The sequence below is a fragment of the Oppia nitens genome, unplaced genomic scaffold (assembly GCF_028296485.1).
Source record: "Oppia nitens isolate AA-2021 unplaced genomic scaffold, nextdenovo-longstitch-racon4-pilon3 scaffold5_pilon_pilon_pilon, whole genome shotgun sequence".
NCBI lineage: Eukaryota > Metazoa > Arthropoda > Arachnida > Sarcoptiformes > Oppiidae > Oppia > Oppia nitens.
In genome coordinates this window covers 6,617,922-6,762,100 of record NW_026533243.1, presented here as the reverse complement: position 1 = coordinate 6,762,100, position 144,179 = coordinate 6,617,922, and the positions used below count along the sequence as shown (strand labels likewise).

The 144,179-nt window shown below is 25.5% G+C and overlaps 20 protein-coding genes across 24 annotated transcripts in view; 12 read left to right on the top strand and 8 right to left on the bottom strand.

The window, feature by feature from the left end:
* LOC128961846 (circadian locomoter output cycles protein kaput-like) overlaps window positions 1-4,422 on the bottom strand; it is a 12,899-nt gene extending 8,477 nt beyond the window's left edge. For both annotated transcript variants that reach the window (XM_054308141.1, XM_054308142.1), the window contains exons 1-3: window positions 3,996-4,422; window positions 3,807-3,910; window positions 3,333-3,422 (exon numbers count right to left, since the gene is read on the bottom strand). In XM_054308141.1, coding sequence (XP_054164116.1) covers window positions 3,333-3,422; window positions 3,807-3,910; window positions 3,996-4,263 — 462 coding nt within the window. In that variant the 5' untranslated portion in view covers window positions 4,264-4,422. The remainder of the gene's footprint in view (window positions 1-3,332; window positions 3,423-3,806; window positions 3,911-3,995) is intronic.
* A 13,484-nt stretch (window positions 4,423-17,906) lies between these two features.
* LOC128961373 (uncharacterized) lies at window positions 17,907-18,633 on the bottom strand. The gene is made up of 2 exons (XM_054307604.1): window positions 18,564-18,633; window positions 17,907-18,489 (listed from the first exon to the last, which is right to left on the bottom strand). Exons 1-2 carry the CDS (start codon window positions 18,603-18,605, stop codon window positions 18,040-18,042), a joined length of 492 nt encoding a protein of 163 aa, XP_054163579.1. The 5' UTR covers window positions 18,606-18,633; the 3' UTR covers window positions 17,907-18,039.
* Window positions 18,634-25,897: 7,264 nt separating this feature from the next.
* On the top strand, window positions 25,898-30,065 carry LOC128961839 (RNA-binding protein 26-like). 2 transcript variants are annotated; one of them, XM_054308129.1, is made up of 7 exons: window positions 25,898-26,326; window positions 26,407-26,548; window positions 26,609-27,238; window positions 27,347-28,142; window positions 28,204-29,187; window positions 29,636-29,869; window positions 29,936-30,065. In XM_054308129.1, the coding sequence occupies exons 2-7, from the start codon at window positions 26,490-26,492 to the stop codon at window positions 30,020-30,022; spliced, it is 2,790 nt and encodes a 929-aa protein (XP_054164104.1). In that variant the 5' UTR covers window positions 25,898-26,326; window positions 26,407-26,489; the 3' UTR covers window positions 30,023-30,065. The 2 variants fall into 2 exon arrangements, with proteins under 2 accessions (XP_054164104.1, XP_054164103.1); XM_054308128.1 differs by having other exon boundaries at window positions 26,609-28,142.
* A 4,209-nt stretch (window positions 30,066-34,274) lies between these two features.
* On the top strand, window positions 34,275-38,756 carry LOC128961676 (homeobox protein Hox-A4-like). The gene is made up of 6 exons (XM_054307935.1): window positions 34,275-34,352; window positions 36,895-37,061; window positions 37,157-38,031; window positions 38,168-38,313; window positions 38,511-38,528; window positions 38,630-38,756. The coding sequence occupies exons 1-6, from the start codon at window positions 34,275-34,277 to the stop codon at window positions 38,714-38,716; spliced, it is 1,371 nt and encodes a 456-aa protein (XP_054163910.1). The 3' UTR covers window positions 38,717-38,756.
* An 805-nt stretch (window positions 38,757-39,561) lies between these two features.
* LOC128961675 (alpha-1,3-mannosyl-glycoprotein 4-beta-N-acetylglucosaminyltransferase A-like) lies at window positions 39,562-43,522 on the bottom strand. Its single transcript, XM_054307934.1, has 3 exons — window positions 42,815-43,522; window positions 41,419-42,554; window positions 39,562-39,567 (listed from the first exon to the last, which is right to left on the bottom strand). Exons 1-3 carry the CDS (start codon window positions 43,254-43,256, stop codon window positions 39,562-39,564), a joined length of 1,584 nt encoding a protein of 527 aa, XP_054163909.1. The 5' UTR covers window positions 43,257-43,522.
* A 6,200-nt stretch (window positions 43,523-49,722) lies between these two features.
* On the bottom strand, window positions 49,723-50,918 carry LOC128961674 (uncharacterized). Its single transcript, XM_054307933.1, has one exon. The coding sequence runs from the start codon at window positions 50,713-50,715 to the stop codon at window positions 49,723-49,725; it is 993 nt and encodes a 330-aa protein (XP_054163908.1). The 5' UTR covers window positions 50,716-50,918.
* Window positions 50,919-51,044: 126 nt separating this feature from the next.
* LOC128960863 (uncharacterized) lies at window positions 51,045-52,844 on the top strand. The gene is made up of 2 exons (XM_054307011.1): window positions 51,045-51,118; window positions 51,189-52,844. Exon 2 carries the CDS (start codon window positions 51,243-51,245, stop codon window positions 52,776-52,778), a length of 1,536 nt encoding a protein of 511 aa, XP_054162986.1. The 5' UTR covers window positions 51,045-51,118; window positions 51,189-51,242; the 3' UTR covers window positions 52,779-52,844.
* A 6,829-nt stretch (window positions 52,845-59,673) lies between these two features.
* Window positions 59,674-67,096, top strand: LOC128961673 (RNA-binding protein FUS-like). Its single transcript, XM_054307931.1, has 5 exons — window positions 59,674-59,715; window positions 65,888-66,040; window positions 66,103-66,475; window positions 66,556-66,711; window positions 66,759-67,096. The coding sequence occupies exons 1-5, from the start codon at window positions 59,674-59,676 to the stop codon at window positions 67,094-67,096; spliced, it is 1,062 nt and encodes a 353-aa protein (XP_054163906.1).
* A 4,068-nt stretch (window positions 67,097-71,164) lies between these two features.
* LOC128960853 (translation initiation factor eIF-2B subunit epsilon-like) lies at window positions 71,165-74,155 on the bottom strand. Of its 2 annotated transcripts, XM_054306993.1 has the most exons (10): window positions 74,097-74,155; window positions 73,904-74,039; window positions 73,697-73,821; window positions 73,282-73,467; window positions 73,038-73,212; window positions 72,831-72,986; window positions 72,576-72,769; window positions 71,972-72,516; window positions 71,815-71,905; window positions 71,165-71,755 (listed from the first exon to the last, which is right to left on the bottom strand). In XM_054306993.1, exons 2-10 carry the CDS (start codon window positions 74,021-74,023, stop codon window positions 71,299-71,301), a joined length of 2,049 nt encoding a protein of 682 aa, XP_054162968.1. In that variant the 5' UTR covers window positions 74,024-74,039; window positions 74,097-74,155; the 3' UTR covers window positions 71,165-71,298. The 2 variants fall into 2 exon arrangements, with proteins under 2 accessions (XP_054162968.1, XP_054162967.1); XM_054306992.1 differs by having other exon boundaries at window positions 73,904-74,145.
* A 7,704-nt stretch (window positions 74,156-81,859) lies between these two features.
* Window positions 81,860-83,511, bottom strand: LOC128961418 (phosphoglycerate kinase 1-like). The gene is made up of 3 exons (XM_054307652.1): window positions 83,254-83,511; window positions 82,242-83,186; window positions 81,860-82,177 (listed from the first exon to the last, which is right to left on the bottom strand). Exons 1-3 carry the CDS (start codon window positions 83,313-83,315, stop codon window positions 81,937-81,939), a joined length of 1,248 nt encoding a protein of 415 aa, XP_054163627.1. The 5' UTR covers window positions 83,316-83,511; the 3' UTR covers window positions 81,860-81,936.
* A 1,520-nt stretch (window positions 83,512-85,031) lies between these two features.
* LOC128961052 (copine-8-like) lies at window positions 85,032-86,968 on the top strand. The gene is made up of 2 exons (XM_054307259.1): window positions 85,032-86,217; window positions 86,279-86,968. The coding sequence occupies exons 1-2, from the start codon at window positions 85,086-85,088 to the stop codon at window positions 86,887-86,889; spliced, it is 1,743 nt and encodes a 580-aa protein (XP_054163234.1). The 5' UTR covers window positions 85,032-85,085; the 3' UTR covers window positions 86,890-86,968.
* Window positions 86,969-88,725: 1,757 nt separating this feature from the next.
* Window positions 88,726-90,883, top strand: LOC128960994 (copine-9-like). Its single transcript, XM_054307184.1, has 2 exons — window positions 88,726-90,163; window positions 90,227-90,883. Exons 1-2 carry the CDS (start codon window positions 89,023-89,025, stop codon window positions 90,850-90,852), a joined length of 1,767 nt encoding a protein of 588 aa, XP_054163159.1. The 5' UTR covers window positions 88,726-89,022; the 3' UTR covers window positions 90,853-90,883.
* A 726-nt stretch (window positions 90,884-91,609) lies between these two features.
* Window positions 91,610-93,750, top strand: LOC128961672 (uncharacterized). The gene is made up of 2 exons (XM_054307930.1): window positions 91,610-93,115; window positions 93,200-93,750. Exons 1-2 carry the CDS (start codon window positions 91,702-91,704, stop codon window positions 93,748-93,750), a joined length of 1,965 nt encoding a protein of 654 aa, XP_054163905.1. The 5' UTR covers window positions 91,610-91,701.
* Window positions 93,751-94,704: 954 nt separating this feature from the next.
* LOC128960861 (palmitoyltransferase ZDHHC20-B-like) lies at window positions 94,705-97,318 on the top strand. 2 transcript variants are annotated; one of them, XM_054307008.1, is made up of 7 exons: window positions 94,705-95,368; window positions 95,444-95,673; window positions 95,749-95,869; window positions 95,956-96,085; window positions 96,153-96,279; window positions 96,447-96,593; window positions 96,967-97,318. In XM_054307008.1, the coding sequence occupies exons 1-7, from the start codon at window positions 95,057-95,059 to the stop codon at window positions 97,094-97,096; spliced, it is 1,197 nt and encodes a 398-aa protein (XP_054162983.1). In that variant the 5' UTR covers window positions 94,705-95,056; the 3' UTR covers window positions 97,097-97,318. The 2 variants fall into 2 exon arrangements, with proteins under 2 accessions (XP_054162983.1, XP_054162984.1); XM_054307009.1 differs by lacking the exon at window positions 96,447-96,593.
* Window positions 97,319-98,933: 1,615 nt separating this feature from the next.
* On the top strand, window positions 98,934-99,498 carry LOC128961671 (putative methyltransferase-like protein 7A). Its single transcript, XM_054307929.1, has one exon. The coding sequence runs from the start codon at window positions 98,959-98,961 to the stop codon at window positions 99,496-99,498; it is 540 nt and encodes a 179-aa protein (XP_054163904.1). The 5' UTR covers window positions 98,934-98,958.
* A 352-nt stretch (window positions 99,499-99,850) lies between these two features.
* Window positions 99,851-102,541, bottom strand: LOC128961802 (UDP-glucose 6-dehydrogenase-like). The gene is made up of 6 exons (XM_054308078.1): window positions 102,116-102,541; window positions 101,460-101,684; window positions 100,636-101,379; window positions 100,343-100,569; window positions 100,140-100,269; window positions 99,851-100,068 (listed from the first exon to the last, which is right to left on the bottom strand). Exons 2-6 carry the CDS (start codon window positions 101,616-101,618, stop codon window positions 99,889-99,891), a joined length of 1,440 nt encoding a protein of 479 aa, XP_054164053.1. The 5' UTR covers window positions 101,619-101,684; window positions 102,116-102,541; the 3' UTR covers window positions 99,851-99,888.
* A 2,651-nt stretch (window positions 102,542-105,192) lies between these two features.
* Window positions 105,193-105,910, bottom strand: LOC128961669 (uncharacterized). The gene is made up of 3 exons (XM_054307928.1): window positions 105,678-105,910; window positions 105,445-105,584; window positions 105,193-105,338 (listed from the first exon to the last, which is right to left on the bottom strand). Exons 1-3 carry the CDS (start codon window positions 105,905-105,907, stop codon window positions 105,193-105,195), a joined length of 516 nt encoding a protein of 171 aa, XP_054163903.1. The 5' UTR covers window positions 105,908-105,910.
* Window positions 105,911-108,007: 2,097 nt separating this feature from the next.
* On the top strand, window positions 108,008-110,383 carry LOC128961668 (solute carrier family 41 member 1-like). Its single transcript, XM_054307927.1, has 6 exons — window positions 108,008-108,791; window positions 108,856-108,949; window positions 109,015-109,684; window positions 109,756-109,873; window positions 110,121-110,171; window positions 110,262-110,383. The coding sequence occupies exons 1-6, from the start codon at window positions 108,008-108,010 to the stop codon at window positions 110,381-110,383; spliced, it is 1,839 nt and encodes a 612-aa protein (XP_054163902.1).
* A 3,933-nt stretch (window positions 110,384-114,316) lies between these two features.
* Window positions 114,317-117,360, top strand: LOC128961859 (solute carrier family 41 member 1-like). Its single transcript, XM_054308161.1, has 7 exons — window positions 114,317-114,521; window positions 114,605-115,563; window positions 115,652-115,705; window positions 115,787-116,108; window positions 116,212-116,345; window positions 116,421-116,572; window positions 116,920-117,360. Exons 2-7 carry the CDS (start codon window positions 114,771-114,773, stop codon window positions 117,097-117,099), a joined length of 1,635 nt encoding a protein of 544 aa, XP_054164136.1. The 5' UTR covers window positions 114,317-114,521; window positions 114,605-114,770; the 3' UTR covers window positions 117,100-117,360.
* Window positions 117,361-120,642: 3,282 nt separating this feature from the next.
* On the top strand, window positions 120,643-123,293 carry LOC128961319 (protein shisa-3 homolog). The gene is made up of 3 exons (XM_054307542.1): window positions 120,643-120,835; window positions 121,942-122,131; window positions 122,486-123,293. Exons 1-3 carry the CDS (start codon window positions 120,796-120,798, stop codon window positions 123,225-123,227), a joined length of 972 nt encoding a protein of 323 aa, XP_054163517.1. The 5' UTR covers window positions 120,643-120,795; the 3' UTR covers window positions 123,228-123,293.
* The last annotated feature ends 20,886 nt before the right edge of the window (window positions 123,294-144,179 follow it).

Here is a 144,179-nt window from a genome sequence, read left to right as displayed (position 1 = left end):
ATCAAATAAATAATAGTTTGTTTTGCAAATTGGTTATTTATCCTCTTATTTAATAGACTTTATTATTATTATTATATTGATAAAAAAATAGTAAAACAACATATTTTCTTATTTAAAATTTTGCTAAACCAGACAACAAATTCATATATGTTATCCTAATTGTGTTATCTAACACATTGTAAACAATAATATTTATATCACTAAAAATCATTTTAAAATAGTGAGTCAATATCCGCTACTTAAACCAAATTACTGTTACAATAGATAAAAAGCACATAAAACTAACTTATAGTTGAAAAACAAAAATTTAAATAAGTATTTATTAACTCAATGAAATAACTACTTGAATTCATCAAATAAAGTATTTAAATATATTATAAAATAAAATAAAAAAGAGTTCATCTTTCAAATGCATTGTCTATAAAAAGCATTTTTCATTTTTTTAATGAAAAGTTGAAATCCCGTAAACAAAATAGTTGTCAACACTATAACCTTCAAAATGCGAATGTTTTTAAAACCAGGAAAAAAGCTTAATCAAGGAGTTAGACAACAATTTGTGAAACATTGTATTATTGCAGATAACAAACACTTTAATTTAAATAGTAATCACAAGTAATCAAAAGTATAATGGCTTTTATTGTTACATCAAAAATGTACCAAAAAACTAGAGTCTCAGCTGATTTGTTTTAAGACATTAATTTATTTATAAAGTCAATTGTTATTTATAAAAAATTATATTCTAACTATTATTAATGGTTTGCATTAGTTTTATCAATGTTTTGTGGAAAAATGAGAGATATATTAAGTCTATTATTAAATATATTATTATTGGCAAAATAAGTGTTATGTGTAATACTAATTTTATTACTAATAATATTACTATATAAAAATATATGCTAAAAATGTTTTAATATAGTAATGTTATATGGCATATAATACATACAGTTCAACAACAAATAAATTATCTAGTTAATTATGTAAATGATAACTTACGTATATAACAAGCAATATTATTATTACTAAGCAAAAATATTTAAAAACAATTATCATGTTAAATCTTTTTCTATTGAAAGTTTGAAAATATCGCAAAATTACATTAATTTTATAGATATTAAATGACCTTGCTTAACCAGCTTAATCTCATATCAGTATGAATAATGCATTGTTACTACTGTAGCTAATTATTAGTTTATAGCAATGGGTGAAAATAATTGAAAAAAGTTATAAAAAAAAGTGGGAAAGCCAACTCATTACTTAAAAAAGTTAAGTAGTCTAATCCATGTCTAAATTGACCCAAACATTCATTATAAATAAATAAAATATAAATAAATGAAATAGTAGTGCATATATTTTAATAATGCTATTTTTGATGATAACAAACATTTATAGTTTAGTGGCCTTCAATTTGTATGGCATTCATAGCCGAGTAGGAGCAGCGAAGTAACCATACATTATAAGTCACTATTATATATAATATTAAAAAATAATATAATCATAAAATGTATAGTAAATTAAATGACTATAAGAATGTGTACACAAACATCAATTTATTATTATTATTATTAGTACAGTAGAGTCAAGTCATATATTAATATAATTGATTATAAATATTTATTGAAAAACAAAAAGCAATGAAGCAAACAATTATTTGAGTCAATATTTTAGTCAATTATAATATTATTAAATCGGGTTTTTGTCGTTTCAATTGATTTTGTGTGTCGAGTCTCAGTGCATGACAACGACCATTGGTTTTGATTATCATTGAAAATAATGTACAGTAAATCAAATGTAAACTTAAGTGAAGACAAAAGTCACTCAGATATTCACGTATTCATCACTACTGTTCAAACTAACAGCCCATATAACCCTCCCTCCCTTTCTAATGCTGTTTTCAATAACATCATAACATTTTTTATGACTAAATTTTATCATCAAATTTGTRAAAAGTTAGTCAATAATATATTAGTAAATTATATTTTTAATAGCTTTAATAAGAGAATAAAAATAAAACAAAACCGGTTATAAAATGTGAAAATTATTTTTTATTTAATTCGATATAACTTTTTAAGACTACTCTATTTAATATAAAATCGGAGACAAAAGTGCTTGACACGGGTTTTTGGCTATAACTTTTAAACTTAAATTAATATATAATTTTTTGGTACTATGAAATCATGAAACAGATATTATATCATTAACATATTTTTTATATTAAGGCTCAGGGATGTACGATATCTCGAAAACTATAAGAGATTTTGATATTATGTAAAAAGCATAATATACTAATTTAAATACAAAATTATTTGATGTGTTTCAGGAATTTTCTTAAAATTTTGTTGTGTTTGAATGAAAAATAAATAAAAGTAAAAATTGTAATAAATCCGTTACATGATTCGATAAAACCACAAATTTTTATATTAAGTTAATTTTATAACTTTAAAAGTTGTAAACAAAAAAACCATGTCAAGCACTTTTGTCTCTGACTTTATATATAGTATATAAATAGCAAATTGTAAATATTTAGCACATAAATTGTTTTTCAAAAAACAGTTGTTACTTTTGAGTATTAATTAATGTATGATTTTGTAATTTTCAAGTGCTATAAAAATGAAAAATACAAATTAAATGTCTATTAAATCTACAAAATGATTTAGCTCGATTTGTCCATAGACATATTTTGCAATATTTTAACTAAATGATTATTAATTTTTAATATATTTTTACAAAAAAGTAAATTATAATACAATATTTACGTTTAGTGTGTAAGTCTAAAGACTCAATTTTAAATAATATTTAAAAAATAAATCAGTTAAATGTCAATATAAAAGGAAATAAAACTATATATTATGTAATGCATGAAAAATTAGTTAAAACAAAATTTAATTTATATAAATGCACAAATAATTTTAATGATAATAATGTTATTATTAGATATTAAATTGACACCAATTCTAGTTGAATATTTTACAAATTCATCTATCAACATTTTTTAATTAAAAAGACAATTTCGTATGCAATAATTTTTTTCAATGTTTTTAAAAATAATTACTATAAATGAAAAATATTCAAGGATTAAAAAAATTCTTATTATAATCATATAAATATTCCCCTTATTTTATAATTATTATTGTATTATTTTTAATAATTTAATTTAATGCAAAAAATAAAAAAGCAATAAATTAAGCTCACAATCATTAATTTAAAATAAATAAAAAGTAAAATAAAGAAATAAAAATGATAACATATATTACAAACACAATTATAATTTATAAGTACCGTAAAATATAAAATATCATTAAATAATAAATATATATTAATTAAATTCGACTCACATTTTGATGACCCAAAAAGTTTTCGACGGAATGCGAGACATAAATAATTTTTCCGTAGCCAGTGGTCACCACAATAAATCCCTCGACAGACTAATTCATACAACAAATCCCAAAAAAATAAAAAAAACAATTTTACAATTAATTTAAAATTAAAATTTCTTAAATTTCACAATATTTAATTATACATATTACAGGTAAACTAAACACTAACAATAACTTAATAGTAAAATAAAGGAAATTAGTATTCATTGAATTGCGAAAATTTGTTAAAAACTCGTTTTTCAATTATAGTTAAATAATAATAAGATATTTTCAAAACAATATATTATAAAATATATTGTTATTACACAAAATACATAATATGTATTAACTGAAAAAAAGATAAATTTGTTACAGATATGTACCGGTAATTAAAAACTAATATTTATCATTAAATAAAAACAAAAGTAACACTTATAATAAATCAATCATTACATCAATCAATGCCCGTAAATGATTGAATTGAAATTTCGGCGGTCGCCACAACTGTCCGGTCGACGACGATTTCTTGGCCTTACTTTTACGGAGAGTCAACGCCGCTATCATTTGATAAGACAAATAAATTGGTTAATAAAACAAATACATTAATTGCTAAATAATTATCATAAAAAAATTAAGAAATACTTTTATTTAGTCTAAGATAAGCGGCCGATAGTCTGAGCACTGAAGTCTTGTCGAGCCGTTTGGATGAGACGGTGACCAACGGCACAGTATTAGCCAAATCGTTGATATAACCGTTGAGTTTGTCTCTCCTCTGTTTTTCGGCCAAATTTCGCATATTTCTAATGTCTCTGTTTTGTGTACAGTCTTTCATCTGATCCATGTGTCGCTCACCGCCGACAACACCGCTTAGGTCACTGTTATCGTTATGATTGGCAGCAAATGTCATCATCTTCTTTGACTGTCAACAAAATTATTGAAACAATCTTTAAGGACTAAAAATGTTTGTCCAATTCAAGAGACAATCGGCTGACAGACTTGATTTACGGGACAACAACAACAACAACAACAACAGTATTAACAAATCAATTGACCGTAAAATAAGTATTAAATTAATATATAATCATATTTAACATTAATTTAATATCAATAATATATATATATATTATGTGACATAACTATCATAACAATTAGGACTTCATTTCAATTGATAACAAAATGAATAACAAATATATAAAATTGTTTCAAACGATAACTCAATTATTTATTTATTTATATTAACAACAAATGTCTAATAAAATCATATTAACTCTCATTTCAATAATACAGTAATAATAATATAATATTAATAATAATTTGCTCAACACTGCAGTCGATTGCGAAATAGTATCTCAAATGCGTTGAACGTAACGATTGACTACTCTATTGATGGACTCTAATGTATATTAAACTATGTATTGCACTAAACGGTTGGTCATTACCGGTGATCACACACTCACTCACACACCGACCGACACTYATATATCAAGGGATCATAAGATGWTGTTTGTGTTTGAGGTCATCGTTGGTCACTAACTATTGAAAAAAAAGGCAACGATTGTGTTGTTGGCAAATGGTTTGCTCAATGAAAACACTGTGAAATATGTGTACAAAACATATAATAATGTTTTTAATATATTATATGAGAAAAAATATTATATTATATTTTCACTGCTGTTATGTTATGTTATGTGTATTTTAACTACAAATAGCACCGATAGTAGTGACAGCACTAAGCACTGTATGAACCAAACTGTATAATGTATTGAATCCACTGTTGTATCACTGACTCAAACATTACACATACATACTGTACACACACTCACTGACTGTGTGCTCAGTATTTTAAAAACCAGTCTAAACTATAGCTCAAAACTTGCATTTAATAAAACGTAAACAACTTTTCAATACATTGTATAGTACTGTCAAATGCATTGCGCAATTGATTTACAGTAGGGTTGCCAAACATCATACTAATTGTTTTGTTTTCATTTTTCATAATCAATTATCCAGTTAAGTGTCACAAATTATTTTACTTTAAAACTAAAATATAACAACCAATCAATATAAAAGTATAGGTATATATATATATATATATATATATATATATATATATATATATATATATATATATATATATATATATATATGTTTATTTTATTTAATGATAACAATTTTTTGCTTGATTATTTWTAAAAAAATAGTTTTTACCAGTATTTGTGTTAAAAATTTATATATGTTTATGAATCAATTATGCTTATATAGTAATTATGTTTATTAATTAGTATAAAATTATTGTGACTTAACTTTTTGTTTTAACTATTATAAAGTTAATAATGTATATTATGTTCAATAATATTATATAAATATAACTAATATTTTTAGAATATTTAGTTATCCTATTCAATACAAAAGTTGTGCAATACATTAACCATTGCTTTATTAACATTTACTACAGTATTACAACTGCTATACAGTAGTACTACATAAATATGTGAACACCATCTATGAACTACTAGTGCTAATCTTGTAACGAATCTATCAAAATAGATAATAGGAATAAATAATACAGAATATTATATATTATAAACTACTGTATAATATAGAGTATATTTGTGCCATTGAGCTCTGGTAGTTATGTGCAAACCGATTGCCTATATATCTATTAATATATATATAAAAATATGTCTCAATAAAAATATTATTATTATTATTAAACACTACTGTATTTATTAAAAAAATGGTTACAAAATTTAATAAAAATTATAAACAGATTTCTATGTTGAATATTTCACATTATTTACTAATTATAAAAATTTTTGTGGTATAATTAATTTGATTAATGAATGTGTTTAAAAAAATTGTTGTTATGGTTAGACACTTGTCATAAATATTAAAACCAATGACTTTAAGGGCAATTTGAACAAATTATAATTAAATTATAAATAGCTTAAAAATTATTCAATTCAAATATATTCAATTTTATGCATATCATTTTTATTATAAATGATTTTTTTATGTATATGAGATATAAACAATTAAATTTTATTTTTTAAACAATATATTTAATTTTAAGCTATATATTACATATATAACAATTACAGTATATTTACTGCCAGTTTATTAAATTTAATTGAGAGAGTCTTAAACAGCGGCGCCGACGACGACAGCGGCGATGCTATTAATTTCAATTATATGGTCAACAATACGTTGGATTTAAAATTGACCAAGGGTAATGTTGTAGATAATTTTAAACTGGATAAGATTGTAATTGGTCATTTTTTAATTAATTGCATCATTGGCTATATAATATACAGACGACTGTTAAAAAATTGTAAAAATGATACTCGACTGCAATTATCTGCCCAATCATATAATTAATTAAAAAAAGACCAATTACAATCTTACCCAGTTTAAAATTATCTAAAACATTGCCCTTGGTCACTTTTAAATCTAAYSTATTGTTGACCATATAATTGAAATTAATAGCATAGCCGCTGTCGTCGTCAGCATAGTATTGTAATATTAAATGATTTTCAATTGTAATATATATGAAATATTTAAGTAAAACCTATAGTGACTGATAGTCTTGTTTACAGCTCTACGGATCACAAAAATGTTTACAAAAATTAAATAATATCTGACAATACAGTCAACGACTGATTATTGTAAAAATATATAAGTTTTTATTATTATTAATTAACTAATATATATTCATAACAAGTATAATACAGTATAATATAATTCATGAATATGTTAAATATTATCATATTATATATCATAAAAATCTTAATTTTATTATTAATTTTTTTAATGTTTATCTTTTGTATGTGAATAATGTTACTATAATTTGTATCATAAACTGGTTTACCTTAAAACTAAAAGGCATTAATAAATGTATTTTATTTTATTATTTTTATGTGACTAACGTATTCATGTCTACGGTTTAGTAAATAGGTATTAATTTTAAAATCAAACTAATTTTGGTCATAAGCCTTAGTTTGCATACTTTTATTTAAAAAACTAATTGTTAACTAAAAAACAAATAAATACTGATATAATCTGTATATACGGTATATTATTATATTACTGTACAATATATCTATTATCGACTGTATCAACACAAAACTTAGAATATATAAGTCTAAGTTTAATCAATTTTAATGTTATTTGCAATTCAATGTAGGATTAAACTCATCGATATCATAGATTGGCATTTGTTTTGCAGGGGTTATCAGATATATTAGTTAACTGATTAACTTAATAGATATGATTTACTGATATTTTGGTTCACTGAGTATAATATCATATATATTGAAACACACTTTGTTTAACTAATAACTTACTTATTGATTAGTTATTATTTATGATTTAATAATAAACGTTTCAATAATCAGTAAAAATTGTTAGACTCTATGTCACTAATAAATATATAGCATAATTGATAATAAATGAGTTAAACCCTATCAGTGCATTAAAGGTTACTATTATATAACTTAATAATAATAAAGGTACATTATGTTATAGTATAATTATAATCTTAGTATAATATATTATATCATATAGTAGTAAATAAACTGTAAAATAATATGTTGAATTACAAGCTCTACTAAAAACCGATAATAAAATATAATTTCTGATATATTTAACATTAATTTATTATTATTTTAACTCATAGACAGTAACTTAATTTATAGACTCATATTTGCAATATATTACATATAATACAAACATGAGACAGACTCAGGGCGTAAATTGAGTTATTATATACTTTATTTGACTGATTTAGTAATAGAGTGATAGAGTGATAGAGAGAGAGAGAGAGAGAGAGAGAGAGAGAGAGAGAGAGAGAGAGAGAGAGAGAGAGAGAGAGASATTAAAAAAGATGAGGAATAAATGTATAATGTATTTATAGTTATCAAATGATTTGGTGATTTGCCTGGACAAATTGACAAAAATTAATCATTTAATTAGGAAATAATAAATATTAAAAAATTTTCAATTAACCAAGATAATAATTCTATAATAAAACCTTTAAAATTGTAATTGTATTGTTAGATTACAACAGAGTGAAAGACTAAAAAATTTGTATTGGATTACACTCTACTGTTTGGTCACACTTACTGTATATACAATCTATTATTAATGACTGCATTGCCCACAAATATGACTGCAATGTATTGCGAAATATTGATTATGCAATGGCTTTGAAAATAAAGTCATTATCATTGAAACATACGATGAATGTCACACTGGCTTTAACAGTGTTGTTAGGTATGTGTCTATAGATGTTAGCATATATTGTATGAATGTATACGTGTTACTAGATTTTAACTTTAGATAAATGCTTTTAAAAATAGTATTTTAATAAACAATATATTATACCATATTTTGATTTTTGTTTATTTTAAATACTGTAACATTTAATGATTTCTTTTATATAGTTAAAAATACTTAAAAACGTACTGAATATTAGACTAAAATACATTATAATATACTTAAATAAACTTTATTTTTTGAGGGATTATTTTTTTCATTTGAAAATCTTATTTTACAGAATAACTAATTTTCAAAATTATGAAATCAATAAAAAGCTATTATGAAATATATATGGTATATACAGTATATGTATAAATATATTATAAATTAAAGAAATATTTTCTGTTTTTATGTTATTAGTTTATTTTTGCTGTAATAATATGACATTCAATTTTATTTTATTGTTTTTTAATATAATAAATTTCAGTACAATACTTTAAAAATATAATTATTAATATACTGTATTAATAATTAAAACAAGTATTTGACAATGCTTAAATAAATAATTATGTTAAAAAATATTTCACATACACAAACAAATACATTAAATGTTTATATTGATTTGCAAACAATTTAAGTGTCTTTAGTGTTATGAAAATCTATTCAAATAATATGTAATAACATTTTATCAAATATTAAATTATTATAAAAATATAATAACTTGTCCTTGATTATAGAATATATACTGTATATAATATAGTATTTGGTTAACTTGTCTTTTAAAAAATGTTTGTTCAGTTATTTTTGTACAATAAACACTAAATTGCGAAATAATTACATTTTAAATATGAGACAACAATTAGAAATATTATGTATCCTATCTTTAAAAATATTTAAATATTTTTATAAATGCTTAAGTAACTTATAATCTGTTTRTTAGTACAGTTGCCAATTAAATGCTAATTTTTGTACAAATTATCTGTAAATTCAATCATTAAAATATTGCAAAATTTTGTAAAAAAAAAGTTATTTAGCTAATAGTTTTAAATCTATATAAAAACTTATATGTTTCACATATACTGGGAAAAACTAGTTATTTCAAATTGATATTTTTTATGCAATCAAGTTGTTATGTGATATGGTTTATGTGCAGCTGTAGTAATATAGTTAGCTAATGCACAATAAAAAAATTATGTTTTTATTTTATAGTAATTTTAAATATATTTTTAAAAAATTTCTAACAAATAATTTGTTTGAAAATAAAGAATTCATTTATTGTTTAAGCATTTTGATGTCATTCGTGGTAAGAGAAAAAAGAGATATAATTGCATAATATTTTAGTAATGTATTAATAATAGCCAAAAATTAAAGAAATAATATTTTCTTATTAATATATTTATCAATATATATAGTATTTTATTAACAACAGTTTAAAGAGAAAAATAATTATTTAATAAAAACTAAATTTCATTGACATTTTCCACAAAAAAAACTAATTTTTTGACGCTTTAAATAGAAATTATAGTTATTATTATTAACTAAATTATACAATTACTAATTATATAACTTATTAATTAATTATAGTTTCACACAAATATATTAACAGAATATTATTCTAGTAATTTAAAAATATGTAACTATGGTTACAAATAATATAATTTATGAATATTTTATTTAATATGATATTTATATAGATTTCGTTTATTCTATAAATAATATTTTATATTTTAATAGAACTTAATGTACTAATAATATTAATTCAATACAATGTAAAATATAATAAAAATATTAGATATACTATTGCTTTATCTTAATATCACATCAGACTTATGATTTATTTTAATATCTAGTAAACCATATTTTACATATAAAAATGACAAATAGCAAAGTTATAGACAATTTTATACTGTATTTTTGATTATTTTTTATTTAATTGTAAAATTAATCAAATAATAGCAGCAATTATTTGGTCAATCATAGAAGTAACTAAAAATCAATAAATTTTAAATATATCCAGTATAATATTGTCTATAACTTTGYTATTATTRGTYATTTTAATATTTAATATATAAAATATGATTTACTAGATATTCAAAATAAATCATGACTTTTACGGTAGTTTTATGCGAGTCTGATATTAAGATATTGTCCTATAATATAATACTGTATCTATTAATTTTTATAATACTATAATAATTGATTTTTAATAATTGATGTTTTATTACATGAATTAAATATTGCAAATAATATCTTACATATTACTAACACTTTTTATACAAATTTTTATTATATGACAAGACTGTACAGTAGTTACTGTATATGTAATTTGTTTATGATTTGCATTTTATTATCTAATATATTACATAAAATTTGTCTGTCTTTACCAATAATAATAATTGTTAAGTTGACGATAATTCATAATAAAAGAAATTATTGAATATAAATTTAGTACTGTATATCAATGTTAATATACACATTACCAGTTTATAATTATTGCTCAAAATAGAAAAAATAGTTAATGATATTTACATTTTAAACAAATCTTATATTATAACAGTATATTACACTAACTATCATAATATTGATATATAATATTTCATTTTAATTATTTTATAATTTTTTTTTAATAAAAGAAAAATTATTAAAAAAAATAACTTTAAGTATCGTAAAGTTTTTAAAGTATGTGTACAATAATGTATAGTTTATTAATGTTATAACTACGGTATATCTTAACAGTAAAACAAATGAATTAATTATTTTAATTAATTAATAAATTCTTTTTTATTATTATTTCTTAGAATAAACTTAATCCGATTGACAATAAAACTTATTTGCGAAAAATAACTTATCATTTACTATTAATAAATCAATTGAAATGAGTAAATAGTAAATTTTGTTTTATTTAACAAATCACTAGTTAAGTGCTTTTTATGCATCAATAATTGGTTTTTGTGATAATTTAATTGCACTTTGCTATGAAATATATATATATATTGATTTAATATAATACAAAATAGCTTAAACATACCGATATACCTGAACAATATATATATATATACCTGTGCATATTGGTATGTTTAAGCTATTTTGTAATCAAATATTGCATAATTTAAGACATTGTTTGCAGAATAAAACTCGTAAAATGTAAATTCATTATTATTTACTTTAGTCTACATCAGTTTAAAAACATAATTTACAAAATTGTCTGTCTTTGACAGTATTATTACATTTATAATACTATTTCAAAAAATATACGACAATTTCTGAAAAATTATTATTGGATTTTATTTTATCTAAGTTTTCTTTCTTAAGCTTCAACTGAAAATTGCAAATATTAATTTTCAAAAAATAATTTATTTAAAATAGTAATAATTTATTTAAAATAATAATAATTTATTTAAAATAGTAATAATTTAATTTTAAAATAATATATTTTTAATTAAGGATTTCACTTTAAAGTAAAGTACAACAACAAAAACTAAACAAAAAAATCTATTAATATAATGATATTTGCAATTAGTTGCCTAACATAGCGTCAAAAAGTTGCACTTAAAATATCGATTTACATTCATTTCCTATACGACTAATTAGTTTAGATGTAATGATCCATTTTAATGTTTAATGACATGATTTTATTTATTTCATGTATTATATAAATGAGATAAATTTGTTGAGCTCTTTAGGGTTATGAATGAATGGTTTAGTTTATTTCAGTTTAAATTTATTTTGTTTTTTGTTTTGTAAAATGGGATTAAAGATGATATATAGAGTGATTGTATGTTTATAGAAAATTTTCAATGTTATTGGATTTGATGTCTACGTTCAATGCACTTATAAAATTATCAAGGTTATAAAAATTTATTTCAATATCACTGCTTGATTTACGTGTTTTATTAGCTCAAACAAAACACAATGAACTGTAAATACTGAGTCTTTAAAAATTAGTTATCATTTTTTTCATATGTATAACTAACTGACTTTTATATGATATTGAAATTTAGATTATGAACTAAAATAAAGTGAAAAAACAAATCTTAAACTATATATAATTAATTTAGTTATCTGTTAAATATTGTATTCATACTAAAATCACACTAAAAATGTCAATTACTTTATTGAAGTTTAGACCTAAATTACAATTTTAAACAAATTGTGATGATACATACTGTATATATTATATATAAATTATATAATATAATGATATTATATTTCCATTAATAAATTAATGATACAGTATTAATAATAAATATATAAAATATTAATGTTATTGATAATAAATATACTGTACATTATTTAACATTTGACTATAATTTTACGTCACAATAATATGATATTAGCGCATTATCAAACAAATATTGTATTTTTTAATTATACGATATTATATATATTTTAGATGAAAATTAATCTTATTTCTTATTTTTATATATGACTTTATAAATATATTGTACATTATATCTAACTATATCTAAATGTAATTATTAGTGTCTTGATTTCCAACTAAAAAAATTATTTTGTCGGTTTAACGCTTATAACTGGGACTTAGTATGTCCACCTAACTTGACCAGTGGACGCTATTTCCGAAATTTTATTATAACTATAAATAACTATTTGTTAGGTTAGCAACTATAAAAACTTATAAATAACTATTTCACTTATTTTGAAAAATATAAGCATATATATTGCACAAATATATGTAAAAACAAAAAGTAATAGTTATATAAATTATATAAAATGTGTAAACTGTTATCAACTCATATTACTTTTTTAACAATAAAAATAATTAGTTTATTTATATAAATCATTTTTGTAAATATGCTGAAAACAAGTGAATTATATATCAGTTGAAATATTTATAAGAAAATAAATAATTATTTCAATAATTATTTGGCTTTTTTGGCAACTATATACAACTATTTAATACAGTTTAAATAACTATTTTAACAACTATTTGACGTTTTTTAGCAACTATTATAACAACTATTTAATAGAGTATAAAAAATTATTAATCAATACACTAGTAATTATAAAAAAAAAATAATTATTCATAAATTATAAATTAAATCATATGATTCTCATGTATTACTTAGTGCCTAATACAGTATAAGTTATAATGTATAATATAAAATCTAAAATTGAAATTGAAAACATAGTATCATAAATTATTAATTGTAATAATAATAATAGTAATATTATTATTATTCCTACTTTGTGTTAATTGATTTCTTATAAAACTTAAATATATACTAAACTAGATAATATTTTTTATAATTATAAAATATTAGTAATATATATAAATATTTTACTTGAAATATGACAAAAAATAGTAATTAAATTAATTAAATTTTTAATAAAATAATTGTCATATTATTGACATTATCTCTAAACGTTATAACTTATAAACAATTTTATATAAACCATTGATATGAAAAATTATATAGACTTAGTTTAATTTTCGAAAAAGTGAATGTGTGTTATTATTAAAGTTAATCTAACTCAATAAGTTTTAAAAAATATTTTAATTGAAATTATATTATAAACAATTTATAGAAATTTAATTTAAATTATAAATAATATTATTATTTGTAAGTGTCATTGACTTTGTTTTATAAATGCAAAAACAAATAAATAACAAAATTAAACATAAACATTTGGAAAATTATATTATTATAATTATATTACGCAAGCAAATTAATTTGATAAATATATTAATAAATATATCATTATGTAATAAAGTAGTAATAAATAGTTTAATATATTGCCGGTAAATGTAAGTATGATACTAAGTTAATAACTAATTACATGACTAACAATGCCTACATAAATAAATATTATATTATTTATTTAATTTACAAATTTTTTAACAAATTAGCAAATATTAGTATTTATTTTATGCACCAAATGTTACCTATTTTATCATTTATTATTAACATTTCATTATAAACAAATAAAAATGTTTAATATAAATTTTATGGAAAATGTGTGAAATAAATAAATGAAAAAATTATCTTTTATAATATCACAGGAAATTAAGTCTATTTTATTGAATATACTATCTATTTATATATAATATTAATGATAAGCAATCTGTTTTATTATGCATTCACATACAGTACAGTACAATATATATAATTTATACTTTATATTACTTATTAAACTGACATTGAAATTATTTAGCTTTTGGGTTATGAAAAATATATAATTTAGTTAACGATAAGAAACTAGTGATAAGCTATCTAACAAATGAAAAATATATTTAAAATTTATTTTTATAAAAAAAGTTAATTTAAAAGTTGTTATTTAAACCATTAAAAAGATACGCCCGATATATACTGTTAATCAAATCAGTCTTTTGCATCCTTTTGTAAGCACCAAACCATTACAAACCAAACTATTATATTACAGCATAACATATGTTTAATAATAAAAACAGAAAAAGATTAAAATACAATGAGTTTCTTGGTTTCAACAAAAACAAGTTTTTTTAATTAAAAATATATCGTTCACACGACTTGTTTATCAATAATATATTTAGATAATAATGTCATATAATAATACAGTTTGTTATATAAATTTGTATATAAATATAAAATTAAAAATAGTCTATTTTAAACTAATTTTTAATTGAGCTATAATTTTAAGTACTATATTAAATATCTTAAAATTTAATTTTATTTAAACTTTTTTTAGAAACTAAAAATTAATGACAACTTTTGCACCTAATTTATTTGTGATATTTTATAAATATTATTTATAATCAAATAAACAAACACACAACTTATAAATACTGTAACCAAAATATATACAATAATAAATTATCTATTTATAAATAAAATGAGATAATGACAAATTGAAAATTCTCTTTGCAATATAATATTGTATTAGTTTATTACATTATAAGATATTGATGAACTATTTGTTAATTTTTATGCAAAATTAAATATTGTTTTTTATTAGTTTTGCTTCATTTTTTTATTAGACCAAAGTTTGACATTTTGAAAAAAAATTTCATTAAGTATTGCATTTATTTCAATTTATTTATATTTTCAAATGTCATCATTTTAGGTATTACAGCTTTTATGTATACAATATCATAATATAAACTAATATTGTGTGCAAAATAATATCGATACATATATTTCAACATTTGCTAGAATTATATATTTGTCACGTAATATGTATTTTGTGAATACGACTAATTGATTATCAATACAATTCATGTTTTCACTTGAATATAGTACTACAATAAAGCTTATTCTCTAATCAATTAATTTTATTGATACAACATTTTTTATCTTTTATCAGCAATCATGTACTCTAATGGTTGACATTATATATATATATTTATTATATTAAAATTTGACTAATAAATCTAGAAATATTTTACTGTTTTAACTCTAATCAATTAATTTATCATATGTTATCAAAATTTTATGAATACTTAAATTGACTAAATTAATTTTGATATCTAATTGCATAAATAACTACTAAAATGACAAATAAATTTAGCTTAATTATTATTGGTATCAATTATTTAATTTTAAATTATAAACAGAAAATGACAAACAATATTAAATTAAAAAATAATTATCWTTAATATAATAATAAAATCAAAATATTTATTGTTTCCTATATTCTGTATAAATACTGTAATATGAATAATATACTAAACAATTGTTCAAATGAAATATTTGCAATCATTTTAATACTGGAAATTGATTAAAGAATCTAAAAATTTCCATTTATATAAAAATATACAAATATTTATAATAAAATTATAATATGTTTTAGTGATTTCTATATTTGTTTACAAAACATCTGTATTTGTTTTATGTCTAAACTCATCATTAATTTTTATATAAGAAAAAATCAATTACATAAAAAAGTTTTCATTATAATAATATTCAATGTACTGTACTATAAACTTATTTATAGTTTCAATGTTAATATTGTATGCAATAAAATTAAATATATAAATTTAACCATTTATTTTGTTTATATTTAATATTATAGTAAATTTGATTTTATATTTTAGTTTCTCATTATTTTATATTATCTAATAATGATATCGTGAAAAATAAATTATCGGAAACCTAGAGATAAATCATTTTTTAGATATTAATTTATATAATCAATTACAATATAGCGTTATTAATATTTTTATAATACTGTTAAAATTTACACAAAAATATGCTAATAGTTATAAAAATATAGTTATTATCTTTATTAAAAAAATGAGAAATAATGTTAATATTCATAATTTAAATACCGGTATGATATAACATATGTTTAGAAATCATTTAACATATTTACAACTTTTTTGTAATATTTATTTTTATTATTGTGTATTTAATTATATTATTAATAAAATAATTTTTACATTATTTCATAATAATTCTGATATAACTAAATAATGTTATGAATATACAGAAACATTCAATGTTTTGCAATCAATTAAGCATTTTTTATTGCATTATATTAAGTACTAAAAATATAAATTATAAGAAGTCTATATAAGTTAATGTAGAGTAAGTATACAACACTAATGAATAGTGTATAATCACTAGAGATATCAAAATTGTGGTCAATATTTATAAAATATTTAATCAAATATGTGCTCAAAACGATCAAAATATTTGTTTATTTTTTATAATTCAATTATAATTGAACCAWAATTGTATATATTTTAGTACTATATTATTAAGAATTAATTTTGAGACATTGTTTGTTTTAAAATAAAGATAATAAAGTATATAATATTAATATTTAAAAAAAGGATATACAGTATGTTTCATAGAATCCTTATTATATGATTCGGATAAATATCGATTCCCCGGATTAATATCTTTAACCGCAAAAAAAATATGTGTTTCACATATTTTGATGTCTCTAATTATAACCTACACAAACACAGTACTTGTTTATGTCATTTTCATCATTCAATATAATTTATAATAATTATAGTACAGTACAGTGAACATTTTTGGAATCAACTCGGCATAAAAAATAATAATTCCTTTCAAATACAACGTTACATAATTATAATATAGGAGCCTTTAATAACAAATGTACACTAAATAAATTTTTTTTAAATAACCAATTAATTCATAATTTTTATATAATAATTTTTACGATTTATTTACAATAAATAATTGAAATTACTGTATATTTAATGGTTATATTTTTAAATAGAAAATATTGAACATAATGAACATAAATGTTAATTTTTAAATGAAAATATATATTAATAAATGAATGATTTTGAAGACAATAATTTAGATGAGATCCAGAAAGAGCTCGGATATTGTTTCCTTCCATTGCATATCAGTGGTCACATCAATGCTATTGTCAGACAAAACAATATGTGAATTGTCCGACTCATAGCCAGAATCGCTTTGAGAGGACATCGGACTCACGGGTTTGGTGTTTAGCTTCAAGTATTGAGAGAATTCAAAGTCTGTATAGTCGTCTTGAGTGCTGACATCCGACACTGGGATTGGGATATCGTTTGACTCAATTGGTTCTCCTGTTTGACAGTTTTCTCCATTGTCTGAGATTGTAATTTCAGAGTCGAGTAAATCTTGTGAACATTGCTGAAGGAATTGAAGCACTGAATCAGATTCAGAACCGTTAACCAAGAGATGAATGGCATCATCGAGTGAGACACAGCTTTCAGATCTGTTTTGGTGGCAATCGTCGCGAGTTTCTGCGGCTGAGAAACATTAATGAGTTCTGCGGACTCAACGTTACAATCGCTTTCCTCTACAGATTTGACGCACTGTTGGCTCATCTCTGATAACCTTTCCTTTAGTTCTCTGTTCTCTATTTCCAAAGCTTCATGTCTTGCAATCAACTCTTCATTTGTGTTCAAAAGGATTTGTTTCTATTAATCATAAAAAGTATAATAATTACATATAATTGTATTGTTTTTAATTTATATTATTAAATAAGACATACTTCTCGAGTAAGACATTCAACTTTATCGTACAAATCACACATTTTAGATTTTTTCCGATCTCTGGCCAACTGTGCGGCCGCTCTGTTGTGAAATTTCCTATCGATAAAAATCACAATAAATTAGATATATTTGGCACCAAATAGTTAATCAAATCAAACCTTCTTTTAATTTTCTCATCGATGGTCAAGTGGTCCAACTGTTACAAATGCGGTTCAATATGTCCGCCCTCACAAGTTATTAAATATCTCCATCTTTTAATCATATTTTCTCTAATATTTTCCAACATTTGTGAATTAATAAATGTAAAAGCAAACTCGATTTCTTGTTTTAATTCTTCAATATTTTCAAAAATTTTTTTTGAGACAATGCCATGAATGATGCCCCAAATACTAAAATCCATGGGCGTGACATCAGGTGATCTTGCGGGCCATTCACCAAATCCAGCTGCTGACCCGCCGCGACCAATCCATCGTTTCGGAAGCTTTTCATTTAGCCACTCCCGCGATATAATGCTAAAATGTGGGCTCGCTCCGTCAAGTAAAAATATAACTTCGTCGCTGTCGGGTTGGTTGTTGATAACTGGCCAAACCTCCTCTTCAAGCATTTTAGTAAATGAAGCCCCAGAGACATTTCCATCAAAAAAAAATGGTCCAAGTATTCGATGTCCCCAAATACCACCGAGAACCATTACTTTTTTTGCTGTTTGATAATTTAATTCTCTATTAAACAGAGGTTTACTTCCATATGGCGCATAAAGTCGGTAATTTTGTCTATTTGGTCTTTCATTTATTTTGAATTCCTTCTCATCCCAGATAGCTAATTTCAATGGGAATGTGACATCTTCTTCATATTCACATAACATTAAATTCGCAAAGTCAAGTCGTCTATTTTTATCGATTTCATTAATAGGCTGAATAGTTTGCAACTTGTATGGATGCATATGGGCTTCTTTAAGTATTTTTCTTACTGAATCAGGAGATATTCCAAGTTTTTTTGATACTTTTAATGGCGGTTGTATCGGGTTTTGTTTGTATTCATTCAATATTTTTTCTTTCATTTCAGGTGTATTTACTGTTGGAATGCGTTCAGTCTTTTTATTTTCAACACTTCCCCGATTTTCAAAAGATTTAACATATCTCAAAATATCACTATAATTTGGATGACTTTCTAGACTTGAATTTAGTTCTTTAAATTTCATTGCTGCCTTGCGCGCACTATTCAATTGATAATATATTTTTACACATTCTGATCTGATTTTCAATGAATATGTTGTTTTGATTTGTTTAGGAGTCATATTTTCAATATCTTCATTGTCTTCAATATCTTCATTGTCTTCATTGTCTTCAATATCTTCATTGTCTTCATTGTCTTCATTGTCTTCATTGTCTTCATTGTCTTCATTGTCTTTATTGTCTTCATCTTCAACTGCTGTTATAGTTGTTGTTAATTTTCGTTTAATTGATGCTTTCGGTGGGTTACTGTCTATAAGTACGGCACATAGTCTTTCAGCGTCTGCTTTGCTGATAAGGTCACAGCTTGACGATGATTCCAAAATGATTTGTTCCGATTTGAGTATTTCCAACTGATCCGGTGTACAACGCGAACAAAATATCTTCAGTTTATCGAATACGTTAGATATCTGTTGTAGACTGAAGTCTCGTAAAACAGTATTTAATATTTCAATTAAACAAAATTGTTCGTTTCCGCCAACAATAAAACGATATGATATGGTTTTTTAATACAGATTTAAATCTGTTATCATTCTTAGTGATCTTTGCAGATGAAATCACAGGCGATGGTTCATTATCTTCATCGACGAGTTCGTCGGATTCCAATTTAATTCGTTTTACTTCGACATCTTTGGGCTCCATTTTGATGATTGATTTTTTGTATTCATTCATACAAATATTAATCTCCGATTGAGAGACGTCTAAATCTATTAACAATTGAATAATTTGTGTCTGAAATGTCGACGATGCCCAAGACATGGGATGTTTTAATAGTCTCAATAGTTGAAGTTTTAATTGTTTGCGAACTGAATTGACTTGAGATTTGGCGGACTTGTCAAAAGTTAGCGGAAGATTGGCGTGAAGTGCTTCCATTGCTTGTATCACATTTGCCATAAACAGTTGCGATCGTTGTTTAGAAATCAGTGTCAATGTCTGCATTGTTGACATTAAGTTAACACTAGATATATGAGGTGATCCGTGAAATATAATCAACTGTTCAAACACTTGTTTGGCCTCTTCTTGAAGTGCGTCCAAATCGATCAATTGATTCGAAGACATTGAGTCCAAATTAAAGTCATCGCCAGTAGTGAACTGGTCTTTACGTGTCTGACAAATGACAATCATTTCCATGAATTTGATGACTTGTGCTATGATTCCATAGTTGTTTGTATTAACTAACAATCCAAACATATGATCTTTTATTTGAAGCCATTTCTCATAAACTGATTCAACCATTTCATTGATCTTTCCTTTGCAAATCCATTTAAGAAACTCTTTATACAACTGTGTGGCCGTCTGTATGGCTGTTATGATGACATTAAAGCTATCGTCTGCTAACATAACCTTTAAATTCATAATAACTTTTGGGAAGTACTCGGGATTCTTCTTACAGACGCTCTCTATAAAGCCGATCACAAATCGTCTGACATTTACGTTTCTGTCGTTTTGAAAGCCAAGAATTTCGTCCAAGAAGTTGTCCAACAAATCGTTATGTAAAACCAATTCCTGAACTTTCGTCAATTTTGACAACTTTTTGTTGTTATCATCTGTAATCATCAAATCGTTCAACATATTTATCACCTAAAATAACAATTGGAAAATATGGTAAATCATTTGATATTATTTTTAAAAATATTTTTTAAAATTTACCTTATTTTTTATTTGACACTCATTTACATGTTCAGATGAATCTCTTATTATTTTTTTATTACTTTTCGATGACTTTAATGACTTAAAACGTTTCGATTCTTTAGTTGACTCGTCCGAAGACTTAGAGCTCTTTGTTTGCGATTTTGAGTCATTAACTGATGAATTAGACATTTGAATTGTATTTAATGTCGATAATGCAGACAATGAGTTGGACGATGAATGATCCGACGGTATGTGTTGAGAGTGTAATCCTTGTAACTGCGGGTTCGGCCAATCGGGACCATTCAAACTGGTCGTAGCGCTCGCCTGAGAGCTCTTTAACACTTTCTTGAGCCGTTGTGTGTAAATCACAGGCGTTGGTGAATGGCTTTAGGATGGCTGTCGGGCCACTCGTTGGTAGTGACCTGTCGTATGTGGTATTGAGTGAGTCGTTGTTGCCGTCGAAGTTGAAGGTAATGACAAAGGATATGGAGACGAACGATGCCTCGTTTGTGATGATAACTCTTTCATTTTCAATTGATGATCTGTTGAATTGTTAGTTGAGATGAGTTGATAAATACATAATTATTAGTTACCTATTGTTTTATCGACTATTATATTTTTACAATTTTTTTTATTTATTTTTTCGCGAATGACAAATACTTTGTCGGCCAAAGAAATAAGTGTCTTTTGTTGGACTAATAATTTTTCACAAATGCACTCTTTGTTTGTTTTGATATGTGTCGTAAACTCTTGTATTTGTTTTGAATAAGTATTCATTTGTTGATCAAAGTTGTTAATTGTTTCTATCAAGTGGTCACTGACCGTCTTCGAGGCGATACTTGGGTTTCCGCCCATACCGTGAAATGTTGTCATCTGTTGTGTTGATGTTTGTGATGTCGCTGTCGGAGCACTGGTCAGCGTTAAAGTTAATGTCGGTGTTGTTCCCAATGGATTCACTCCAGTTTTGGCCAAACTTGAGGACAACAAAGAGTTTAATGCATTTGTATTCAATGAGAAAGGAGTTGTTGTTAATGAAGTGTTAAAAGACGGAAGTGTTGACTGAGATGTTGTGGTCAACGGACCAAAGGTGAGGTTCGATAGCGTCGATGTTGTGCCCATAGTGGGCGTCGAATCGAAATTGAATTGAGTGGTCATTGCGGTCACCAATTGTGTAAAAGTAAAAAACAAATCAAATAGTTTTTTTATTTTTCATAACATTGAAAACATGCTTTCAAATTACATAAACTAATACTTATATTATTTTTTATATTTGTTGTCATAGTTACACAATACAATTACATAATACAATATAATTCATATTAAAAAGCCCCGAGTCTTCGCTAGCTCATAAGGACTGTACATAATAGCGTATAATAGTGTATAATAGCGCCATCGGTTGCTTCATATGCCTATAAAAAATCATTTATAATTATACAATACTTATACTTTATTTTTGAATTTAAAAAATCAATTAACAATTTTAAATATAAGAAGTATTATAAAAAAGCATTTAATGAAAAACTTAAAAACCTCTATCTAGAGGTTAAAAATATTTTAATTTTTGTAAAAATGATACAATATTTTAAGTAATACTTTATATTGTTTTTTACATGCAATAACTAAAATATCTTTAACCCTTATATTTGAATTTAACTTAGATAACAAAATAATATATTAATATTATATTTGTTAACGTACAAGRTTTTAATTGATAAAATTTATGGTTATCTTAATATTTAAATAAATTATTTAGCTATTGTAATGTTAATACTGTACAGTATATAGTATAAAAATAAAAAAAATATTATTCTGATAATTTAGAATAATAAATATTTTATAATCATTTTTACTGTAATATATTATTTTTAAAAATCTAATAGTAAATAATAATAATATATATATATATATATTTAAACTCATTAAAACTATTATATATATATGTAATATTAAAAATAAATAAAAATTTAAATAATTTATTTTTATAAAAATTCTGTTATATACAGTATATATATTGTATTATATACTGTAGATATGATATTCATTTCTTAAATTTCTTAAAAATAATTTTTGCTAACATAATAAATATTAAACATATAGTTAATATAAAATGATTAATTATTACACATCAATAATATTTGAAAATTCGTAAAATTTCTATCGCTGTAAAAAAACATTAATATTCGGCACTAATTTATTATTTTATTATAAATTTTTATACAATGTATTATATATTTAATTATATTATTTTTAAGTATTAAAAACATACCTGTTTATGAATTGTATAAAATATTGTTCAATATTAAATATGTATATATTATATTAATGCAAATGTTATAATAATGATAAYTTAACTTAATTGCKATACCGGTATTTTAGTTATCTTTAATAATTTTTATCGATTCATTTATTTAATAATAATATATTCAATATTCATATTGATTATTAATATCAATAATTATCAATGATTATCAATAATTAATTATTGTTTTTTCTTACTGTAATTATTTTTCTAAAATGTAAATATTCTAGTATTTTTAACATTACTGAATATCTCTCAAATTACAATATTTTTTTATTGAAAATAATAATAATTTTTTTGAATTGTTTATAAATTATTATTGTAAAGAAAGTTTTAATTTTTGAATAAAGTAGAAAATAATTCACTCTAATTTTATATTAAATTATTTATTATGTATATAGATTAGTTTAATATTATATTTTATATATTTATGACATTATTTTTAATGAATAAAATAATGTATCCAATAATTTATCATCGTAATATATTAACAGTATAATATAAAATATACTGTAAAAGCATAATATAAAAAATGGGTCATTTTTTGTATCTAGAAAACCATGATTTATTTTTATGTTTTAATTAATACAATATTTAGGAGTTAGTATTTTTTTATAATATATCATGATACTATATTAAATCTACATTTACCATAAATATACATTATATATATATATGATATTACTGCTAATTATAAGTTATTTATAAATGAAAAACAATTAAAAAGTATACATTCATTTTATAAAACAATAGCTTCACAAAAAGGCATTGAATTGCAAATAATTTATTATTAATTAAATTATAATAATTAATATTGTATTCAATAAATTAAACTTTTGTTTATAACAACTGTTTCAATAATTATTATAATCATAGCTCATTATATTAAATTATAGCAATAAATATTTAAAAATATAATTTATAGAATAAAAATGACGTACAAATAAGCTAGTACAAATTACTAATTAATTAATTTAGTAATTCCACTCATAGTTATAAATAGATATGAAATTTTATTAATATTTAAAATAATTTATTAAAATTTATGTGTAATGAGTGAAATTGAAATACAGAGTCTGTATAATATATATATACAGTATTTATATAAGTGTTAGTAAGGAGTAGGGGGTAAAACCAAATGACCCCTAAGATCGAGATTTTGGGATTTGACCCCATACTTTGTCGCTTATTATCGAAAAGAAATGACCCCTAAAATAAAGTTAGTAAAACAATATATACTGTTATTTATAATATGAAATAAAGTTTTTATTAATAATTTTTTTAAAATTTTAGTTGAAAATTAGATATTGAAAAAATTTCCGTTTAAAAATGCAATAAAAGTCTACACCGACTCTACATTCCCCAAGAWTTTTCGAGATTTTTGTAATTTGACCCCTTTTAGAMCCCCCTAAAATCTAAAACTTTGCTTAACCATGATATACAGGTATATATAATTTATATATACATTACTATAATTTACTTCATAGTATAGATTGTTCATAAAAACCCAATAGTTTACTGTAAACCTTGTTTCGTAATTATTTACACTAAATTTACTTAATTAAAGTAAACTACAATTTAATATCAAAATTAATTATTATAATTGATTTTTAATAATATATTCAAATAGTATATTATGTAAGAATCTGTTGCCGTTTGTATTAATATTATTATTATTTAACTGACTAATGACTACTGTTTTTAAATTATAATTTTTAAATAAATTTATTTATAATTAATGTCTTTAAAAAAGTTTATATTATAAAATGTCTAAAAAATTATGTATAATTAGACTAAATTAACTTTTGGTCGCCTAATCTAAAAGTCGTTTTTTTCAACAATGGGTCCTAAAAAACATTATGTATTAAAAATAAAAGTGCGGAAACACATAAAACCTTATATTATTTTTTAAAAACTATAAATGATATAACTATATTTTGCAATGTTAATTATTATTATTTTTTAATAAAAAAAAGTGTCATGATCATTTTTATTGATCACCTCAAACAACATGAAAAAAAATGTAAAATAATATTACAGTTTAATAGTGTCCTTGAAGTGTGCAAATTGTGTGTCTGTGACGTACTTTATGTACAGTACTATCCAATAGCCAGCGTTGACAGTAATACTAAAAATAATACATTAATATTAAAGACAATTGTATTGGAATTGTATGGCAATTGTATGGCAATTACCCCATGTTTTGAATGGAATGGCACTCAATAGGCATTGAATTCTCAATTATAAATTGTATTCAAAAATAATATATAATAAGTGTTTAATTAATAGAAAAATTGTAATCATTTTTATTTTAGTCAAAATCATATATCAACTAATGTTTAGTCAAATTGTTTGTTAATTTAGTGATTGAATGCACACATGATTTACATAAAGATTGGACACAATTATAGTGATAATAATTTAGTGATTCAGTGATTGGACAACATTTTGAACAGTGATTGCAATTAGTGTTGGCTTTGGATCACAATTTGGTTACACTTTTACTGCTGAAGACATTTGTATTATAACTATAGATTGTTTGAGTGATTTGTTGAACAAAAAACAACGAAGACATCTGTGAATCCAATCAATTGATCCAATGGTAAGTCCAATAGTGATGTGATAACCAAAATATGTTTATTCTTGTATATCATATAAAGATGTGATGAAATGTTGTTACAGATATAGACATCTGAAGTTGATTTGCATTTTGAATTTGAAGATATTTTTAATCAATTTTTTGAGTCAACTGATTGTCTAAAGAGATGATAATCGACAACACGGATGCCCTTCGCAATTGGCTCACCAGTTATCTGGAACCGCTGTATGTGATGTCTATTTGATAGATAAGATATATGTTTATATAATATGATTTGATTTACAGATGCGATGCGGATCCACACGCTTTGGCCAAATATGTAATGGCATTAATCAAGAAGGATAAAACAGAAAAAGATTTGAAAAATGTGTGYTTAGATCAGTTGGAAGTGTTTCTTCAAAATAATACAATCAGTTTTGTGGACACTTTGTTTGAGACGATAACTAATAAGACATATATAAAGTCATCGAGTAATATATCGTCGTCGACAACAACAACACCAACAACAGCTGTCATCACCACTGCAACGACGACTACGACAACAACAATAACAACAAATACATCTTCAGCTAAATCGTCACCACAAACATCACAACAATTTCCTACTCAACAATCAGATGTTTCTTCACAACAGAAAAGTCAAGATTTAGGATCAAATGCGACAAATAAAACATCGGACCAAATGTTAAACTCTCAGAATACTGAGTCCTCATTAGTGTCTATTAGCAGATCCAGAGATAGACGAAATAGAAGTAGGAGTCGGAGTCGATCTCCATCTTTTAGAAGCACTCATCGAATTGATTTTGATCGCCGACAGAATCCCCGGACTCGTAATGGTAATAGTTATGAACGAAATGAAGAGCGACGTCGACACATACAACCGGCTAATCTTCAGAGACGAGGTGCTCCTCAGAGGTACGGCGGATATAGAGGCGCTGAACGAGATTTTAGACGACGGAGACCATCTCCAAGACGGTCGCCATCTCGATCTCCTTCTTACTCTAATTCTCGTTCCCGTTCTAGAAGTCGGTCGTATAGTCGAGACAAGGAATTACCGCCTAATAAAAGAATTCGTACTTCTTCTCGACCTAATTCTCGTTCTCCGAGTCCTCAAAAGAGTTCCCAAAAAGACGAAGAAAATAAAAAATGTCGTGATTATGAAGAAAAGGGCTTTTGTCTTAAAGGCCATTTGTGTCCATACGATCACGGCAATGATCCCGTTGTTTTGGACAGTAATGTTTCGGCTGCACTTGGAATCACTAACAACACTCCAACTAATACGCCTTACATGGCTTTACCTCCAAGTGGTCCATACAATTTGGCTGAGCCTTACAATCCTGAGGCACCCGGAATGGACATACAAAGACAACATCCACCTCCTGGACCGGGAGGTCCACCACCACTATTAGGACCAAGAATGCCGCCGCCACCACCACATGGTTATTGGCCACCACCTCCTATGCCTATAAGAGGTCCAATGCCTGGTGGACCACCTCTACCACCGCCACAATTTATGGCACCTCCTGGAAGACCACGTGAACTGATTGGTGTTCCCACAATTGATAACTCAATTCGACCGAATCAAACTCAATCTAATCGTACAGTAGTTGAACCAAATGTATCACAAATGTCTATCAGAGGTGGTATGAGAGGCGGGTTTACTAAACATGGAAGGGGTGGCTATAGAAATGTTAGAAGAGTTGCTAATGAAAGTTCAGACAAGTCATGTCTGGAAGTCCGCAAAATTCCATCAAATTTGAACTCAATTTCACATTTAAATCAACATTTTTCCAAATTTGGAACAATCGTTAATTTACAGGTAATTTAGTCGTGTGATTCATATTTAGTATTATTTTTTAACTTTAATTGCAAAATATCAGGTATGTCATGAAGGAGATCCCGAAGCGGCATTAGTACAATACGCAACAAATAGCCAGGCATTTGCAGCCATACGAAGTACAGAAGCTGTCCTTAATAACAGATTTATAAAAGTGTTTTGGCATTCAAAAGACCAGCAACAGACACACGAACACATGTACGGAGCAAAACCCGACAACACCGATGAGTCCGACAATAAGGACACTTTGGGTACAAAAGTTAGTATAAAAGATCGTTTGGGACATAAAGTGAACGAATCGACAGAAAATGTTTTGACGGCCATCAACTCGAGCGGAACTATTTCGAGAACAGTATTCGATCCGTCAAAACTCAAGAAAAACAATACAATCGTTCATAAAGAAGCCAACAGTAAGAGTAATAACGAGGAAACGGCGTTAAGTAACGCGACTTTAACTCAAATTAACGCCAAAAAAGCATTAAAATTGAAGTCAACAAACACACAGAAACAACAAATATTTAGTAAACAACACAAAATATTACAAGAATTGATTACAAATCAGAAACAATTAATGACTAAATTGGAGAAGAGTGCCAATGAAACTGAAAGAAATACCATTAAACAGACAATCGATCAAATTAGTGATAAAATACAAGTGATTTCTGATTATATTAAGAAATTAATGAACGATTCAAAGAATTTAAAAAAAGAGCAAACAAGAGAGGAACTGATGACAGAGATACTCAATACAGATCTCGATATGTTTATTAAAATGCAAAACAATGACGGCTCGTATGTAGACCTGGCTAACAGATACGCTAAACTCAAGAAAAAGGAAAAGATTTTAGTATCCAATAGGGGACGACATTTTAGTCCGTATCCCATGAGAGGTCGCGGTTATCCTCGTAGCAGAGGTCGCTTTAGACGCGGAGGTAATCCACATCTTAAAGTTGATCGAAGAACCAGAAAATTGTTGATTCCAGACATCAATAAAGACGACATGACTGACCTCTTAGAGCACTTAGCCGTAAGTTTTTGTAATTTTTATTTTTTTCGACACATTTTTGGCTAATTTTTTATTTATACGATATATTTCTGTAAATACAAAACCATAAAAACCTAAAAACAAACAAACAATTGGAGTCATGAAGTCATTGATTAGATTTGCGTATTTGTTTCAAACATGATATCAATTGTTTGATTAGTGTTTTTCTTATCAATTATTTTATAAACTCTACTAATGTTTGTCTGATGAATGGCTTATAATGTAAACTGATTTTTGTCTTTGAAGTCAAATTGTTAATCTCATTGCGTGGTCGCTATGTTTGCTTATAATCATTGTGTGAATATTTGCTATTATTTGTTAATGTGATTAATTGAAAGCCAATATTATTGAAAATCCATGCAATCGTAATTAACTGTGTAATGAGACACTAATTAATTGTATAATTGATATGTCTGTCATAATTATATAGCAATTCAGTGACGTCGAGACAATAGAGCCGTCAACTAATGGCGCGGTTGTGACTTTTAAAACCCGAGTTGACGCCGAAAATGCCGTACAAAATATAAGTCAAATTAAATTTAAGGAAAACTTTCAGTTGAATTATTCGTGGTTTGACGACAAGTCACCTAAAATTGATGGCAACTCTTTGTTAAACAAAACTAACAGCCAATCCAAGTCAGAAAATGAGACCATAGATAGAGAGGTACTGTAGTTGTGWWTAAATAGATGGACGTATTGATGGATTTGTTTGACTTTTTTTCTCCTATAGATTGAAGGCATTGGAGAGGAATTGTTAGACTTTGAAGAAGACGAGACTGAAGAAGACGAAAGTGAAGCTCGCAATTGGAAAGCCTGATACACACGACTGTCCTATAATTATATACTAAATTTAGTTAATATTTAATAAATTAACAAAAATGTTGTATTTGTATAATAATAATAATAATTTTTGTGTCTATTATTAATTATTATCATTGTTTTATTTTTTGACATACAGAAGTTAAACAACTATAGCATATAATAATATATAATTATATATATATTTGTTTTTGTTTTATATATATTAATTTAATTATCACTAGAGATAATACAAATTTATATTTCACTGCTTTTTATATATATTATATATATCATAGTATTTATCACTTTATTTAGATAAATGTAAATGAATTTATGGTATTTAAATATGTGGTAAAACATTTTTTTAAAAATGATTTTATTGTAATTGCAAAATTATAAAAATATTATGTAAATCCGATTTATCATTATATTTTGAAAATAATTTAAGATATTAATAAAAATAAGAAAATATTGAATCCCTATGAAATATATAGGGAGTCATAAGTATATTTAAAGGCAAACCCTATATAAACTATTTGTTTATTATTTTTTCTAATATTTTCAATTCTTTTAGTTTAATTTGATTGCCGAGTAATTTATGACATTTTGTTGCATAAATTAAAGTAACTATTGATGCGATTGAAGTAATAAATAAAGATTAAGTGCTTAATTAAAGTGACGATTTGTTGGTTATATAAAGTTATATTTAGATACTGTGTATATATTGATGATTTAGCAATGAGAGCACCTATACATACAATAACCCGACATCAGAGTTGGCATCTGTTCGGTCCATTTGTGCAATGTTTGGGCTCTGATAACAAGTCATAACAGTAATTGAATCGACCGGTGCTGTTGTTAAGTCATATAAATGATTGAGAGGTATATTCTCTATTAAAGTCAATAGTGTAGTGAAATAATTACAGAGAATATAAATGTTTAAACGCTTTTTATTTATATATGAGTTTGAATTGAAGTCTCAAAACACATATAGTAATCATTTTGACGGTGTGTTTGTCTGTCAACATAACACAACATATCAATTAAGTGAGATATAGACTGCAATTAAGCCAATTATCCAATAAAAATATAAAAATATATTCTGCAATAACTCAATAACAGAGAAATAACTTTAGTTTTACTGTTAGATCTAATAAAGAGCTTAATATTGTAATCCATGTTCTCAACGGTAGTCTTATATTATTATATGCTATACTAAGCGATACTATGAGAAACAAATTATTACATTATAGCCATACAGTTATAGTTTTTGTCATATTGTATTGTATTAGACTTATTTGAAGTATATTTGACGTGAATTGCCATATATTGCCCCACAATATAAAATAAAACACATAGAAATTACAATTATTGTTTGGTATACAAGTAATATACAACTGCACTGTTGTGTTTTTGTAGGCACTGGTGGTATACAGTATTGTATTGGGCGTTGGAATATTGAAATTTATGATCGCTTACTATAATATAACTAAACTCAACAATTATATTGTATTATAAAAAGGGCTGACATCAATGTACCAACACTTCATTGTTGTGTAGTTATCATTACTTTTTGACACAAACAGTCAAAACCTAACCGCAAGTGATGTTATGTTTTATTTTTTGAAAAAAATCTAATATTTTTAACCATAAGATGTGATATCAACTCATTTGAGATGATTCTCAGTTAATATTCTCGATTCTCATATTCCGATAGTGCGGTGCTCTATGAGTGTCATATAAATATCAATGTCAGTGACAACTATACCATATATATATATATAGCTTAAGCCATTATTGTATTGTGTTATAGATCCCGGTGCTCATCAACAAAACTGCACCTGAAATGAGAGAATAAGTATTACTATTATTATTATCTATAATGGTATTGCTATCATAGAAACGGCAGTCCATATCTATTTGCTCACAACATATTCTACAATGACTTTCCCATAACATCTAAATTTCTGAGATTTGCAAACAATTTTGTGCATAAATTCAAAAATGCCATAACATTTCTTTTTATACTAAAAAAATATGGTAAGTATCAGCACTTAGTGTAACCAATTATATATATAAATGTTATTGTATTTGTTGACCAATCAGTCAATCTAATCACTGATTGTAAGGAGAAAAAGTGCAATTAATGGTTTTTACAATGTGGTGTCCACTTTAAAAGCGCTTAAAATATATCATAAAATTAGTTTACAGTGAATCCAATCTCTTAAAAGTCTGTGTCTGAAAAAATATTGTAAAAATAAATAAAAATCAATTGCTTTTTTGAGGCACTGGGAACTGCTTTTGTCACAATACTGACACACACACTGACAGTACTTTTGTGGTGATGTTTCAGCGATTACGTGCTGATAGTTTTGAGCTTATGTATAACTAAAGCAATTTGGGGAGTCATAAGAAGTACTACTTTGATATATATGTTTGACTGTTTCTGGTGACAGTTGCCAATTGCTCTGAAATATATATATATATATATCACCGGTGCATTTTGAACACTACCCGATCACCCACGTTCATATGGGTGCCCCAACTACTACCCACACAACTACTCTCTGTGTCGGTGCCTCACGCGATTGTACTGCAAGTACTGTCCTTATTTTATGCCTCCAAGTTATCCGATATGGTGTATGTTATGTCCAGCAGTTTGTTTTGGATCATAACAAGCATAAGAAAACAGGAGTAACTGAAAGAAAGAAAGAAAGAAAGAGAGAGAGAGAGAGAGAAGTAGTGGTGAGTTGGTGTTGGTGTTGGTGCTGTAAGTGGATTGTTGGCTCAGTTACTCTTAGGCCTTATCACTAGCGCTATTGACAAGAGGTTGAGCGGCAAAAGTGTAATTCAAAATAAATAACTGATGTTTTCTGGGAAGGCATGTGAAGACAGGGGAAGGCAGGGCTCACTTTAGGTGAGACTTAAGGCGTTTCTCTACTATTTGTTGACAGCAATAATCTTAGTCTTTGGTCGCCTTTCACTGCACTTCTCAGTTGTCTTTTCAAAGCCGACATCTCTTTTAACTTTTTTGTTGTTTTCTGTCTTAAGGCGTAAAACCTATAAAAAGATGACTAAACGGCTAATAATATTAAAAAGAGAGAAAAGATATTTATAGGAGTTTTAGATAATAGCACTATAGAGTAGTACTGATATAATAAAAGTGTGTTAAGCCCTGGCATTTAGCTCCTGAGTGTGAACCCAGTAAGCCTTAAGACAAAGAAATTCAAGAATTTCTGACGAAAATTAAGACATAAATGCAAATGAAATGATAGAAGAGTACCGATTGATACACAAGTATTATGTGTGCTCTCAATAAGTTTCGGTATATTTTCAACACTAATATCAATAATAATGCAAAACGACAAACAAGACATTTCATGTCCGAAAACATGACATTTTCACAAGTTTTTGGGGGAAAAACACGACAACACTTGGGTTTGCATAGCATTTGGGTTTTTGTTTTATTAGTTTGTAATAAAACTATTGAAACCATTAAAAGTTTTGAAAGATTGGGACATTAGTGCCGTGGCATCAATAGGACCGACCGAATCATATTATATCAATTAGTGTCTCAAATAAAAGACACAAAAAGTTTCACTTCAATCGACTATAACAAAAAAAGTTGCGTCTCTTATAACTGTTATTTCTTAAAAAATATATTTTGTACTCACTCTACAACATGTTTGCAATATCTTATGTTATCACTGACAATATCTTATGGATTGTAAATTAATATTACCCATTGTTTTATCTCTAATTAAAAATCATAAATTGTTAGGTAAGACAAAAATATTTTATGATGTTTAGTGTGAAGCGCAAAACATTTTGTTTGATATCAACAAAAACATCAATTAATTGTTTTTTTTACCGAAAATTTTACTGATAGTGAAATCATGTCAAACACTTGTGAGGGTTTTTCTCTGTTTTCATTAGTATTTACTGTATTTAGTATTTGTTAGATATTGTTAATAATTATAATTATCTTCTTTTTACATTATTTTTACTATTTTATATAATGATATGAAAAAAGTCATGAGTTTTTCTGTCTATTACTTGAATGCCGATTGAATTCATAGTTAAAGATTAGTGAAAACATTTGCGGATGACATAAGATATTACAGTATTTATGTTTGAATTTTAAATATATTTCTTTCTTTCTTTTTTCTCTTATTTGCCGATTAATGAATAATACATTTGATTATTAAATTGAAAATTTATTTTATGGTGGGTTTGCACACAGATTTCAGTCAATAAAATTTCRTGTAATGAAAGAGACAAATAATGCTTTTCATATGTTAGCGAAATGTAATTATGAGATATTTTGGAAACTTAAGGCCTATGAAGTCAGTAAAGATTAAGACACTGGAAATATATATAAAATGCATTGAAATATATAGAAATTAGAGACAATGGGAGACAATGTGAAACACAGGATTAAAGAGTAAAACTCAATAAAGCGATTGCAATGAAGTCTAAACTTATGTCCAAAATTTATTTTTATACATTAAATCTGCCGACAATTGAATAGTCATTGAACCCATTGTTTGTTTGTTGTATGCATAGTATGTGTCAGACAATTGCAAGACTCGTCTAATTAGAGCAGACATTGCGGTCCCGTCGATAGCCTGTCCTATGAGTGTTGGCCTCATATCTGAGGGATTATTAAGTGTATAGTTTTGATTGTGAATCCGATACCGAATCTATTAATTTAGTATTGCATTGGTTGCTGAGTTAGTGCAGGCATTGGTAATCGTACTCACGGGAGACATAGACGTTAAGTCGGCTCATGTATGCTAAGCACTCACATGGCATACACTGGTAGCCCTTTCCTCCTCTTTTTATGTCTCTATCTTTGCGCTCAAGCATTGATGCACTGATGGCTCGTGCCTTACATTTTGAAGAGTAATTTCACTACAAAATAATACAGATATCCCTAACAAATGATAGCTTTCTGGCCCTCAGATAAATAGACAATTCAATGGACAGTCTCTTTTGGATATATTGTTTGCGTTGACCTAATAGTGGTAAACAATGTTAGGCATTGAATACCAAAAGACTTATCAATTTTGTTTGATTGACTTTTTCTCGTTTTCACAAACTTTTACATTAAATTTGTCTTTTGTGTAAATGTTTGCAGTATTGCCTACAATATATAGCATCTATGCCTATGACATATAGTATGACATAATATGTGAGCACTTTGTGCAAAACATAACCATAATTTTGATTTCTTTTTGGCCGCAAAATTGCCGCACAATATACGAGTCACTTGGGATGCGATAAACTATATGCTGTTTATGTATATCCTCTTTATGCAGTCAAATGCTCAGTCCTACTAAATATTACCCAACTGTTTATGACTGTTAGACAAATGTTTGGCCAAAATGTGTATTTTTATAYGCGATTCACATTTAAATCTAATGTTTGAGTAAAAAGCAATGACATATATATATTGCAAACTATGGCCTAACGTCTATAAAACGGCATTTCATTTCATGAAATTAACTTTTGGATCGCATGTAATACTAATAAAAGTGTTTTCAACATTCAAATTGTAAACTAATTTCAAGAAATAGCATCCAATAGTACTGTATTTTAACCAAATGGCACCGATCATCACAATAGCATTCAACTATATATATTGAATATTGCTTCTGGTGGTTATAGCACTGGTACTGGTGCTGTGCTAATTTCATGCCAGTTTCATTAGCTAATGAGTTTGTTAAAGTGAACAATAAAGTTATGATATGTCAATATAATGTCGTTATGTGTTCACTGCCTTTCCCAATGCTATACCTATGAATTCACATGAATAGCACCGATCATAGCACTCATCATAACATATACGCTATAATAGATATATAGATAGGGTTTGAAATTGCTATATATTTGCTATATTTCGGGATTCAGACAATGGCCTCGTTTTCTTACTCCTTTACTTACTCACTCACTCACTCACACATTTTATTGAAAAATGCAATCAACATACTATATATAAATTGGGGAGAGTAAGAGAGAGAGAGAGAGAGAGAGAGAGAGAGAGAGAGAGAGAGAGAGAGAGAGAGAGAGAGAGAGAGCATTATCTTGAATATATTTGAACAGTCGGTCTCCAATAGGCGCCTAAACAATCAATTGGTCTCTAGTTTGTGAGGTCAACATTATAGTCGACTCTTGTAAGCAATCATATGGACAGAGGCTATTGCCCACTATTGGTACACATATTGGTCTATTGCCTGTTATATATATGCCGACAATTGGTATAGGCATCCAAATCCCTGATAATTTAGGTGAGTCTCTAAGCCGACAATGAGTCGTGCTTTCAATTGACAATAATATGGACTTCATTGCACCCGACTATGGCTTTCCACTCAAAATGCTAGCCATGGGTTCCAATGGGTTATGGGGTTACTGTCGATAACATTTTTATCATCAATTTTATCGCATTAAAATTGAAAGTCAATTTCAATATCTGCTAAACAAACTCATATAAAAGTATTTTTAAATGTTTAATCTAAAGTCAAAATAAAAAAATTACATTCAATATGTTTCCCAAATGTCTAGTGTTTATTAGATTAATATATATTTCAGAAACAATAATAATAATGAAAATGTCATTTGTTTAGTAAAAAGTGTTGTAAATATAAATGGGATTAAAATATGATATTATTTAGTGAACACAAGATATAGTCTAATATTTTATAAGTTATTTAATAGGCATTATTGGTAGAGCTCTTGATTTAAGTATTAGTTTTTTAATTAATAATTGTTTTGCTAATACATAGAGTGAGTCTATATTATGTTATATTTGTTTGAATATATATTATTATATTAAATATATATCAAATATAAATACTTTTGGTTATATAATATGAATTAAGTATTTAGTGGACGGCTTTCCTTTTAGGCACAGGCAGTAGTGGCACCGTATCATACATTTTGCCGACAATTCCCAATAGGAAGGCTGACTTCACTGGAGAGGGTGTGTCGATTGACTACGATTGGCGGGTGCTGTCAGCACAGGCAGTGTATGATTGCGATGAAGTAGTTTTTGGGTAATTTCATGACACTTATAGATGGAATAAGTGGTTGAGAGGCTGTAGTTCTTGTCCAACACTTTTAATATTATGGTTCTCTGTTACAATCCCAGCACTAATATGTTTCCATCGGGAGTCCCAACCACTCACCACCGATTGCATCCAAGTGCTACCAATACAACTACCGCCAACTTTAACTTCGTGTCGTCAGCCGCACAGTTATCGGCCGCTGACCAGAACAGCTATCTCTACACACATACCAATAGTAACAGTCCATTGGGTCAGACGGTCGCCACACTGACGAGTGGACCACACTTAGGCTTACCCTCATCACCCATATCACAATATAATACTGAAATTGGAGCCCCATTGCCACCCATGTCTACCGAAGTTCTACAGCCACCACCGCCGCCACCACTGACGGGTCCTCACACCTGGTACTCAATGACACAACAACCTGTTGGATGTCCTGGTAGAGGATCAATGGTGGCCGCTTCACCATTTGTTGATGAATGGTCCGCACCAAACACTGGTTCCCCGCTGTCAGCCAGCAGTCCCGTCAGTTCACTGCCTCCCTGTGCGCTCGCAAGTGCAATGCCTATGCATACATCATATGGTCAACCATTGCAAATGGGCGCATATCATCCACACGGTGTTCATCGCGCTGACCCTTATAGTGAACACTTGCATCATATACCACACCACTATCATACACATCCTTATCAAAACTCCGGTATAATTGCACAGATGAATAGTGAGGTCACATCAGTTCATCCGAGTCCTGATTCCGGACTTACGGCATCCAGTGATGGCACCGAATCACCCAATGCTCACCACAACGACACCAGTGGTATGAGTACAACACCCAATGGGACGGTCATTAAGAGCGAGAATAATACTAACGGTGCAAATCGTCCGCAACCGGCCCGCAGTCCATATGAATGGATGAAAAAACCTTCGTATCAGAACCAGACCAACCCTAGTAAGTGTATGTTCTCTCTAATTGTTGTTATTTACATCAATTTAAAAATATTATTTAATATTTATTTGCTTACATTTAGTATACATACAGTATATTATATTTATTTTTAAATACTATATATAATGATTGATTGCATTTGTAGGCAAAACCAGAACTAAAGACAAATATCGAGTGGTATATACCGATCACCAGAGACTGGAGCTCGAGAAGGAGTTCCACTACAGTAGATATATAACCATCAGAAGAAAGTCAGAGTTGGCCTCAATGCTGTCGCTATCAGAAAGACAGGTATGTTATGTTCTCAACTGTTTACTCCCTGTGCACTCAATTATGCAAAATAGTGTCGGCATTATAGGAGTTTCTTTATAGTCACTGTAAACGATTAAAACAAATATTTTGCTTCAAATAAAACTCAAATCAACAGAATTGTAATAAAAATTTTGTTTTTCTTTTTTATTTTTCATGTCTTTCGCCCGGATTTTTAGGTTAAGATTTGGTTTCAGGTGAGCATCATTTTGAACTAAAATTTTTTTGTTTTATCGATAAATTTGTTTTTGACTAATATCTGACAAAAAAAAATCTTTTTAATTTGTTTGAAATATAGAATCGAAGAGCGAAAGAGCGAAAACAGGCAAAGAAAAGGGATGAAGTGATCCGTAAAGACCATCACAACAATCCAATAATGTTTTAAAAAAAGACTTATTTGTCATTAGTGGACACATCCCACCAATTGATTTATATTAGTTTAAAATTTTTAAATGTATTTTATTTGTTATGTTTTTTAAATGATCCTATTTTTCCCAATATAATGATATTATTGAAGAAGAAAAAGAAAAAAACGAAAACTAAATAAAACAAGCAATTGATTGGATTATATGTTTGGAATTATAGCCTATAGTAAGTCCATATATACATACCTTTCCCTTTGGTTTTCTATTTATATAACATTACAATAATATAAGAAATTATGTTAAAACCAATAATATTATAAAACAGGTTGAAATTTTTGTCCAAATTTTGCTTGATCAATGTTTAACTAAAAATGTTATTCAATGTAAATAAATCAATTTAAATCAATTTATGTTAAATATATACAATTAATGAGTTTATATTTGAATTTTTTTCATATTATATCTTATATTATATTATAAATTAAGTTTTTGAGTGAATGGATATTAAATTATGTGTAAATATAAACATTATTATATTAAATACAGTAAAATAACAATAAAGTATTCATTTATCTTTTTAAATAATTTATTTTGAAATTTCATTTCTTATTTTGCATTTTAAAAAATTGCCATAAAAATTGTTTAAAAATAATTTAAATATTTAGTAATTAATATACTATTGAGATATACTAGTAATGAAACAAAAAGTCATTTTAAAAATTGCAATTGTTTTTATAGTATACTTGACTAACTAAATTGCATACATGTGCGCCCATAGGGCCTAAAGGCATTATCAAGGTTACAACATTTATGTTGTTATGTACTAAATACTGTAAGCTATAGTATAGTATTAGTTTTTTTAAACTTACACCTATAAAAGTAGTAAAAAATGAGTAGTTCAATTTATAGCATATAAATTATATTAGGCATTATATAGGGTATTAAAAATAAATAAAAATCCTATTTATACTAAATTTATTTTCTGTAAACCAATTATTTATTTATTTTTATTTGAAGTCAAAAAAAAGTATAAATATTTTTTTTTTAAATCGCATTTAATAAAAATGATATATTAACTATTTAATTTTACAAATTTATTTAACAATAATTTTATTATATGACTAATTTTTTTTTATTTAATATCAGTAAAAATAGTAAATAAAGTTTATTTAATTAGAGATTTTTTTCATATAAATATCATTGATTGCAAAATAAAAATGAGATATGCGCTCCAGTTTACTAAAAATTTGTTATATGAATTGGCGTCACAATGGTTGCATACCGGTGCCGCTTATGTATTGATATGACGCTTGAAATCTACCTGATAATTTATAGATTCAATTTTAGTTTGTTATAATAATAAATATTTTTTTTCCAAATACGGCATTTAAATACAAGTTTTTAAAAAATAAAATTTGTATTAAACACAAATTAATTATATTTTAGGTCAAATTGAAAGTTCATTAAACCAATCAAAACTGTTTGAAAATATTTATTACTTTGCAAACAATTAAAACACACAAAAATGAAATGAAATTTTAGTTTTTGTCAAAATATATATATATACAGATATATTTATTATTTATTGGTTAAAAATTCTAACATTTTATATATTATTATTAATATTATGAGTTTACAAAATAAAACATAAAAAATCATATTGTGTTATAAATTAATAATCAAAATTATATTATGTTTATGTATTAATTTATACTAAGTTATATACTGTATATAACTTAAACATGAATTCATTCATGGACATTTAATTATGATAATTATTTAATGAGTTATAAATATCATATAAATCTTTAATTGTATAAATATTTTTATTATTATAATGTTAATATAATTAATTAATTAATTATAACAGTTGCTTATATTAAAGATATCATTTAATTGCAGATGTCTGCTCCATAATTAAGTTATAAACTTATATTATTAACAATCAAATACTGCAATAAATATTAATTACAGTGATTTAATGGTAAGCCAGTATTATCAGTTAATTTATTTTTAAAAATTATTTTGTTATGTATATCTAATATTTATATATTTGTCACGTATTCCTTATTTAAAACATTAAATTACTGTAATATACAATTTATATAATTTAAATATTTTTACAAAATAATAATTTTACATTTTATTTAAATAAGATTTTTAAACATTTAATTTTTGATTAACAGAATTTTATTATAAATTATAATGATCATCATCACTAGTAATAAAAATATAATTTATAGACTTATATTAAATCTATAGCTAATAAACGGGCAAACAATATAAGAGTTGTTAAAATAAATTTTATTTATTTTTATTATAAGATACACGCTTTCTCATATTGTATATAAATAATAAATATTATATTTAATAAAATCAAGTTTAGCACATCATTTAGCTGTTTTAATATGACTTATAAATAATGACTTAAGTCTATGTAATTAATGTTAAATTATGCCATTATTGAAGTAAGAAAATTTGTATTAAAAAAATATTTATTTATTGCTAATTTTTAATTGTAATAAATTTTTATATAAATTATTTATAAAAATAAAATATATGATAAATAAATAGAAGAATATAAATATAAATTAAGATATGACAACATTTGTAATAAATATTATTAACTAATTTATATAAGTTTATACAATCATCTATTTAATGATTTTATATAAAATTCATTGAGTATTAACCAAAAAGGCGAATCTCTGGTCACTCTTACTCTAAGTTTATTAATTAATCCAAAATCTTTTAAGTTTGTTATTTTGATGAATCCATCGACAAATGAACCGATTATGTAATATCCATCCGATGTGACGACAAAACTCGAGTTTTGAGATATTTGTGGTATAATTTCAACAGTGGTCTCATCGGGTATCTTGTCGTTCGGGTGCTCAAAGTTACCCGAATTGATTGTCAATTCATCTAAAACTGTCGGCTCATTGAATGTAATGATAATGTGATCGCCATCTTTAGGATTGATTGCCCAGAAATAGTCATCTCCTTTGTATGACTTGGAAATAGTGTGGTCTTTGAATGACTTGAGTGAAGTGATCACATCTGCCGGTGGATTGTCTTTGTGTACAATATATGAAAAAGTTTTTGTTTTGAAGAACTTGTCCTTTAATTTTTGAACTTTTCCGTCAAGACTTGAATGATAGCCAATGTGCTGAAACAGAGATGTCTTGTGTGTCCGCCAAAGACTATCTTTGCGTTGGCGGCAGTCTTTTGCATCCTTGTCTTTACGACAAACCCGTGTTTGGATCAGATAGTCGAGCAGCCAATCGGATGGCTGATCCTCGTGAAAGATGAGCATAAATGTGATTAATTGCGGCAAATCTTGACTTTTTAGCATTTGTCCGATAAATCCCAACCGACAGAAACGTATTGTAAACCATTCGGTTTTGTTTTTATTGAGATCAATGATTGCCTCTTTGATTAGTCCGACATAATCTGGAGTCGAAACCACGTCATCTTCGAGTTGGACATAATAATCACCTTTAGTGTAGGCATACATCATAAGGTAAGCAAAGTCTAGATTTTGTTTAGTCCTCCAATGAACTCGTTTAAGAGGATCGCCTAATGTTTGCTTTTTATAAAGTTTATTAAAATCAGGATAATATGTTGGGGACGGACTTATCACCGCTAAGATACCACTATTAATGTACTCTTCGAAGTGATGGACAATCATTCGCGTTGTGTTCATAACATAATTCATATCAGTTTCGGCTATAAATACAATAATATGTGTGTCATTCAAATCCCAAGGCTTTATGTTTTTAATGAGAAAATATAGAGTCAACTGAAGATAAGATTCTTTGGATCTCTTGATGTGAGGCACACCAAACACAAGAGATGCTATGATTTTAGTAATAAAAAATAATTTTTTAATTTTTATTTAATAATTTGGCTTAAATCTAGTGTATAGACAATCAGTAAAAAGAGTTAGTTTTATTACTTATCGGTAATTATTACATACAGTAATCAGTTAGTAGGTTAGTTTGGGTGAGTGAGAGGGTAGGAAGTAATTGGGTGGGTGTGGATGGGTTTGGGTCAAATAATTTGTCTATAATCTAGATTTGTTGCAATAATTTTAATTAAGTAAATAAAATCAATACCTTTATTAAGCGGCGATCTCTTCGAGAGCACGAATGATGGCGTAAGAGCTGACTGTTCATCACTAATATAAGTCAAGTATTGACTTAAAGATGGAAATTGTAATTTGTATTCACTGTGTGATGAATTAGCTGTGCTTTGAATTAATTGTCTAAAATTATTATTATTATTATTATTAGTATTAGTACTAAAACTATGATAACTATTATTATAGATGTTATGATTTTGTTTGTCGAGTAAATGCATGAATTGTTTTAACTTTTCCGGAGTCCACTCCAAGTCTTTATCATTGCCTTTGCCGGCAATCATCGATGTCTGTCTTGTGATGATATTCTTCACCGAATTCAATGATTGTTGACTATGGCTTATAATGAGTACGAGAAACAATGCAAAGAGTATGCCGACACCAATTTTACGATAACGGTTCCGGGATATAAACCTCATATCTAGTATATCACATAATATTTTTTCGCTCTCTATTTGTTGTATTAATATAAATCTCTGACACTTTTATCGCAGTCTTTAATATTATTAATATTATGCTTTACATAATAATACTAATAAGCACTTCATGTATCGGTACCACCAAAATGTCATTTTTGTAGGAACTCCTAAAATAGTGGGAGTGGTAGAGGTCTAGTGTACAAAAGCTTAGTCAACATCACTATATTATAAGCATATGTTTTGTGACAATTTTACGTTATGGTCTATGGTCTGCAAAATTTATAATACTTTTAACAATTATAGTATTGTTTAACACAAATAATAAAATATTGAATACATATTTTAATATAAAATAATAAATTCTATCATTTTATATCCTATTGTGGTATTTATGATATTTTAGGTTATTATGTGAATGAACAGTAAATCATTAAATTWWWAAAAATAATAATAATATATATTTATATTTATAATTCAATTTAAATTAATTTTTTCCAAATAAATATATGTAATTTGAAAATATACAATATATATAATAATAATAATTTAAAAATTAACGTATTATTTAGTGAATCATAATATTTTAAAGTGAAATAATGGCAATCATTTTGCACTCGGTATACATGTTGTAATGATTTTGTATAATAATTTAATTATATTTTTTGCAAAATTATATCTAAATTATAATCTCAATAATCATATATAAAATATAACTTACATTTGAGATGTCATCTTAAAAATAGTTTTATTTCAAAATATAATTTGTATTTTACTAAATAATTAATACACAGTACAGTATAATACTAATAAATTGTGTATCCGTTTGTAAATACATATAATTTGTGTGAATGACTTAACATTACAATTATATGCATTTTGTTTAAAACAATACAATAGATATATATTTATTGTATAACATTTGTAAGTCTAATCTTATCGCAAACTATTTGGTGTTGTTATTGGAGTCAACAATAATTTTATTTACGATATATTTAATATACAGATATTATACATATGATTGACTATTAACACCTGTTTTATACTTGAAATAATAATTGTTAATATGTTGTATAAGTATAGTATTAGTAGTATTAGTAGTATTAGTGATTACCAATATTTAGCACTCGTTTACTGAATAATAATAATTATTATTATTATCAATCTATTGCTATAATCATTAATAATCTAATTATAAGTTTAGACAATAATCAATTAATAATCAAAAATTATTAATTGACTATAAGTTATATAACATTTTTAAATTTCAATTAATTATATGTATAATAATTGAATATAAATTTTTATGAATCAATGATTAGTTATTTCTAATCATTAATCATATATTATTTAAAACAATTAATTGTTATTACAATCACAATAAATTATATATCATAGAAATATTATAATTTTTAGTATATATATATATATATATATATATTGCATATCCGGTAATATTGTAAGTCTTCCTCAAAATCAATAAATAGACAAAAACTGTTATAAAGTGCTGAAATATGCTATACTTTTACATAGTATTAAACAGCGGCGGCGATGCTATTAATTTCAATTAAGTGGTTAACAATACGTTAGATTTAAAATTGACAAAATTGTAGATAATTTTAAACTCAACAAAATTGTAATTGGTCATTTTTTAATTTATTGCGTAATTGGTCAGATAATTGCAGTCGACTATTAATTTAAAAAATTTTTTAACAGTTGACTGTAAATTATCTGCTCAATCATACAATTAATTTTACAATAACCAATTATAATCTTATTTAGTTTAAAATTATCAACAAAATTGTCCATGGTCACTTTTAAATCTAACGTATTGTTGAACAGATAATTGTAATTAATAGCATCTCCGCCACTTTTTAAGACTCTCATACTTTTATTAATGTCGACTAGAATTGGGAGAAGTCTTCGGGTTTAGAGTATTGTCATCTGATTTGAATGTCTGTCCGCTGTCTTATCAAAAACATTCAAAAATAAAACAATATATTGTTATATATATAATATAATATTGACATCTGATTTGGTTTAAAATAAAAATATTATGAATAAGATATAATTAATTCAAGAATTAAGATAAAAATGTTTAAATAAATTCATATATTATAATAATAATCAAGTAATCATAAAATTTTCAGAAATAATTTATAAACTTTTGTTTTTATAATAATTGTATTTAAATTACAATACAATTATTGTCTTCTAATTTAATTAAAAATATTGTCTTCTTCTAAAAGTCGAGTCAACCCTAATGTCAACACAACTACAGTATTAGCTTAAAGATCATAATTTCTGATGAAAACCCATACAATTTGTGTTATACAGTATATCATAATTATTGTATAATATAATCAAGTGTTTGATATTAACATAATATTTAATTTATTTTAACTAATTCATATATACTCTGCATTTCTACTGTATTTATACATAAAATATTTATCTAAAATGTTAATTACACAAAATAAATATTTTATTAAAAAAAGACTAAATTTTAATTAATGAAGGTTTCAATTTAATATAACTTGAATATAATTTGAATATTTTATTTACTTAATAGTAATAACATTTTCCTTAAAAATATTAATTTCTCTTTAAATGTTAAATGCTTTTTGTTAATTATAACTAATTAAATTATACAATCAAAAAGTTTACTACTTTATATGATATATTGTATGCAATACAACATAAATAATTACTATACTTATGTATAAATCTATTTATGATAATTAATGTTATATTACGTTAAAAATAAGAATTTAGATATTAAATTGTTAATTATTAAGTGAATAAATCGTTTTTTTAAATAAAAATTTTATTTAAAACTAAATTACAATGTAATTAAACTATTTAGTGAAATTTATTGAGATTTATTTTTTGATAAAACTTTTTAAAATCTAGAATCGGATGAAATAATGAAATCTGTATCCGATTTTCATGTATAATAATTTATAAACAATTTCCACACATTTAAAGTCTTATATATTGACTAATTAATAAATAACATTTTAATAACTTTAACATAGATTTTTAAGAAACTACTTACAGTATAAAGAGATATATAAAAATAATTTTTAAAAAATATTATTTCATCGATTTATTTAACAGTACAACTCATACATACCAAACAATCCAGTACTACACTGTAACATACACTGTAACTACAGTAATACCATATTAATGTTACTTCAATACAATAATACAATATATGTAAAGTAACTAAAATAATAAAAATACGTTTTATACAGACATTACTAAACTATATAAATAACACTAAAACCAATGAAATTTCATATACAGTACTATTTTACTGTATTTATAATTACAGTTTACTTGTATATTAATTTTTTTATAAATCAATATCAATAGTAAATAAACACAAAAACCTTGGAATTATAAAATAGTTAAATAATTTTTTACTGACATTTAAAATAAAATATCATTTTAAAAATTATTTTAAATATCATGAAGTATTACCACAATATTCTTTGTATTAATTCTCAACATTTACTAAAATTTTATAATAATATTAAGTAATCAATTTACATGAAAATTGCTTTAATAGAGATAAGTGTTACAAATAAAATAATATTAATAGTAACTAATTATTTAATAAAAATGTAGAAACTAACACATTATTAAGCTTAGAGTATATCACTTATAAAAAATAATATTTAATATTATATTATTCAATATATAATATTTATAAATATTAAATACTGTATTAATTAGTTTATCTTTTCATTTGAAACATTATTCAACAATTTTTATATTAATGTTATAACATTTAAGAAATTTGATGACAACTAAAATATTATTTATTTACTTGAATAATATGTTTAAATTAAAGCACATTTCTTGATATTATTGCTAATATATAATGTATAGGCATATAAAAATATAAAGTAATTAATGGCACATTAAGTAAAACATTAAAATTATTATTATTATAGTATTACTGTATAATTATTTACACCTACATTATTTTTAAATATTGAGTAAAATGTCAAGGGGCACTTTATGTAGTAAAATCATACATATTATTAATACTGTGTTTTTGAGAATTTTTTAAAATTTAAAATTTAATTATTTAATTTAAAAAAATAAAATCACAAATATCCTACATTTCATATAAATTGTTAATTTTCAGACAAACATAATTTGCCGTTTTTTAACATTTTTTTATTAATATTTATATCAAACAAATGTTTATATTAAACAGACTTAAAATTTGATTAAAATGAGGTTAAAATTACTTATCATAAGTTAATTAATCTTATATAAGATACAATTGTATCATACAAATAGTCCAAAAGTTTTTTTCTTTTAAAAAGTCACAAATACTGCAAATAGTTTGTGAAAAACATTATTTTAGTTGATATCACTATTAATGAACTGAATTTATCATTCAATTCACTATATTTTAAATCCTCTCTAAAATTTATTGACTTTAGTTATGTCTGTTTGTGTATAAATAGGCAGCTATTGATATAATAATAATAATAATAGTATTGTATAAAAATAATGATTAACTTTACAGAAACGTTGAAATAAATGTTGCATTTTATATCAATATATATATATATGCTAAACATTGTCATCACAAAACATTTTAGTTTATTAATATTTATTAAACTATTTTAGTATTAAACATAAGTATATTAAAGAGAGAGAGAGAGAGAGAGAGAGAGAGAGAGAGAGAGAGAGAGAGAGAGAGAGAGTAATTATTATTATTATTATTATTATTATTATTATTATTATTATTATTATTATTATTATTATTATTATTATTATTATTATTATTATTATTATTATTATTATTATTATTATTATTATTATTATTATTATTATTATTATTATTATTATTATTATTATTATTATTATTATTATTATTATTATTATTATGCACTGGTATTATACTGGTATTAAACAGTGTTGTACTTATTTACTAAATTGCATTCAATGAATATATACTGTTTGATGAAAAACATTAATTTTTATAGATTTTCTCATAAAATGTTTTTTGCTAATAATTGAGTCTCGAAAATAAACTTTGAAAATAAATATTACCTGAATTTATAATATATATAAATAATAAAATTCACATTTTTATAAATATAATTTTAATATATATTTGATATTTCTTTAATTTTTCAAATAGTGTTACAATAATTTATATAATGTTAATATATTTTATAAATAGATAATTCGGATTCATATCGATTTCTTGATTAATATTAATATATTTAACCCCAAAAATATGTTTTTCTCATATTTTGATCTCTAATTATTACTAATAACTCTGTTTGTTGTCATTTACATCAATATATTGTATTATTTAAATAAATTGAATAATGATATGCTATTTGAGAGCATTTTCTTCACTATTAATCACAGATCAAATATATTATATATTTACTTATCTTTGAGTATAACATCAACTTTATATACAGTATTAACTGTCTGAACACCAAAATGTCATTAACTTTCTATCTGTTGTTACCAACAGTTGTTATAATAATAATACAAAACATTGTATTTAATAATATTTATTTTTGACTGTATATTCAAATTACAGTAATTACTAATCTGTTGATCAATTGATTACTGATTAGTTATAGTAATAATTGATAAAAAATATGATAAAAATAATCAATTAATATTATTATTATAAAATTTTATTAAAAAATATATGTAAAAATGTAATTTCTTACCTAAATTGCGAAATATTTGCATTATTCATATAAATTCATTATTTTATTTTTAGCTCAATTCGTGATTTTATTAGAAAACTAGAAAATCTGATTAATTTTTGTTTAATTTATATTTATGCAAAATATACTGTACATATTTCAAGAATATGATTACCAATTGTAGTGAAAAATAAATAAATATAAATTATCTCATGTCATATAAATTACAATATTTACAATAAATATCTTATTTCCCAACCGATGAAATTATATAAAATCATTTTTTATTAACATTTTCAAGTCATGACTGTATGTTTTGTTTAGTAAAATAGGAAATCATTTTTATGTTTAAAATGATCGAAAGGAAAACAATTTTTAAATACAAAAATCAATATTCTAGTCGACGTCTCGATTCAATTATACAAAAAAATTTATTTTCAATCATAAGTACAGTATTATATATTTGTTTGATTTATTTCACTCAGTTTTTAATAACAATTTACTTAATGATTATTCAAATTAGAAAATAATATTTAAATCACATACAAAAATAACAATTAATTAGTAGTTAACTAATTTCTAATGTAATATACATTCGATAGTTTGTAATTAATTTACATTTCGGTAAAATATTACTTCTATGTATTAAAACTATGTAAACAATGTATGAAATTATAAAAAATGTTTAAAAAACTAAACCAAAAAATAGACAAAATGTATGATTAAATCATAAAATTAAAATCAAGTTATTTTGATAAATCTATTCATTTTGCAGACAATCTTATCTGAGGACGGGTTTTAATAAACCTTGATTTTGGCGTTAAATTTTTGGAAGCGGTCTCTTCTGACTTGTCTTCTGATGTCTTTTGCAACGAATCTTTCGATATCTCATCAATTTTGATATTTGATTGGCTCATAGGCCCATCAATTAGCTTCTGTACCATTGATGGTGATGTTGTTGATGATAGTGTGCTTACAGATGAAGATCTCTTTTTAAAGGGAACACTTGAAGGCATTCTAATTTCATCGCAATTCAATGAAACGGATGTACTATTGTTGGCCTCAGCCGTACCATCAAAGTTGATGAGATCTGTAATAGAGCTGCTGTTCCCCGGTATTGACATCGAGTCACTTAATGTTAAATCTTCTGAAAGTGTACTCAAGTCGCTAAAAGATGTCAATAATGTGTCGGAAATGTCAGTACCATTACGTATAGACTCAACACTTGTCACCGAATTGGTTCCATTAGTGATTTTTATGGCTCTAATAATTCCTCCGGCACTCAAGCCATCTGTAATTTCCGTACATGTCTTGTATTGTTCGGTATCGAGACAACTGTTGGCCTCATCTTCGGATAAACCGAATTCCATTAGAAACTTGTGGTGAGTTTCTCGTAGTTTAAGCCTAGAGTTCGCATCGTTGCCATCGATTTGAAGCGCCCTTTGAAATGACTGTTCGGCCGAACGAAACACTTTGGAGGCCAACATTACGCAACCTTTTCGGTAATAACCAGCGATGTGACTATCGTTAAGACCAATGGCAGTGTTAGCGTCGGACAAAGCTTTAGCCAATTTGTCCAACTGTTGGTAACAATAGGATCGGTTGACATAAAGTCTGAAGTCATTTGGATCAGATGTGATACAAGTAGTAAACATTGCCAGCGCTTCCCGATAGTGATGGTCGGCCATCAATTCAAGCGCACGCTTTATGTTCAACTTCTTGCGCGACGTCTTTAGCTTTTCAGTATTAATAGTCATTGTCGTTGTTGTTGTCGTTGTTGTCGATGACGTGAATTAAGTGATCACTTGATGGTCAACACGAGTGACGATTCAGTAATCAAACGGTTATTCAAGTGATTGACAATCAATGCGCCAAACGATCAGTCAATCAATGCATTGAAAAACACTATAAATTAATTTTCACACAAAACACGTGACACTCAATCATAACTCATATAAAGTGTTACAAAATTATAACTCATTTTATTTGTTGAGTTAAATACAAAATAATATATATTTGTAGTCAAAGGGTATCGTAATTATAGATATATTTGTCACACATTTTGTTATTATCACTGATTGATAGCAAACGAGATGTCGACACAAGTGTTGTGTTTGACTGACGTAAGTGTCGTGTGGTTTGAAAACCACTGACTTTTAGGTAAAAAATAATTAAATTGTTTTTAATTGATAACAAAAATCACATTTTATTTGTCATTCAATATCTATAGGATTGTTGATCGACGTGTTGCACGTGTCGGTCGCGCGTGTTTTGTGTTCATTGAATGTCCCGATTGTTTACAAAAACTAATCTGCGGTCACTTTGCTGGACAATGTGCGACAAATATTTGTTGACCACTTCGACAGCTATGCCGACAAAGTTTCCATCAATGGTCAACATATTGATTGTCTTCAACGAGGATGACCTCAACAGAAGTGGATTCGCCGGCAATAGAATTGGTCACATGTTTGTCATAATGAAGAATCACATTCACCAGTTGATCGGTTCCAACAAATATGTCATTTATAATCTCAAAACCGATGAAATCCGAGCCACCGATGCCTGGCATTTGTCCACAGCTTTGCTCATTACAGTCGGTGATCATTCAAGTGATTACTATTTAAACGTTACAAATGATAATTTTAATGGTCAACACATCAATTTAAGTCTAAAGGATCTGTTAATTGATCCTAAATCTGATAATGCTTTTGAATTTAATGACAACTATTTCAAGCAACTGATTAGTAATTATCTACAAACTGACTCCAATTGTGTTAATAATAGATCCAATGATAGACACAATATAATTGATACGAAAGTTTATTTGGTTACCAAAGAGTCAAATAATTTATTTGTTGAAAATAATAGACACATCTTTTCAAAGATCAGAGTAATTGATAACAGATCTAAATTAATGGATTCAAATGAGTCGGAATATGATTCAAAACTTGATGTGAATATTAATGCCAACTATGAAGACATACCATTTGATACTCAAACTTATTTCAATAGTTTGCAAACTAAAAAATTAGGCCATTGTCTGGCATTTACCACTTGTACGGACACAACAATGCATTTAATCGACTATTTTTCAGGAATCGATGGTTTTGTTGCCGTCGCTACTGAACAGACTAAAGGTCGCGGACGGACACAAAACGAATGGATTTCCCCGAAAGGTTGCGCTATGTTTACGGTTCAGATGGTTATCGATCACAAGTCAAACATTGGCAGTAAAATGGGATTTATTCAGCACTTGATGTCTATTGCTATTATTAATGGTATCACTTCTATTCCCGGTTACGAACAATTGGATTTAGCCATTAAATGGCCAAATGATATCTATTGGCGCAAAACAAGGACTAAAATTTCTGGTTTTATAGTTGAGTGTACTTTTAATGGCAATATGTTTAATGTTTTAATTGGTACCGGAATTAATGTTGACAACAAAGAACCATCAATTAGTGTTAATCATATTATTGATAATTACAATTCATATTCAGATCACAAATTAGCTCATCTGAGTTGTGAACAATTGATTGCCAGAACTCTAACACAACTCGAGATTCTTCTTGACATTTGCCAACAATTCAATGGACTAGAAGTGATAAAAAATTTATATAAAAAATTATGGATACATTCGGATCAAGTGATCAAACTTATAGACAACGACATCGAACGTAAGGTTAATGTTGAAGGTCTCGATGATGATGGCTATCTTCTTGTCAAAGATCTAAGTGATGGCACCATTTTATCACTACATCCAAACGGTAATAGGTTTGACTTAATGAGAAATCTAATTATACCACGAGTTTGTAATTAATGAAGTGATTAACGGATCGGACATCTTAATTGAATTAATCGTATATTATATATAAATTTTTATATATCTTATTTTTGGGATTTTTTCTTTAATAATAGTAATAATAATACTTAAGCGTATAAAACAATAACTATATATTTTTAATGATATAATAGAGAAAAAATTATTTTATTTTTGATAAGTTTTTCTATAAACTGTATGTCTTTCTCATGAACTCGAAATGAACTCTAAAATGTAATAAATGATTGTTTGGTTTCTTGAATTAAGAGAAAAACAACAAATTCCTAACAAAATAGCTTTACTTACTTTATATATATATTTTTGATTATGAATTGGGATTTTATATGTGTTTTTGAACAAAAGGCACAACAAAACAAATTTTTCCCCAAAAAACAAAATTGTGATTTTTTAGTTGTGATTTATTTGAATTAACTGTTGTTAAGCATATAATTTATTCATATGTTATCCTCAATTAATTTCTCTCTCTCTCTCTCCACCGATAATTAATGGACTTATTGTTATATTGTTGTGAACCTTGACTTTGTTGTACAATAACCCGGTGTATAATCTGGTAGTAGATATGAATAACGGGAATTATATATCGATTTTTTAAATTGTTTTTAACACTTATAATGATATTATAATCTAATTTCCATATTCAATAAGATCTCGATTTATATGTAAAGTTTGATACTGTAGTTTAGTTTTATATTTATTCATTTATTATAGTTGTTATTATTTGGTGTTTTTTGTTTGATATTTTATTTTTCTACAAATATTTTCTTAGATATAAAATTATTTTTATATAATATTATATGAATGGCTTAAAATTTAAAGATTGTTTTTTCTAAATAAAAATTAAATAAATAATTTGTATAAAAATTAATAATATTGGAATAAAAAGAAAATTTTTTATTTTGTTGAATGGTTTTATTATTATTAAAATTAGTGTATTTAGTATTTTTAAAGTATTGACCCAATATTTAAATAAAACAAAAAATTATAATAAAGCTCACATAAAATGTTGAAAATTTACACAAAAAATTGTTTTTCTCAAAACCTCACGAAATGGGGAACATTTCGTGAATTTAAATGCAATTTTAGTGACCAAACATTTTTCACAACAAACACACCATAACTTTGATTCTAACCGTAAGCTAATCAATGGTATGACCGGTAAAACTAATCACTTGTGGTTTAGTATGTTATTTAAAGCATCGTTAGTATTACTAGCGGTTGTATTTAGTATTGATTGGTAAATGACTGGTCCATATCTTTCACAACCACTTGTTATATGCAATGATAACTTTATGTGTTTTAAACGTGAATATGAAATGCTATAAATAATAACATAAACATTATATTTAAGTAACATATTATAAAATAGTATAAAACTATTTATAAAATGGTATATAAATTAAAGCCATATAAATTTTGTTTATAATATAAATTATGCAAATTTTTTAGTTATTTAAATATAATGAGTATTTTTTCTGTAAGCATATGATAATACAATTGGAGTAATATTTTATTTAATTGTCGGCTTATTATTTTTAATATCATAAGTTTCGGGCCACTAATAGTATAAATCATAGCCATAGACTATACAGATATAATTAATCATTAAAATTGATTTCCCAAATGAAATAACTGTTTTTCTCTAAATTGTCTTAAGGCTAGCCATATATCGGGTGCTTTCAAAAATATACTGTTTCTTGTGATTTATTGTAAGCCCAGACCTGCGATATTAATATCTTATATTAAGCCCATTTAGTACTGTATATATAGAAGATAATACTGAAAATTTCATTTAAAATTAAAAATCAGGTCATAAACACTAATATTGAACCAAATGATGAGATATATTAACATTAAACCACTTTTTAATAATTCATATATATATTGTTTATACCGCTTTAGGGCTATATTTGGCTAAAAGGTTTACCACTAGTTGTACACCTTATCTTTTAAGACCAATACAATACTATTAGTTTTGAATAAAATATATTAAAATATATTTATACGATATATTAAATAATATACAATAAATGGTTACTTGTTTTTAGACTTGAAAATGTATAAAAATTTCACTAATTTTAATATTTTATTTATTATTTGTTACTTGAAATCAATTATTTTTATTAGCTTCTCATATATGGATCTCACAAAATCTATCTCTATATATAATTTATTTTTAAATACATTTAATTGAAAACCATTTTTATCTATTATATTATGTTTTTAGAAAACGTTTTTTTGTGTTGACCTAATTTATAGATCAATTCATGAATTTTTAAATATAAAATATTAATTGTTTTCAAAACATTTGTGATAATAATGAAGTGCATTTAGTTGAGAAATATGTTTTAAAGTTAAAATTTAACTTAAATTTTATATATCTATGTAATTTTCCTCCCTCTCTCTCTCTCCCCTCAAACTCTTACAATTTAAATAATTTTTTATTAATATAAATTTTTATACTGAATGAAACTTAAAAATAATATATTGTTTTATTAATAACTACAATATATATATATATAAATATTACAATAACTACAAAACACATAAAAATAATTATATAATAAGTCATTTGTTTTCTATTATTATGATTAATATTAATGAATGAACTGAAAGTAAGACAAAATAACAAAGAAATGTTTATTTATTGTTTGTATTTATTTTTGTTTAATTCATAAAATAATGTATTTTTATATATACTGGACTCTAAACTAGAGTTTAATGTATAGATAAACGTATATTTTTATTACACTCTTTATAAGAGTTTATTAATAAATTTTATGATTTTTAAAGATCTTCAAAGTGTCAAACATTTTTGTCACAGTTGTAAACTTAATCTTATTATTGTCCCATTTATTAATAATTTTCATTTTTATTATAACTATATATTTATGTGACGGGTCTTCAATTTTTTAAAATTTAATATCTTGTTTAGAGACACAACTATTTATGTAATTTAGTTACTAAAATATGACATAAATTTATGTATTTTGATCTTAATTATTAAGATTAATAAGTTATAACAACCTAACACACACACACACAACTAATTTATTAAACCACAAATTTATTGTATATTTTGATATAAATCGGTACTATATAGATACAATGATTTTTTTAACAATAAATTGTTTAAAACGCTTTTAGATGATATTAAAATAAAAATAATTTTTCTCGTTTATAAAATATTTGCTATTTTTAGGTACTTTTCTGCATATAATTATATTTAAGATTATATTATAATATTGTATTGAAGAGCTTTTATATATCTATATCATAACAATAAGCTTCAAATGTATTAAACGATAGGATTTTATAAATTGCTTCTAAATATACACCAAAATTTATTGACTAAACATTAAGCCATAAAATGTTTATTATATTGAAATGTAGATATAAATACTATATAAATTTAAATATAGTATATATTTATATATATGGCAATATGTGTAATATTTTTAAATATTTTTTGCTGTTATTTTCAAACAGATAATGACATACATTATGACATATTTTAAACTCGATTTTTATGAGTCTATTATTCAATACATTATATCATTTCATATCTAACCAGTCATTCATTTATTCAATGTATGACCAGTTAGTCATTCAGTCACTTGAAAGATGCTTATCAGGCCTTTCCTATACACCAATGCATAATGTGTTTTGAATAAAATATTTTTCATATTATATAATAATATAATAAACTGTATATAATACCGGTATATAAAGTATTTATGACTTTGAATTTGTGAGGTCGAAGGGCTTACAAGTTGTTCACAATTTTTGCTGTCAAAACAATRTTTAGATATTATTAATACTTTTTCTCATAACCAACAATTATACAGTATATATGATATATTAATATATATATTTACATAATAACAGTGAGACCTAAACATATCTTCAATAACCCTATCCTTATTGTTGTTTGTTGTCATCCCTTTCCCTCCCTTCGCTGTAAAACAAAACTAAGCCATATATTCATCGTTTATTAGACTTTAAGTCTTATTTAAGTGGAGTATATCATAGATTAAAACAAAAGAAACTAATTTTCTATGAATTTAACCAAAAAGATCTCAAAGATTAGCTTTATATTTATAATCCACTATTAAAATGAATAAAATATTAATTTTATTTTATATGAAAGCAATTAATAAGTCAATGACTTTGTTTTTAATAATAAAAATAATAATATTGTTTTGTGTTGAAAGCAATTCATTGTATTTTGTAAATAATTCCCTGCAATCAATCCTTTAGTTTTTATAATATTATAATATTTAAATTTTCAAAAAACCACTGCATATAAATACAAAATGAAAAATATATTTTAAATTACTTTTTTATTATAAACTTCTAATAATAATAATAATAATATATGTTTGTATTACTATTAATACATCATGTTTACCATCATTATAGTAATAATTAGGAAAAAAGAGTTATCAATTTTGTTTTAAAGTATATACTATACAACAAAATCTGTAGAGAGAGAGAGAGAGAGAGAGAGAGAGAGAGAGAGAGAGAGAGAGAGAGAGAGAGAGAGAGAGAGAGAGAGAGAGAGAGAGAGAGAGAGAGAGAGAGAGAGAGAGAGAGAGAGAGAGTTGCAATGCAGACTTGTTTGTGTTTTATAGATTTGCACATAAGATATAAAAATGCATTTAATTTTAAATATTACTGTATATATTTTATATTTTATTATTATAACTCTTTTATACCTATAATTTGTTGAATAAATTGCTTTGAATTAATTGATGAATTGCTTTTATATGCCAACACAACTATAATCATAATGTTTGTTAACATATTTATATAACATATGATACAGTAATTTGTAAACCAAATGTCGATTTTTTATTATAGGTTTGGAAAACTGTTTTTTGTTGAGAGAGACTTATCATAGCATATAATACTATATTTTAATATCTGAGCGATTAATTCACATTACAAATGATGCTCTCATATGGAGTCATCCTTTGAAAATTGTATTGTAATTAATTATAACAATAATAATCATACAAAATATGATTAAGTAGTGATTTATAATGTTAAACGTTAGTTGTATGATGTGTTTGTTTGTCATTGAATAGCTGTCATGAATGTAAATATCAAATTAATTATAATAAAGCATGCAATTGTTTTGACTAATGTTATATAACAATATTATATACCTGTATATATATATAGTAAGTCATGTACAGTAGTACAATATATATTATATAACTAATGATTACACAGTTAATGACACTGTTGTTTACAACAATTTTGTTGATATTATTACAATATTTTTATGAGCTGGATATTAATTTTGATTAAATATGAATCTCATAATAATAACACAAACATTTCATAATTTATATGACAATAGTTTTTATTACATTATGATAATGATTGTCCTAACCATTTGAAACTCACTGTTCATTGAATTCAATGCTTTGATGTTAGTTTTATCATATATTAAAATATATAACTATTAAGTTATGAGTTAATGGTTTGCAATTAAATACGGCTTATTTTTAATTGTTTTTTATTGCTTTTAATATATTTTTTCTCGTCTATGAATCCCAAGAGAGTCTTATTTGTCTTATTATTATTATTATTGACTTTAATGAATGGTTAGCGCTTTCAATGAATGAGATGAAAGATATAGAGGATATGTATAGAGAAATGAAGAGAAAACCGAAACATTGAAACGAAAGAGTAGTTGTGAAGACATGAAGACATCTTTGAGTAAAATAGTTTAAAATTACGAAAAGCACGACATCTTAATCTAATAAGACATGACATCTCAGATGACATTTGTCTTTCAGATCCAATGATTGAGTGAATCTGTGAATTATGTCAGACATATGGTGTTAGTATCAAATGTCAGTCACCGCTAATATTAAATTATTATATAATATTTTGTATTATAAATATAATTTATAGACTGACTGTGAAAATAAAGTTAGTCAAAAGTTTGATAATAAATTGTAATGAGATTTAATATTAGATTTAAACTTTTAAATTTAACTTTATAGCAATTAATTGTAACACATTGTAGTGAATTGCGATTTTGATTCAAAATTAAACTTAATTTCATTATAAAACTTTTTATCTAATATGTTATATAGAAAAATAATCAGAGAAAATAAAATACAATATAAAAATTCAAAATAAATGCTATAATAGTTTTGCCAAATGTTTTCAGTAAGTATTATCTCTATAATAGTGATGTTTGTATAATATTATCAAATTGAGTGTATATTTGATTACATAAATCGTGGTATTGTTTAACGATAATCATCAAACACTTATATAACAAACACACATACATTATAATGCTTAACAATTTATTAATGCAATCACAACATGCAATGCTGTAAACAAAATTAAAATACAATGCAAATAAAATAAACATTAAAATCGATTATAAAAAAAGATAATCACTTTTTAAATATTGACATATTTTGATGAATTTGCAGTATTTAAAAAAGTTAATCGTTTGAAAATAAAACTATTTATTTAGCACATTATATGACATAATATTAACAATACTGACAACTCTTTGATCACTTTATTAACTCTTTGATTTATTTACCAGTTTTATCATTGAATTATTCAATTTGAATAAATAAATAAATGAGTGAATCAATGAAAAGATATATAGATATATTAATAGAAAACAAGTAGAGAGAGAGAGAGAGAGAGAGAGAGAGAGAGAGAGAGAGAGAGAGAGAGAGAGAGAGAGAGAGAGAGCTAATAAAAGTAGTGCTAACAAATCGAAGTATTAATATATGTTTAATATATTTATTGGATTTTATTTAAATTTTTAATTTATGAAACTATTCTAAAATAGTTTTAAAATTAGATTTAAAATAGCAATAAAATCAATCTCATGACTCAATGGGATATCATTTATGGTATAATATTGCTTGAGGTTTGTTTCACATTTAAGTATTTCAAACTAATGGGACATTAAGCTTAAAAAATGATATTTAATTAATTACATTTGACTCTTGATTTCGCTATTTTACTCTAATATTTTCAGTTTAATGATTTTTTTCTCATTCAAAAAAGCTTTTATTTTTACAAATTTTTATTTATAATTATAATTAAGACATGTTTTACTCAATTAGAGTGCATAACGCAAAAAGAGATAAAGATTTTAAAATATATTTTTAAGATATAATTTATTTATTAAATAAATTTATATACAGTATTAGACTTTGATATCAATGTCAATATATAGTTAAATTAGTTTTAATTTTATTAATTTTGAAGCAATGAATTTATACGATGTTTAACGAGATAACAGATAACAAAAAAATCAAAGGATGAACTGATTTATGCAATTTTATTACAAATCGATCTAATTATTAGCTAAAATATCAATTATTATTTGATATTAGATCTCATTTGCAAACATAACATATTTTTCATTAATAATTATATATAAATGTTTATTATTTTTTGATAAATTATTGCTAATTAATCAGGAAATTGTTTATTATAAAAATTTTATTATAAAAAAAATTAACGGTAACATACTATATACAGGTAGTTGTAAAAATTTAATATTAAATAATTTAGATAATTTTAAATATAAATTTTCAAATTTTTTAAAAATATTAAATTACATATTATATTAATATTTGTGACAATTTCTAGATAATTTTGATTAAATATTCATTGATGAAAATTATACATTAGTTTATGACGTTAATTTATAATAGTTATGAAAAATTAATAACAACACAACACTCTCAATTAATTTCCATATAATAAGAAATTTTTAATCATTTTTTTGTGCAATTTATTTATTTTTTTTAACAATTTTTGAGTGAACCACTAATGGGTCAAAAAAAATTGGTTAACGYTTTTGCCAAAGTTATGAGTAAATAATTAATTTTATGAGTTTACTAACTCATAAAGGTGTGAATAAATTAGATAATAAACAAAATTACAATTTAAGAGTTTATTTAATATGATAGTGGAGTAAAAATTTAAAATATTTTTTGTATAATAAAATTTTTATTATTTAAATAAAAAATTTGATTATCAAAACTCATAAATAAATTGAGAGATGATATCAACTTAGATTATAAAGTGTTGGCAAAACACCTGTTCATTCATTCATCGTATATMAGACCAGTTATGCACTCTATAGTAAAACTAAGTTTAGATTAAATGAAATTAATTTATGAAATGAATGACAACCTTTAATTCAATCTCTCTCTCTCTCTCTCTCTCTCTCTCTCTCTCTCTCTCTCTCTCTCTCTCTCTCTCTCATTCTTCTCATTTCATTTATGAACACATGTTATAAAGGCTTATGACTTTATATCATAACTTATAATACAAAATGTTTTATAACAAAGTTATTATCTTTTGTTATTTTGTTATATAATTCATTTGTAAGCATAAAAATCATTGAAAATTTAACAATTTAGTCTCAATTATGCAATAATAGAGAGAACACAATCGCAATACCATATATTATCATATAATGATTTTAACTTTTATGAATTAGTTATAAGTAGTTTTGTAAGTTCAGTCAAAACCCCTATTTATTTTCATTCAAGTAAGTTAAGGAAAGGGTTACATAACTATTAATATTGCTAATCAACAATAATATTTAGCATTAAATAGTTGTTAATCATTTTAGAAAATTATAACCTTTAGACTACAATATGTATATATTTGTCTCTATTAGTAAAAAGCTTTTTATATTTTTAGCACAATTAGCAACCTATAACTAAGCAAATATTATAATACAGTATATAATGATAATAATAATAATAATAATAATAATAATAATAATAATAATAATAATAATAATAATAATAATAATAATAATAATAATAATAATAATAATAATAATAGAGAGAGAGAGAGAGAGAGAGAGAGAGAGAGAGGCTCACACCCACTCCTAATAGCATTCATTGGTAGTCATTAAGTTGTTATGGACTCAAAATTGCTATTTAAATTAGTACATTATATACGGAATATTTTAGTTTCAACTAAAAAATGCTAAGTTTAGTGATATATTAAATATAATTGTTTGGTTAAGATTTATTGATTTAAACTCAATATATGAAATTTATAAAATAAAATTTAAAAGATGCCATTCAATTGAGTTAGTCTTCAAATAATTAAAATTGTACTCTAAATAGATATTGGAGTGGTTGAACATAAACACATACACATACACATACACATACACATACACATACACATACACATACACATACACATACACATACACATACACATACACATACACATACACATACACATACACATACACATACACATACACATACACATACACATACACATACACATACACATACACATACACATACACATACACATACACATACACATACACATACACATACACATACACATACACATACACATACACATACACATACACATACACATACACATACACATACACATACACATACACATACACATACACATACACATACACATACACATACACATACACATACACATACACATACACATACACATACACAGAGCACCGATACCTCACTGACTGAGTGACTGACTGACACATATAACACCTTAGCTCTAAAATAAAAGTCCAAAAATACCTGATCATAGCGTCATATAAACGTATAAAACTATATTTTATCATCACTTTATTATTAATATTTCAATATAAGTACTGTAGATATATTGGTATAAATTGCATGATTGTTGACATTACAATTGATCCACACATTGTTGTCGACTAAAATTAAATTTTATGTGTAAACTAACACCAAAAAGATTTTTTAATAAACACTTTTTTTGGTACTAACCAAACATCGTTATAACATTTTAAGCCACGGATATCACGCTGTCATACATTGGAGTCAATAAATCACAACACTTGAGAGGTATGCCTCTCAGAAATTGTATATATTTATACAACAACAAAAACGGGGGTATATGTCATGTCACTAAAATTGGTGGTATTTTCTCTGTGATAACTGTTTAATGAAAAAAATAGGCAATACATTTTTATCGGTTGCTTTATTAATAATAACAACTATCAATCAATTGAGGCAAACAAACAAACAAATAAACAAAACATAAAGCAAACAAATTGAACAAAAAATTAATTTGAGTTCAAATCTAATTAATAATATATATATTAACCGTCCAATATATATATATATACCTGTAGTCGAGTAGTTGTTATAACAATGTACTTACCGTCCAAATAAATTAACAAATCTTGCAAATTATCAAAACAATAATAATTTTTTGTTGTTGGCTTATCTTTGATAATAATAATTTAGCAGACATTTGAAGAAAATCTTAATAATATGCAAATAATTTATGCATTACTAATATGAACGCATATATTCGTATAAATATGATATACAGAATATAAATCCTATAAAAATGATTAGCATTATTTAATCTACAAAAAAAAATATTTTATTTTATAAGATTTAATGCTTTTTGTGTGTATAGTATTTAAAAAACATCAGATACTTATCAACGTATTTATCAAATTTCAAGATATATTTGTAAGTATTACTACTTTTTTCCTATTCATTACATATTTTTATAGACAAAATTTAATTGTCAGATAGAGTTAAATAATTAATAATTTTATTCGTTTTTATATTTTGTTTATTATTATTATTAGTAATTATATTATTTTTGTAAAACAAAAAAACAATACTCTTTTCAGTTAAAGTTTATATTTTTATATTTAAAGGTTGTGTTAAAAACAAATGAGTTTTAAATCTAATGAATTTTATTATAATATAATACATGTTTATTATGGATTTCGAGAGAAATTGTTATAAAAATCTTTTAATTCATTAATTTTATATTTTTCCCACATTTTTGATTTCTGTTTAAAATTATTATTATTTAATTTTTTATACACACTTATAATATATGCACTCATTTTCTCTATTGTTTTATTTTAAGAAAAATTTATTTATATATTGTTTTTATGAGCCATAAACAAATATTACTATTATAAATACATATGGAGTCAATAAAATAAATTTTCAGGTTTTCTCTCTTTTTCATGAATTTATTTGTTCCGCAAATTTATACATAATTTTTAAATATAATACAAACATTATATTTTTGTAAAACAAGTACAATATTCCGGTCTAAAAATAATAATAAGTTACGAAATTTTACATAAGAAAAGTATGACAATCTGTTATTTACTTAAAGTTAATAAAAATTTTAATAATAAGCTAATTCTCTCTCTCTCTCTCTCTCTTTCTTTCTTTCTTTCTCTCTCAACAATTATTTGGTAAAAGCACTTAACATAAAAGCAATTGATTTGTAATTCATATATAATTTGTAATGAAAGCAATTTTATGGAAATTATATTTTTGATGTTAAATAAAGAAAGCCTATTTAATAGGAGAGGGATATATAAAAAACATAGGATAGTAGAGATCACCCACACCTTAGACAGGACAGGTACAGTATATAGCTATATGTGTGTATATAAATAAAGGCAACACATCTTTTTACAAGTCAGGCCTAACGCATATATCATAGGATTCATAGCACATATATTATACATTAGTTGTAAATGTGACGCCAATATTGAGGTTGTGGCCAACACTGTGAGTGCTGTTTTAAGCCGTTACCTGTGCTCCGCAACTACCTGTGCGCTCAGGTCCTTGACATTGGCAATCACTGACTTCAACCCAAATAACTTGAAAGCCGCTGAAGAGCTTTTCTCTCTCTCGCTCTTCTCATATGTTTTTATATATAAACTAATAATAAATATTTTATACTCAGTTTCACAATCATCTCTTGTGTACCGTTTTTCTTGCGGTTCACTCAAAGCGTTCAGCATTTGCTTTGCATTATATATTGTGATGATATGTTGTGTTGTGTATTGTGTTAACAGTGCTGAACACTACGGGTCTATATAGACATGAGTTAATGGTTATCCCATATTTTAATGCAACAATTTATTGAGACTATCGACTCTTTTTCAGTATATATTTTACATAAAAGTTTGTGAAGTTTTCATTATTTTTCTAATATATTGTTATTATACTCTCAACGACAACAACATAAAAATGGTAAGTTTGATAACTTTTTAATTTTTAAAAATTATTTCTATATAATATTTTTATCTATATTATTAAATTTTTAATAATACAGTACAATAGGGCTTTAATTCTAATCAATTAATAATTAGCTTGTCTTATATTTAACAATTTTATTTAAAAGTTTTATATAATGCYATTAAAAATAACWTAATRAAACTATGTTTTACTATAGAAAAAATAATCTTAAATKTATATTAATTAAAATATTTAAAAATATTTATATCATATTTGGTAAAATATAATTAATGCAAATAATTAAATATTAATAGTAATCGATGTTATAATAGATAAAACGCTTTAGATATTTGATAAAATCAATTAAATATGCAATTATTGAATTTTTAAAATTATTGAATAAAAATAAATAAAATTAATTTTTTTGAAGAATCTAAACATTATATATATAGATATTAAATATCTAATAATACAGTATATCATTTTAAAAGTAAATATTTATAAATATAATTTTTGCATATTTTAAAATTATAATTTATTTGATTTTTAATATAATAAGTTACAAATTTTCAAAAAATCGTTATTTTTAATAATAAGTTCAATTAACTGGAGTTTCGTTCTCTCAATTGAAAAATCGTGAGTTCGATACCAGCTTTGATTTGTGTRATGTTTTTTACCTTTGAATAAATAAATTAACAAGATCAATCTAATATTATATATATATATATATAGTATGTAACTGCAATTTATAGAATACAATACGTGTATAACTAATTAGTTATAATAATAATTATTATTATAAGTATTTTAAGTATTAAAATATTGTTATATTTTGATGAAACATATATTATTGCTAAAAGATTTTTAGTATTATAGAACTAAAGAATTAAAGATTTTTATCTTATTATTTTATTTATATATTTTAGCTTAAATTTAGTTAATTATTATATATATATATATATATATATTATCTATGTCTTAATATTTTTTTGCAACTGAATTTATTATTAAAATTTTAAATTTCATTTTTAGTTACCATCGATAGCATTGATTATAATATTTGGTACATTTGTTGTCCAATGCAATGTCATTGGCGACGTTAAAGGTGGTGGTAGTAGTAGTGGTAGTACTGATGAGACACCGATAGCACCYAAAGCCAAAAAGATACAAATAGTTTACATTAAGGTATTAATTAAATGTAGAAAAAATCATTTTTCCCATTATATTAATTATAAATACATCGATAGGTCCCACTCTCTAAAGTTCTTGAGACTCCCAGCGATAGTTACTCTAACGGTGAAAGAGGTTTTAATGACGGCAACCCCAGTGCCATCCCTGGCGAGGGTAGAGTTCCTAATTATGCCAATAATAACGGTGAAGGAGGATATGGAGGCTTTAATAGTGCAGATAATGGAGGTTACGACGGATCAAATCAAAATGGATTTGAATCATTCAGACCAAGTGGTGGTCAAGAGGTTTATGGACAACAAAACTATGCAAATCAAGAACAACAACAAAGTTTTCAAAATTATGGAAATAATGTTCAAAATTTCAATCCAAATGATGGCAATATGGGTATGGCTTATGGAGCTGCTGTCGGCAATGCTTTGCCACAAAATCGTAAGTTTTATTAATGCAATTTAAATTCAAAGCACTTCATAACATTTTTATGGGAAAATATAAATAAGAAAACTTTGAAGACACCGGCAATTATGGTCAGGAAAGCCAAAACTCTGGTTATACTCAACCAAATAATCAAATAAATTATGACCAAAATAACGGTTACGGACAACAACCTCCTGTTTATAATAAAAGACCTCCAAATTCTTATGATGGATACAGTGGTGAAAATTTTGGTATGTTTTAAGTGTCTAATCATTTTTAAATTATATAATTTTTTCAGATAAAAATAAATTGAGAAAAGGATTTCCGAAAATGATTGCAAATTTTAGACCACAAATCCCTATTATGTCAACTCTTCCAGCGTTTACAATGAAAGGCTTCAATCCTTCGTTTGGTTCAAGTTTTCCGTCATTTGGCGGACAAATGTTCCCAACAATGGGTGGTATGACTGGTGTTCAGGGAATTACAGGATTGTCGGGTATATCTGGAATCGGCGGTATCACCGAAAGCATTAAAGGACTCGGAGGAATCAAAAACAAAATATCAATGCTTTTTGGCAATAAGTTCGGAATGGGTGGTAACGGAGGTTTATTAGGTGGTGTCATGGGCTGGGATTAACTGCTTGACATTAACTTATAAAATACTAAAAAGCCCAGTCATTAATGTTTTTATTATATAATTTTTGAGTCAATTATGTGGTTCTCATTGTTGTCTTTGTTATCTAAATATTTTGTTTGATGTACTGTAATGTTATTTTTTCTAATCTTATGTCACATTTTTGTCAAAATTTTTTAGTCAGTTTTGTCAGTTATGTCTGTTGTCTTGTCAAATGTGTTTTTATAATGTAATGTATATTAAATGTTATCTATGTTTATCAATGTATGATATGTACAAATTTGAATACAGTATTAGATAAGAGTATTACGTTATGAGTTGTATAAAAGCACAGGTATTTGAGGCACAGGAGCTGTATGTGTGTGTTCTCTATATTTTTGCATATATCCTATCCTATCATTTAAACTAAATCTCATCACAAAAATTCATGACATTGAATACCATTATTGTCTAATCGTTTGCCATAATTGAGGTAATAATAATAATTATTATCATTATTATTATCTCAATTCATATCAAATAAGATATATTCATATTAATATAAATTTTATTCATATAATTTTGTCGCAATATATAGCTTCTCATAAGTAACACAACAAAATACTATTTTTAATAATCGCTATTTTTTAAAAATAATTTTATAAATAATTTTATAAATAATTTTATAATCGCTCAAATAATAATATTAATAAGAATCGAGAAATGTTTAATAATGTTTTTGAATAATTGTTTAGGTTTTTAAATTTTATAATAAGTTTTACTATTAATAAAGTCTATTGATTTTTTTTGCACAAATGTTATAAATTAAATTAATATACAGTATAATTAATTTTATTTGAACAATATTATAATAAAATTTTGTATAAGCAATAAAACAAATTATACTATTAAAAATAAAATTTGATTTTTAAAATTAAAATTGATTCTAAGAAAATTTTTTAAGTTAAAATCTAAGTTTTTTTATAGGAAATAGTAAAAATGATAATTATTTTAAATAATTTATAATATTAATTAGTTCAACATTTTTATTGTTTTTATTATGCGGCATATATCCACTATAATGTTGTTTGTATTTTAATCAATTATTACTAATAATTATCATTTAAAATAAAACAAATATTTAAAATAAATTATTTACTGAAAGTTAAATAATATAACAAAACAATAACAGTAGTATTATATATATAATTATTATCAAATCATAATTAATAATAAATATTTTATAATTTGCTTAATAATTTAACATATAAAATTATTTTTAAATATTCATATTTTTAATTAAAGATAGAATAGAAAATATTGTAGTTATAAATAATTTATAAAAATAAATATACAAAAAGGTGAAAGGCATGAAAATAAACATTTAATAAAAACAAAAATCAATAAATATATTTATCTCTGGTTATCTGTTAAACGATTTTCACATAATAGTCAAACATTGCGTAAATTAATAGGATATTTGTTTAATTAACATATATAAACCTAATTAACACATTTTATATCATTTTGTTTTTTATAAAAAATATATCCGTAATTGCTTTAAATAAAAATATTATATTATTAACTAATCTCTCTCTCTCTCTCTCTCTCTCTCTCTCTTTTCTCTCACTCTCACTCACTCACTCACTCACTCTGTCACTTGTTTACTGAAACAACAAGATTTAATTAATTTTAATTAGAAATTTTACATTATTTTTTATTTTGTTTAACTAAAATATTTTTATAGTTAAGTTTTGTCGATGATTTTGATTTGCGATAAAAACTATTATTARGCACAACATTAACACAACATTAAACAACACTTTTTTCAACAAATGAGTGCATATTTTGTGAGTTTATTAATCGGACTTTTTATTTATAAACGCGTCCCTAAAATCAGTATCTATTAAATATTTAAAATTGTATATACAATATATTGTAAGATATATAAAATAATTAACTTATTATATAACAGTATAGAGAAATGTATATAACTTTATTAAATTTTATAAATGCATATTATATACTGTATATGAARTCCATAATTATTTTAATGAATTATTAGCGCAATGTGTTGTGTCATATAAATTGCATTTTCATGATTAGTTAACATAATTCAATTAAAATGTCTCACAAAAAAATTAATTTAAATATTTATGTAATCTTACGATATTATTAGTGTCTAGACTTTTTCAGATCCATCACAATTACACAAATTGCTAATTGCATAACATTAGTAACATTAGCCTAGTGTTGTCTAACCCTATATATAACGCAAACATAAAAGGCATACTTTATCGTAGAAAAGAATTTTTTTAAACTAAAAATATATAAATTAAATAAAATTAATAAATTTAAAATAATTTTTAACAAACACCTTATGGCAAAAATAAATTTGTTAAATATTTTCATAAGACTATAATTATATTTGATGAATCTCTTTGTGATTTACTTAAAATGTATATTATATTTACTACTATTACTTATTTTTTGCAGTTTGTTTGATAAATATCAATCTTATAGCYAAATTAACTTTAAACAAGTAATGTATTTATAGATAGAGTTTATCAAGTTTAACAAAAATAAAACTAAAAATTCATAAAAAGAAATCATTTAAAAAACTTATGAATAGTTTAAATATTTAACATAAATGGCAAACATTTCTACTGTAAATTAAATATCAAATATTAATCTTTTAAAAGTTAGTTTTGCGCTCTATTTATATGAGAATATAAATGTCTGTCTGAAATGATATAAATATTAGATATTTTTATATTCAATTAAAATTTTATCATTAATTAAAACATGTATACATAGTTCGGCTAACATTAATCATTTTTTGTAGWTTTTATAGTTTTATTTTTTATTTAATATAAAAATTTTTCTGCAATCAAAACATTTTTATCATCAAATATATTGACATTAATTAACTGTTTAAATGCTTTAACTATTAATTATAAAAATAATAATTAGTATTCAAATTGCATAGCAATCATATTTACTTATCAATTTTTTTTAGTTATCAATTCAATAAAATATATTATAAATAATTTATACTGTGCATTGTTTTATATTTAATTAAATCAATTATTGCAATATTATTAAATAATTTCAATTTAAATATAAAATAACATTAATTTCTATTTATTATATTTAAAATAATAAAAAATAATAAATGAAAATGTATTACTCATTTGGTGAAAATCACAATTAATATTTCATACAAATATTAAAATTATACATTAAAATCAGTTTAAATCATCAATATGTTGCTCTAATTATATTTATTTAAAATAAAAACGATATATTAGCTCTCATTAAATGACATAAATATTATAGCAATTTATAAATCAATTGATTTTTAAGAAATGAAAGTAAAGATTTTATGAATTTATTTTAATCTATATTAAGGACGAGTTATATTTGCAATTAAGTAAAATCTTAACATATTTATTGCTAATCTGCGGTTTTTAATAATAAACTAAAAGAAGACAATTATATAGACTTAAATAATTATGTTTTCACACATTTTTACGCTGATTTGACGGCAAAATTGTTGCATTGGAGCCAAAGTGTCATCAATTTATCACTTATACATACATATAAAGTGATGCAATTGTTTTGACAAAAATTGTTATAATTAGTGCATAACTTTTGCACATTAAATCATAGTATATTATAATATATATTACATTTTATTGAATTATTTTTAATTAACTAACAGTAAATTGTTTCAATTTTTAATTACCTAATATAGCTTTTGGATTTTTATTTAAATTTTTTTGCAAACTTGTTATCTAATATGACAGTATACTTATCTAGTAGTTAGGTAACATCAAAAAATAAATTTGACATATAATAAAAGTCAATTATTAATAAACTAATTAATATCTAACAATTGTTAAGACATGTAATTTTCATTGTTTTTTTATTATAGATGTCTTAATAGATATGTTTAATGTCAAATTTATGCAAAATATATAGTAGTCCCACAAGTTTATAATGTTAAAATTACTTTATAATCATATAGTATATTTGCAATGCAATGTTTAGCCAATTGAATGTTTGTATATTTATATTTTTATTGCTATAAACACTTTAAATAATTATTATTAAATTTTTATTTAAATTATTTAATTACAAATAAAAAGCAATAAAAAAGTCATTTCCTAAGGCCTGCTGATGCATAGGTTTAGTGGTTGACTCAATTCAACTAATGTTGTCAACTAGTCTTCATCATCGGTAGACGATTCTTCCTCAGCCTCTTCGAGCCATTTAATTAATCCCAAAACTATTTTCTGTTTTCTTAGGTTCTCCTGATCTGCAAATGATAGTTCAGCCAATGGTTTGGCATTCTTGTGCCACTCAAGTATGGTATCCTCTTTGAGCACATCTTCGAAATATAAATAATGAAGAGTTTTGGCCAAAATTGAAACATTAATTCCCTGATCGCTTAGAAGACAATATTCTTCAATAGCATCGATACAATCATTTTGAGAGTCCTGACTCTTAATATAGTTTTTAATTAATGGCAATAAATGAACTAAACATGGCTTAAGCTGGTCATCGAAATAAGCGTTGGCATTGATCGCATTATCGGTATTCTCAGCACAGTTAGGTAAATCAAGTATGGCTTTCATAACCAATATATTCAAGTCCTTCATAGGGACATTGTAGGCATGTCTGACAATATAATGAAAATTATAAGAATATATCGCAAYATATAATCGCATAGACTATACTTCGATGAGTTTATCTCAAGTATTAGGTTCTCGCAAATGACTTTCTCTTTGATGCCACGCTGTAAGCTATCACTTACTTCATCGTAAAATACTAAAAAAATAATATAAATACAATTTACTATATTTTCTGTCAAATATAAACAAACAAAAGCATTACCTTTCAAGTCATCGCCAATCGGACTGTCTTCGCGTTCGTCGTAAGAAAAGTTATCGGAAAATATGGTACTCGTTGTGTATTTGTCTTCGTCGTCGTTCTCATCTTCACTTTCACCCCAAATCTCTTGGAATATATCCTTTTCTTCTTCGGAATCGTCGTCATCGATGTCCTCTTTATAGATCCAACCTCTGCCTTCATTACCGACAATACTTTTATCAATAATATTATCGCTTTCATCGTCCGGATCGTAGGTAATGTAAGAACACTTTTTAAGATTAATATTTGGACCCAAAACAACATTATAAGAGATAAGTGATCCGGCATTTACAGTGACATTTGGCTTCAAGTAGACATTGTCAGCAATAATACAATGATTTATGACACAATTGTCTTCAATGGTAACGTTGTCCCAAATATACGAGTTATCTATTCTGACATTATTTCCAATTTTACATTTGGAGCCAATAGTGCTGTCAGTTATATAAGTCTTGTTACCAAATGAAGAGTTTTCACCGATGGCAACGTTCTCTTTAATTGTGGTATCTCTACAAAGATATCATTAATCATAAACTAAGCAAATATTTTCAATATGTTATTGACATACACTTCCAGATGGACTCCACTTTTCTTATATATGTTATGTCTCTGATATGTACACATATTTTGCATATCCGGAACCATTGGGTGAGTAAACCTTTGCAACACGTCTTTACTAATTCTGTCATAATTGCAAACATTGTTAACCCGCGCGCAATATCCGGTGTCCACAGTGTGGGCGTAGATTGAATTCCCTAATAACTAATTAATTAACAAATACTATAAATAAAAACAATCAATAAATCATAAGAATGTCGATCACCTCTTCGTGAACTAAAATACCATCAATAAAGTGATCTCTAGTCTCATAATCAAAATTATCTGTAAAAAGTGGCGGAACATTAATGGAACAAATGCTGATATGTGTGTCCTGAAGATCGTGATGAATGTCCACACTTTGGTTTTCTTGAAATTTACTCTAAAAAATGATTATAACTTAAGACCAAATAAACTAAGATTAGATGCTAACCAATGGTATCCTAAGACGCTTATTATTCAAAATCCTTTCAAAATGCAATATCTTATTAGTCTCAGAGTCAACAACTGCTACAAATTCGTCTTCAAGTGATCTGATCCTATGGTTAGGTTTGGCGCGTCTGAAAACAGTAGTCATTACACATCCCTTATCTTTCAATCTGTTGGCTCTGTTTTCCGGAATCAAAGAATTATGTTTTGGTTTTAAATATCAAATAAAAAACAAAGTGATGACAGACTTATGTTGAGCTCTGATCTCTTTGAGTGGTAAAGTGCCGATTGAATCGCCGTTAATGAGTATAAAATCCGATTTTATGACCGCTTTGGCGTCCAATTCCCGTAACGCGTCGCCCATCGATTGAAAGCTTTCCGACGCAAACACTGAAATCGTCATCGAGTTATTTAAGGCCTTCGTTTGCCAATCGCTGTCATTTTAAGACGTGTGACGACACAAACATAAATAAAGACATCGATAGACATAACCATAAAAAGTCCATTTGTTTGATGTCAAAGAATGATCACATAAGAGACAAATACAGAAAAATTAGTTTTGAAGTTAAATAATAGTGTCGACAGAGATGCCAAAAAACAAAAGTTTATTGGCATCACATGTCTTAATGGGGTTGGGATGTGATAGTCATATATATGACATACGCGACAAAGTGTTTGATTTGTTGCCAATGAGAACAACTAAATATAAACGTCTCATCGATTCCGGCGTTGTTTAAGAACTCTAAAGTATATTCAAGAAGTGGTCGATTCACGAGTGGAAGCAAAACCTAAAATACAAACAAATAAATCTTTTTTTTTAGTTAAGTCTGTGGTCAGTGTCTTCACCGGTTAACCGGCTGTTTGTCTAACTTTAGGCTTAAAATTGGTGATCGGCTTAAATCTTGACGTAAAACTGTCGGCAATTATGACCGCTTGAGTGATGTCCTCTTGTTTGACGCCCATCGCTACAGACGACGACTTCTTCGACATGATTTGTGATTAAGATCTGCTAATTGATCCAACAATTAATTGATTATCACTATTGAGTTGATGTTTTGATTACCAGTCATTCASATGTAATGTAATATTTGTTTTACATTACATTTTGTAAAACATTTAATGCCTTTTGTGTACAAACATTATGTAAGTATTGAATGCATTGAATGACATCTATTGAATGAAATACTATTTGAAATTATTTAAAACTTTTATTTTGTTGAATGATTTAAACAATTTTTATTTTAATAACTTTTCAATTATAATAACCAAAATAATTAAGTAAAAACTATTTAGACTTTTTTTTCGTAAGGATATCAATAAATTTTACATTTTTATGCCATAATTTACGAGATAACAGGTGTACCACATGTTATGACAGAGCAGTGGGTAGTGAATCACCAGATAATCCTCGTTTGAATACAACATTTAAATATTATATAATGATAACAAATTTTTTATTAATAATAATAATGATAATTACTATTATAACTTTGTGTACCATTGGACTAACTAATTTGTTTGTTAACCCACATAAAAAATTGTTTTACAATATAATATAAACTAATAGATTATTATATTAAATGTGTGTCCCGGCTATCAAATTAATTCAAAAAAATGTTACTTTATATTATGCAAATGTTATAACAAACTAATAAATTTCCTAAAAATAATTGAATATATGTCCCACTCATCGACAATAATGCCATAAAAGTGCGTTTAGTTATCCAAACAGTTTGCGTTCAAAAAAATAAAATTTTTATGAGATTTTTATCATAATTATTAGTAAGCAATTAATTTGTCGATGCATTGCATTCCTAACCATTTAATTCAATGACAGATCGACACCAAATCAAAAGCTATTGCCAAACAATTTTTCAATGTTTTTCATATTACTATTTCATTTGCATTATGTTTTCATTATTCTTATTATAATTGTTATGAATATTAATTAATGATGTTTTAAATATATATATATATAAATAATTTACTGATTTTTTTCACTGTTTTTGTTGTTTTTCAATTCAAAATGTGGGTTAAAGTAGTTTTTATCCTCTCACTCAAAATTATATGTTTATATGTATACTTAAAATTAAGTCATTGTAAAAATGATATAAAACTTTTTGTGTGTTTCCATTTAATGTTAAATTTTTATTTTTAATTTTAGCTCATTTTTTTAAACAAAGCATTGAGAATCTGAAATTTTCATGTAATATATAATTATTTATTTATTTCTATAAAATATTGTATTAGTTATTATTATTATATTTTGATTGATTGTCATATTTTGTAATAATAATAACAAATATTAAATGTAATTATTATTTATTAGTATTGTTTTATAGATTATGATTTCATACTATGCTAAACAATAATTTGCATTTTAATTCAAAGTCAAATCAAATATATAAAACAGACAAAGACTGAAAATAACATAAACTTATTGAGAATAAGCAAAAACTTTTATAATTCAATGATATATCACTTCTCAGTAGTTATCAAATGATTCATCACTTTTTTATAAGACATAAATTTAATATCTAAATGATTTCAAATCTTAGTTGTATTTTATATTTAAATACCATATCTGTGTTAAACTCCGGGACACGATTACCTATAATACATTTGTTTTATAAAATAGTATTGTATGTTATGTTTGATATGTTCATCATTGATGCCAATAATAGCTTTTTTCTTCTCAATTTATTTTTTATATAAAAAACATGAGAAAAATTAATATTATATTTATATATAAATATTATTTAGTTTTTGAGGACTTCTTGGCATTTATTAAATCATTGCATTGAAATGGTTGGATAGTAAGGAGGCTTTAATTCAATGTCATTAATGGCATAAAAAATCTTGTTTTGCAAATCAATCTTTTTATATATTTTTTTACTATATATTCACGGTTTACTGTAAAGTTATGATAATACTGTATAATATTACGTTTATAATGAATTGTTATTATTTCAAATGAATTAAATTTCTAACAATTTTGTAATAACAGTAATAAGTATACTATTAATATAATAATAATAATAGCATACATAAAAGGCCTTTTTATGTGTAAAAATTTATTTTTTATATTTAATTTTATTATTATGTTTGTTTAGTAAAATTCAATTTCTTTAATAGTTTTTCAATTAAAATAATTTATTCAATTAGCAACAAAAAAGGTTTTATTTGTATTTATTATTATTATTTACAATTGTTGCCAAAAATTTTTCCATAAATGTAAATATAATCAAATAATTTAACTCTCTCTTGCTCTCTATTTTATCACTCAATAAATATCATCATTTTATTATTATTACTAAAATTTTATTTTAGTTGATAGTTTTTTCATAAATTTAAATATTGAAATTGTGAAACAATTTAAATGCTCTCTTTCTTTCTTTCTTTCTTACTCTCACTCACTCACTCACTCACTCACTCACTCACTCACTCACTACTCACTCACTCACTCACTCACTCACTCACTCACTCACTCACTCACTCACATTTGCTTCTTATGCAATAATGATGACAGTGGGCTGAGGTATTCACCTGACAGACCTAACCTTCATAAGTCCGAGTTTTGTAAAAAAATTTTAAGGTTTGCACAAAAAATTTATGAGCCTTTACTATATGATAATAAGGGATGCATTGATAAATATAGCCTACAGTTGTTATAGTACTGTATATACGACATTAGCGTTGCTGTGGGGGCACTACCCCTCACCTGTAAAGTGTTGGGCTATTAAGTGAATCCCTGATGTGTTTTGGATTACAGTATTTCTCTGATATTTAGTGTTAGCTATCAATTTGAAAATCACAAGATTTGTTATTTACAAGAGATATGAAAATATTTTTAAAAAACGAAAAAATAATTAGTTGTGAATCACAACTTGTGTGGATATTATTTATATATATATATATATATATATATCGTATGTTTGTTGGTTTGAAAGTATATTAAATTAATGATTAACATGTGATCACAGATGTAGGCATTACTAATAATTAAATCTATCCAATGATTAATAGTATTATATGTGATTTATAATATAATTTAAAACATTATAAATCAATGAACAATATATAATAAATTAGATAAAATAATAATATAGAGGGAAAAAATTGTCGTTTACTACTGTATATGAAATAATTAAATCTTTAAATTGACTTAATTTTGTTGCCAAGAATTTTAATTACATTATCTATAATACAGTTTAATGTTATTAAACGTCTCGCGTATTAAGTCTACAAATTTTTTCCCTTAAGTCTCTCGTTTTTTATTTGTTACAAATTATCTACACTTTTATTACACTGTCTTAAAAAACTTATAAATTAAATAATTAATATCATAAATAAGAATTTTACTTAATTTTATTTTTACTGATAACATCAAATTTATTTGACAAATAAAATAGCTGTCAATTACGTAAAAAATAAGATTACTTTTTATTGATTAATTGACAACAAAATTTTTGAAAATAAAAATGAATTTGTTTTATGAAATTAATATATAATTCATTGCCTTTAACTTTAAGTCAATAGTTTTTTGGGGTTTTTAATTGGGAGCATATTTTAAATGTATGTAAAGTACAGGTATTCGTAGAAACTGGTAAAGGGATACACAAAACCAAAGCCCAGTGCAGACACTAAAAAGGATATTAAACCTAAAACTTTTTATTTTTTGATAATTTTGATGTTGTGTTCAAAAAACTTTCKTTGCGATCATTATATTGTCTGATGAGATGGTTTGTTGGCTTTTTCCAGTGCTCGCAAATAAGGGAACATTATATGTATGTTCTAATTAACATTGAAAATAGGAAAGGCTTAAAAGCCCTGTGCTCTTGAAAAATACTAGTTTGTTGTGAATATATTGTATATACTGTATATGTTTTTAGCGATATTCATGTTGTTTAGGTGTATACCAACTTAAATCCTGTTGACTTTAATATTATTAATACTATTATTTTAATAATAATATGTTTGATGCTAACAGATATTATTATAAAGTGAATTCAATGAATGCCTACTCTTTTTTCTCGGTAAATAATTAACTATTAAAATGCATTTGAAATGCATTTGTTAAGTATATTAGTTAAACAATGAAATTACAATAAAAAAGGTTTTCACCATTTATTTGATTTATTAAATCGCAAAATGTGTACAAAATTAAATCAAATAATATAAATAATGAAATCAGTTTTCTTTTATATCTTTTGGATTTAAACAAAACAAATATTAATATTGATCACTAAAATCTAGTTTTTTTTGTATTAATCTACAAGTTATTATAATAAATAGATTGTAAATTGACTGTTAGTCTGAAATTAATGCAATTAAATTATTTACTGTATATAAAAAGCTCAGTATTAATACAGTAGTTAACTATTCGTTAAAGTTTTAATGAATTATCAACAATACAGATATAATTGTTATTTTTAGCATAACTTATAAGTCCCACTATTTACACGTAAAATTATAAGTAATATTATTATATTTACAAATATACAATACACAAGATTAACAATTAAAAAATACAATATGTCATTTATAATAAATTATTATTTGGCATCTTATAAATAACAATTGAATGCCAAACAATATACATTTTTTTCTATTATATTACATAATAAAATGTTATTTTTATGTTAAATAAATTCTCTATTAAATAAAAAAAAATTTATTCAATACTATTACTGTATAAATACTTATATAATTAATATATTGAATATATATGACGAGTTAATAACAATTTATTTGTAATATTAAACGTATAATTGTTATCACATATAAAATTGTTAGTATTAAGAATGGTATGGACTCGTTATCTCTTGAAATTGATAATAAAGGGAACGTCAACTCAATAGGACATCAAATCATGGGCTGTCTGTCCAAACACTTGAGTCTTGTCAATCACATTACCAGAGATTCAATTTGTTTTTTTTTTATAGTTTTCTATGCAAAGATAGGAAACATTTAACAGCGCTGTTAGGTTTGTGTGTATATAGTCAGTGCCCGGCGCTTATGCAGTTTCATTATAAGACAACAGGTGCACCTATCATATGGCTTATACACCAGTTAGGAGAAGCTCATACTCCGATATTAGTCACACACACACACCAACTCCTTTAACTTTGATTTGCTCTTTAATAGCTTATATTACACACTCTTTCACTCAGAGGACTGTTAGCTGTGAGCTCTTTAAAGACTAACTTTTCCATAACTTTGCTTTTGATTCAAAGTGTTGTGTGCTTTCACTGTAATAATATAAGTGAAAGAAAAAATTTTAATGATATGTTTCTAATGTTTTTCAGCTAATAATCATAAGAGTGTATCCTCTCTAACATAATATAAATAAAGAGAGAGACCGTCAGTCAGTCAGTCACTCAATAATATTTAAGATATTTTTGACTCAGACCTAACTTTTTCATGAATGTTAATAACTTTTGTGGTGATTAAAGTGATTTTTTTTGCTGTCATAAATACATTAAATATATTAGTCATATACAGTACATACAGTACTTATTGCATTGTGTTTAACAATAACTCGTTATTTGAAACTTTTTTTATTAGATATAAACTCTTGAAGTGATTGTGAATTTGTGACTGTATTTGTACTGTATTTTTGTTTGACAATCAAAATGAGTCAAACAATTGAACAATTGATTAATAAATTAAAATTATTGGACGTCGAAGAAAAACAAGTGAAAGAAATTAAGAATGATTTGCTGATGAAAATAAAAGAAATGGACCAACAATTGGATCAAATTTCTTATAAGAGATCGTTGACACTGAAAGAGTTGGAACTAATCTATAGCAGTGAACATTCAAGTGATACTGAATTTCAGTCACTTTGCAGTGATTATAGTGTGTATCCCAAGAGTTCAGACATCGATAGCGATGATTATCCGCACAAAAGAAAGTCTAGAAGTGATTCAAGCAGTGACGTCGAGACGAAAAAATCAAAGAATATGTCTTCAAATATAAATAGTGTCGAAGATATCAATAATTTTGATCAAAAAATGGTTAACAAATGTATTGATGAGATGGCAACTAAAGTGATGCAAGAAATAACGGGAACTAATATGAAACTAAAGGATGAGTTGGAGAAACTGTCGGTCGATCCAGAATTTGAGTCACTGGTCAAAGATGTTGAGAAAGAGTCGCCTAATATTAAAATGAGTTGTTTTACGCAAACGACACCATTGCTGACCACATTGTGTCGGTCGTACTCTACCGACGGAAACTTCAAAGAAAACACTTCTCCGAGTAGTACTCGTGTTCGCCGAAGTTTTTCCAATCGGTTTAAGTTTGATCAGCAAAACCAAAACATGTCGACAACTAATCGACAATCCAGTCATAAATCATTTAATAATAATAATAATATGATCTCTTCTAACAATATTAGTCCATCAAATGTACTGAAAGGACGCAAATTATTGTCAAATTTGTTGTCAGAAAATCAAATTATCGACGAGAAGAAAGAAAAGTATTTCACCGAAAAAGTCGAAATTACATCCAAAGACTTCAAACAGAATATGTGTTTCTGGGAGAAGAAGACTACAGAGAGTCTATTGAACAATAAAATCGGTATCAAAATTGTTTCGGCTTAAGTGTCACCCAAACTGATGTTTTTAATAATTTAGTCATAAATGTGTGCTTATAATTGATATGAGGAAAGCTAAGGCATTAAACATGTTTTATCAATATGTTTGCCGTAATGTTTAATAATATTATATTTCATAAACATTGATGTCTTCTGTAAATAGTTATAAAGAAAATTATAATTATAAAAACAAAAAAACCATTTGCTAAGAGATATTATTTTAATTGTAACTCATTTTATGTTTTTTATTAATAATATTTTTATTCGAGTTATAAATATTATTTGTTAACACATAAATTGAAACTAAATTTTTAATAGTTTTTAAAAATAGTTTTTTATTAAAATTATAATTATAATAATAAATTCATGAATTGAATATTTGATGCATTATTTTGTTTTTATAATTATCTTCTTTTTTCGATATAAAAGAGATTTATATTATTATTTAAGATATTATAGACAACACCTTAACACACAACTCATCGCACCTCAAAATAACTGTTTTTATTATTATTAAAAATATTGTAAATAAAAAAATTGTAATTCAAATTGATTTTATTCAAAATTTATGTTTTAAATAAAATCTTTTTTTACAAAAATATTTAGGTCTAAATGATTTTATTATATTTATTGATTAAATAATTTTTTATTTCTCATCAAATATTGTGCAAAAAAATAATATTGAGGCGGAAATAAAGTGATAGTTAATTATTTTTATTTATTTATTGCTTTAATAGTGCTCTACATTCAATGGTTACATATTAAGTCATATTCAATACATATAAAATCTTATCTAATCTCAAATGTAAACGTTTTTAGTCAACACTTTTTGAAAGTTTTTTATGAAATAATTAAACAGAAAATTCGGTAAAATATCATATTTATATATATATTTAATAAGTTTATATACCTTATCGCATGATAATACATATGATTAATTAATTGACTTATTAATCATTTTTTAAATAACTGAGTTATATTATATAAATAATAAACTTTAAAATTTATTAAACCATTTAATATACAGTATATAATATACTGTATATATATGTAAATATACCTGTATTTAACTAATAATTTATCATACATATAAAAATGTCAATTTAAAGGAATTGCAGAAAAATGATTTACCGCACACTAAATATAAAAACTAATAAAATTCTAATAAATTTTTATATTATATTAAAACTTATGAGTATATTATATAATAATACATTTTTTAGGACATTCACTATTAATGGAAAACTTAATTTAATTTTATATAATAATTATCAAATGACTAATTGTTAATATATAGTAGTATTTAAGCGTCGGTAAGTGCGGCCACTCCGGGCAACACTTTTCCCTCGAGTAACTCAAGACTAGCGCCGCCACCAGTGCTTACATGACTCACTTTGTCCTCTGTTCCCCATTTGGCACAACAAGTGGCTGTATCGCCGCCGCCAATAATTGTGGTCACATTTCGTTGTGTGGCCTCAACCACGGCATCCATAATGGCTTTCGTTCCTTTCGAATAGTTCTCCCATTCAAAGACACCAACAGGTCTGCAATAATTACATTATAAGTGCTATTATAGGTACCAATAATTAGTCATGAGTTATGACATACCCGTTCCAAACAATGGTCTTAGCTCTAGATAGCGGTTCTTTAAAAATCTCAATAGATTTTGGTCCACAATCGAGACCCAAATGTCCGGCCGGTATTCCCGACTCAACAGTTGCTTCACCGACAGCTGCGTTCTCATTAAATTTATCTCCGGTCACAAAATCGACCGGTAAATGCATTTTAACTCCATTTTTCTTAGCCTTTGCCATCAGGTCTTCAACAATCTCTGCTCCCTCCGAGTCGTACAATGAGTTTCCGATCTCCATATTATTGAGTTTCTTGAGGAAAGTGAAAGCCATACCTCCAACTATAATCATTTCATTCACTTTGTCCAACAAATTGTTAATCAATTGAATTTTATCCTTCACTTTAGCGCCGCCAAGAATGGCCAAAACAGGACTTTCGGGAGTATCCATAACTTTGGCAAAGTATGTCAACTCTTTATTCATGAGAAAACCGGCGGCGCGTTGTGGCAGTTGAACGCCAACCATTGATGAGTGGCCTCTGTGTGCGGTACCGAACGCGTCGTTCACATATACATCGCCTAACTTCGTAAGACTTGTCCGAAAAGCGTCGACATCTGTCTGCGAGGCTTTTATCTTATTTCCCGATGCGTCCACACCTTTGCCTTCCTCTTCGACATGAAATCGGAGATTTTCAAGCAGTATAACAGTGCCGGGAGTTGGGTTAGCACACGACGACTCAATCTCAGGGCCGACACAATCGTTCAAAAATGTCACGTTTTGCTTAAGTAGACGTCCAACCTCTTCAGCGACCGGACGTAACGAATACTTCTCCACACGAGTGCCATCGGGACGACCTAAATGTGACATAAGGACAACACTTTTGGCCTTATTATCCAACGCATACTTAATGGTGTCCAATGCGGCCACTATTCGCTGATTGTTTGTAATCTTCCCGTCTTTCATCGGCACATTGAAGTCAACACTGGATGTATCAAAGCGTATGTCAAACCAAATGTCAGATTTTCATCTTATCTGAAGACATCACTTACCGAATCAATACTCGTTTGCCATTCAAATCCAATTTATCGATACTTAACTTCTTGAGTGACATCTTGACAATCGTGTGTATCAATGGTCTCCAATTGGTCGTCAAATTAATGGTAAATTAGTCTTTTAAATCAATGATTTGTTTTTGAATGTGTTTTTTAAACTACCGGTGCTATCAATAGTTGTCATCAAAGTGTCGGATAATATTGTTGTGAAGGTTGTACTCAACGCATGCGTTCATACAATGCGGACACAACTTGAATGCCATTTCATGTCATCGCAGACAACGTTACCTAACATTCAATAGACTCCCCAAACATGTGTTGAAATGAAAAAAGTAAATATAATATTATAATACCGTTTCGGATATCAATTTCAGTGTTAATAATATCAATCATTTAACACTTTATTAAATTAATAGTTATGTATTATAAATAATATAATAATAATATTGTCTTAAAAATATACGCTATGTTTTCATCGACAATAATATAAAAATTTTGATTAATTACTATAATTAGTACTGARTTTAAGTACAGTACTTAATAAACTTATTTTTTCTCTTCTAAACTAATTTGAAACTAACTTTTCATTTGTATGACATCCAAGTTTTCATGTATTAATATGTCTATACCCACGATAAGTACATGTACAGTACCTTGATGATATCTGATACTATACATTGTATAATATTGATGATATTTTAATAATCTAGCAAGCGCTTTTATTTTATGGGAAATTCCCAACTAATTATTAGTAACTTAATAGTTTTTAATATCTATTTTTAACTTATTTTATTTTTAAAAATACAATATTAGCAATGTTATAGTTTATAATCTACTGGTATTGTATTATACACTAAATTTACAGTAGTAATGAATTATATTGATTTCATTGTTTGTGTGATATTTTGTAGAAACAAATGTCAAAAATTGGGTCAAATGCTTTATTACGTAACGTTATATTAAGTTAAATAATTATATTATATATACTGTAATACTATAGTATTAATATTATTGTTTTTGCAGACTATTATTTTATTAAATAAACTGTTTTCATTTATTGTCTATTTATAATAATAGTCAGTGGATTATTGAGTAAACAATTTATTAAAGTAATAATTGACTGAAAAATAAAATTAAAGCTTAAATATATTGCAATTTTCAATACAGATGTAGTGTTTGTGTCATAAACTTTATGACAACACAACACAAACAGATCATAAAAATTGAGAAATTCTTTGCTATCCTTTAACTACTGTATTGTATTAACAAAAAAATTATTGATTTTCTACTCTGAAAACACATTTACTTTTGTTTATTATATGCTAACATAGAGTACACACATAGACAATGAATATTTATATACTGTATTGATATAACAGTGTTATAATAACACCGATAAACAACTGTAAACAATAATATTTTGAGGTTTTTATTTACAATAATTCTACTGATTATATGTTTTGAACACATATAAGAATATTCTGTGATTTGTGTGAAAATAATTATTGAGGAATCATCTCATTATTGTTTAGCAATTTATGTTATTTATAAATATATATTTTATATAAATAGTTTTATATTATTAATAATGATTATAATAGAGACGTTTCATAATAAAAATGATTAATAAATTTATGATTTCATTGATATTTTGAAATTTTAAATCTCATTGACGTTAAAATGTTATATCATATGATATATCAAACAAATGTTAGTTATATTTAAATAACAAATTGATATTATATTATATATGATTTGTTGTTATAATCTAATAAAAGTGTCAAATAATTTGATGACAATAATTGTTAAATAATCAATTGAATGAATTAATGATGACTTCGGCAAACAATTGGCCGCCAAATACGGTTAATTCTGGTCACGTATCGCCCGAAATGTTAGCACCGTTTCAAACAAGTGCTGCGATGACCAGCGGTGGTAATGCAGTAATGCCCACATCGGTGGTCGAGTTGACCATTTCGTGTCGTAATCTACTGAACAGAGATATCAGTTCAAAATCGGATCCATTTTGTCTGGTAATGACCAAAGAGTCGTGGAATGACAAGTACTTTGAAATCGGAAGAACCGAAACAATCAAAGATAGTTTGAATCCCGAATGGGTTAAGAAATTAGTTATTTCTTATAACTTCGAGACCATTCAGAAGTTGCGATTTGAGATTTGGGACGTCGACCCAAATAAGAAAGAATTTTTGGGTCAATTTGACACCACTTTAGCTGAAATCGTGGCATTTTCTGGCCGTCAATTTGTCGGCAAACTAACGGGATTACCGAACCGTGATTTAGGAGAAATTGTGATTGTTATTGAAGAGCTATCTTCGTGTAAACAAATTGTAAATATGAAGTTTAAAGCGAAATCATTAACGAAAAGTTGTTGGTTTTGGAAGAATGACCCGTTTCTTGTGCTCACGAGATCTAATGAAGACTCAACATTCTCAGTGGTTATGAAGAGTGAACCGATAATGTCGTCACAAAACCCGGTTTGGCTACCGATCACTATGAGAGTCAGGACTTTGTGTAATGGAGATTACGACCGAACCATTAAAGTTGATGTCTTTGATCACCGATCGAGTGGTACGCATAAACTTATTGGTAGTTGTCATACAAGCCTTAGAAATCTAGTTGAAGGCAATAATAATAATAAATATCCGCTGATTAATACAAAGAAACAAAAGACGAAAAATTACACCAATTCTGGAATACTTGAATTGTCATCAATTGCAGTGACAGAAGAGATAACTTTCTTGGATTACATTCGTAGTGGTACTCAAATGCATTTTGCAGTTGCAATAGACTTTACGGCATCTAATGGTCCGCCAAGAGATCCGCAGTCATTGCATTATTTGGACATTTATGGCGGTCGACCCAATCCTTATGAGATAGCATTAAAAGGTGTCGGAGATATAATACAACACTACGACAGCGCCGGAATGTTTCCTGCCTTTGGTATTACTATAGTCTTTGATTTTATCCGAAAATTTGACGCAAATATTAATCTTGTTTTTAGGATTTGGTGCCAAACTTCCGCCAACTGGTGATGTCTCACATCAGTTTCCTTTGAATGGTAATACCGCACATCCTTATTGTTCTGGAATTCAAGAAATTCTTGATCATTATCGGAACCGTTTAGCAACTGTAACACTATTTGGTCCCACAAATTTCGCAAATGTTATCAACAATACGGCGGCCATCGCACAGCAATTTCAAGACGGAAAGCATTATTTTGTTTTGTTGATTATAACGGATGGTATCATCTCTGACATGCATCAGACTAAGAATGCCATTGTCAACTCATCCAAACTTCCCATTTCACTAATTATTGTTGGTGTCGGTGATGCAGATTTTGCTGCCATGGATGAGCTCGACTCTGATGACCGAAGACTTCAAGTGGACGGCAAATACGCCGAACGAGATATCGTACAGTTTGTGCCACTAAATCGTTATCTGTCTCGTAATCACAACAACAAGAATGAGCTGTTTATTAAATCACAGGCAGATCTCGCCAAAGAAGTTTTGGCCGAAATTCCCGATCAAATGACTGGTTATATGAAATCGAGAGGATATAAGCCAATCAAAACTGAAACTACATTTCCTAACACATCATCACTTTCTACATAAAGTATCAAAAAAAATTAATTTTGTATTTTTTGCTATCAATTTTTATTTCTATTATAAGATTATTTTACTTAAAATATTGCCGAATAATATCTAAAACGCTAATATTACGAACAATTAAATATTTAAAATATAAAATAAGTGTTGATATTTATTATATAATATTTATTTGATAAATTTTTTTAATTATTATAAATATATTATTGTAATTACGATAATTATAATTTACATTTACATAATATATTTCAAAGTAATACTTTTTAATTGGATTGTAATTTTAATTACATAATAAAATGTGTTAATATTTGGATAATTATATAAAAAATGTTTAAATTTAATAATTTAGCACAACAATTGTTGAATTTCATTTATAATTTAATATGTGAAAATAATTTACCGATAATTTATAATAAAAATAAATTGTTACTAATAAAAAATAAACCACTTGTAATAGTTATTCAGATAAATAGCATTGACAAAACATAACTTCAAATCATAAGAAATAAAATAAAATATTTGAACATTTATTTCTTATAATCTTACAAATACTGTAATCTAGTAAATCGCTAAATATATTACTGATATTATAGTATTAATAATAGTGCTTATTATCTAAAAAATCAATAATTTACTCTCACACTTGTAAACTAAATAACTTATAAAAAATTTTTGTATATAATATTTATATTTGTGTAGATAAACAAAACACTAAAACATAATTGACATATATTTGCTTTTCGTTAATAAACAGAATATTCTGTGAATCTAATAAAAACATATAATATATTATTATTTTGAAAGCATTTTAATACAGTAAACAAATATATATATCTGTATAAAGTATAATATAATAATTGTTTGGATAGTATCAAGTATTTTATTTTGATATCAGTATGCTTATCAAATTATATGTCAATGCATTATATTAACTATTTAAAGTAAATAAACAGGGTTAAATAAAAAATAACTTGCATATTTAAAACTGTAATTTATATACCGTATATACAGTAATTTAGAATTGCAGTTGTTTTAAATATTAAGTTATTTTTTATTTAACCTTATTTATTTACTTTAAATAATTAATAAATATATAATTATTCAATAAAGAATATTTTTTTTAAATAAATATTTATCAAAAAATAATTAAATTGTTAACATCAATGTTAATAAAAATGTTTGTCTAAAAAGCTAATCAATAAGATTATGCACGTAATATAGTTGTTTTGTTTATGCGGTATACACTGTATTATTATAATTAAGTGTAAAAATAAAACATTTTTGTATTATATACGGTTACGGTAATTCAATTACGGTAATTCCGGTTTGTATCGGGTATATATTATATTAATATATTTCTATTGTATTTAAGTAACTATTAGTTAAATTATATAAAACTAAATTTAACTAATWAAATAAATAACTAATCCAATTTGTAGCTAAACTTTTTAATAATGTATTTATTATTTTTTGAAAATTAAAATAATTGTTAAATTAGAAATATTTAACAAATTATATTAATATATTGTCCATAAAAAATTATATATTTACTCAAACCAATATAATTTATGTGAATGTATAGATAAATGTATATAAAATTAAAACGGGACGGGAAGTGAAACGTGATAAAAATTGATCGTCTAATTGATGAGTAATGTAATACATTTGACAGTTTGTGTTTCACTGAATGTGTTTCACTGTTTGTGTGACACTTGTTGTCGACTCTAACTGTAAAACAAGCGTTCAATGAATTTGTAAACAAAAACATCGAAACATTTAAATAATGAAAAACTGAATACAAAATCAATGCGTGAATCACTTCATTCAACACATTATTCAATAATATAATTAACTATTGATTTGAAGTTTATTTTTGTCATTAAAATTGCATTCATTTCGTGTAATCAGTGATTAGTGTCTCTTATGTTTCAATTGTTTAATAAGTTTCACAAAAAAATCAATTGTTTTGTCGATATCTGTGATGACAAATGATATCCAAAACAACAATTACTGTCCATTCAATCCGTCGGTAATGTTATTAACGCATTCAATGTATTGACGGAACCGTTATCTCAATGTTTGGACCGAACTTTAGTCTCGTATTTAGTACTTGTAATTCAATAGAAAAGCCAAACAGTCATGTCTTCGGCACCCAATTGGTCACAAAACTACACGAATAACTTGAACTCAGGCCATGTGTCCACCGAAATGTTGGCCCCGTTTCAGTCCACTGATGGCATGTCCGGCGGCGGCGGTAACGCTGTTATGCCGACGACGCAGATAGAGATGACCATTTCGTGCCGTAATTTACTCAATAAAGATATACTCTCGAAGTCTGATCCTTATTGTTCGGTTCAGATGAAAGACTCGTGGAGTGAGAAGTTTGTTGAAATCGGTCGGACAGAGACAGTGTTGGACAACTTGAATCCTGAATGGGTTAAGAAGTTTGTTATTAGCTATAACTTTGAAACGGTTCAAAAGTTACGGTTTGAAGTCTGGGATGTGGATCCCGATGGCCGAGAATTTTTGGGTCATTTTGAAACTACTTTAGCCGAAATCGTGGCCTTTTCTGGCCGACAATTTGTCGGCAAACTCTCAGGTATTCCCAATCAAGACTGTGGAGAGATTATTATTGTGACCGAAGAGTTGTCTGCGTGTAAACAGATCGTTCAAATGCAGTTCAAAGCAAAGTCTTTGACCAAAATATCGTGGTTTTGGCGAAACGATCCGTTTCTTGTGTTCTCACGATCTAATGAAGACTCGACCTTTTCAGTGGTGCTTAAGAGCGAACCGGTCTCTTCCACACAAAACCCGGTTTGGCTGCCAATCAATATGAGAGTCAGAACTTTATGTAATGGAGATTATGACAGAACCATTAAAATTGATTGCTATGATCACAGATCAAGTGGTGATCATAGACTCATTGGTAGTTGTCATACAAGTCTCAGAGATCTAGTTAAGGGTCCAAATGAAAACTCTTATTCATTAATGCATTCAAAGAAACAGAAGAATAAAAATTATACAAATTCTGGACTTCTTGAATTGGTTACCATTGCAGTGACAGAAGAGATAACTTTCTTGGATTACATTCGTAGTGGTACTCAAATGCATTTTGCAGTTGCAATAGACTTTACGGCATCTAATGGTCCGCCAAGAGATCCACAATCGTTACACTTTCTGGACATTTATGGCGGTCGACTCAATCCTTATGAAATAGCGTTGAGAAGTGTCGGTGAAATCATACAACACTACGACAGCGCCGGAATGTTTCCTGCCTTTGGTAAGTATTTGTATTATTGGTAAAGTTATGACAATTACAACAACAAAATATTTATTTTAATAGGATTCGGTGCTAAACTTCCTCCGACGGGTGAAGTTTCACATCAGTTCCCATTAAATGGTAATTCCTCTCATCCCTATTGTAGTGGAATTCCAGAAATTCTTAATCATTATCGAAACCGATTGGCTTCCGTCACATTGTATGGTCCGACAAATTTTTCTAACGTTATTAACAATACGGCATCAATTGCCAGACAATTTCAAGACGGAAAACATTATTTTATTTTATTGATTATAACTGATGGCATCATTTCCGATATGCATCAAACCAAGAATGCTATTGTCAATGCATCCAAATTACCCATTTCTATCATTATTGTCGGTGTCGGTAATGCCGACTTCGCAGCTATGGATGAGCTCGACTCGGATGATGTAAGACTACAAGTAGATGGAAAGTATGCCGAGCGAGATATCGTTCAGTTCGTGCCATTAAATAGATATCTATCAAAAAATGGTCCGTTTGTCAGATCTCAGGCCGATTTGGCTAAAGAAGTTTTGGCCGAAATTCCCGATCAAATGACCGGTTATATGAAATCGCGTGGATTCAAACCCATCAAAATTGTGCCAACAGATCCATCATCACAAACAACTACTACACAACCAAATGCGCCAACATTTTCAATGTCTTAAAACAAACAAAAATTCTTTCATTAAATTAACGCTTTTTTGACATTTAATTGTGAATTAATTTAGAATTTTTAAATTAGAGTACAGTTTTTATTTATTGTTACTTTAATTGTTACGATAATATTATTATTATTACCGTTAATCTACTTTTTTTGACGACTATTTAAAATAAGATAAGACCAATTGCTATCTTAACTAAATGTGATTATAATATAAGTCAGTAAATTTGTTTTTTATTAATAAATATTTATATAATAATATTAATTTATAATGTATTTGTTAATAATTAAGTATTAACATTTTAATAAACTAATATAAAATAAATTAACCATGCCATTTTCTGGTTATCCATAACTAAAATTTATTTATATTATTGATCATTAACTTGTAGACCACAACTTATAATACATTATATTTAAAGTATAATTTAGTCCAATAATGTCATACTATTATCCAAAAAAAATAATGTATTAGTATTTCTTGAGTTAATTTAATCCAATTTAATAGAAAATCTATAAAAAACAGGTATATGTTTAATACATTATTATTTATAATAGATATTCTTGTAATTTTTGAATATTTAAAAACTATCATAAATTAACATAAATTTTAATTTTTAATTTTATTTTAAACTATAAATATTACTATTATTTATATAAATTTTTGCAATCAATGAATTTAATGATTGAAAATTTAGATAAATATATAGTTTTGATTTGGGGTCTCAAATAAATAAACGCTATTTATGTTTATTGATATGAAAAATGTGATGAAATGTTTGAAAACATTGTTTTTCAGATGAAATTTGTTTTTAATTTTAAATTACATTTAAAAATACATTTCGTGTAATCAATGAATCAAATTCATCGACGATTAGTATCTATTATACCATTGATGAGACACAAGACATTGAATAATGAATGGATTAATCATAAAAGTTTCAAAACTAAGTCATCGGTAATCACCGATACAATGGCCACAGGAATATCGGGTGTGAATACATGTGAAACACGAGTTTTGTCGGATTGTAAGTTAGACACAAAAGCCACGCGAAGAATGAAAGTGTTGGTTAATCCACGACAGGATATGGTCGACATCGATGGTCAACCAAAGTTTGTCGACAACGAGAATCAGTTCGCTTTTAAGATATTGAATCCTTTATGTTATTTGGATGATGTCCTCATTGATGATAAAGATGTTGTTACTAATGAAGATTTTATTTATAATCTTTACCACAAGTTTGTCCACATTTCTCCTCATGAGTACCAACAATCAGCTGTTATTATTAACGATTTGATCCAAATTCTAAGTAAATTAAGTGATAGACAATTGTTATCAGTCTTGGAATCGATGACCGAATGGCCAACACTTTACTCGCCATTTGAGACATTGTTTTATAAGGTTTGGTCTAATGTTGACCAACAACTCGTTAGACGACTTTCCGCTACAAATATTACTGATAATAAAGCGGTGAAAAAGTTTTTATTATTTGGAAACATGTTTTATAAGTTAAAAGTTGCAAATATTTGTCAATTTAATGATATGTTGGTCAAGAAGATGATTGCACCAGACTTTGAGTTAAATAAGATATCATTTTTGCATCTCTTGTTTTATATGAATCTTCACCGACGTATTAATCCAAAGGTCACACAGTATGTGACCAAACAGATGAAAATACTGATGAATGACATGACTTTAGATGAAATATCTGTGTTTTGTATGACATTTTTTAAAACAGAAAATAAATTAAACGACGATTTAGTGGTTTTTATATTAAATAAAGCGATTAACGATTTGTCCGATGAGATCAATAACATCGGCCGAACAGCGATCACAAAATGTATTCGTAGGTCATTTCACTTTCACTTTCAACCGTTGGTTAAACAATATATTAATCGATTGAAACAATTGTCCAACAATTCAGAGATGACATTAACTCATGTCCTTAATCTCAAAGTTACTGCAAATATATGCGACCAAAAATTGATGTCCGATGTTATCGACAAACTATTGGACGATCCGTTTGCTTTCCGTATCAAAGATATTGAAAGAATATTTCTGTGTTTATCTCATTTTATGTACCAAATCGGTGAACAAAAATTCAAGACATTAACAGATATATTAGATATCAACGAAAATATATTTCAGTTGACACGACATCCACTTTGTTTGCTTAATATTTTACATTATTTAGTAATTTTAGATTTTTATCCAAAATCACTAATTCGTAAATGTTTTTCACCCGAATATTTGGAAAGACTTAAAAGTAAGTGATTTATTATTGATATAATTAAAATTCAATGATTTTTTTTGTTGTTAAAAAGTTTATAGATTTTTAAATATATTACAGAGAATTCAAAACTTGATTATCATCGACATCTACTCCTTACAAATACTGCACTAACTATTGAACGATTTGATGAATATATGGATTTAATTTTTGAACCAAACAAAGTCTATAAATATCATCAATGGGTTCTCAATGAAGAAATAGGAAATGTCAACCATTTAACCAAAAGAAGTTCACTAATAAAACAAGTTTATATGTCATTGAAGTCCGAGTTTCCCAAAAAAGTTCAGTTATCTCATGTATTGCCATTTAAAAGCTACCCTTTTGTTGTTATTTGGGATAAAGATAACAGTAATTTTAAGATAACTCCGACCACAATATTTAAACCAAATATGTTTAAAGATAGTATAATTATTTATCTATTAGAGATCAATGACTATTCAACAATAGACACATGTATGAAGGGCTCTGTCCAACTGGAAATAAGGTTACTTAAAGGACTGGGCTTTAAAGTGATACCTATGCCATGGCATCATTTAACACGTTATGTCACACCTAAAGCCAAAAGTAATTTATTGATTAAAGAAATTAACAAAGTTTGCTCTAAATAGTGATTTGACTCAAATTTAGTACATAAAAAATTATTTAATTTTTAATATAAATAAATGTATGATAATCACTAATTTTAACATCATCATTGAATTCAATTTATTTTTATAAAAAATATTTTTATTATTTTATAATCTATTTATGCAAAAAATATATAGCATATATAATACAGTTGATTAAAATATTACCATTACTGTACTGATACACATTTTTGTTAATTTATTACCGCTATATTTAATACAATATATTAATGTATTACCGTAATTTATATTATTATACACTATAATAATATAAATTACCGTTAAATGTTGATTAATTCTCCCTATAATTTATACTTAACCGATATTATCAAAACAATTACTTCATAATGTAATCAAACGATTGTCTTGAAATAAATAGATTAGTCTTTGATAAGAAAGTTATTATATAAGTTTGATAACAATTATAATGAATTTTTTTTATTAATTAGACATTGAAAGTCATAAATAAAAACCTGAATATTGCAAAATAGTTACAATAATACTTGAATTGTTATTTCCTGCAAATTATGCAATTTGTCGTAATATTATTTTTTTATAGATATAACTTAAAGACAAATTATTTTATATAAAATAAATAATTATTTATTTTTTATTTTAAAACTAAATTAAATATTTAATCTTTGAATATATAGGTTATAGTGACCTTCATATAAGATTAACATTTTAAATAGTTTTAAATATATCATTTTAAAAATAGTTTTAAGTAGTTATGATAAGCAAAAACATTTAAAAAACAAATTTACATAAAATACATTAACTAAATACAGTTAAATAGTTATTTTTTGGCAAATTATTGTTTTTTTTGTGATTATAATAATTCATGAAGTCTTCAATAGATGTATTCAATGGGAGTGTGTGTGGGATATGTAGAGAGCATTCACTGTAAAACTTGTTGTATTAATATATCTCATAATAGTGTTGAGTGTATAGTGAATAGTGTTTAGTGTTTATTGCATCGACTCGTTGTCAATATAAATGTTAAACAATTTTTTGACTCAATTTGTGAGCAAATGATTGATTCCATTGATTACAATAATCGACTCATTCATTGATTTCATACAAAAAGCATTGAATCGTTAAAATTGTTGTCTATTTATAGCATTAGTTAATCATTTGAATTGTTTATCAATTTGTGGACCAATTGGTTAACGACTTGACAACCGATCGATACAATGGACATACGTTTGTCATAATTGAAGTGTAATTAACAAATTTGATGTCATTACCGATTGTGTGATCAGTTTTATTGGCCACTTGAGTCTACCGGATGTCAACCCGAGTGCACAACAACTATTCAATGGCCAGAAGCGGGTCATTAAGTGGACGTCAATCGTTTGGTCGCCGTTTGAGGACACGTTGCGATATTTGTATCCGTATCTTCAAATGGTTACCCGTATTATTCATAGTGTCTGTACTTTCGTGGGGTTATTATGCATATGTGATCCAATTGTGTGTCTTTAATATCGACCTAATAGTGGTTAAGATATTTTATTTGTCCATTTTTCACGTGCTTTACGCCATGACTTTGTGGTCATACTGGCAGACCATCTTCACCGACAGCGCCCACATTCCCAGAGATGTAAACACTTACTGATTGTTTATATATTATTTTCATATTATTAATTGGTTTATATATGTATATTATGGCCAACAGTTTTGGTTACCGCCGACCGAAAAGGAAAAGCTATTGCAGGAGACAAATGAAGAAAACCAGAAGCGTCTTATTGAACAATATGTGTTTGACAGGAGTCTACCGATTCAGTGTCGGGCCTATAACGGAATGTATCGTATTTGCGAAAATTGTTTTATGATTAAACCAGACAGAGCTCACCACTGTTCGGTTTGTGACCAGTGTGTCCTCAAAATGGATCACCACTGTCCCTGGTATGACACACACAAACACATTACTTAATTGTGATGATATGTTTTGTTTATATACATATTGTTTGTTAATAATAGGGTTAACCATTGCGTCTCGTTTTCAAATTATAAATTTTTTATATTATTTCTGGGATACGCCTTCACGTTATGTCTATTTTCAGCCATCACTTCATTTCCATATTTCCTTAAATTCTGGAAGGTATTCATCATTTTAATTATATTTATAAATTCATTGATATTAATAACAATAATAATTAAATGATTTAATATTTTTTATTATTACAGAATGAACTGACAGAATGGGGAAAATTTCATATATTATTCTTGTTTTTTGTATCGATTATGTTTGCCATTAGTTTGATCTCTCTATTTGGTTATCATATATATTTAGTTTTGCTCAACAGATCTACATTAGGTCTGTATATTTTTATAGTAGTTTTTTTTGTTTATGAATATTTAATTTGAAATATTCGCTATTTTAGAGTCATTTCGGGCACCGGTGTTTGCTGGAGGACCTGATCGTAATGCCTATAATTTAGGGAAATATAAAAACTTCTGTCAAGTATTTGGTGAGAATAGGATTTCATGGTTTCTTCCACTTTATACTAGGTTTGTGATAATAATAATAAATTGATTGTTTCGTTAAATTAGTTTATTTATAATTTTAAGTGTTAAGACAGTTTAGGATCCAATATATTATTCATATAAAAATTCTGCTAATTGTTGACACAATATATTAGTTTAAGCCCTTTTGCACTCTTCCTAAACCCTAATAGTATTGGAGACGGCATTATATATGAGACGAGAGCCACCAGAGCTCCAATGGCCGATAACTGCAACAATCAGCAAAGTTTTTACAACTCTATCGGACAGTTGAATATACCAATTGAAGGAGATTTACAGCAATCACACCCCGATGACAGGTCAGCATAACGTGGCCATTAAGATATACCGTATTCCTAATTATCTCTATATATATAACTTTTTGCCACACCTTTGCCCAACAAATGCTATGAAATTAGTTATGTAATGTAAATGCAGTTGAAATATATATATATATATATTTAGCTAATAATACGGTAATCCTTTATACTATTTAATCTTGATTTTTAATAAGATATAAGAAATATATGGAGTTGTAAAAACTTAGTGCTATTTTTTAATGAAATTTTATGAAAATTAGATTTTTTTATTTTGAAAAAGTAATAAAAAATTGAATTTATTATTAGATATATAATTTTATTTATTAAATAACATCTATTGAATACTGAAATGTTGAATGTCTTAAATTGACAGTAAGGGCAGTGGCATTGTTTTTGAGCAAAAAAATGATTACGAAGACAATGACAAACTTCTTAATGGCGACGATGAGGACAGAGAGGAAGAGGCTATTATTGAGCGCACATCCACTTCTGGTATTCATTGATATATTATTATTATAAAAGCATGCAATTGTGTTGTGATGTGATGTGTCATAAATGTTTTGAAAATCAATGGAAAACTCATATATATATATAAATGGATCAATTATTTACTGATAACTGGTTAAATGTGAATTACATATACCATATACAGGTGCAAATCATAATGATATACCGCAACAACAAGTTAAGTCATTTGTAATGCACTCAGACATCGATACCAATTCAAGTCAAATATCATAACAAAAAAATCTTTATATATTTATAATAATCTTTTTATTTGAAAATCATTTGAACTATATTTCAAATTTTGTTATTTTTTCTCCAATTTTTTTTATTTATTTATAATGTATATTTATATAAATTTATATATTAATATAGTTTATTTGCACTTAATAAATAATGTTAACAAATTTTTGTTGAACAACAAGATTTATTGTTAAATCATATTCAAGTAAAATAAATAAATTACTACAATATATAACATTTTGTTACATAATATTATAATATCCTATCTATAAATATCAAGTGATGCATATCTCCAACAAATCCAGTAAACAATTGGCCAAAAATTGTCTGTCATTTGTAAGCATTTAAAAAAATAGTATCAATTATATGTCGATGACTATTGTATTATATATTTATTATTTTTGGTATTTCATATGAAAAAAATACAATTTCCTGACAATACGTCTTCAATTTTTATGTTTCATAAGTGCAGAGCAAACATTACAATCAAATCTTATCGTAAATAACTTTGTTATTATGATATATCCTACCAAACAATTGTTGACATTGTATTTTCATTATTATTACTATATTGTCAACATGTACTGCATTTTGTTACTTTTTATATATAAATTATATATCCTATTATTACTATAATATTTACTTTGACATTATAAATGAATCATTTTTTATTAATCTAAGTTATATATAATATATCAGTTAAAATCATTTAATTAAATAATTACTTAAAAAAGAATGATACGAATCCGAGTTTATTAAAAATTAAATAATATTTTTAAAAATGACACATAAAAGGCATGACAACAAAACTAAAATAATATATAGTTTATATTAAAAAGTTGATATTCAACTTTCAAGTTATTTTTTAATTTAATTGATTAATAGACAGGTTATTCCCTAAAATAGACTTATGTTTTTATATTGCAATCCTAATATTCAATTTGTATATATTGTATGAAATTTTTATTTGTAATTGTAATTTTTATTTATAAAAAAAATATCTGAAAATTGCTTCTTTAAGTTATATGCTTTGTAATCGCAATTTGATATACTGTACAGTAAATTTGTAATTAAGATTAATTAAAAATTAATTAATATATTTTATTTAAAACAATTATTACATTTGCTTACCATATTTGATTTGTTGTGATCAGTTTAAATTAAATTTTAAATGATAAACTTAAGTGATCATGGTGTTATTTTTCAAATGTATATTCTCTGTTTAGTTTAATAATTTTAATTATACTGTAATTGCCTTTAGATTATTCTATCCCATAACAACCAGTATCCCGTTTGTTCACTCTACTGTTTTATAAAAAATGTTATAAAATCCAATTTGAAAAAATACAATAACATTGAACTTAAAAAATTTATATTTTATGTTTTATATTGAATTTTAATGATAAGTGAAATGTGGGTTTACATTGTATTAATAGTCAGTATATTTATGTTAATATTTTTGATAAAATCTAAGTCAAAATACTTGAAGCAAAAATTTTTTGCAATAATTTTAAGCAAAATTGATTCTTTAAATCTATCAAAATGTTTAGATTCATATAAAAAACAACTATTTTTATCAATTAATACCTTATATTCTTGTGATAAACAATTGGCAAATATGGGTGTCGGGTGTCTCAGGATTCTGGAGATTGGCACCGGTTGTGGAAATAATTTGAAATATTATCCTAAAAATACCCGACTTATAGCACTTGAACCAAATGAAAACATGTGGAAACACTTTCATAATAAACTCAGACAATACCCGTATATTATTCTCGAGAATGCCATCACTGGAAGCGCTGAAGACATGTCGATAATTGATGACAATACCATCGATGTGATTGTGTCAACACATGTATTATGTTCTGTCTGTGATATCAAGAAGTGTCTGAAAGAGATTAAACGCGTTTTATCACCAAACGGACGGTTCATTTATGTCGAACACGTGGCCTATGAATCGGGAACTTTACTCTATCGGTTCCAGTCGTGGATTGAATATCTGTGGAAACTATTCAACGACGACTGCAGATTGACATTACAAACAAGTCGTTTGATAAGAGAGACAAACTTTACATCAATTAATGAACAATCGGTTGTAGTTAAAGATCTATTCATTACTTTAATAAGACCTCATATTTTCGGAATCGCTTATAAATAAGAATCTTAAAAAAACATATAAAAATTTATTTGATATGATTTTTAAATAAATTATACAAATGATTGTCACCTAAATATTAGCTTAAAAATTCATTGATTAATAATTTTTTTTATATTATGGTATATAAATTGGCATTTCAGTACATTTTTGTCTCTTAAAAATTTATATTTATCTAAAAATAATATATTGTAAATACTGTATTTAGTAAACTTATTGGACCATAAATTAATGGAAAATAAAATAAATAGTTTAAAATAAAAAAAAAATAGAAGCAAAACATAACAATATAAAAAAATAAGATATTAAAATGATAAGTTTAAATCATTTAAATTTAAAAAACATAGTTGAGATGATTTTTAGTCATATTTTCATATATAATTGTATTAGTCATCAATCGGAAGATATGTATCGAGTGATACGTGTCTTAAACGGTTGTTTGGATGTCTTTCGGCCGATTGTTTCGACATGAAAGCCAATGGATTGTAGTTCTTCGATATTAACCATTTTTCGTCCGTCAAAAACAAAGGCAGGTTTAAGCATTTGGTCATACATTTTGTTGTAATCAAGTTTCTGTAAAATCAATTTACATTTTAATATCAAATCTAATTGAATGTGAATTAAAAAAATGTGAAATAACTTACCAGAAACTCATCCCAAGAAGTGCAGATGACAATGGCATGAGCTTTGTCTGTAGCTTTGTATGGATTATCTACCACTTCAATCAAGTTTTTAAATTTTTCATTTTCTGCATTGTCTGCAACTTTCAAATCCCTATTTGTATAAAATGTAAAAATTTTTGTTAATTAATGAGATATTTAGAAATAACAAGACATTAGATCCATACGAATAGATCTGTTGTTTAGGCACTTTAGGGTCATAAATGCAGAGTCGAGCGCCTTCTTCTAACAGGTATTTGCAAACCAAAATAGCCGGAGACTCACGAGTGTCACCCGTATTGCTCTTAAAGGCAAAACCCAAGATTGCAATCTTCTTGTTGGTAACGGTATTGAAAAGACATTCAATGATCCTTAAAGCAAATCGTCTTTTCTGGAAGTCATTCATCTCTATTATCTGTTAATAGATAAAAAAAACTTATTATTATTTTATGATTAATGGTATTTATAAGTTTGTCTATACCTGACTCCAATATGCGGCAACTTCTGGCAGATTAAGACATTCCGAGAGATAAACTAAATTCAAGATATCTTTTTGGAAACAACTGCCACCAAAGCCAACACCAGCCATAAGGTTCTTGGAGCCAATGCGTGTGTCAGATCCGACCGCATGAGCTACTTCTGACACATCAGCACCGGTTACCTCACAGATGGCCGAAATGGCGTTAATCGATGAGATTCGTTGTGCAAGAAATGCATTGGCAGCCAATTTAGACAACTCTGAAGACCACGTATTAGTTGTGATGATTTTCTCCTCTGGAATCCATTTTGAATACACCGAACACAACAATTGTATTGCTCGACGACCTTCTGGTGTCTCTTCACCACCGATGAGAATGCGATCCGGATTCAGAAGATCGGCAATAGCTGTTCCCTCGGCCAAGAATTCAGGGTTTGAAAGTACATCAAACCTAATACCAGGTTTTGTATTTGCCTTTAATATCCTGTTGAGACTTTCAGCCGCCCTCACCGGTACAGTACTTTTTTCGACCACTATTTTGCTTTTGGTTGAATAGTTGGCTATAAGTCGGGCCACGTTTTCCAGGTTTTGCAAATCGGCGGCCTTTCCTTTGCCAAAACCAAAAGTTTTTGTCGGCGTATTCACTGATATGAAGATAATATCCGCCTTTTCTATCTCTTCCTTAAGATTGTTCGAAAAGAAGAGATTTCTTCCGCGACATTCGCGAACAATATCATCGAGTTTTGGCTATTAATTAATTAATTAATTAATTAAATAAAATTTAATTAAATTATTAATTAAATTGGGATAAAAAACTGTTGGTATACCTCATAAATAGGCAGTTCATCTGAATTCCATTTCGCTATTCTATCGGTATTGGAGTCGACGACACAAACCCTAATATCTGGACATTTATTGGCAATGACCGTACAGGTGGGTCCACCGACATAACCCGCACCCACACAACAAATCTTTTCGATAACCATTGTTTTTGCTGTTTATTTGTTATTAGTATTTAGTATTCCGATGATTTGTTTGTCAATTGAGAATATCTATGGGTTTTTATAATGAAATTTATATTTAATATTAAAATAGGATTTAATAAGTTGTAAATTATATTTTTATTTTATTACATTTACTCTGAATTATATATATATATATATATAAATACGTCAAGACAAATGTAAATAATTAAAACTATATACAACTATAATAAACTTATTACAATTGTATCAATTAATATACAGTAAATATACTGTAGTACACACAAGATTGCAATTATTGATAAAAAATAAGAGAAATATTTAGTAAATCAAACAAAAAGGATGCAATAAAAATATTAAATTACTTAATTACTTATAAAATATAACTACAATATAATTACAATACTATGACATTGATTACACAAAACTCTAATCTGAACAGACAATCATATTATATGAAGTGATGGAAATAAACTAAAACAAAAAATCATATGAATTACCATTGAATTCAGGATCCGTTGATAAGGTATTTGATATGAAGTGTATGAATGATGCAAATGAATGCTACAAATCACTGACTGATGAATTAAAAGCTGATATTTTTATGTCAATTATTATTATTATTATTATAAATACATTTTATGGCTATTTTATTGTGAAATTTGGCGTTTGAGACGCCCTTACTCTTTGAATGTCTGTTCACTCGTCTGACTGTCTTTGGACTGCACAGACTCTACACCACAGTATAGTATAGTAGTGTCTAAACTAGACTCTCACTCTACTCCAGTCTACCAAAAAACTAATCCCTGAGCACTAAACTCAATACAATAATCATTGATAGAGTAAATGACACGACAATACCTTATGATATATAAATAGTTTCAAACAATTTCGAGTCCAATATCTTTTACGATGGGTTTGGCTCTTCAATAGACACTTAAATAATGTTAAGTAAGAGAGTAAATGTTAAACACTAGTAATACCACTGTAATTATTGGTCAATTCATCAGATAAATAGATAGAAAGATAGACAGAGAGAGAGAGAGAGAGAGAGAGAGAGAGAGAGAGAGAGAGAGAGAGAGTAAAATTTCCCGATTCATGACTTTAATTCAAAATAAAAAATGTTTTTCATAATAAATATTAAAAATCATTATACTATTGATTCCTAAGCAAAGGCATGTATTGAATTAATTAATCAAATTTAATGCTTTCAAACATCACTTTATAGTACATACACACGAATATCATAAATATTATGTTAGTTTTTAGAAATTTATTTTTGAGAGCACCGGTAAAACTGGAATTTTTGTTTTAGTTATTTTGATACTATTAATATAAAAGTAGTTTTTTAAATAAAAAATATTCAAATAATTTTCAAAACATTTTTAAATTATGGTAATTAAGCAAATACTTACATAATTATATTATCGATGATTATATAGTAATAATAACTATATGTATATATAATTAAAATATTTTTTTTTGGTAATTTGAAAATAAATAATAAAATACACTAATTTACGTTCTTTTAATAATAAAATTAAATTAAACAATAATATATTATTAAAAGACTATAGTAGTAACTGTAAAAATATTGTAAGTAATTAAACATTATGTGCTTTTTTTGCTAAATAATCTTGATATACTGTAATTACGTTTTTTTGCAAAATCATATTACAAAAAAACATATTTTGATAGAAAAATTTAGTATTCAAAATATTTAAATAGTACAGGTATATTTAATAAATTATTATTAACATTTAGCATTTCATACAACTAATAATATAGATAATTTGAATAACATATAATTTATATATTTATTTTAGAGTATTATTAATACATTATATAAACTTACAGTTAAATCAAATAATAAAATGTTTGATTAATAATATTACTGATTCAATAACATAAAACAAGAAAAACCAATATAATCATTTTATCAAATAACACATCGGATAAATTGATTTCAATATAATTTAACAAATAATTATAAAGATTTGCTTTAAATATATAATCAAAAATAAGTTTAACTAATAATATTACACTTATAAAATTCAATGTAAACATGTTTTCAATTTTAAGTTGTTTTATGACAAACAATGTCAAGTGATAGTCTTAAAATATTTGATGACTTAAAGGATTTTATTTTATTATATTATATTTATGGACATTTATTTATTATTATTATTTTTATTTATGTTAATAAATTATTATTAAAAATACTTTTAAAAATTCATAATTTATTAAATATTATTTATTAATAAAATAATTTGATTCAAAAACAATAAAGTTTATTATAATTTATAAATTATTATAAATTATTTTGATCTATTGATGAACAGTTTGATAGAAACATGAAATCATTTTATATGAATAGTTATTTAAACATATGAATAACTTAACTCTTTTCTATTAATAATGTTTAAAATTTATTTATTTTTATTAATATATTAAGTTTGATACTCTATTATCAAATAAAGTGTTGGCAGTGTTTGTTACTTTAAATTGAAATTATTAAAAAAATTTCTATTTATTTTTTTAGTTTATAGTTAATTTAACTTATTAGTTAATAAACATGAAAGATAATATAAATGAAACTTAACAAATACATTTTGTTTTTATAAATAACTTGTTCATTTTATTTGATTACATCAATTAAGTTAAATTATTTAAGTTAATTTTTTAATTGTCAATATATAATAGAATATATCATATAATTATATATTTAATAGTTTACATTATATTCAAAATGCTTACATAATTTATTTTATATTAAAATACACAATTATTAATATTATTATATTGTATATAATTTAGTCAATTGTATTAAAATTAAGTATAAATTAGTAAAAATTAAATATAAATACAATATAATAAACTGTAAGTTAATATGTAATACATGTATTATATATTAAAATGCACATATATACTAATAATAAAATGATAAAATATTAGTTTAATAAATAATTATAATATATCAAAATTACAATATATTACATTAAAATGAGTATAAACATGAGAAAACTAACTTATATGATATAAATAATTATAAAAATCACTTTATCGGTGTTATTAAAAACTTTGTTTTTTAAGATAATAAATATTATAAAAATCAAGTAATTATGGATAATAGATCACTAAAAATTTACCTAAAAAAATTAATTAAAAACTTATTGCATAAATAGTATCAATTAAAAAAGGATTAATGTTAAGATAGTATGATTAAAGTATAATACATTTGTATTTGTATTACATTAGTTGATGGATACCAGTATTAAAGATTCAAATTTTTATTTATCACTGTCCATAATTACTTTTTAAATTGTTTTTATAAATATACTGTTTATAAAAAATTTTATAAAAACAATTAAATAAAATGTTTATCAAAAATGAAAATATATATTGAATTATATACTGAATAACAAAAAAATAATAATTATATAATAAGTTCGTTTGCATCGGAAATACTATCAGTAAGTAAATAAAATCAATGATTTTGTTCATCGCATTTAAGTTTTAGCCAATAATCAATATTTTCTAGACTTTCAATTGAATTATATTTTTGACAAATATATTATCAAACGGCTGCCTCTTTAGCTTTGTTATCGTTGATATAGCCGTTTGGTTTGTCCCTCAATGGATGTGCAATAACAACAGTACTGCCGACGGGTGACTCACACGGCATCATCGATGAATAAAGAGGTGTTTCGCCCATTTTATGTGCTAAATAAATCATTAATATACGGGTTAATAATATTGTCACCAATATATTGAATATATATATATATCTGGTCGACAATAATGTATGCAATTAGATCGTGACACTCACCACAACCCGCATAGTCTCTGGTGTAACGCATTTTGCATGAATTATAGAGAGGACAAGTCGGACAAAAACAACAGACCACCAAAAAGATGGCAAATACCAGACTTACTATCGTTACTGTTATGGCTATCATAAGAGCCAAACTATTGACAAACACGGGTTGTAAAGAAAAAAAGGCAAAAATATTAGCAATAAATTTAAAATAAAAAAATACATTTAATGAAACAGACACTTACTTTTGGTCGATCTCATAGATACTTGTGGTGAGTGAAGGACAGCACTTGTTATCATTACAGCACTCACTGTAATGTTTTGGCAAATTTCCGGGACATTCATAAAAATTTTTAGACCGAAGAGCATCCAACTTAGTGGTAGCCGTCTCTCGAAGAGGACAGTAGTTGACAGCCATACAATTGGACAGATATGACAAAAAGGTTAATAAAAAAAGAGGAAAACAATAATTCATTGTTAGATCAGACGCCGACATTGTTTTATTGATTTTTTTCTCAATCCATACAATACTCTATCTATTAGTTCTCTGAGCGCTCTCTCCATTAAAGATGCTCTCTATGGTAGTCTCGTATAACATATGTTATAACTGTGGGAATTGTGATATCGTTTTGGAGCACTGTATATATATATATATATACTATAAATCTATGACATTGATATATATATAGAAAAATAAAAATAACTTAATTTATAAAATTAAAAAAGATTTCGCAATTTATTATATTAAATATTTATACAGAATTTTGAAATGATAAAAAAATAATTTTAGTTATGCTTGTAAATAGACTGTTACGCTATTATTTGCAATTATGTATGATATATAAAACATTTGTTTTTAGAGAAAATTAAAAAATAACAGAAAAATTAGTTTTTATTTTGTTATATTAGCTTTAATTGAATTAATTCTTTATATAAAACCTAAATTTTATTTAATAACTAACTAATTTCATAGCTGAACACATTTGCACTCAAACACCACATCTGTAGTATTTATTGTTGAAATTTATGATTATTAGTTTAACAGAAACTATATATTGTATTACAGTATATGATATATATTTATAAAATAATTGACTTTTCCAAAGAGCTAACCGTTAACTTAATTTGAGTTTAACTTTTCAATTCCCAATTGGGTTTTGAAATACCATAATATCAAAAACCAACTCACGATTGTATAATGAAATTTATGTGCTCTTCTAATGTGTTATAAGTTATAACTACTTATTATAAACTAAAAAAAAATTAAAAATAATCGATTGTCAGTGAAAAACATACAGAAAATTCATATTAAATAATTAAATAATTTGTGTATATTATAGTAAAAGTCAAATAGTATATATAATTTGATTAATAAGTGATCTAATAATGGGCTTTTAGTTTATAGTTAACAATTAATATGAAACATTATAATGAGTTCAATTCAGTAATCACAATAAGCCAAGAGAAGCAACAAAATAATAACTAATTTTGTGACTAATTTAATATAAATAATATATTGGTATTTTTTATATATACATTTAAATATTGTTTATTGTTGTTATTATTATTATTATCCCGCATCAAAATCGTTTAACAAATTTGCAAATTAAATGATGATTAAGTTGATTGCAAGCCTTTATAACAGTGCTGTCCCTGATCTCAATCAAATAGCATCAGACCTACTCTACTCAATAACAGTGCTAAACAACAAACGGTTAGCCGACTAAAAAACATTGTTTTTTACTTTTGAAACAAATATTATTATTATAGTATTTTTACGATATTATTAGTAATTATATTCACATTATTATTTTTTGCATGTAATCCTATTTATTTCATCACTTTGTATATCACTTATATATTTGTTTTTCTGTTAAAGAATTTCAAAGTTTTCTTTTAAAACAACACTTTTTATCAAATATGTTATGTTATTTAAATTATGTTTTTTTTGTGCCAATAATTTTGTGATTGTTTATTATTAGTATTTATTGAATACATAATTTTTTTAATTATTATCAATAATTTCAATGTCTGTTAAATAATGCAAAATAATAATTTTCTATATTAGGTATATCTACTATGTATATAGAAAGTAATTTTAACATAATATACTAAATTGTCATATTTGTTGTTGTTTTTATCTATTGTATTTGACATTTATTTTTTGTTTAAAAAATATATGAATTATATATAATTTTCAAGGTATGCTTAAAAGTAGCAATTAATTGTTTACATACAATGTAGTTATTATGATTATTGGTGTATTTGTTTATTATATATATTAGATATTTGAACCTAATTTTAACTCTTGTTTTGTTGTTTCTATTTTTTGTTACATTTAAAAAAAAGTAAAACAAAAAATTTTTACTTTCAAATTAGACTAAATAATAATAAGAAATTTATTACCATTTGTTGACAGCTTTCTGTCATCAATGTTAGTATCAATTTATTTATTGATACAAATGAGACACGACTTCAGTAGTTTAAGTCTGCGACTAAACTTAATCCCAAGTGTGACACAAAATCCTACAACTTTTTCAAGTTATTTATTTTATTAAATAATATCATTATAAAGATGACTAAACTGGGAACTGATAGTGATATGTTAGACAAATGTGACAATTGTGGCAAAAAAGACGACAATAATGAAACAAATCGTGAATCGATGTCAAAGATTAATGAAAATCAACTAAAAGAAGAAGATAATAATGAATTGAAAAATATTGTCATCACTGAAGGTGTTGAGGAATGTGATGTCCGATGTTGTGGTATTTGTGGCAAAAATATTAGCTCAGAGGACAACAGTTCAGCAAAACAACCGATTAAAAACTCGACAAATACTACCAACACATACGGCAGCATTAATCCAGTGGTTGTCATCAATATATTCAAGGATGAAGATCCACACATCGGAATGGGAGGTGTTATTAATGAGGCTTTTCTTAATGAAGATGACACTCGTTATGATCTGAAAATAATACCTGAGGTTGAAGAAGAAGATTCAATAAAAAACCAAAATATTGAACATCTATCGAAAGGAGAGCTACCATTTAGGCAGTCGTGGAGGACATCATCGAAAAGGTCGATGTCTTCAATGTTGTCACATATTTCTCACAATTCATCTCAATTTCGATCTCATACACCTTCCCGAAGAAGATCCTCAGCCGTCACCTCAAATGCTAGTGAAAAGCGAAGAGATAGCATTCGGACAATGCTTTTCGGTGATCCGGGTTTGTCGTTACGACGGTTTAGTCAAGATATACGAAATACTTATCCAAATGAAAACAAAGAGTTTAACGGAGAAATCGAAACATATAAAGTCATATTTCTTCAGGTCTTTCTTCCCTTTCTTATAGCAGGTATTGTCTATGAATTATATTTTAAAAATATTATATTTTAATTTCTTATTTTTTTAAAATTGAGGCTTTGGTAATGTTGGTGCCGGTCTTATACTTGATTCTGTACAGCACTGGGATGTCTTTAAATCGGTGTCCGAGTTATTTATATTGATAGCTTCGTAAGTAATTGTAATTTAAATCATTTATTTGTTATTTAAATAGTTTTATTTTATTTAAAAAAAAGTTTTCTGGGATTTAAAGGCAATTTAGAGATGACATTAGCGGCCCGATTGTCAACTCAGGCTAATTTAGGAAACCTCGATAAGCCGGCGCAACAGTGGGGACACGGCATAGGAAATATTGTTTTAATTCAATGTCAGGCTATAGTTGTGGCACTTTTGGCCGCACTGTTTGCTGTTGCAGTAAACACAGCTAAAGACTGGCAGTTTCAATTGGATCACTGTTTGCTAATCTGTGCCACCAGTTTGATCACAGCATCGGTGACCGGTTTTTTTCTAGCCTCTCTCATGATAGCCGTAATCATACTGGCCCGAAAAGCGGGTGTCAATCCGGACAACTGTAGCACTTTGATCGCTGCGTTTCTCGGCGACATATCGGCAGTCATAATGTTGGCCGGAACAGCCAAACTGTTATTTGAAGTACAACATATACGATGGATTGCACCGGCATTTATACTCATTTTCATTGCCATACTACCGTTCCTAATAATATTAGCAAAAAACAATGAATACACTCGAGAACTAATTCATCAGGGATGGTATCCTATTATTATAGCAATGTTTATTTCAAGCATCGGTGGCTTTATTTTTGATTTAGCTGTTAGTATGTTTGAAACAATTGCTATATTTCAGCCAATCATTAATGGTGTCGGCTCTAATCTGGTAGCGGTTCAGGTATTTATTACTTTACATTCATTTATCACAAAAAAATAAATGTATTGATTATATATTAATTTATATGACAGGCCAGCAGAATATCAACGTATTTGCATCAGAGGTGCTCTTTAGGTGAAAAGCCTCCTAACAGTTGCAAAGTGAGCACAAAAATATGTCAATCGCCTCACAATGTGTTTATTGGCACCAGTATGTCATTGATCTTAATACAAATAAATAATTTAATTAATCAAATCTATACGTGTGTCTATAGATACTAACGTGAGAACAGCCAGATTACTGTTGGTGATGGCAATACCGGGACATATAATATATATGATAACAATTAGATTAATACAGTCACATGAAGTTCAATTAACGGTGCCATTTATGGGCACCTACCTATTAGTAGCCCTAATTCAAGTGTCAATTCTATTATATATTGCTCATGTTTTAGTGCCTTTTTTGTGGACAAAGAAAATAGATCCCGATAACAGTGCAATTCCTGGTAATCATAAAAGTTTTAAATATAATTTCTATTATTATTGTTATTATTATTAGTAATTTAATTTATTAATAACTACATTATAATTGATAGGCATAATGGCAATGGGAGATCTCATTGGCACAGCTTTATTGACCATTGCATACATGGTTTTGGTCACTATAGGAGATCCAAATACATTAAGCAAACAAATTGACGAATATTATGAAATTTAATATATTTTTAGTAATTCATAGAATATTTTTGTTGTCATTATTGTTGTTATAAATTATATATACATTTACATAATTTTATCTGTGTATACATTACGAAATTATAATACAATTTACATATTATTATAAATTAATATATGATTATTTTATTATATAAACATATTTTTAGTAATTTATATAATAATTTATTACAATTATATGAAGTTTGATTGTTTTTATTGTATTTACTATTTACTATAAACTGCATTTTATCATATAATATCATATTCATAATTAATTATAGTTTATTTTTAGTCGTCTATATATATATATATATATATTATAAATGATAGGATATTATTTTGTTGTTATATAATATTAAATATTTAATTACAATATTAGATTATCAGTCACATTGTTTTAATTATTTTTTAACATATGAAAATACAAAGTCAATCATAATTTTATTAAACTTTATTGAGGTTATTAATAACTTAATAACGAAGTCTAGTAAATACCCGTATATATTGATTACGAGTGCAAATAATCAATACAAAGTTCATTAAATCGTTAAATTTATAGTCAATATTATATATCTATTCAATAACTATTATTATTACTTTTTTTGATAAGTTATTTACTAAACACTATAAAATAAAATTAAGTGTATTTTATTTTGTTTTATTTTCTACTTCTCTTAAATACAGTAATTTTTAAAAACAAATGCATTTATCTATCAATGTCTTGTCATAATGATTATTACAATTGAAATTAATCATTTATACATACAATATGTTGCAATAAAACATTCAATTTATATAAAAAGATTTTTAAAAATTATATGCTTTAGTATATTACAAACATTTAAAAAATTAATGTATAAATAATGCTTGTAGTAATAATGATTAGTATAAAATGTTTTAGTTATATATTTTATGTTTTAACGGTTAAATTTTTTAGTTTGTTTTACATACTTAACATACTTCCGATTAAAAAAAAATCTGCATTAAAATAATAAAAAAAATAAGTCAATAAATTTTACTAAACATATGTTTGTGCACGAATACACACTCATTTAATCAAACATTTTTATTTTCATCAATACATCACAAAGATTTTTTAAATATACATATACAGTATATATATATATATATATTATACGTATATTATATATATATACTGTATGTATTATATAATACTATATTATTTCATACAATTCATGACATAATAACATTGAAATTCACAGAAAAAAGTCAAAACAATAATAAATAAAAAATGATTTGAATATTTTTAACGAGAATTAGTATTAACTAGAAATGATCGGTTTTATAATTATAATTATTATATATTTCATGTTAAATATAATTATTTAATATAATAGTTTGCGTAATAAGAATAATAATTGATTTTTTCAAAAAATAAAAACAAGTATTTTTAACATTATTTTGTTTAATGCACTTCTGGCAATATTTACATGAGAAAAGGCAATATTATTTCAAATTAAATGACAATTAAAAAACAAATAAAATTATTAATATATTGAGCTTAAAGTATAGTAATATTAGAAAAGTAGATAAATGTAAACCATTTGTAAAATACTAAAAATTCTCTTACAATTATTTTAAATAATGTAAATTTAGTAAATATTTTCTATTATAGCAACAAAAAAGTGGTTAACAATATAGAGATTAGGAAATCAAATAAATTGATTGTTTATATTAGCAACAAATGTTGTCATAAGTTTTATTAGAAAAATTACATTTAGTTTTATCTCTCTCTCTCTCTCTCTCTCTCTCTCTTATAATGGACTTTATGATTAACTAATCATCAAACTTTCACCAAACAGGTATGCAATTGTCATGAATTATAGCATAAAAGTGATGCCAAGAAACTGTCAGATAATATAAACATTTTTTTTTGTATCCCTGAAAATATTAAGTTCAAAATATAAAGCCTTTTATTTGGCAAACTCACGAAAGTGTCGAAATTCAGTCAATTTTAATTATATTACAGTATTTGAATCTGTAATTCAATATGTGTTTGGATTCAATGATAGATTCAAACATTTTGTTGTTAATATGATATACCGAGGAAGTCATTAAAACATTATTATTATGATGTCCCATATATACTGTATATTAGATTCAGTGTTTTTAATGTAAATAATAGATAATTGGTCCATAATATTAATGCTAATCATTATGAATAGTGTGAAAATTGATTTTAATATTTATTTATAGAAACAAATTTATAGATATTAAATGTCCTGTCTGTTTGTTTAAACATTTAAAACTATATTTACATTTAAATATTAGTATACATTGTTATTGACTTTTTGAAAGACAATTAGGTTTAGAGGTTCGTTATATTATAAATTATAATATAATTTATAATAGAAATTAAAGTTTTAGGTTTCAATGATAATTTAATTATAATTTGTGCTTTCAATAGGTTATAAAATCAATTAATTTTATATGGAAAATTTACTAGAAAAATAAGCCTTGATCATTTTTACTATAAATAAAAATAATTAATTATCTAAAATAATTAATTGTTTCTTGTACATTGATAAATTTAATAATGCAATACGATTAAGTAAAGTGTATATAATATCAATAGTTGCTTAAATCATTATTATGCTTAATTAAAATAAAGTTTATTTTAATTATTTATTAATAAAAACATTAGATTTTGTAATGTTGTCATATGAGGTAATTAATCATTATTGATATGCAATGTATGCTTTTTGGACTCAATAATAATTAGCTAAAACTTAATTATTATTTAAAGGGTTAGCAAACAGATATTACTAGTATTGTTGTGTTTTGCTCTTAATATTTATTGTTTGATTAAATTACCAGCACTTACTGGTAATATAATAGTATCATAATAGTGTCGATAAGTAGCCTCCACTCGGCAATAACGTGATAATTAGTAATCTTAAAATATGTTATATTTTTTATTTATATTTTTTATTTATATTTACAATTTTATTTTATTTTTTTAATTAACAAATAACGGAAATAATTGTAACTGTAAGCTAAATACATATTTGAACAATTATATTTTTTAAAAAATAACACAATTTTCTAATCATAAATAAACAAAATATAAATGTTTTTTCTCTGAAAACAATCAAAAATATATTCTGTAATTTAAATCAATAATTTTTTTTAAAAAAAAACGTTGAAAATCAATACTTATGCAAAACACAAATATCAATAAAATATTGTGCGCACATAAAATCATTAAAATATTAATAACAATGATAATAAAAATTCTGTGTTTAAATGAGTATGCTAAAATTTAAAGATAAAAACTATTTAATTTTCTTTATATTTATTTTGGGTTTTTCCATAATTATAATGATTATGTAGTATTTTTTACAAATATAAAATAATTTTTTTTGCTGATTATTTACCACTTAAATAATCATTTAGTGTTAACTATAAAACATCGAGAATATTCTTTAAAATGTTTAAAATTTTTGGAGAATATTCTGTAATTTTTTCTTTATTAGTAAACATCCGTATTTTAAAAATAAATGTTAATTAAATAAAATAACTTAAAAAATTGTTGCTTTTCAATGTATCATATGTTGCTGTTTATCATATTATCAAAAAAATATATGAATTGCAGTTAAATTTCATAAATCAAAAAATATGAAACAACAAAAAAACAATACACTGTATTGTATGCATAATATTTGATTAGGCAATAGTTGTGTGTATGTAATGCTGTATACTATGTATGTGTAACGTAATATCGGTGCCAATAAAGTAATGGTTGTTTAGTAATACTGTAGTGTTTAACTAGTAGTCGACTGCGCGCACAATCGGCCACTACTTGCAGCCAAACGGGGCAACGCTTTTGAAGTGTACGGGTATTACAAGATAACGTATATACTGTAGTAACTATACGTGTGGTATACATACTATATATACAGTATATGCTATACATATATACATTTAATGTTGTGTTGACTCCAAATGACTATAATATAAAGCCTATGAGTGATTGTAAGCCATTTAGTCTCAAAAATGTAATCCTAAGTGCAGTCAATGTCTACTTTATATGCTTTCAAATACTATTATTATATTAATTATATGTTTATTATAAACTAATTTAATCACAAATCACACATTTATGGGCTAAGCAATAGGTATGTAATATAATAATTTGATAATACAATTGATTTAATTGATTAATAATTGATTTTTGTTTGTTTCATGAAATTGTCTCCAGTTTTTCAGTCAATAGATTTCATACATTTTTATTGTAATATTTATTTAATACTTCTTATAATAACAAAAATCATTTCACTTATGAGATATCCTAACTTATCTGAGTCTGTCATCCGAGAGTCCAAAGAGTATCTGAAATTAGTAATCGGTATAACAGTTAACCATCAATGGATTCGCAAAGAAAACAGTTTTATTTGGGAGACGACTGTCCGCTGCCGACGACAGTGCCTTCAGTAGAGATCGTTATCGACGAAAGCAACGATGGCTACCAACAGCCATCTGGTGTGGTTCCCACCGCTGATGACTACGACTACAAGTGTGACTGCAAACCATACTATTATGATAATCAATGTCTCAACGGAGCCATAACTCCGGAGTCAAAGAACTCGTCGAACGCTTCACTCTTGTCATCCAATAGTAACGCTAAAGATCTGGACTTTTCTGTATTGCAGACAATCATTGAGAAAGAGATACTTCCCAGTCATGACTCACCAAACACCTGTCCCCCCACTCCCCCGTTCGGCATTAATATTAACCGCGAAGAGGCTCTGCTTACGACAAGTATTCAAATTTTCATTGCATTTATGATCGCTGGTTTCGGCAATGTTGGCGCCGGTCTTATACTCGATTACGTCCAGCACTGGAGTGTATTCATTCGGATCACAGAAATGTTTGTTTTGGTGCCATCGCTGTTGGGTCTGAAGGGTAACCTTGAGATGACAATGGCTGCCCGTTTGTCGACTCACGCCAATCTCGGAAATATGCAACACTGGAAACTGACACTAAAGTTAGCCAAAGGCAACATCGCTCTCGTCCAGTGTCAGGCAACGGTAGTCTCATTCTTAGCCGCTATTGTGGCCATCATCTGGAGTGTTGTTGCCGGAGAAGCTGATCTCAATAAAAGTTTGACACTCGTGTCCTCCAGTCTCATCACGGCTAATGTCGCCTGTTTTGCTCTCGGTTTGTATTTTATTTGTTTTTTTTTTGTTAAATGTTTTAATCACATACTTGACATCAATTATCATTTGTTTAATTTTTGCATTTTTAGGATCGTGTATGATATGTATAATTGTTTTCTGCGATAAGATCCGAATTGATCCGGGTTTGTATTTTATATCTATAGATTGTTACTTGACGTCAATTATAATGATATATAATATGTTATGATTATATTAAATATTAGATAACATCGCCACACCAATCGCTGCCAGTTTGGGCGATGTAACCACAGCTGCTTTATTGGCCTGTTTTGCACAACTGATCCACAATCACACCTATTCCGAACAGTTTCCATACATTGCCATTGGAATAATCATCTTTTTTCTGATTTTACTACCATTTTGGATATATTTGGCCACAAAGAATGAGTACACTAAGGATGTGGTGACCAGTGGTTGGTATCCTGTGATCGCAGCGATGATGATCTCAAGCTGTGGTGGTTTTATACTCGACTACGGGGTTGCTCTTTACGACAGAATTGCTTTGTTTCAGCCAATAATTAACGGGTTTGTAGTTTTTGAATATTTTTTTAATTAAATATTTGTAGTGATTTAAAGATTTTAAAAATGATTTTTATAAATATATATATATTTAAAATGCAAACAACAGAGTGGGTGGTAATCTTGTGGCGGTTCACGCGAGTCGTATATCAACGTCATTATTCAGATATGGCAAACCAGGCGTACTATTTCCCGGATTTCAAGCTTTCACCAGTCCTTTTGAAGCATTTTTTACCAACAAAAGTATTATTTAATAATTTAAATCTGATTGCGTTTATAGATCTTATTAAAGATATTATTATTATTAAAAAAAAATAGACACAAACATCAAAACATCTCGTATACTACTACTGATGGCATTGCCGGCGCACATACTCTACATCGTTACCGTCAAATTGATCGACAAAAGCGAGAACATCCACTTAACGGCTCCCTTCTTCGTATTTTACCTGTTCTTTGCGTTACTTCAGGTATTATGAAATTATTTTTGTTTTTTGTGCCAAAATGTCCGTAATTTAGAGGTTTTGATTAGCAATTACTGGCCGAATGACGAATTCAAATGTTATTATTGTTTGAGTTGTGTTTTTGATTGATTTGATGAACCACTTGAACAATGATTAACCAATGATTTGTCCTCGACTTGTGTGACAAAGAATTTGCTAATTGATTCTAAATTACTATTTAATTGAATTTAATGAATCAATTATAATAACTCTAAATACCGCTAAATTAATTGATTTATTTGTTTAAAAACTAAAGGTATTGTATTTTGAAAAATTGAACACTAAATAAGTGTACTATTATTTGCTTCCAAAAGGTATCGCTATTGTTATATATGGCATACAATTTGGTTCATATTCTTTGGCTCAAAGAGATTGATCCGGACTCGTATGCAATTCCTCTCTTGACATCTTCTGGTGACTTTTTGGGCTCTGCTTTTCTTCTCATAGTCTTTAAAATACTATATCTGATCGGTGATCCAAATACTCGCAACTAAAATGACAGTTTTAACCACAATTAGCCCCTGATTTTTATTTCAAAATTTCCGCCACTTTTTAATTTTTTTTAATTATGTTAACATTTAGTTATGAAAATAATTTTATACCGGTACATTAATTTTATTGAATGTTATTTATCAAATTTTATTAACTATTTAAATGAAATCTCTATTGACATCCTTAAAAATTTAATTTAATTAAATGTGTGAATTTATGTTTTATAATTACAAAATCAATAGTTTAAATAAATTTCTATTTTGTGACAAATTTTTGACTTATTTTTCTATAATATATTTAATTATAAAGAATACACTAATATATATCTAAAACAATAATAATTATCTATTTTAAGAGGTAATTATAAATATTATATGGAATTATAAGTTTAGTTGAAACTTATAATATATTAATTAATTACTCTTTATCTTATGACTACTCAATATATGGAATTTTATACTTGAAATCCATTTTAAAATTAATTTTAATCTTAGTTTTTATTATCATAATAATTGTATTAAAATATGTTTTGTTGATAAATGAATAGAAAAATATAATAAATTTATATTTCGCTAATTTTCCAAATGAATTTCAGAATATAAATTTAGATTTTTAATATATGTTCAAATATATGTATACTGTATTAAAAATATTAGATTTTTAGAATTTCTACAAATTTATTATATTATTACAAATTAGTTATAATGGTAGCCATTTAAAAAACAATTACCGGTAGACTTTTATTAGTTAAAACAGTTATCAATTTGTATTTATAATCTAATAAATAATATACTGTTAATAGTAAAAAATAAGTTACGGTATAACTTGGATTTTTGTGATATTACCTTTAATTTATATATTTTTTACAAACCTAAATATAATTTAAAGTTATTGGATTTAAAAATGTATAGATTTAATTAATTGTCCCAAGCATATAAAAATATTTACTTTATATAAATATCAACATATAAATGATATATAATTATATGATTCATATAACATCAATTCAAATATTTTATCATCATATAAATTTTATCATTAATATATTTCATAGAGATATAAAATACTACATTTAAAATGATTAGTGTTTTTTAATTAAATAAAATTATAATTGTTACAAATGAATTTTTTAAGTTATCAAATTTATTTAAACTCTTTCAAATTATTTTTGACAATTTTAGTTATTTTGTTAAACTGTTGTAACAAACTTCAATGAAAATTATAGTACCACTACGTATATTATCTATTAAGAAAAATTTATATTTATATTCTAACATTATTACATAATTATAAAGAGTAATCAATAGTCGAAAAGTTTATTAAACTATAAAAATATATATAACATATTAAAAAATGTTTATTTAAAAAATTATTTATATTTAATTTTTATTGTTTTCCACTATTGTTGGTATTGTAAACTTAAATAATGTAAATTAATAAAAAAATGTATATTATACATCTAAAAAGAAAATTAAATGTAATTTATTTATAAAATTTAATATCAAATAACAGTTTAGTACTGTTAATAACCTATTAAAACTAACTAAAAGTTTTCAAATTTGATGAAAAAACCAATAATCTAAATGATTTATATTTGAAAATAATTTATTTAAAAATATCTTTAATTAATCTGCTAAAAACATGTTGACTTGTTTTTCTCCAGCATTTACTATAGTTTCCAATTTTTAAAAGCAAAATACATTATAAATTAATGGATATTTGATGTTATTTGTTTCCAAATACCTTATTTTAAATTAATCTTAATTTAGATACTAAGATATTTGTAGTGTTGTTTAAAATATGAGATGATTTTTGTTGACATTATCACCGATATTATCATTTGTTTTGATATTAAACTTAATGTATGAGTAAGTACTGTATTTGCGATTCAGTAAAAAAAACTACATATTTGTATTGGGAAAACATAGTATGTGTTATACAGTATATAATTTATAAGTACATAAATAGCTTTAAAGTAATAATTATAAAACAATTATTTAATTGTAGAATATTTATCAAAAGTATTAATTGCTAAAAATAATAAGTTAGTTAATTTCATGTAATAATTATGTAGTAAAACGACAAAAGTTTAGATTTGACATAAATTTGACGATTTTTCCTAAACTTAGTGGACACGTATTGTCCAAATAGCTAAATATGAAAATATAAAACAATAAAAATGTTTTATAAATGTTCATTAAAAATAATCTCAAAAATACAATAAAAATATATAAATCTTAAATTTTAAGTTTCAATTTAGAAAATATTTCTATTGATAAATCAATAAAAAAAACCCAGTTGAGAATGCTTCAAAAGCATTTCCATACGAACTCCTTAACTTAAAAAAGAAAAAAAAAGAAAAAAATATATAAAAATATAAAAAAAAATAAAAAAAAATTGTAGCAGAGCCTAGATTCGAACCATTGACCTATATGGGACCGACAGACAGACAGACAGACAGACTTATAGAATTCATATACGTACTCCTTTCAGGAGTTCGTAAAAACTTGATTCAACACAATTCTTAAACTTTAATTTATAATTTAATTTTCAGATGTGTTGGAATCATTTTATAATAGTTATGTTATTATTTATATTTTATTTATGTATTCAATACAATAATTGTGTCATAAAAGCTATCGTTATACACATTTTCAGAAACAAAATATAGTAAAATAGTTAAGATTTGTAATAAAAATTATCATTCGATTTAAATATATAAATAAATGTTTTTTACTATATATTATTTCAACCATTCATTGAACAGCAAATACTAAAATTAAACTTATTTATTATTTGCAAATTAACATTAATTATTTAATTATACAATGCTTTATAAGTGTTTTTGAGTACAATTGAATAATTTGATAAAAATAGCTAATATTGAAAGGTATTATTAAACGTTTACACAATTTTTCGTATACATTCATTAGTTAAATTAAAAACAATAAATTAAATATTTGTTTAATTTTATAATTTGCTAAATTGCTTTCATCTCATTTGATGCCACAATAATATTAATTCAAAAATCAATTTTAAAATTTTATGTTAGAATCTCTAATGATATTGTATTTAAGTTATAAATGAATTTATAATAAAGCAATAAATTAGGCCAAAAAATAATTAATGAAAATTTTGTGTTTTGAAAACATGCAATAATTAAAAACATTGGATATAAAGTAAAGTATTGTTTATTGTAATGACTAATCAAATTAAATTTAAACAAAGAGGTATTGTATTGTTAATCAACAAAAAAAAAGTTGACAAAACTTTTACTCAAATGTTATTCAAATGTATAGCTGAGTCCGCGTGTGACCAATAGGTTCGGCCCTCCGGTTGCTGCCCAACGACGGGCACTGCGATGGCGCGGCTCATGAACGCCGTACACGTCAGTTGTCGCGTGTGTTTGGCTCAGCTCTCACTCAGTTATCGCTGAGCACTGACACCGCACGCGAAGCTACTATTGACTGACTGTGCATTTGTGCCAACAATTTGTGTGTCGGTTCATAACTAATAGTCGTTATCGTTGTCGTTGTCGTTGACTACTATCTCTCAAAAACATCATTTCTTTTGGTTCTAACATTTATTAGTTTTTTCAATTGACTTTTAAAAGTGCAGTTTCCAAAGGTTTCATCACTTGAGTGTATTGTTTTTACATTTAAAAAATACCAACTATTGAATGACAAATTGTCGACTTAATGGAAGTACGAGAACTGTCGCCCGATGGCGAACATCAAGGTATGTATAGTTTGATGACATCCTTATATAAGCCATGTATCAGATTATTAGGTATTGTATATTATATCGGATGAGTGCACTCATGAGGTCATTATTGGTAGCGATATTCACCAAAGATGGTCTTAAAAATATTGGTGAATAGTAGTAGTGTTCACTCCTTAAGCTCCTTATTTACGATAGACTCGCAGGAAATCGGAAATCCGATTCAAATCCCAATAAGAATTGAAGTCTTAACCAAAAATAGTTAACAATTCACTGATTTTGATACCAAAAATTTACGACAATTGAACTCTCATTATACTTATATATTTGTTGATTAACTCCAATAGGCAAGAGATGTCTAACTCAACTCTATTATCAGTCGATAGTATCACTTAATTAGGTTTTGGTTATCATTTATAGTTAGCAACCGTTAACTCATTAGCCAGTATTTAGTCGACAATTCTTAGTCGCGTCAAGTGATTCAATAGAAAATCGCTTCATTGATATCAATGGATGACATTATTGATAACAATTTATTATATCTACAGATCTGTAATAAATAAATGTTACAATTCTTACATATAATCTAGAGATAAAATTTATTATATTTATTGATATATAATATCCATTTTGGCGAAAAAAAATTCTTGTCAATTCTTGACATAACTGTGCTGTAAGTACAGTAAAATGAAATATTTAGTTTGCATTGTTGGCGTTAACATTCAATTGACATTTACAATGCAGAATCGGTGATACAGTTATATATTATAATAAATAGCTATTTATAACGGGTTGGATCTCCTACTGTGTCTATAATATAGCGACAGAATCTAATCATAAAAAAGATTTTTGTCGACAAATATTTTGATATTAATCTGACATTACTTGTTGCCTAAGGGAACGATATTATAGTTGTGTTATATCAGTGCATTGCATCTGTAGATCATAATTCAAACAGATATATACTATATATTTATATATTATTGCTTCTCTGGGCAAAGTGTGACTGCCATTAAAGGCACATATTTGTAAATAAAGACCTCAAAGCAACCGAAAAATCAATATTTATTTAACAAATTTGATTTTAAGCCCATTTTTATATAACTTATCTTTCATTTTATTAGTATTCGGTGACGACTACTGTACCGGATATGTGGATCAGTACAACAAGTGGAATACAGGCTTCTCCTGTCCCACCAAATCCAATGAGGAGGCCGTGTATTGTTGCGGAACTCCGACCTATAAGTATTGTTGTACTCGAAGAAGTCAATCGGTTCAGACACACACTAGTCATCCGACACGAACTCAACTCGAGTATGTTTTCATTTTATTAATTAATTCATTCATTTATATTATATATATTTGCAATATCTGTCCACAATATGTATATTATAATATATAGCAAACAAATATTTAATTTTTAACAGACAAACTATTCCTAATAAAAACAATAATTTTTATTTATGGCTATTAATAGAAATCGATAGTATTTTAAGATCAATAATATTGTATAGTATATTAGTATTTAGTTATAGATTACTAAACCAGAGCACCGATACCTATTAATGTATTAGCTATAACATTATAATATATATGTATATATACTGTATATAATTTATATGATATAATAGGACATATAATTTGACCTCAATATTTGTGTAATTTCAGTCCCCGAATCCTATTGAAAATTATTGGTCTCACGTGTATAGTATCGGTGTTCCTAACAATCCTCACGTGTTATGTCTGCAAACGGTATTGGAAGAGAAGTGACAGCCGAGACAATCAGGTATACCGAGTCTCGTGTAACTCGTCTGCTTCTCCACACGTGTTCCCATTGGAGTCATTCCAACCGTTAAATCCAGCCTTTTTCAAGTCACCCGAACAGGTGGCCAGTGCCCTATGCGGTGACTTATCTGTATTTTCCGGTTCACACCCGCAGCCAACACAATTGAGAACAGTGTTGGCGGCCACCAGAGCTAACCCTTCAGCTGCGTTGTGCTCATACCAACACAATCCGCTCCTAAGACATCAGCGGAGTCATGAACCGCCACCTCCTTATCAATTGAGTGTAATATCTGGCAATTCAATTGCCACTACCAGTGCCGCTACTGCCAGTTCCAGCACAGCATGTATTAGTAGTGGCGGAAACAGTCATACAAATACTAATAGTATTAATTGTCATAATAATGAAACTCAGACTAACAGAGAGCTCAATAGTAACTGTAATGTCATTGTTGAGGACTCTAATACTGAGGTAAAGATACCATTATCTTCACCTAATTATAGTAAAACACAACAACAACAGCCATCACTACAAGATTCACAGCCACAACAAAGTAGCTCTTCTGTTATAATTAATACACAATATCATCAACAAAGCAGTCACTCATTGAGGCGAAAGTCTCAATGATAGCTATGAATACCACTCTTTCCTATCTCTCTCTCTCTCTATACTTGTATATCATTAAACACATCCCCAGAAACACAATATTATATATAATAATAAATATATATTTTAATGACTAGTCTTTTAACAAAATAAATGTTAGTTTTGAATTAACAAATTGTTATAATTATCATTTTAATTATAGCTATTATTATTATAATTATAGAATACAACTATTATAATGACATTATTTATTTAATTATTTAAAAATTATGATTAATTAATATTGTTAACTAATAATAACAAAAATTATGATAATTTAATTTTAACCAAATATTTCATTAATTTAAAAATTAATTTATTATTTGCATTTTTGGTGATTGCACACCACCACAAAAAAACAAAAGATGAGATATAAACTGTTTATTAAGTTTAAACTCTTATTGTAATTATAATTGAATTTTATATAACAAATGGATTATATATTTACAGAAAGTATACAACAAAAGAGTATATAAATAGCATTTCACACAAAAATTAGACACAAAATGATATTTATATTCTGTACAGTAATTGTATTGTAAAGTAAAGAAACAAAAAAGGCATACAACAGAAATATATATATAAATACACTATTATTTATGTTAATATGTTAAATATATATATATATATATAAAATATAAATAAACTACTTTTGTTTGCAATAGTTTTACTTAAAAAAATGTAAAATTTATTTAATATAAGTTTTTATTGTAAAAATGTTGGCAAAAAAACGATGATCTGAACAGCGATTTTTCATTGATAGCACACATAATACTATAGATATTGCTGTAAGGCTTGACCTCTTATATAATGTTTTTGAGTTTTAACAACAAAAGTGACTGAAGATTCAGTTTATCAAAAGCTTTGGGAGATTGTCTACCCATTGGTAGCCAAATAGTAATAGTAGTGTTAAAGCTCTTTGATCATCACTACTATATGGTACATACATTTACAGTTTTTTTTTAATATACAGTATATTCAATACATACTATACATAAAATATCTATATTATTTCGGTGATGTAATGGTAGTTCAATACAGTATAATACAGGAATTGGCATTTTTGTGCACTAATATTGTGGAAAAAAATGTTTTGTTGATATCGAAAAAAATAATCATATTTTTTTTGCTGTGACTAAAGCAAAATACAGTGCTTATAGCATATCAAACAGTGATTTGCAGATCATTTAATGTCATTTTATTTGACATTTTGCTGTTTTTATATTCAATACCCATTAGTAATACATTCACATTGTTTGGACAGTTTTGTATGTTTAGCAATGAATGATATCAAATGGTATGACATTAGTGTTGTTATTGTATGTATCGTTGACTGAATAGCACCTATTGTACGGTCAAAGCAAGTGAGACATTAAGCATTGTTTGTGAGTATGTGTTTGGAAAGGGCTTATGTGTGGGGATTACCGCCGGGAATAACACGGCTCCGGCATTGATGATGAAAAATGAAGTCGTTTCGCGTTTTTGCCAATTTTTCACCACAGCTCTGGGCATTAGCCCTGTGCTCCTATTGTCACAAATCTTATATTACACATCCCTTCTCTCTCTCTCTCTCTCTCTCTCTCTCTCTCTCTCTCTCTCTCTCTCTCTCTCTCTCTCTCTCATTCATACTTTCATTCATTCACTTTCATGTGTTTTCAACGTAACAAATATTACAGAAAACTTAGACACAAAAATACATGGATTGACTGGTGATATACAGAAAATATAGGGGAAGACATGAAAGCAAAAAATTATTGCTTATAATAAGTAAAGTCGAGTCACTCGAGAAAATAGTAAACTGTGTTTCCATAACATCTAACACATCACATGATGAGGCCTTACTATAAAACCCCGGGGAGTCTATTGAGAGAGAGAGAGAGAGAGAGAGAGAKAGGTTAGTGTTTAAAATTTGTGTGCTCTCTTTGACTTTTACTTAAACAATGGTATTATTATTATTTGAGAAAAATGAGTTCTCATCGCTTACTTTACTTCTATTTATTTGCTTTTCTATTATGAAAAGAGGATTTATTTGTTATCTTTTGAAAAGAGTAATACCGTATATAAGTTATATATATCTATGCATTATAAGAGAGAGAGAGAGAGAGAGAGAGAGAGAGAGAGAGAGAGAGAGAGAGAGAGAGAGAGAGAGAGAGAGAGAGAGAGAGTAGGGAAGAGCTGCGAGAGTAAGCTAAAGGAAATGATGCATTTTATGGCTACATCTTTCTGATGACCACCGGTCCATAAACGAGACGACATGTCAGCCCTTAAACATAACAGTGCCCACATATATTTAGACCATTGAATAGGAAAGGCAGTAAGCATTGAAAATGAGAGAAATGGCATTACATTTGACACACATTTCTCAATGTCTTAAATAATAGTAAACATCGATTCCGATTAAAAGTATAACCAATGGAAAGTTGATAGCAGTGACCACTCATACAATTTCATGGTATAAGTCTTATGTGTATTAAGGATAGGAAAGAGATCCCAATATAAGACAGAATATAAGGAAGAAAAGAGAGAGAGATTTAAGTCATCTTTAAGTTTTAACTTAAACTTTAGTAAATCTCCTGCTTTTCATATCTATTGAATTCACTATAAAATATATAATGATTTATGATTTATGTATAGTTCTTTCGTTTCACACAAATATATAATAAATTTCATTCATAAAATTTATTTGTGATACAATTTATAGTCCACAACACAGTTATTCAATAAGTACTAACCTTTAGCTTTGCAATTCATCCCCAAATAAATCTATTTTATCTATAGTTTCTGTTTTGATAAATTAAATGAAAGCCATAGACTTATATTTCTTTTATAAAAGATGATTATTACTTATATATATATATGACTTACATTATAAATATATTATATTTATTGTAAATACCATAATGTAAATCATAATATATGATTATATTTGATAAGTTACATTATATACTGTATATTTAGTCAGTGTATTAAAATAAAATTTTTGTTATAAAGTCGGCTAAATATTTAAGTCTTTTCGTGATATACTAAAAGAGCACATATTATGTAATATGAAAACATTAAAAGCATAAAAATTCTAATATTTCAAAATTAGTATATATACTAAATAATCTTTAAAAATAAAACTAAAAACTTGAAAATTTTGAAATTTATTTTATTATATATTTATATAAAGTATTAGAAATGATATATATTTGTTGTGCTTAATATATTAATTTTAAAAATAAATTTTATATATAGAAAATACAATTATCACAATAAATGTCTAATATTGAAAAAAATCTGTTGATAAAAGTAAAAAATGTTTGGTAAAAAATATTTAATATAACAATTCTACAATGATATGATAAATGTTTATCAAAATATCTGAAACTTAATATGCATATTGTAGTGTAAAAGTGATATACATTTTTCTATTGAAATCATACAACAATTTTATATGTTTTCATATTTATAACAACAAAACATTTCTTTTCATGGTTTGCATGATATGGTGTATTGTATAATAAAAAAGTAACAAATGGTGCAAAATGTGATCACAAAACACACATATTCATATTCATATATATATATATATATCGAGTATAATATATAATAAGCATTTATAAATATGATAGTGCACTGTATGGTATCATTTTGTACATATTTGTAACCATCAAATGATTGTCATTTATTCATATCTTTGAAAATTCAATTTTTTATTTTTTGTTGTTGAATGTTATTACTATTTTACGCAAACATAAAATTAATATATGATATCGCATTAATTCGCATATCACTCATCATTTTAAACAAAATAATGAAAAAAAATTAAATCAAAATCCATGTAAAGCGTAACCATAGATGTGATGCAATAGCGGGTGAATGACTGTGTATTTTCAATGGATGAATGAATGACACGATTTTAGTGCACAAAAGAGTCTTTTAAGGGGCGATAGAAGTTTGTGTGTGTTTTTTATGCTAATGTTATTACTCGTCAAATATATTAAATAAAATTTAGTCCCAAATAATAATGACTTTATGGGTTGAAAATGTATTGAGGATTAGTTGCTTATGACATGAAAATAAATTTATTGATCCACTAATGCTTAATGTCTTACATAATGAGAGAAAAGGGAGAGAGAAAAAAGGTATTATTATTACTACTACTAATAATAATACTTTCGATAAATTGTTTGCCTATTTTTATAATTACACATAAAAACACACATAACTTTGCATATAAAAAATGTTTAGTAATTAATGCTATTAAATGAATGCAATAATACTTATATAGTTTAATGCTTAATAGTGTTTTGTTATATAATATAATTAAATTATTTTTTATCGTCCCTTAATATTTATAAGTTATTCATTTTGGTAAGTATTAATAAATTATAATATTTAATTAAACAAAAATGTTTTCGTAAAATAATATCTAAAACTCAAGATTGCTTACTTACTAACGTTAGTGTAATTGTTATTTGAAAATCTAAATACAAATATAGAGATATAATAAATCTACTAAATATATATATATGTATATCATAAAATATAATAATAATATAAAATAAATGAATGCATTTTGCTGCATATTATATTATATTATACAGTATTTTAGTGTATTGAATATATGGATATAAATTCAATGCAAAAATATTAATTAGATTTTGGAAACATGATATTAACGGCATTTTATTATTATTATTTGTCATTATTATTTCTATTGCTTTTATATAATACTATTTTTCATAAAAGGAGTTAAATTTATATATAAATGATATTCAATATTATGAATATTAGATAAGATATAAAATGACTTGAATTCTGGTTTACTATTAGATATAATAAAAAAATCTCTTGAATATATTTATATTATATTTAACATACATTTAATGGCAATAATATATATCCATCTATAAAGAAACAATCGATTATCGCATAGAAATAGTGTTAATCAATAGATTAATGTATTTTTCTTTATTCAATATATATATTTGTATATAGTATTATATATTGTATATATATATACATCTGTATTGATTGTGAACTTTATAAATGAGATATCAAAAAGCAGGCAAAAAATAATATGTGTTATAACCAGAAAACTGAGTGGTTATGTGGTTATGGCAGTGGTTGGCCTCACTTATAGTACTGTATACAGTATTGTCACTATCTTTGTGTGTACATGTTTTTAGGCTGTGCTTGTATATAATTTACTGTATATTTATATATTGGTACTATATATAGTATACGTTTAAATTTATGTGTATGTGTATGTGTATGTGTATGTGTATGTGTATGTGTATGTGTATGTGTATGTGTATGTGTATGTGTATGTGTATGTGTATGTGTATGTGTATGTGTATGTGTATGTGTATGTGTATGTGTATGTGTATGTGTATGTGTATGTGTATGTGTATGTGTATGTGTATGTGTATGTGTATGTGTATGTGTATGTGTATGTGTATGTGTATGTGTATGTGTATGTGTATGTGTATGTGTATGTGTATGTGTATGTGTATGTGTATGTGTATGTGTATGTGTATGTGTATGTGTATGTGTATGTGTATGTGTATGTGTATGTGTATGTGTATGTGTATGTGTATGTGTATGTGTATGTGTATGTGTATGTGTATGTGTATGTGTATGTGTATGTGTATGTGTATGTGTATGTGTATGTGTATGTGTATGTGTATGTGTATGTGTATGTGTATGTGTATGTGTATGTGTATGTGTATGTGTATGTGTATGTGTATGTGTATGTGTATGTGTATGTGTATGTGTATGTGTATGTGTATGTGTATGTGTATGTGTATGTGTATGTGTATGTGTATGTGTATGAATTTTTGTCGTGTTATTTGCTATACAAACCAATTATATAACAAAACAGTTTTAGTTTGTAGTATATTTGTCCAACACTTGCAGCGAAAGTCAAATAAATTGTTGATAAAAATTGCTGCATAAAAGTCTTCAATGCATTAAAATTATAATATAATGTGAATGTTATACAAAGCTGTCACCAAAATATGTGCCACCACTTAATAATTTCAATCCTATCTCTCATAACTTCATTTTCACTCATTTTATATATAAGAGTGTTTAAAACACGGATCTCTCAAACCATTGCATTAACAGATAATCATAAAACATATCTACAAAAACACTCAACGATAAAATCACTCAAATAATAATAATAAAAAACTATATCTATATTTGATGTCAAATCAGAAATTGGTCGCCAATTTTCTATCGCTTTTTCAGTACCACTGAATCAATGTATTATTTATTGTAAAATAAGATACGTTTTGATATATAAAATCCTCGACTAATAATAATAATAATATCAAAAAATGTTGCCAACAATATGTATATATATAGTTCATGAACTGAATTTTTAATGCATTTTCATTTCTCACTTATTTTATCTATTTTTAAATTTTCATAAAAAAACTTATAGATATCGTCTTGTATTGGCTTATATTAGGAGTTTAGCCTTAAAATATAATTCATACACAATATAGTAGTTACACGTAATCCTCATGGGAATTGTGTGCCGGCTTTCAAAACAAATATAACACATAAACTATACAACAAAATATGAGAGTAAGTGTGTGAATAGACTAATATTATAAGCAATAAAATGGTATCAATAATAAAAAAAATAAAATAAGAAAAAATCTAAAATATATAAAGTGATAAATGATAACAAATATGTGATGATATGGTAATAGAGAAGGTGGGGGAGGGGGTAAAACATGAGGTATAACTTTATGTTGTTTAATATGGCATATGTTGTCTATAGATTAGAGGGAAAACCATGGATTATTAGACATACAGCACTCAAACGAGCAATTTTGCGATTGTATTGGACCTCTAAATCAAATTTATTTATTTGACAATAAATAGACTGTATGTATAATTTGTTGAAATACAATAAAATTGTATATAAAATTGTAATGCAATTGTATTTGAAGCGTTTCAACAAAATAAAAACACTCATTTGGAAAATCTATATATAATAATATTTTGTAATAGAAAAAATAAAATGCAAAAAACAAAATGTAATTATTTAAATTTTGAAAAATAAAATTGAACAAATATTATTTTTAATGTAAAAATTCCTATTATAAAATAAATGCACATACAGTTGATATTAATTTTTAATAAAATATCGATTGCATCAGTGATTTTTCAAACAATTTACATTTTATATATACTGTATATATTTTCAAATATGATTTGCGATGTCTTAGATTTGACTGACATTTAAAAAGATTAGCATTAAATAGTTGTAAAGAAAGGTATTTTTTAAACAATATCCTACCAAATAAAGGCTGATTTTTGTTGTTTCATATGTCAATCTACATGTTTAATAGCAGTACACACACACACACACACTCATATATATATATATATATACACATAAATACATATAAACTTATTTTACATTATAATATAATAACAAAGTGATTGTCAAATCAAATTGTATTTTGTGCGACAATTTGCAATAAAAAGTATTTCAATTGACACCAAACTGTTGTAACTAAAGAATTAGTATTTTGGGAATTCTACATTTTTATTTAATTATTAAATATACATGAATTTAATATAAAACAAAAATATTATAAATTAACAATCAGTAAATTCATATTAATATGTAATTTGAAAATTATCATCACATTAAATAAAAATTTAAGTTAGATAATATAACAATTTTAAAATACCATCATTTTAGACTATCATAGTTTTGTTACTGTTTAATTAAAATGTTCATTAATAGAGGGATTAAAATATGAAATTAAATATTGAATATTTACTTCAAAATAATGTAAAATATACTCACAAAAAATGATGTATTTATAATTAAAGTTTACTAATTCATTCAAAAATAGTAAACTTCACTAATTCAGCATGATAGTTTAACATCAAATAGTGTTTTTAATAGTGAACTTTAAGTTAAAATTAGTATTGCAATATTAAAATATCATGGTGATTTTGTCAAATTTAAAATACAATTTGTATAACTCGTTTGTGTGTAACTTAATAACAATTAATAGCATTTATTTCTTTTCATATTAATTAAAAAATAAAACCAAATACTTACAATATTCATAAAATTGCAGTTTAATCAATAAAATTGTTAAAATATATGGAAAAATTGTCGAAAAATAAATTGTTTTAAATAATATAAAATATCGTAAAACCTATTATCTATTCTGTATTACATTATTTTAAACATTAAATAAAATTAAAAGTAATTTGGAGTCTATAAAATAAATTTGTGCTAATTTTACAATTAATTTTGTAATATCAGACAAAATGTTTGTGAATTTATAAATATAGTAAAGAAAATAATTAACAAAAACAATATATAAAGAAATGCAAAAATAAATTTTTAAGCTATTAATTGATTTGATAATTTGATTATTTTTTAATTCCGAAATTATTCATTGTCTAAGCATTGCATTTTTATATGGTATTTTATAGCACATAATTTTATATATAATATTGAATATATTGATGTGGAAAATACAGGTTTTCTCTTTTTACTAACATTTACTTTATTACTGTTGAATGCAATCAAACTCATGTTTTGTGTTATTATAAATAAAAATTGCTATTAAATGAATAAAATGTTTGGTCGTAAATAATCAAAATACATGTACTTTACATACAGTAGTAAATTTAAAATATCATTTACTGTAGATGTAATATTACAATATATTGTATATGTATATACATTTTATTATAAGTTACTTTATTATATACTAGTTTGAATGGGGACAAAATTAAAATTTATTGACAGAATATTCTGTGTATATTTATATGTTAACCGTTAGCAGGTTATGGCAAGCAATAAAATTTTTGCTTTCATCTAAAATAAAAATGTGTATAAACAGGTTATATTATAAAATATTCAATTCATATGTGAAATTATAATGTGTAGTACAGTATTACTATTACTACTATAAATATATTTGAACTAAAATTTAATGAACGTTAGAAATGGAGTTTAAAATTGAATTTCAGTTTCAATTGAAAGCCAATAAAAATAAGTAATGGCAACAAAATGGACTGAATTTTTGATAAAATAGTTTTATTGTCTTTGTTTGTCTACTTTTTTTTAAAAAAAAAGTTGATAATATTCAATTGGGTTGAAATGTTTCATATATATAAAAAATAAATTGCATTTTAATTTACGAACTAATTTTCCATACTGTTTGATATATAAATTTTTATTTCAACAAAAAAAACTTAATTTAAATTTAATATAAAAACTTAAAATATGATTATTATAATAAAAGCAAAAAATTTCGTTAACAATGAGGTAAGGGTGGAGTCGATAAAAGTTAGATTATAGTTTAAATACCAGATTTCTAATGTTTTGTAACAATAGTATAGTAAACCACTATTTTTCTAAATGCATTTATTGTATACTATATTTATTAATACATTATAGAGTGCTGTACTTTGTAAATATTAAGTGAAAGTTTGATTATAAAATATTTTTTTAACGGAGAAACTATATTTAAGTTTTGCCTAAATAGTAATCGATATATTAATCATTGAACTCAAAATCCCTTTTTTCACGAAATCTTTCTCTCTTTCTCTTTAATGTCTCTAATGTTTTATAACGTTTAAAATTTTTAATGTAAACTCCATTTATTTTTCACTAAATAAAGATTATATACGAGTCATTAGTTTAAATTTTAACAATTAGTTTTGATGTTTAATTCAAATATATACCAAACAATATATTATAATTTATAGTGAAATAAATCTGTAGTATAACTCCGTTGAGGTTTTGTTTTGAATGCTTTGAACCAATTTTAACGCCGAGTTTTACAGTTAATTGTATAGCAAATGACTTGACTGTCTATTTTTGATACATTATTACAGACATTATCAAACAGTACTGTTTATTATGTAAAATAAAGAGAAAGTTATTCATCTATAAAAACTTAATTTAATTTATAACTTAAGGCTAAGGATTAGAAAAATAAACAAATAAATCATATATTTATTCATAAGTGGTTCACATTATTTTCGTTAATGCCATTCAATTATATTATTATTGTTAAACAATTTGTATACATTTGTACTAAATGAAAGTCTTTTATTATATAATGTTTAATATGTTAGTGGCGTTAATATACACTATTATATATATAAATATAATAACGATAAAATTGGATAAAAGTTTTAATATGAAAACACAATTAAATGGAAAAAGAGAAAAACCATTAAAAATAAACACTTTTATGATTTCCCAAAGCAATGGTAAACAAATAAGGAGTCAAATAGTAATACCGGCAGTCAATTACATTAAATTGATCTCTACCTATAAAAATCAATAAATTTAATCAAATTGAAAATTATTTGTTAAATTGAAGTCCAATTTATATAATTGGCAACAAAATCTGACAATGTTTTTAATAAGCTATTTTAATAGTAGTAAATAATTATCACGTATTGCCAATACAAATAACAATTCAATTCAACAAAAGAGGTAAGTCATCAAAAACTAGTAATTTTCATAAATAATTTCAATTATTGAATATTAAATTGAAAATTATAATTTATTATTATAAAAACATAGTCAATATTAGTTTGTTAACAAAATGAGATATCAATAATAAAATACACACAAAGTTGTGGTCTATTTTGACTGCACTTAACAGCTGAACCTCTCTATCCATTCAAACAACAACTGATGCGATAATTTCTTCCGTAAACTAATTTCATTTTATCGATACAATTGCAATCCAAACACAATGTTTAATGACAGCTATATATTTAAGTCAATAGTGAAAGCATATACTGTACTGTATATTATACTACACTATCTTCATATCCAATATAATAGACGATCTGAGTTAGTAAAGGCTATGCAACTAAAGACATATACTTTATAATACTGATAGGATCTACTGTAATGTCAATGCATTTTAATTTTTCTCTGACAATAAACTAACATAAATAGGGCGTTCCTCATACTGGGGAACACTTTAAACATAATGAACAGTAAACCTCATGTCTTCAATAATTTCTTTGACTCCTTTCCTTCTAACTGTTTATCTATCTCTCCTTTTCGTCAATTAATTTAGGAAAATCTAACAAAACAACGACAATATATTTAGCCTTTGATTAGAAATAAAGAAAAGAAAAGAGAGAGAGAGAGAGAGAGAGAGAGAAAGAAAGAAAGAAAGAAAGAGAGAGATGTGTAAAGTAAGCATCAATTACTCTACAATATTGGCAACCAATCTATCCATATATTTGTATTTTTTAAACAGTATTCGCAAACATCTATTACAGAGTAAATACAAACAAAGAGAAGAGTCATCTTTTGTTTGATTAAAAATAAATTAAATGATTTTATATTTACACAAACACTTGGAGTTTGCTTTTAGTCTTCTTTTTTCCGGCATATTGTTAAACACATACACTCTTAAAGCCAATACACAAGACGTTAGATATGTTATGTCAAACCAGTAAATTGATGGTCAATATTGATGTTAAATAAAAAAAATTTATAGTATATAAAGTTTTTTTTTTAATATAAGTAATCTATTCGTTCAAAATAGAAAACCTGAGACAAGTTTTGTGTGTCTTATATTTGGTGATAAAATAATTATTAATTGCAATCACTTTACAAATATCTTTACAATAGTTTTTGGCATTTCTTYTCGGATTTGTTTTACTCTTTGTTTATCTCAACTTTACGGACTGCTTAAGAAAAATAAGTGATTGTTATAGCACTAAAAGTCTGGTATCAGCTATGAAAAGGTGTCAACCATTCAATGCCACATACCATCCAACAAACATAATATTATGATTGATTGCTATAATGCTATTGATTTTTGCTGTATTTTATATTTATTGAATTTAATAAATATTTAAATCAAAGTCGTGTCAAAAATCATTATAAATAATGTTTGATCTAAAGTTCAATCTCGAGGATAGTTATATCTGTTGTATTGTCATCAGTCATGACATTAGAGTGAAGAAGACATTTATGGTAAATGATAGACAAAAATATGTAGAAATAAGCTTAAAAATAGACAGAAAAACAAATTGTTTTTATTATTTTTTAAAAGTCAATTGATTTATTTATTTATTTGATTATTAAATTCTTTTATTTTTTAGAGACCTTTAAATTTTTCGTTTAATAAAATGACTATTTCTAATAAATGTTTTCATTATATGATTTTATACTATTAATATATAGTATGTACAGTAAGTCCATTATACAGTACTATTCTATATAGTATTTATATTTATGTATATATATTACTGTATATATGCAAAACATTTTAATAATTGTTTGAAATAAATTCAGTGAATGTTTAGAGATTTAAAGTAAAAGATATATTTATAGAAAGTAAAGAAATAAAAGCATTTTTATGATAAATGGAAATAAATATAAAATAAATGAATGTTTGAAATTCTAAGCCAAGACACACAAAAATAGTAAACTTTCTTTCTTTCTTTCTCTCTCTCTCTCTCTCTCTCTCTCTCTCTCTCTCTCTCTCTCTCTCTTTAAAAGAGGAACAGTAGGCAAAAGTAAACACTTCATAATATAAAATATCATATCAATAATATAGTGTAGTTATACAGTATTTTTTATAACATAAAAGAGTTTGTTGTTGATAACAAATATAAGTAATGCCAATAATAAATCTTTATTGAAAAGAGAGAGAGAGAACAGATAGACAGACAGAATAAGTGAAATTTTCAAATATAAACTATAATATTATATATAATATATAAAGTAGAAAAATAGCGGAATATTTTACACGGCTTTGTATTGATTGAAACAAATAAATCCTTGTTTTAAGATATTTCAAGTGAGTATAATATTAGGAAATACATCTAATAATTGTAAAGTTTACGCACATTTCAGATATACTTTAACAAAGAGTGAGTGAGTGAGTGAGTGAGTGAGTGAGTGAGTGAGTGAGTGAGTGAGTGAGTGAGTGAGTGAGTGAGTGAGTGAGTGAGTGAGTGAGTGAGTGAGTGAGTGAGTGAGTGAGTGAGTGAGTGAGTGAGTGAGTGAGTGAGTGATAGAAAAAACCATTTGATTGAGAGTGTTGTTATAAAGCAGGTGTTTGTAAAGGAGAGAGAAAAACAACTAAATTTATAAAGTAATGGTTCAATAAAATTGCCTAAAAGTAAAACATTGTTCACAATAAATGTTTTGTGAGACCTTTAATAGGAATATATGTAAACCATCTGTGGCTTAGAAGACAATACTAAGACAACCGGTCACTCAGTTTTTGTCCTGATTTTCCATTTGTTTAAATAAAAAACAAAACCTTATTTTTAGTGACTTATTGTCTAATCTAAACTTAAATGTTTGCTTAAAAACACAATATTATTTAGTTAGTTATAAATAAGATATAATTGTAATTAATTTCCATATTTATAATGAATTTTACTAACATTTATCTAAGTATTTGATTAATTTAATGACTAGTATTGTGTTAACACACAAAACATGCAAATAATTTATTGTTTAGATATAGTATTTTAATGTTTCGTCTGTTTTAAATATATAAATTTTCATTTTAATTATAATATATACCATATATTTCACTGACAATTATAATTTTATCACAGCGTATATAATTATTACTCAAAGTCCATTGTTAACAGTTAGATATGTTAAGCAAATATAATAAAATACAAAACAATACTAAAACATGATAATTGAGTTTAGGACATCATATAATAAAATTGTTGGTCACAACAAAACATGTTTAAGTTGCTGTTTAATCAACAAAAATAACTGCATTTTGCATCAAAACATTTATTATGAAGTGTGTGTGTGTGTGAAGTCATCAAATATACTTTATATATGATATATACAGTAAAGTAATTAGAAACTAAACTTTTATAGACCGACAATTCAATGTATTAGGCTTTTCAATAAAGCAATTATTAGGAAAGGTTGACATCAACTATAAACCTAATTATTGTCACTCATTTAAGACTATGTTTTGACATTAACTTATTGCGAACCACAAAAAATATTGTATATTTTAGTTGACATATATTTTTTTATATAATGCTAACGATTGCTGCAATAAATAATTATGTAATAAACTGTATAAAATACAGTATAAACATATATATATATAGTCTCTCATATTAAAACTTTAATTAAATATTTCTATAGCTAATGATAATTATGATACCATTAATATTTTATTACTTAAAAGTCTAATATATTTTAAAACAGGAGATATATTGGCAAATAGTTTATGAATTATTTATATAATTAGTTAAACAAATTTATGTGTTCTTCAAAATAATTATTTATGAGAACTATTAATCAAAACTATTAATATATATATATATATTAAGTTAATTCTTCAATATTATATATTTATGATTTTTACATTCAACATATGACTGTAATTTAAACAAATTGAGTTCAAATTATCTAAACATTTAAACTAAATCTCTTCAGCCCTTATAATATGTCATATAAAATGTCACAAACACTTGAATTACTTGCGAAATGACTATCAATTTTAGAGATCATTTTAAACAGAGATAGTAAATGTATGGCAATGTGTTGTTRTTATAAAACTTTAATCACACATACATTACATTTGCCATTATATTTGATCCGTCCATTTATATTATGGGCAATCATTTACATTTTAGTATCCCTTCATTGGCACCGATAGGTATAGATTTATTGGATCAATAAATTGTTGTTATCAACAAAACTTTGGCCACAAATTGAATGATAGATATTTTTAGATCAGAATTCACTGAATTTATAAATATATTGTTGTATTAGTAAATAGTATGACATTTAACGTCTATATAAACAAATAAAAATAAATGTTTGTATAAAATATGTTTGTTGTCCAAAAAACATTCATCCAAAGCATTATTATAGCAATATTTCATTCATGTTTTTAGCCCTTAATATTTAATGCTATTTAGTTGTGTTTTTGTTTAATTTAATTTAATTAAACTAAATGCTTTTTACTATTTAACATTTAGAGACAAATAAATAAATAGATATATATTTATATATAGATATATTAATTGAAGACATTTAGTGTGTGTGTGTGTGTGTGTGTGTGTGTGAGAGAGAGAGAGAGAGAGAGAGCAAAATAATGGCATAATTGGGAAACATGTTAATGGTTATTGTAAGGGTTAATGGTCTAAAGGTTGCCGCAATTATTAGATTACATAAAAATAATATCACCAATAAAAAAGACTATTTATAAATATATATTTGTAATAAAATTAAGATATGATTAATATAACTTAAGTTAATAATAATAAAATTACAGTATATGCAATTATTAATTATGTATTTATAAATACAAAATGATTTTATATATATACAGTACATTCATGATTATAAATGATAAGTCACAAATAAATATAAAAAATATAAACAACTTTATGRAAATAAATAAAATTTGTTAGATTACATAATAAATTACTAATTCTATTAATAATATAAACTTTATTACTAAATTTATATATATATTAAATTATATGATAATTTATAATTAGCAAACAACAACTACTTAAACAAACTAATAGGTAAACCCCTATATCTAAATGAGTAAAGATTTGCAATCATTAGATAACTTTCCATTTGCTGTATAGTCTCTCACTATTATATAATCTTTATTGACAAATAAAAAGTAGAGATTTATTTCGGAGACTTAATGTCTTAATGTCTCTTAATTTTCTAAAGTCGTCAGAAAAATAGGTTTTCTATTTTGATGACCTGTGAGACCATAAAAACTAATGTCATTTTAGACATTATTTACAATCAATTGGATCTGAAATTCAAACTACAATCACTATCTATTAATATGTACTGTAATGTCCATTTTAATCATACATACACATACATACACATACATACACATACATACACATACATACACATACATACACATACATACACATACATACACATACATACACATACATACACATACATACACATACATACACATACATACATACATACACATACATACACATACATACACATACATACACATACATACACATACATACACATACATACACATACATACACATACATACACATACATACACATACATACACATACATACACATACATACACATACATACACATACATACACATACATACACATACATACACATACATACACATACATACACATACATACACATACATACACATACATACACATACATACACATACATACACATACATACACATACATACACATACATACACATACATACACATACATACACATACATACACATACATACACATACATACACATACATACACATACATACACATACATACACATACATACACATACATACACATACATACACATACATACACATACATACACATACATACACATACATACACATACATACACATACATACACATACATACACATACATACACATACATACACATACATACACATACATACACATACATACACATACATACACATACATACACATACATACACATACATACACATACATACACATACATACACATACATACACATACATACACATACATACACATACATACACATACATACACATACATACACATACATACACATACATACACATACATACACATACATACACATACATACACATACATACACATACATACACATACATACACATACATACACATACATACACATACATACACATACATACACATACATACACATACATACACATACATACACATACATACACATACATACATATTATTAATTATCAATATACTGTATGTTTACATGTTTACACATATTTGTTAGTTTAATAAGTTTTTAGCTATTGTTTCTTATGTTTAACACGTAAAATAATTTTTATAAAATTTGAAATGCTTTCACAGCAAACAATAATATTCAATATATATATAAGTAAAAAAAAGTTAAGGCAATCAAAGACATTATAAAGAGAGACTGTGATTGTGTGATATAAACTATCAGAGGGTTAGAAATATGCTATAATCTGGTGAACTGCAACATCTGTCATACCGTGTCTTATAGTTTATTTGAAGCAACTTTAAGGTCTATTATGTGTTTGGTATGTATTGGTTTGTGTCCCAAAAAGTCAGTACTGCGTGTAATAACACACAAACACAAGTAAAGAGTACTTTTCAAGAGTTTGTTTGTTTGTCGTTAATGTCTTCAGACAAGCGTTACATTTATAGTTTTCACTCTCAAAGAGAGAGAGAGAGAGAGAGAGAGAGAGAGAGAGAGAGAGAGAGAGAGATCTGGAGGACAATCAATGAAGAGGCAGAAAGTAAGTGAAGAGTCTTAACCATAGCGTTAAGTCATCGCAACATACGCTACGCAAACATATAGACAGACAACCACTGGAAAGGTCTGTATTTGGAGAGCGAGTGTGAAGCCAACCAAATGATAAGCCAAACATGAAATTTGCAAAATAATGATAACAAGAATTTGGTTACATTTAATATGCTTTGTGTGTCTGCTTAATGTGTTTTGTGGATAACGGTATATATAACAGTATTATGTTTAGTGTTTGTGCAATCATTTTGTTTGTCTTATTTATACATCTAATGAGATCCTCTAATACTTAGATTTTCGGTATTCATTCATTTCAACCGTAAAAGTAATATAAAATTAAAGTTTTTAAAAGAATATTCTTTTTTTATTCATAAATGACTAAGAATTTAGTTGAACACAAAAATCTACATAAAATACATTTGAATATAAATTTACACAAAAGTTATTTTGTCTTTTTTTAAAAATGCTTAATGAGTTAGCTATTATGAATGTACAGTATATAAAATTTTTATAATCAAAAATAAAAATTTATATGAATTTATGGCGTAAATCAAAATTTAAATATAAATACAATGTAATTTACTTTTTATTATTAAAAAGCTTTATTAAAAACAATAACCTTTATTATAAATTATTGTTATGGAGTACACAAAACGTTATATTATATTTCATATGGAAAATAGTTTATTATAAAAATAGTTATTTTACATAAATTCTACATTTGAATGCATATAAATAAAAATACTCATAAATTTATTTCTTTATAATATTCAAATAGACTTATTTGTCATTATATTTGAGTTTAAAAATACAAACAAAATTGTGGTTTTGATAAATTAAAATTGCAAAATAATTTATATTATTTACTTACACTAGAAATATATTTTATATAACATAACTATATAAAACATTTATAATTATATAGTTAATGTATGACAATTATTTTTATATTTTTATAATTTAGTTACATTATTTCATAAAAGTATCGACTTTAATGATGTAATAATTGATAAATATATTGAGTGAAAATTTTTTGATTAATAATAATTAAGAAATAATATGCCAAACGACTACATGCCTGTCCTAAAACCAATGGTCCTATTATTTAAAGAGCAATCAATCATTGACCAAATATTGAACAATATGTCGGATATGTTGTGGCAAACAATTAATGAATGCTGTGGTCTATATCTATGGTATGGTATGACTCACGCAATCATATGCCGACAAATAACGGTATAAATAGTGAGAAAGCATTTGAGAGATTGATTACAATGTAATGGCAATCAGTCATCAATTCAATGTATGCCAAGAAATGCATTCATTCGACAAACGACTAACCATTTGGACAAACGCTTCAAACGTTTATTGATATGTCATATAAGTTATATTGAGATATGTTTTAAAATAATAAAAAACAACATTTACTCCCAACCAATAAATAATATATCGGTTAATGATCTAATATTGACCACAAATATACTTTTTTTATCTTCTCTCGTGATTCAATACATTGATTTTAGATATAAACCAAATGACAGCACTTATGATTGAAAAATAATAGACTATCAACTGAAAAATATATTTATTGGTATATTTTTAAATATAAAGTAAATAACACTCAATTTTTGATAAAATAGTAATGTGCTATAGACTATAAATACTAAATTATTGTATAATTTTACCATGTTCACTTAGTTTGACTTAGAGAAARTTAATTTTTRATTRCAAATTACATGTGATCTTTTCACTCAGTTTACAAAAAAACCAGTTAAGAATGCTAGAAAGCATTTTCAGAAAAAAAACTTGAATAACATTGACTATTAGTTTTATAATTATAGCGGCTATATAATAACATAAAAATTTAAAAACTGGTCAAATATACATAATATAAATATTGTAAAAATATATCAAATGATTCAGTATGACAAAATAAACAACTATAGTCATGTGGGGTATCAAATGATTTAGTATAACAAAATAATCTATAATTATACATTTGCCGCTTATACTTATTCTTTTTGTTCCCGTAGATATCAAAATTTAATGCATATTTTTTATCCTTATTTTTGATGCTTTCTTCAAATCTATATTTAAAAAAAAATCTTAAAATTTTTTATACTTTTGCGCCATTTTAAAAAAAATATATACTGATATATTATATCATATTTTTGATACTCTACAATTCTAAACGTTAAAATTTTTACCTAATTTTTTTTTACTTTGGCCGCCATTTTCTTTGTTCCCGAAGAGATATCAAAATTTTAATGTATATTTTTTATTCTTGTTTTTGATGCTTTATTCAAATCTATACTTAAAAAAAATTTTCTTAAATTTTTTTTTACTTTGGCCGCCATTTTGTCTATGTTCCCGAAGAGATATCAAAATTTTAATTAAACTTTTCAATACAATATTAGTAGTCCTCTAACCGAATCTGAAGTCAGAATTTCAAAATTCGCAAAATGAAATGCTACAGACAGACACACACACACAAAAGGCTCGTATAGATTTCAGAAAACAAAACTTTTCAAGTTTTTTTTTGAATATTTTAAAAATATTAATATTGTATATTTCACTATTATATGTTCATTATTTGATTATTATTACTAAGTCTTATAAGTTATAATACATTTWCTTGTTTTGAYATAAATTTAAATAAATGTTATTATAGATCCTATTTCTCGATTTTTTATATTTTACGAAAAAATATAAAAGCTTTAAAAGATTCTCATTTAAAAAAAAGTTATAAAATAAGTTCATTATATTATTTAAAATACTCTAAAAACTTACATATAAATAATATATTGTAATATTATTGCTATAAAACATTGCTATTTGTTTTGCTTTGTTCAATCTCTAAACGCATTATTATTCATAGTATTTTTAAAATATTATTTATTTACAATTGAATAAAAAACTAAATAAAAAACACTGTTTAAATGCATATCAAACAAAAACATAATATAAATATAATGTATACAGATTATGTAAAAATCTTTTATCTCCATTTACAAGTTTTATAAGTTTTTTATGATGCAAATTAATGAATGTTGATAATTTAAGTTACAATTTTTGGATATCCTAATTATAATGATAGCACTAAAATTAGTGAAAATTATTATTTTTTTAATTCCCAATTTAGTTAATATCTCATAACATTTTCTCGTATGAAATTAGAGTTGATTTTTGTCAAAACCATAAACTAATTACAATTATGCGTTCAACTAATCAGTGACACTCACAGATAACATTGTGTATGTATGTATGTATGTATGTATGTATGTATGTATGTATGTATGTATGTATGTATGTGTGTGTGTGTATGTGTGTGTGTGTGTGTGTGTGTGTGTGTGTCAACAAAATTATTAACGAAAATTACAAAAATGATTTTTATATAACATATAGTATATCATTAAATAAAGTCAATACATGTCAGTGTTTTTAAATATACAATTTTAAAACCCAATTTTCTGGGCGCATCTCTCACTGGAATTCATATAATGATATTTAGTGAGCAATAGTAGTGAAAAAAGGATTTTTAAATTTCAAATTGAAGTTCATATACAATACAGTATTTTACTACACTATATAAAATACATGTACATATA

Bases quoted from the DNA above. Each gene is read 5' to 3' on its own strand.
- LOC128961373 (XM_054307604.1), bottom strand. From the start codon at position 18,605: ATGTGTGATTTGTACGATAAAGTTGAATGTCTTACTCGAGAA. The intron at 18,490-18,563 runs GTATGTCTTATT...TATGATTAATAG, and splicing joins TTGAATGTCTTACTCGAGAA to AAACAAATCCTTTTGAACAC.
- LOC128961676 (XM_054307935.1), top strand. From the start codon at position 34,275: ATGAAAGAGACAAATAATGCTTTTCATATGTTAGCGAAATGTAATTAT. The intron at 37,062-37,156 runs GTAATTTCATGA...TTACAATCCCAG, and splicing joins TGCGATGAAGTAGTTTTTGG to CACTAATATGTTTCCATCGG. The intron at 38,032-38,167 runs GTATGTTCTCTC...TTGCATTTGTAG, and splicing joins CCAGACCAACCCTAGTAAGT to GCAAAACCAGAACTAAAGAC.
- LOC128961675 (XM_054307934.1), bottom strand. From the start codon at position 43,256: ATGAGGTTTATATCCCGGAACCGTTATCGTAAAATTGGTGTCGGCATA. The intron at 42,555-42,814 runs GTATTGATTTTA...CTAAAATCATAG, and splicing joins GAGATCGCCGCTTAATAAAG to CATCTCTTGTGTTTGGTGTG.
- LOC128961674 (XM_054307933.1), bottom strand. From the start codon at position 50,715: ATGACTATTAATACTGAAAAGCTAAAGACGTCGCGCAAGAAGTTGAAC.
- LOC128960863 (XM_054307011.1), top strand. From the start codon at position 51,243: ATGTCCCGATTGTTTACAAAAACTAATCTGCGGTCACTTTGCTGGACA.
- LOC128960853 (XM_054306993.1), bottom strand. From the start codon at position 74,023: ATGTCGAAGAAGTCGTCGTCTGTAGCGATGGGCGTCAAACAAGAGGAC. The intron at 72,517-72,575 runs GTATGTCAATAA...ATATCTTTGTAG, and splicing joins AGTGGAGTCCATCTGGAAGT to AGATACCACAATTAAAGAGA. The intron at 71,906-71,971 runs GTAATGCTTTTG...TTATTTTTTTAG, and splicing joins GATTGGCGATGACTTGAAAG to TATTTTACGATGAAGTAAGT.
- LOC128961418 (XM_054307652.1), bottom strand. From the start codon at position 83,315: ATGTCACTCAAGAAGTTAAGTATCGATAAATTGGATTTGAATGGCAAA. The intron at 83,187-83,253 runs GTAAGTGATGTC...TGATACATCCAG, and splicing joins GGCAAACGAGTATTGATTCG to TGTTGACTTCAATGTGCCGA. The intron at 82,178-82,241 runs GTATGTCATAAC...TAATTATTGCAG, and splicing joins AAGACCATTGTTTGGAACGG to ACCTGTTGGTGTCTTTGAAT.
- LOC128961052 (XM_054307259.1), top strand. From the start codon at position 85,086: ATGATGACTTCGGCAAACAATTGGCCGCCAAATACGGTTAATTCTGGT. The intron at 86,218-86,278 runs GTATTACTATAG...TCTTGTTTTTAG, and splicing joins CGGAATGTTTCCTGCCTTTG to GATTTGGTGCCAAACTTCCG.
- LOC128960994 (XM_054307184.1), top strand. From the start codon at position 89,023: ATGTCTTCGGCACCCAATTGGTCACAAAACTACACGAATAACTTGAAC. The intron at 90,164-90,226 runs GTAAGTATTTGT...TTATTTTAATAG, and splicing joins CGGAATGTTTCCTGCCTTTG to GATTCGGTGCTAAACTTCCT.
- LOC128961672 (XM_054307930.1), top strand. From the start codon at position 91,702: ATGAATCAAATTCATCGACGATTAGTATCTATTATACCATTGATGAGA. The intron at 93,116-93,199 runs GTAAGTGATTTA...AATATATTACAG, and splicing joins ATATTTGGAAAGACTTAAAA to AGAATTCAAAACTTGATTAT.
- LOC128960861 (XM_054307008.1), top strand. From the start codon at position 95,057: ATGTCAACCCGAGTGCACAACAACTATTCAATGGCCAGAAGCGGGTCA. The intron at 96,280-96,446 runs GTTTGTGATAAT...AAACCCTAATAG, and splicing joins TTTCTTCCACTTTATACTAG to TATTGGAGACGGCATTATAT. The intron at 96,594-96,966 runs GTCAGCATAACG...TTAAATTGACAG, and splicing joins CAATCACACCCCGATGACAG to TAAGGGCAGTGGCATTGTTT.
- LOC128961671 (XM_054307929.1), top strand. From the start codon at position 98,959: ATGGGTGTCGGGTGTCTCAGGATTCTGGAGATTGGCACCGGTTGTGGA.
- LOC128961802 (XM_054308078.1), bottom strand. From the start codon at position 101,618: ATGGTTATCGAAAAGATTTGTTGTGTGGGTGCGGGTTATGTCGGTGGA. The intron at 101,380-101,459 runs GTATACCAACAG...ATTAATTAATAG, and splicing joins ATGAACTGCCTATTTATGAG to CCAAAACTCGATGATATTGT. The intron at 100,270-100,342 runs GTATGGATCTAA...TTATACAAATAG, and splicing joins CCTAAACAACAGATCTATTC to GGATTTGAAAGTTGCAGACA.
- LOC128961669 (XM_054307928.1), bottom strand. From the start codon at position 105,907: ATGAATTATTGTTTTCCTCTTTTTTTATTAACCTTTTTGTCATATCTG. The intron at 105,585-105,677 runs GTAAGTGTCTGT...GTTTGTCAATAG, and splicing joins ATCTATGAGATCGACCAAAA to TTTGGCTCTTATGATAGCCA. The intron at 105,339-105,444 runs GTGAGTGTCACG...TGATTTATTTAG, and splicing joins CAGAGACTATGCGGGTTGTG to CACATAAAATGGGCGAAACA.
- LOC128961668 (XM_054307927.1), top strand. From the start codon at position 108,008: ATGACTAAACTGGGAACTGATAGTGATATGTTAGACAAATGTGACAAT. The intron at 108,950-109,014 runs GTAAGTAATTGT...TTTAAAAAAAAG, and splicing joins TTATTTATATTGATAGCTTC to TTTTCTGGGATTTAAAGGCA. The intron at 110,172-110,261 runs GTAATCATAAAA...TATAATTGATAG, and splicing joins CGATAACAGTGCAATTCCTG to GCATAATGGCAATGGGAGAT.
- LOC128961859 (XM_054308161.1), top strand. From the start codon at position 114,771: ATGGATTCGCAAAGAAAACAGTTTTATTTGGGAGACGACTGTCCGCTG. The intron at 115,564-115,651 runs GTTTGTATTTTA...TTGCATTTTTAG, and splicing joins TGTCGCCTGTTTTGCTCTCG to GATCGTGTATGATATGTATA. The intron at 116,109-116,211 runs GTTTGTAGTTTT...TGCAAACAACAG, and splicing joins TTTCAGCCAATAATTAACGG to AGTGGGTGGTAATCTTGTGG.
- LOC128961319 (XM_054307542.1), top strand. From the start codon at position 120,796: ATGGAAGTACGAGAACTGTCGCCCGATGGCGAACATCAAG. The intron at 120,836-121,941 runs GTATGTATAGTT...TCATTTTATTAG, and splicing joins GCCCGATGGCGAACATCAAG to TATTCGGTGACGACTACTGT. The intron at 122,132-122,485 runs GTATGTTTTCAT...GTGTAATTTCAG, and splicing joins CCGACACGAACTCAACTCGA to TCCCCGAATCCTATTGAAAA.